The sequence below is a fragment of the Prunus persica genome, chromosome G2, assembly GCF_000346465.2.
Source record: "Prunus persica cultivar Lovell chromosome G2, Prunus_persica_NCBIv2, whole genome shotgun sequence".
Taxonomy (NCBI): domain Eukaryota; kingdom Viridiplantae; phylum Streptophyta; class Magnoliopsida; order Rosales; family Rosaceae; genus Prunus; species Prunus persica.
In genome coordinates, this window is record NC_034010.1 from 20,030,417 (window position 1) to 20,151,819 (window position 121,403).

Genomic DNA, 121,403 nt, shown 5'->3' on the forward strand with positions numbered 1-121,403 from the left:
TCAATGTGTTTTCTTCACTTTATTTAAATAATTGAAATTGAAACGTGGGCTTCCTTTGGATTGAAATGGTGGCTTGTTCCTGGCTATGCAAGCCATGCAAAGTGATATTCTAGATGAATATTTGGCAGCCTTCAAACTGAGACTCCTCAAAGTATCTGAAAGGTGGGTTGCTTCAACAAATACATGTCTTTGGCATATTGGTGCCTCGAGATCTCATGGTGACTTCGGCACGTATTGTGTTAAACAATAAGCTTAAAAGGTGATGATTGAAAGGGTGCCGAAGGGCACTGAAGGAAGGGAGAACGACAAAGGCTTCTTGTGTCGATTCCCACAGACGGCGCCAAACTGTTGATGCTCAAAATGGTTAGGCCAAGATTGAGTCCAACTTAGTGATGAGGTGTGATAGATGATGGATGAAGGTGAGGACCTTCACCAAGTGTGTGAGGATTTAGGCAAACGATAAACATATAAAAGACAAGATGTACGTGGTTCACCCGAATGATGGGCTACGTCCACGGAGAAGGGTGTTCTCATTATGATAATGTTTGTTTACATTTGTACAAGGGGATTAGACCCAAATATAAAGATAACAAGTGAGAAGCCCAGGCCAGAGATGGATCCAGAAGAGAGAGTCCCCAAGAGCCAGTCCCCTTCTAAGGAAAGAGTAGTCTTCTTTTATAGGTGAGGGGGAGTATTCACTTCTTGTAGTTTTTCGATGTGGGACTCCTCCTGCTTTGCTTAGAGTTGTGATTTGTGGTGATGCTTCTTTGGCTAAGGTGATGACCTCTCAAAGCATGGCACTCGAATGATCTAGCCTAGCTAGTTGCTCGGTTAGTTATGGTACAAACAATGGGAAAAGGCAATATTTCAATATGGACTAAGGATAACACTACACAAACCATCTCTAGTGGTTTCTATGTCCCAAATTTAAAAAGTAATTTATTAAGTGTGGGGCAGCTTCAGGAAAAAGGCTATGAGGTCACAATTAAAGAAGGAATGTGTCAGATTCAAGATTCAAAGAAGGGACTCATTGCACAGGTCAAAATGACACCAAATCGTATGTTTCCTCTGCATATTCAAAGTGTGGGCCAGACTTGTTTTTCTGCCAAAGTGAAGGAGACAGCTTGGTTGTGGCATTATCGTTATGGCCACTTAAATTTCAAGGGATTGAAGACTCTACAACAGCTGAACATGGTGAGAGGTCTTCCAAACATTGATTGTCCAACTCAAATTTGTGAAGAATATGTTCTTGGGAAGCAGCATTGTGAAACTTTTCCGAAAGGAAAAGCATGGAGAGCCAAAAATCCTTTGGAGCTTATTTTCTCAGATATTTGTGGCCCCATCAATCCAACTTCCAATGGTGGCAAGAGGTATTTCATTACGTTCATTGATGACTACAGTAGAAAATCTTGGGTGTATTTCTTGCAGGCAAAATCTAAAGCTTTCTCAGCCTTTAAAAGCTTTGAAGCCCTTGTTGAAAACGAAGTCAGAAGAAATATTAAAGTTCTTCGAACTGATCGTGGTGGAGAATTCATCTCACAAGAATTTGAGGATTTCTGTGAGACACAAGGAATTCGAAGGCAACTAACGGCACCGTATACACCACAACATAATGGTATTTGTGAAAGGAAGAACAGAACAGTCTTGAACATGGTTCGCAGCATGCTGAAAATTCGTGGTGTTCCAAAAACTTTTGGCCAGAAGCAGTAAATTGGTGTATACACATCTTAAATAGAAGTCCGACTCTTGCTGTCAAAAACGTGACGCCGGAAGAAGCTTGGAATGGTCACAAACCAGCTGTAAATTACTTCAAAATTTTTGGTTGTATTGCATATGTTCACGTTCCCGATGAGAAGAGGAAGAAGCTTGATGATAAAGGAGAAAAATATATTTTTCTTGGGGTTAGTGAGCACTCAAAGGCCTATAAATTGTACAATCCCGCCACTAGGAAGATCATCATCAGTCATGATGTATTATTTGATGAAGAAACAATATGGGACTGGACAGATAAAGGCTCAACGCAGCAGCAGATTTCTGTTGTTTTTTATGAAGAAGCAGCAAGTAAAGAAACTGAAGAGGAATTGCAGCCCTTTAATGACAGCCAGCCATCCAGTTTTCGACCCCAACGCACAAAGAAAAGGCCAGCATGGATGATGGATTATGAGGTTAGTGATGATGATCAATTCGAAGATGATGGACTGACTTATTTTGCACTGTTTACAGACTCTGATCCTGTAACTTTTCAAGAAGCTCACAGAGAAACCAAATGGCAAAGAGCCATAGATTGGGAAATTAGTTCCATTGAGAGAAATAATACATGGGATTTGACAAATCTTCCTAAAGGGCAGAAGTCGATTGGTGTAAAATGGGTCTATAAAACGAAGCTAAACAAGGAGGGTGGAGTTGACAAATACAAGGCACGGCTGGTGGCTAAAGGATATAAGCAGAAGTATGGCATTGACTATAAAGAAGTGTTCGCTCCGGTCGCTAGGATGGATACAATCAGACTAGTACTTTCACTGGCAGCACAAAACTCATGGCCCATCTTTCAATTGGATGTGAAATCAGCGTTCCTACATGGGAGCTTACAAGAACAAGTCTATGTCGATCAACCTCCTGGATATGTGCAGCCTGGAAAGGAAAGGAAGGTATACAAGTTGAGAAAAGCATTATATGGGCTGAAACAAGCACCTAGAGCTTAGTACAGCCGTATAGACGCTTATTTTGCTAAAGAAGGTTTTCAGAAGTGTCCGTATGAACACATGTTGTTTACTAAAATTGGTGCTTATGGAAAAATTCTTATTGTCTGTTTGTATGTAGATGATTTAATCTATACAGGCAGTGACATGACTATGTTTGATGTCTTTAAGAAATCCATGATGGCAGAATTTGAAATGTCTGATCTTGATTTGATGCACTACTTCCTTGGCATCGAAGTAGAGCAATCTCCTGCTGGGAATTTCATATCCCAAAAGAAGTATGTTCATACTATTTTGGACAGGTTTCAGATGTTAAATTGCAAACCTGTTGGCACTCCTATTTAATGCGGTTTGAAGCTAACAAAGGATCCTGAAGGAGAGAAAGTAAATAGCACCCTCTTCAAACAAATTGTAGGAAGTTTGATGTATGTCACAGCCACCAGGCCAGATATAATGCATGCAGTCAGCCTTATCAGTCGTTATATGGAATGTCCTACAAGTCTGTTATTATTTGAAAGGATTTTAAATTTTAAAACATTTTATTTTCTGTTTTAATTTTTGGATGGTTTCTTTTATTTATTATAGGAGTTACAAATTGTTTAATTTTCAGTTTTTATTTTCTATTCATTGCCACCAACTTTTATGGTTAAATGTGTTTGGAGGTTACGAGTTTTGGATGCCTATAAAAGGCCACTCCTCCTTCACATTTCAAAATACTACAATCAGATTTCTCTATTCTCATACTTTCACATATTCCATACTTTCTATATTATTTTTGGGCAATGGTTCTGTGGCTTGGAGTTTTCTATCCGACTGTGAACGTGCTCATAACGGATCTTAAGCCTGCGTATTGGGGTCGTATCTTGGAGTCTTGTAGACCGTCATTACCTGCACGTAGGGAGGCTACAAAGGCTTTAGGACAGCGTCTTTGACGTGCTTTCACTATACCAGGCTTGCTTTCTTAATCTTAACTTGTTTTATTTATTTGTTTACTTGGCTCTTTCTTTTACTTTACTGTTTGATATTTATTTTATATATTATTTATATCTAAAAGTTTTATATAAGAATTTTATAAAAAGGGAAAAACCACAATTTTTAATAACAATCTAAAGCCTTTGTATGTTAAAATTATTCTTACCGTATTTGTTTAAGGAAAACCTTTTTACCAATATTAAACCTCTAACCTAATTGGTGTGCACCTTTGTTTTTAAAAAAAAAACTTATTAAAGTTATTATTCAAAACCTTAAGTACCACTGTTGGAAAATTTTAGTTACTCGTTTCAGTTTTGCTTGTGTTTGATTGCTCACACGCTTTGGTTACCAACCCCAAACAAATTTCAAAATCTTAATAAAATCAGTTTTAAAAATTAATTAAGTGCATCAGATTTTGTAACCGTTGTTTTAAGACAAAATTAAAGTTAGATATTTTGTCATAAACTTGGCACGTTTGTTTCTTTAAGTTATTGTTTGTCCACCAACTGTTTGATTAATATTCAATATTAATTTCTATTATATTTAAATTTCAGATTTAGTTGCTTCATTATTGTTTATTGGAATTGAGATGGATAGTGTAAAAACCAATAGTGTTAAACCAGGAAAATTTAATGGGACAAATTTTAAGAGGTGGCAAAGACAACTTAAATATTGGTTAACTGTTTTAGGGTTAGTTTCTGCCCTAGAAGATCAAACCACACCTGATAAAACTACTGAAACCACTTCTAAAACTAAGGAGAAGATGACCAAAGAAGAATTAGAATATCATTGCCATAATAGAATCCTTAGTTCTCTCTCTGATGATCTGTATGATGTTTATCAAGATACCAAAAATGCAAAAACTTTGTGGGATGAATTAGAAGCTGAATATGGGATAGAAGATGCGGGAATAGATCGTTTTACAATCTCAAACTTTAATAACTATATGATGGTTGAGAATAAAACTGTAAGTGAACAAATTCATGAGTACCAAGATTTTTTAAGGAAAATAGAACTTAAGGGTACTAAGTTTAGTGAAGAGTTTAAAGTCTCTTGTCTCATAGATAAATTACCCCCAAGTTGGTCAAACTTTGCAAAAACCCTTAGGCACAAACAAGGAGTTTTAACCTTAACCCAAGTTTTAAACTCCCTTAGGATTGAAGAGAAACATAAATCAAGTAACAAGCCTAAGGAAGAAAAGACAAATGTGAACCTAGTGGAAAGTTCAAACAATAGGAATCGTTTCCAATCTAGAAGGAAATCTTTCAAGAGGACAAACAAAAATAGCCAACCCAACCATAATCAATTCAACAGAAACCAAAATCGCCAGCACAATAGACCCCATAACAATTCCAATGGCAATAGGGATCAACCATGCTTCGTTGGTGGAAGAACAAATCATTGGGCCAAAGACTGTCATTACAAGAAGACCAAGCCCTACAAGCCCAAGCCTAAGTGGAACAAAGGACAAAGTGGTCCTAAAGCCCAAGTGAATGTGTTGGTGGATCAAGATGATCAAGATGAACCCAATCTAAGGTATAGTTTTAAGCCTCTAGTTAATGTTGCATATTTAAGTAATAGTGATTGGTGGTTAGATTCTGGGGCAAACGTACATGTGTGTTTTGACAAACGGTTTTTCAAAAATTACCAGAACTCAAGTGAAGGAAGTGTAACCCTAGGAAATGACACCGTCGCACAAGTGCGTGGAATAGGAGAAGTGGAATTGAAGATGATATCTGGGAAGACTCTAACTCTCAAGGATGTGCGACATGTTCCTGAAGTGAGGAGAAACCTTATCAGTGGATCGTCCTTAGTAAAACAAGGATACAAAATTGTAATGGAGTCGAATAGGATTGTTATTACTAGAAACGATGTCTTTATTGGAAAAGGATATGTTTGTGATGGATTGTTCAAAATAAATGTAGTTTTTGAAGATAATAAAATTTCTCCTCAAGTTTTTAACGTTGAGTCTTGTAATGTATGGCATGGAAGGTTAGGACATGTAAGTTTGAGCAAAATCAAAACGTTAATGGATCTTGAGCTAATCCCTAAGTCAAACATAGACCTTAAGCATAAATGTGAAGTGTGTGTTCAAGCCAAACAAACTAGGAATTCTTTCAAACCTGTAGAGAGAAACACCCAAATCTTAGAGCTCATACATAGTGATGTGTGTGATTCAAATAGGTCTCCTACTAGAGGTGAAAACAAGTACTTTGTGACTTTTATTGATGACTTCTCTAGGTATTGCCATATTTATCTTATTAAGACAAAAGATGAGGTGTTTAATAAACTCAAGATTTATAAAAGTGAGGTAGAAAACCAATTGGAGAAAAAGATTAAAAGACTTAGATCTGACAGAGGTGGAGAGTATACCTCAAATGAGCTTGGAGTGTTTTGTGAAGAACATGGAATTATACATGAAATTACTCCACCATATTCACCCCAATCTAATGGAGTGGCTGAAAGGAAAAATAGAACCCTGATGGATATGGTAAATTCTATGCTTCTTAGTAGTGGACTACCTGAAAATTTGTGGGGGGAAGCAATGTTAACTGCTTGTTTCATACTTAATAGGATAACATTGAAGGATAATGAGAAAACTCCTTATGAGTTATGGAAAGAAAGATCACCTAACCTTAGAATCCTAAAAGTGTGGGGGTGTTTAGCTAAGGTACTCATACCCGATCCAAAGAGAAAGAAAATAGGTCCTAAGACTATAGACGCAGTTTTCCTCGGTTATGCGAAAAATAGTAGTGCCAATAGATTCCTGGTGATTAACTCTGAAGTAAAGGAAGTTGCAAACAACACAATTATGGAAGCAAGAGATGCTACATTCTTTGAAGATATTTTCCCGTACAAGACAAGAATTTCTAAGGAAGTACAAATAAGTGAAAAGCCTTCTAGCTCAACTACGATCGCAAATTTAGAATCTCAAGAACTTAGAAGAAGCAAAAGAGCGAGAGTTGAGAAGAACTTTGGAGATGATTTCTATACCTTTCTAGTAGAAGGAGATCCCACAACTTATAAGGAAGCCGTTATGTCTGTGGATGCACCATTCTGGAAAGAGGCTATAAATGATGAGTTTCAATCTATAATTCAAAATAACACATGGATGTTAACGAATTTGCCTGCTGGAAATAAAGCGATAGGGTGCAAGTGGGTGTTTAGGAAAAAGTTGAAACCTGATGGAAGTATTGATAAGTACAAAGCGAGATTGGTAGCTAAGGGTTTTACACAAAAGAAAGGGATATATTATTTTGATACTTACTCACCTGTTTCTAGGATTACCACCATAAGGACCTTGATAGCTGTAGCATCTGTGCATAATTTAGTGATTCATCAAATGGATGTGAAGACGGCATTTCTAAATGGAGACTTAGATGAAGAGATCTATATGTAGCAACTAGAAGGATTCATAGTTAAGGGCCAAGAACACAAGGTGTGCAAGTTGGTTAAATCTTTATATGGCTTAAAGCAAGCTCCTAAGCAATGGCATGAGAAATTTGACAAGGTAATTCTAGAGTATGATTTTAAGTTTAATGGTCATGATAAATGCGTTTACTATAAAGAGAATAATGGAGAACACGTAATCTTGTGCCTATATGTTGATGACATTTTGATCTTTGGGACGAATTTAGAGATTGTGAATGATGTGAAGTCATACTTATCTAGGAATTTTGACATGAAAGATATGGGAGAAGCACATGTAATCTTAGGAATGAAAATTGAGAAGACGACACAAGGAATCTCTCTAAGTCAATCTAGTACTATTGAGAAGATGTTGAAGAAGTTCAATTACTTTGAGTGTAAGCCCACACCAACACCTTATGATCCCAATGTTCATTTAAAGAAAAATCAAGGTGAACCGTTTTCTCAGCTGAAATACTCCCAGAGGATAGGTTCTTTGTTGTATATTGCAAATAAGACTAGATCAGACATTGCTTATGCTGTTGGAAGGTTAAGTAGGCATACACATAACCCAAGCAAGGAACATTGGAATGCTTTGGAAAGAATTTTCAAGTACCTAAGAGGAACAATAGATTATTCACTGTGCTATAAAGGATTTCCAAATGTAGTAGAGGGATATAGTGATGCAAATTGGATAACTGACAATGAAGAAGTAAAGTCTACTAGTGGTTGCATTTTCTTATTAGGTGGAGCTGCAATTTCATGGGGTTCGAAGAAGCAAACAATTATTTCTAGAAGTACTATGGAGTCTGAACTCATAGCTTTGGATACTACTTGCACTGATGCTGAATGGATTAAGAGTTTATTGATGGATATGCCTCTGGTGGAGAAACCATTGCCTGCTTTATCTATTCATTGTGACTGCAAGGCTACAATAGACTTGGTGAAACAATCTCACACAAATAGGAAAATGAACAGACACATACATGTGAGATATAAATCTATGAAGAGTCTATTAAGTAAGAACATTGTGTCTTTGGAGTATGTGAAGTCGGAGAACAACATTGCTGACCAATTGACTAAAGGTCTTTCTAGGAGCAGAGTCCTAGAAATGTCGAGGGGGATGGGCTTAAGCTCATAAGGGAGTCACCTAGTGTAACACCCCGACCCTAAATTTAACCCTTATTTAATTATTTAATTATTTAAGGGCATTTTGGTCATATTTTTAACCGGAGAGAGTTTGAGGCAGTGACTAGTATTTTTGGATAGGTCGTACTGAGACGAGTTCATAGACACGTAGTGGGCTCGAATCGGAGTTGTAACGAGAGAGATATGGTCAAAAGAAATCCAGTGGCACAATCGTAAATATTTTGAAATGGGATTTTTATAAAAATCTGGTTTTCTCTCTCTCTCTCTCTCTCTCTCTCTCTCTCTCTCTCTCTCTCTCTCTCTCTCTCTCTCTCTCTCTCTCCCGCGACCTCTCTCTCTCCCGTCGGTCTCTCCTCTCTCTCTCTCTTCGTAACTCCAGCCACCGGCCGCGGCTGCGGACGGGGCCGGTGCCAAAAGAACCGGCTCGACCTCGACGTCACGACCCAGCCCACCCCCGACATCGGCCGCCGCTCCAGCCGCCGAAAAATGGCTATTTTCGCCCGGATGTCGCCCGATCTTCACGGCCGCCGATCTCCCTCCTCCGGCCGCCATTTCTGGCGATCAAGGTATGGAAATTCATCCCTTCTGCATGCTCTAGCTGATGGTTGGGTAGGATTAGATCGATTCTTAGCGTAACCAATTCGATTTTCGAATTGAAAATCTGCCGAACTTCGGCCGCCGTGATCGGCCATTTTCGGCCACTTTTTGGGGTAGGTCCAAGAACAAAAGTGGCTCCAAATAGGGTGTTATACATAGGGTAGGAGTTTGGAGCCGTAGTTTTGAGATTTTCCGGCGAAGCGTTATCGCTTTGGGCACTGTGGAAAAAGTAAAAATGTGTTCCGATGAGATCCTTAGGTTGTCACGAGTACGTAGGATTTCGCGGATCTCAATTCGGACGTCGTTTGACTATCGAACGGATATTCGCATATTATGCATTATCCGGGTTCGATAGGTTGGGACCGTTGGATGGTCCCAAATTTAATATATGTTAATCTAGGTAATTCTAGGATCGTGTAGGAAGTTACGGATTGTGAATCGGAGCCCCGGATGTTCCGAATAATAATTTTAAAGTTTGTATTTTATATTAACCGTCAGATCGTGCGATCGTGAGCGATCCCACCGTCCGATCTGAACCAAACTTGCAGGACAAGTGTCCTATACCTGGTAGAACCCATAGGGACTTTCGGATCGAAAATTGGAGGTCGTGGGTTCCTCAGGTCCGTTTGACCAGGGTTAGAGTAGTTTGACCCTTGGTTGACCGTGAGTCTCCCGGAGTTATCTCACCTTTCCAATGGAGATTATCGGATGCTAGACTATTGTGGAGGGTTACACAATATTAGAATTAACATATATAATTATAATTATATATGGTTGTACAAGGGTACAACAAAGTCTAGAATGTCAGTTTAGAGTGCTATATGCACTACTTTAGGTACTTCCCGGATTTTGGATTCACTACAAGTACCACCAAGTGAAAGTTAGGTCCCGCGTGGCGTAGGTTATCCGGCGTCGGGACAGGCCCCATACGTGGCGTTGGTTGTACCGGCGTATGGGGAGCTATGTAATATGATGTTCAGGTCTCACGTGGCGTAGGTTATCCAGCGTTGAGACAGGCCCCATACGTGGCGTTGGTTGTACCGGCGTATGGGGAGATTATGTGATATTGTGTTGAGGTCGCACGTGGCGTAGGTTATCCGGCGTGTCGACAGACCCCATACGTGGCGTTGGTTGTACCGGCGTATGGGGAGATTTGTGATATGATATTGAGGTCCCGCGTGGCGTAGGTTATCCGGCGTTGGGACAGGCCCCATACATGGCGTTGGTTGTACCGGCGTATGGGGAGATATTATGATAGTATGGCATGGTCGCACGTGGCGTAGGTTATCCGGCGTGTTGACAGGCCCCATACGTGGCGTTGGTTGTACCGGCGTATGGGGAGATTATATGTAATACAAAGAAATGAAATAAGGTATCGCCCAAGTGTGGAATTGGATTTTTAGGGAAGAACTACGTGTGGCTTGATCCCTCAAGGAGGGTACGTAGGCAGCCTAAGGTTATTAGGTGCAGCCGCAGACTAAATATTAGTCATAATTTGTATTTGAATTGTTTGGTAGTTGTTTGAGAATTATTAGAAGGCCGAAGGCCATTTATGAGAATTTGCATGAAATGATATTGTGCATGCTGCCAGTTGTGGATATTAAATGTGTTTTTATGCAGGTTGAAATTTTGGAAAATGTCCAATTTATAGGGGAGACTCTGCCGAAATTTCGGCAGGAAGTCTCGGCCTTTAGTAAGTGGGCCTGGCATCGGGGTGATGTCAGGAATCTCAAAGGGTTCGCCTCGGGTTTCGGAAAAATTCGAGGCGGGTCCTTTCACCTAGGGAGGTAACCCAACTTCTGTGATTGGTGATCCCATGAAGGAAGTTCAATGGGTAGAAACAATCCATAATGCGTGACTCATTGAGCACTGTTTATATCATGTGGAGGCATCCCAGAGATGTCCTCATGCTCATCCCTATGACATCAGTGCTATATAATGTGACGTTAGGAAGGGAGTTATCCCTGAATGAGTTTCGAGGCGGGCAATCTCCCGCAGGGTGCAGGTCACATGTACTCTTGGAGAACTCACCTAAGTGAGAGACGTCGTGAGGCCGCGACTGTGAGAATTGGGCTATTCTCTAGCAACTCTCATGAGAATCAAGATTAGCGCATGGCCATAAATAGCGCTACCCCGCTTCCAAGCCTCAACCAATACTATGTGTGGGATATGTTGAAGTTTGGTCAAAGGTACCGAGTTCAATACTGTGTACACTCAGGTTCCTCAAATGGAAACTATCATCACTAAGTGAAGGTTCAAGCCCGGAAGGCACCTACACCTATTGCATAGTATTATGTTGCCCATATGTATATTTTCTTTATATTTTACAATTTTAAAATTTTAAAACCCTTTGTGGGGGATTGTTATTATTTGAAAGGATTTTAAATTTTAAAACGTTTTATTTTCTGTTTTAATTTTTGGATGGTTTCTTTTATTTATTATAGGAGTTACAAATTGTTTAATTTTCAGTTTTTATTTTCTATTCATTGCCACCAACTTTTATGGTTAAATGTGTTTGGAGGTTACGAGTTTTGGATGCCTATAAAAGGCCACTCCTCCTTCACATTTCAAAATACTACAATCAGATTTCTCTATTCTCATACTTTCACATATTCCATACTTTCTATATTATTTTTGGGCAACGGTTCTGTGGCTTGGAGTTTTCTATCCGACTGTGAACATGCTCATAGCGGATTTTAAGCCTGCGTATTGGGGTCGTATCTTGGAGTCTTGTAGACCGTCATTACCTGCACGTAGGAAGGCTACAAAGGCTTTAGGACAGCGTCTTTGACGTGCTTTCACTATACCAGGCTTGCTTTCTTAATCTTAACTTGTTTTATTTATTTGTTTACTTGGCTCTTTATTTTACTTTACTGTTTAATATTTATTTTATATATTATTTATATCTAAAAGTTTTGAATAAGAATTTTATAAAAAGGGAAAAACCACAATTTTTAATAACAAAGTCTGCACCTACTTGCTGCAAAGAGGATCTTTCGCTATTTAAAAGGAACTTCTGATTTTGGCATACTTTATAAAAAGGGTACAAAGGGTGGTTTGATTGGCTTTAACGATAGCGATTATGCTGTAGACTTGGATGATAGAAGGAGCACATTAGGACATGTTTTTACAATAGGATCAGCAGCTGTGTCTTGGTCTTCAAAGAAACAGTCAATTGTGACTTTATCGACTACTGAAGTAGAGTTTGTTGCTGCAGCATCTTGTGCATGCCAAGCTGTTCGGTTAAGGAGGCTACTTGGAAAGCTCAACTTTAATCAGCAATATCCCACACCAATATTCTGTGATAATATTTCTGCAATCAAGTTGTCCAAAAATCCAGTTTTGCATGGAAGGAGTAAGCATATAGATGTGGGTTCTATTTCCTACGTGATCTGTGTAACGATGGTACCATTGATTTGATCTTTTGTAGAAGTGAAGAACAAGCTGCAGATATCCTAACCAAACCTATCAAGTTGCCAGTGTTCTTGAAGCTCAGGAAGATGTTGGGAATTTGCTCTGCCAAGGATATTGTTTAACAGCAGCTGTGATGCGTTTTTATTTAAACTGATGTCTTATGACATTCAATTTATGGGAGGATGTTGAGATTTATCTTAATTTCTGCAGAATAATTATTAGTTCCTATTTTATAAGAGTCAGTTGTTTTTCTTTCCTGGTCTTTAGAAATCCTTCTAGTTGATAGAGTTTGTTAGACGCGTTTTAGTTGTTCCTCTTTATTTGCTAATTAGTTGTTTGTACGCTCCTTTATAAGAAGAGCATGTTTCAGTCATGAATAACCAGTTCAGTTCAGCAATTCTTTTGTCTTCTTATTTTCAAAGCTATCTTTTAGTTCTCACAGTGCTACCACAATCTCCGGACTAAGCGGTTCAAGCCCAACACCACCACCAACAACAAGAAGATGCACAAGATTATATTATTGGAGTAGTTTGGAATAAACAGAAGACACAAGAGTGAAACAACTGAGAGAAAACCAAGCACCATCATAGCCATGCGGCACCAATTATACATACGACTAGCACTACCACTAAGCCTTATAAGTAAGCTGAAGGCAAAACAGTATGCAAGTAAGCTAGACAGCATAACCATCATGGTCAATGGGTGTGTTTGGAACAGATCTTGATGATCAGCTAGATATCTGATCTGGACAAAGGTAAGCAGTATTGGAATGATGAAAGCAAGAATGTCATGATCATGATGGTTAGAATTTCTGGCCGAAGATTTGTTCATCACCTGCAGATTGAGATTGTTGATCAAGCACATGACATTGTATTTAGGGTTAATCATGCCAACATAAAAGTAAAAAATTGCCATCCTAATTTGGTGATAAGGCAGAATATTAGAAGAACAGAAGTTGTTTTTTGTTTTGTAAGTGGTACTATATGGAACTCTGCTTCTATAGTCCTCGCTTCCTGAGGTTGGTTACAATGAATTGAAAATTCACAACCAAAATAATGTATAAATAGGAGGCCCGTGTTCCCTAATCTTCCACAAATGACGTAAACCCCATTATTAAAATGAGTTATTTACACTAACACCCTTATGTGGTTTCTTGTGTTTTCACAAAACCCCTTCAGGTCTCAAAAATTACACGAACACCCATCTGATGTTTCAATTTGTTTTCGCAAAACCCCTTTTAGTTGATTGTTGGTCCAAAATTGATTATTTCATCGGAAAAAAAAAGTATGCAAATGACAAAATTAACTTTAATGAAATATATGCAATCTGATCTCAAGGGCCAACTTTGTCATTTGTAGAATTATTTTGTATAAAATCATCAATCTTTGGACGAAAAATCAATGAAAAAGAGTTTTGGATAAACAATTTAAAACCTCATGAGATGTTCTTATAATTTCCAGGAGATGTTGGTGTAAATAACTCTATTAAAAATACGATTGGATTTCAGCATGCATGTTGGCATGTTGGTCACTCCTAGCTCTCAAATGTGTAGTGTATAGATCATGACCGTTCCTTAATTCATGGGTCCCATTGAATCCTAGCAAGGAACTGATAACCAAGCAAGTAAGAACAGAGGTAGCAAGTTAGAACAGAGGAAACGAAGAAGAAATTGAAAGATTCTGGATTTCTTTATTGCTTTTCTATCTTCATCTCATACAATAATAGCTAGCTCAGCATGTACTTATAGAAGTTTAGCTACAGCGGAATACATGAGCTGTCAATGACTTAAGCTCTAAGTTAATAACAAACTCACTTAACTAACTGACAACTGGCACACCAATTTAAGATTACTTAGCTAAACTTAATATAACTCTAACATTCCCCCTCAAGCGAAGTTGGCGAGAATAGCTTACTTGGCTAAATTTAATATAACTCAAAACAGGAACAGCCCAGATCATAACCATTGTGACTTCGATTATTCGGTGGCTTAGTTATTTTTCTTCTTTTTTAAAATTTGTTTGCTTGGCTCCTTCCTGGAATTTGCATTTAGATTTTTTCTTCTATCTCTCTAGTCTCCCTCTGTTTAAGAGCTCCAATTTGGATAGCAATACTTGTTTTTAGAATTTTTGAAGTTATAGTTTCTTTTAGGATACGTGAAACAACTGACACTCTTTAGTTTGTGTTTTGTTTTTCTTTTATTGGATATTATAAAATGGATTAAATTACCATGAAAGTGAAAAGATAGATATGGTTATGGTTTCACATAACCCCTGAAGTCTTATCCAATGGTTACTATCTCTATCTGAGAATAATATCCAACTAATTCATGAGATTGATTATAATCTATATATATAAAGTAAAAGGTAGAGAATGGTAAAACATTTAAAATACCAGAAAATGTCATTGTGGTTAGTGCAAACATTAAGAATTGAAATTATTAATTAAATGAGGATAATATGTTAAATTTACACTTTTTCATATTTAAAAAAATTAAAATTAAAATTAAAAAAAAAAATGGATCCTATTTTTATGGAACACAACTACCCATTCTTTTTTCAATTCTAAAATTAATTTTAAAATTTTAGTAATATGAAAGTGTGATTTTTTTTAAATAGTAAAATTCATTTTTAATCACCTACAACCCTTTTTTATTTTATTTTTCTATTTAATCACCTAATCTAACTTAAATTTTGATTTATTATATTTTTCGAATTCCAAAACTACCCCTATTTACAAGTATGTGGTGAGTGTATTAAGTCTTGGTTCCTGAATTTAATTAAACAAAATCTTATTATTTAGCTAATGGATAGTCAATCTAATTGCAACCGAGATTGAACCAAACAGCATCATAGTGGCGTGGCACCATTTATATATGCATGCATGACTCTCATGTTCATCACTAATAACGCTAAGCTTCATACGCAGTAGCAGTAGCCCTAATACACCGAAGGTCAAGCAATATGCGATGACGCTGGACAGGACAGAACAACCATCATGATGATCCAGTGCGTTTTGAACAGATCTTCTTATGCATACCTCATCTGCACCAACGTCAGGATTGTCGGAATGGTGAAGGCAAGAATATTGTGGTTTATGCCATGGTGACGTTTAGATGTCGTTGAAGCTTCAAGCAATGTTGGTGGTCTTGCTGCAAAGTTGACGAAGAAGAAGTGCTGATTGTGGATGAAGTGCTGCATGATGACAACATTAGAACTGTGAGGATTGATGATATTATTCATATCCCAATGTAATAAGTTACCATATACTAGCTATTTTGGTGTTGATCAGACAGGATACATATATATATATATATATATATATATATATACACACGTAATGTGGAGAAAGAAGCTGGGTTTTGAGACTTGAAAGTAGTTTTGAAAATAAAATTTTTGAGGCAGAGAGGCAGCTCCTTCAAGAAGAGCTTGGTTAGTTTAGCATTAGGGTTCTTCAGCCAAGGAGATGAGCAAGAATAGTTTATATAGGAGTTTTAGAGAATGGGAGACACGGAAACAGCGCCCAAGTTTCCCTCATATCTTACTCTCTCTCTCTCTCTCTCATATATTACTTTCTTTATCTATTGACAAAATGTTGTGTCCCACCCCAAGGAATAATATCTTTTAATTCTACATTCCTGGTAACTTTTGGTTCCACAAGCTTTGTAACTTTTGTTTTGGGTCAAAAGCTAGCTATTTGTGATGTATTAAGCTCAAAATCCATATTTATATGCTTTTTTTTTTAAATGTTAGAAAATTAAGCATTTAGAATGGGTACATTTAGTCATTGAATTAATCTAATGGATCTTAACAATGAACGTCAGTAAAATTATGTAAGGCTATAAACTCACCCTTTACACTTTATCGTTATCATCACTCGTCCATTTCCATCTCTTTTTCACTTTATCGTTATCTCTCTTCCAACATGAACTCTAATCAACTTTGGAGAATGAAAGTGCTAGTTTTTAGTTTTCACTACCCCTTAAAATTTTGGTAGCAACAGTCCATTGGAACGAATTTTTATTTTTATACAAGTATTATAGCATACGTACAATGGTCACAAACCAATTACATGATATAGAAACACAATCAGGGGCGGAGCCACTCTTAGGTCAAGAGTGGACTTTGTTAAATTTCAGATAGACGGATCAGCGGCCCACTAATAACAACACTGATGGTGTCCCTAATTTAACCACCTAAAAGCCCAGTAGGTGTGAGGTATTATCACAAAAGACTTCAGTATTATTAATAGTAGAACCATTCATTATATTTTGTATTTTATTTAATCAAGTTACCGATGTGGGACTTATATTCTTCAACACGCCCCCTCACGTGTGACTACCACATAGTGGGCCACATGTGGAGTCAAGTTCACATTAGAGTCAAACATTCAAGCCCAACACGTGAACACCACATATTGGATAAGGGTAAACATTCAAGCCCAATATGTGAATACCACATGTTGGGTAATGGGTAAAGGTAAAGGCTCATTAATTCAGGCCCAGTCAATTAACCCGCTCTGATACCATGTTAAATTTCAAAAAGACTGGCCAATGGCCCACTACTAACAACACCGATATTGTCCCCAACTTAATCACCTACAAAGCTCAATAAGTATGGGGTTTTATCACAAAAGGTCTCGGTATTATTAGTACTAAAACCATTCATTATATTTTGTATTTTATTTGGTCAAGTTACTGATGTGGGACTTATATTCTTCAACAGACTTGGCCCCCCAAATTTTTTGACCTCCCTCCTCTACTATATTATATATAATATATTATTATATACACTTAATAATAATATATTAGACATAATTATATACACTTAATAATCGACAACTTGTAATTTAAGTTAATGACCTCTTTAAAATAAATTGGACATGATTAAGTTCGAAATATTTAACTCTAACATGTAAATTTTAAATGATATATAATTGATATACTTTACTTTCTATTTCGATCCTCCTAGTTTTACAATTCTAGTTTCGCTACTGAACATAATTGTACATAACCGGTGATATTTAAATAATATAATGGGACCTATAATTGATTATCTTTGGGACAAATCCACTGTGCTTAGAGGCAAAAGTGGACGTGTCCTCCTGACACTGTTTTGTCCTCGGCATACCGGAGAAAAGAATTTGCAGACGGCCGGCACCAGTTTCAAGGCTAACCCCACCACCACCAGCGAAAACAAGAAGATCAAAACTAGGTAGAGCACAGGCCGCCAGGAAGAGGAGTATGGAAAAAGCAGAAGCCACAAGAGTGAAGCAACTGAGAGTGAGCCAAACAGCAGCATGATGATGTGACACCATTTATACATGTATGCATGACAATCATGTTCATCGCTAGCCGTACCAGCTCTAACAGTAGACCTCATAACTAGCAGTAGTCGCCCGAGTAAGCTGGCCAAGCAGTATGCGAGGATGCTAGCCAGAACAACCACCATAACGAAACGGTGTGTTTCGAACAGATCTTCTTTTGCATATCGCATCTGGACCAACGTCAGGATCATCGAAATGGTGAACGCAAGGATGCTTTTTTTGCCATGACGGCGGTTAGATGTTTGTTGTTGTTGTACTGCAAAGTTGATGAACTGCTGCTGGTGGTTGATGTAACATATGACAACACTAGAACTACTAGGAGGACTAATATTCATCCCCAAATAAAAATGATTAACTCCAGGCATCCTAATTCTATCTGTGGGCTATATTTTGGTTTTCAATTATCCATTTTGTATGGCTAGAAAGAATGGGGAAGTACATATATAAAGGCAGATCAACTGGAAAAACATGTCCAGAAAAGAAAATGAGGACGTATGATAAATAAAGGAGACTGGGAAATATGAGGCAAAAAGAGTGATATCGTAAAGATATATGCAGGATGATATACTCGGTCCGTGTGGGCCTTAAAAGGATGGTAGGGATAAGGTCAAGTCCGTATGGCCGACGTCAGTTCCGTATGGCTGACGTCAAGAAATGTGGTTCAAATGTGCCATTAACGGATATTTTTAGACCGACATCTAATTTCCAACAAAATAAACAAAATAAAAACCGGCATGTAATAAGTTTGACCAGACCATCGGGCGATTGACAGTTGACCACGTTGTTTTGTAAATTTCCTTGTTTTTTTATTATTAAAAAAGAAAAATCATGGTTGGCTTAATTCCGCATGGGGGACTTCCTGGAAGCTGCTATTTGGAAATTGATATGTTTAATTTCACATGATTTTGTATCTTTTTTTTACTTAATTTTGTAAGTTAATTTGGACAAAAGATGCTAATTTTAGTTATTTTCTGGTTTTTCAACTTATGAGTCACGAAATGTATAAATTCGTCAAATATTTCTCGTAATAGAGTTTGACATGATTCTAATTAGAGATGGAAGATAGCATCTTGAAGTTTGTCCATGAATATTTTCATAATTTTTGAAGATTGCTAAGGTGCCCATTTTTAATTAGACAACTATGTTGACGTGCTAATTAATCAAGTAAATTTATTTCCTTGATTAATTAAAGAATTTACTTTCCTATTCTATATAGTTGACAAATTATTGTATAATTAGGAGATACTATTCTAATTGATTACTGTATCTATTTCCTTGTAAAACACTCATGTAAACTCCTATATATTCCTCCTTATGGAGAAGAATAAAACCCAACCTAAAGTATTCAAACCATATTCATATTTTAGCATAGTATCAAAGCAATCGATCCTAGGTTGTCTCTAAACCCTTATCTCAAATTTCTCATATTCAAATCCAAAACCCTAAATCAAATTCCTCATATTCTTCCCCAAATCCAAATCCCTCAAATCTAAAGTCCTCAAATCCTCTTATCAAAATCCCTAAACACATACCCTTAAATCTTATACACGTACATCTCAAATCCAATTCCTACATCAAATTCCTCCAATCACAATTCCTCACATTCTCATATCGCATCTTACATTTGCTGCGATGTCAGGAACCCCTACAATTCTCCCCCTTATTGCAGACTCACAGAAGCATGTGGTCAATCCTGCTGACCCGACTACCCGAACTCATGCTTCTATTACCACCACCAAAGGTTCTACTTTTCATACGTCCTCTCAAAAATTCACATGGATTATCGACTCGAGTGCTACGGATCACATGACATTTGATCCTGGCTAACTTATTGGTCGCAAATCATCCACTCCGTCAGTGGTGTCTAATGCTAATGGTACCCCCTCCCCTGTGGTTGGGGAGGGCTCTCTATCTCTCTCTACTTCCCTACATCGGAATTCTGTATTACTTGTTCCATCTTTGGACCATAACTTGCTAGCTGTTACACAACTTACTACTACTTTGGGGTATTCTGTAACATTTTGGCTGAATCATTGTGTTTTTCAAGACATTCTCACAGGAAAGACGATTGGTTGTGGTACTTAGCGGGGCAAACTCTACTACTTGGACTGGGCACCGAATAGTGAGGTCAAGGTTGGTCAAGCTTTCACAACCAGTGGAACTCGTTCTGAGGGGGAGAGAGACAAAATTTGGTTATGGCATAAACGTCTTGGGCATGCCCCGTTCGGTTATCTTAAGAAGTTGTTTCCATCATTATTTTCCAATCTTGATGTTTCTAGCTTCCAGTGTGATATGTGTGAATGACTAAGAGTCATCGTGTCCCGTTCCCATTAAGTTCAAATAAGAGTTTGGTTCCGTTTTCTCTTGTTCATTCTGATGCTTGGGAACCTGCTCAAATTGCCACTCCAGCTGGGGTGCAATGGTTTGTCACGTTTATAGATGATTGCACACACATGACTTGGGTTTTCCTTCTCAAAACTAAAGGGGAAGTCAGTTCCAAATTTCAACAATTTTATCAAATGGTGGAGACTCAGTTTCATGCCAGAATTCAGGTTCTTCGTTCTGACAATGGCTGAGAATTTCTCAACCATGATCTTAACTAATTCTTACAAGATCATGGCATCATACATCAACGCTTATGCCCTTACACTCCCCAACAGAATGAAGCGGCTGAAGGAAAGAACAGACACTTATTGGAATTCGTTCGTGCGTCTATCTTTGGTGCCAATATGCCACGATCCTTTTAGGGCGAAGCCGTCGTCTCTATAGCATACATTATCAATCGAATCCCCTGTAGTATCCTAAATTTCCAAACACCAAACACTTCACCACCATATCCAAACACCTCCCACCCCAAACCTGGAACCCCGAATTTTCTGTTGTATTGTATTTGTCCACTTACATGATCACCAACAAAGCAAATTAGATCCCCGAGCCAAAAAGTGTGTTATCATCCTCCTAGTCAGAAGGTCTTTACCTCCATAGATGTTGTGTTTCGGGAACATGACTTATATTTTTCAACAGCTCAGGAGGAGAATCGAGAATCCACCATTGCTCCAATTCTCGATTTTTTTACCCAGGACATCACTATGCATCAAAATGACCGGTCGCCAGTGGAAAGCAACCGGTCGCCCCCCTTAGTTCTTTAACTACAGAGACTTGCTTCAAAACGACCGGCCTTTAGCAGACAGTGATTGGTCGCCAAAGGAAAACAATCAGTTGCCTCCACGCTGTCAAAATCAAGAGGAGGAAATTGAACCAGTTTATGAGATTTTGCCCGCTTCAGCTCCAGTACCGCACCAATCACCTGCTGAGGAAGTCATTCAAGTAACATATTTTCTTGAAACTTGTAACACTAATAAAATATCCCATGATGATTTGATTTCAGAAGGCACATAGCCTACATATCAGCTTCCAGAAAGGAAGAACCTGGGCAAACCTCGAGTACAATGTGAAACAGATCTTAAAGTCAAAGGGAAATACCTCATCAATAATTATATACCTCTCAGCAGATTATCAGAGTCACGTGTGCACTATGTGAAGCAATTGGCTGACATATCTATACCCAACAGTGTAACTGAAGCACTAGAAGACCCAAAATGAAAACAAGCTATGAATGAAGAAATATGAGCTCTCCAAAAGAATATCACATGGGAACTCGTGCCATTACCTTATGAAAAGAAGATAGTAGGATGCAGGTGGATTTATACTGTGAAACTCAAAGCAAATGGATCCGTTGAAAGATATAAAGCTATATTGGTGGCGAAGGAGTACACACAGAGATATGGGATACACTACGAGGAGACCTTTGCCCCAGTAGCCAAGATTAATACTATTAGAGTCCTATTGTCTCTAGCAACAAATCTCGATTGGCCACTACATCAGTTTGGTGTCAAAAATGCATTCTTACATGGAGACTTGGAAGAAGAAGTATATATGGACTTACCCCCAAGATGTAATACAGCTCCTGACAAAAAAAAAAATAAAGTTTGCAAGCTCAGAAAGTCATTATATAGGTTAAAGCAATATCTTAGGGCATGGTTTGGCAAATTTACTAAATCTATGAAGAATTTTGGATATACACAGAGTAATTCATATCGCACCCTGTTCTTGAAGCTGGAAACTTACTGCATTGATTGTTTATGTAGATGACATAATCGTAACTGGAAACGACGCAGAAGAGCAACTGAAGTTGCAAAAATATTTGTCTTAGGAATTTGCAAAAATCTATATGAACTCAAAAATAGTGGCTGAATTTATGTTCTATTAATTCCAAAAAACCACCTTTGATATCAAATTAGCTTAACAGCAGTGGGGGGATTATTGTTGTCTGGTCTCTTATATTGTTTTTTGATTCTCTGTTGGATATTAGTCTCTCTTTTTGCTTCTCTTATATTGTTTTTGTGTTTTACCTTAGCCTCTCTATTTGCTTTTCTTATATTGTTTCTTGCTCCTCATGCATTAGTCATTGAAGTTTTGCATGTTTTATTATCAATTTGGGTACCAACTTCACTATATTCTCCAACTTTCATATTGTTCCTTTACAACTTGTTGGTCCTTTTTTCCGCCAACACTCTTTTTGTGGTTTGCTCTTGGGTCGAGCTGCTTTGTAGAGTGAGGAGGTCGTTGGAGCAACACCAATACCCTGATTGGATTTCTGGCTAACAAAAAAGATTTTTTCAACTTCTGAACAAAATTGAAAGTTGGAATAGGTTGACAAGAACGAGCGAGCTCGGGTTGGGCCTTATTGGCCCGTTTCTTCTATCCTGGTCATGCGTAGCTTAGGTGTGGCACTATTGGATATGAGACCAGCCCAATAGACCTAGTATAGGTGGTGTAGGATGTTGGTTTGTTGTATTTACGCTTATTCTAGAATTCTACTCAAGTCATCGTGCTCCAAAGGGGGTACTGGCCTGGATAAGTTCTTTTCTATGCCTCAATTAAGAGGACTTTAATATTCTTTCATTTGTGCGTGTCAATTTGGTAGATACGAGTAATACGTAATCAAACAAGGGAGAAAACAAAGTTGTGGTCAATGTTACCCTATTTGGGTTTAGAAACCTTACTTAAATCCAATGAGCCCTTAGATTGGGCCAAGATTTTGGTCGATTCAGGCCCAAGGATATAGTTCAAGCCTGAATTAACCTTTACTTTCGGACTGATGAAGCCTTCTTGCGGGTAATAGACCTCTATTTTAGGTCCAAACTGGCTGATTTAAGCAATATGAAAGCGAGCTATATATATATATAAGTAGTTAAATACCAGATATTTAAAGAAATAGTCAAGATAAATTCCAAGATTTCTTTATCCGATTTTAACTTGATAATAAAGAAACGCAAGAGTTATAAATTTATCCATTTAACTAATTCAGAATATCGATTACAATGTAAGAAAGATTGGAGATTTCTCTATCCAGTTTGAGCGATACATGAATTTAAACTGATCATTTAAAAGAAATCATACTAAAAGGATGGCAGAGCAACAAAAGATGAACGCGGGAGTTGTCAACTGGTTATTTGAATATCAAGCAGGTTTGTTTGAAAAGGTCTTGAGTTTTTCAAGTGCTTTTGAGACGTAGCGTCTAGTTTTGGAGAGAGAGTCCCCTTTTTCTATTGCGGAGGCTCTATATTTATAGGCGAAAAGGCTTAATGATGAAGTCTCTTATTGGTTTTGGCTTCTCTGTTAAATTTGCTCAATTGTTACCTTAGTCTCTCTTGGTTTCTTTTTTTCTCTGTTTGCATATAACTTATTGGGGTTATTCCCTTTTCGTCATTACTCCAAAACTAAAAGATTTCAGCTGCATAATGGAAAAATCCTCATGCGTGTTAGTCATTAAAGTTTTGCATATATTGTTATCAATTGGTCTATTCACAATTTCATGTGCCACAAAACCATTCGTCAATCATTGGAAAAGTACAAAGGAACAACAAGTTTCAAGAGTGTGTGCAGGAGAAGCGAGGTGAAAGGATAAAGTGTAACCATTTTGTCTTTTTTAATTTGTTTTCTTTTGTGAAAATTGAAATTGATAAATATTTTGATGTGATGAGATGAGTTACCCAAATATGCATTCTAAATTTATAATGGGTTGGTCTAAAATTGACTCAATCCAATCCATGCCCACCCCTACATTGTAATTGGAATTGTGACTTGGGAGTCTTTTGAAATTACACATGTACATAGAAGCATCATTAAGTACAACGTTATTTCTAAATTGGAGTTTACTAGCCACGAAACTGGACAATAGTCATCCTAAATTTTCATTCTTTTTCACATGTTATTTCAAGAAATAAAAGATATAGAAACATAATTGTATGTAATTGGTGATATTGAAATAATATGATGGGACCTATGATTGATTAACTTTGGGACAAATCCACTGTGCTTAGGGGCAAAAGTGGACTTGTCCTCCTGCCACGGTTTTGTCCCCGGCATATCGGAGAAAAGAATTTGCCAACGGCCGGCACCAGTTTCGAGGCTAACACCAGCAGCACCAGCGAAAACAAGAAGATGAAAACTAGGTAGTGCACAGGCCCCCAGGAAGAGGAGTGTGGAAAAAGCAGAAGCCACAAGAGTGAAGCAACTGAGAGTGAGCCAAACAGCAGCATGATGATGTGGCACCATTTATATATGTATGCATGACAATCATGTTCATCGCTAGCCGTACCTGCACTAGGCCTCATAACTAGCAGTAGTCGCCCGAGTAAGCTGAAGGCCAAGCAGTATGCAAGGACGCTAGATAGAGCCACCACCATAAGGAAACGGTGCGATTCGAATAGATCTTCTTGTGGATATCGCATCTGGACCAACGTCAGGATCGTCGAAATGGTGAACGGAAGGATGCTTTTTTTGCCATGACGGCAGTTAAATGTTTGTTGTTGTTGTGCTGCAAAGTTGATGAACAGCTGCTGGTGGTTGATATAACATATGACAACACTAGAACTACTACGAGGACTAATATTCATCATTCCCACATTAAAATGATTATTTCCAGGCAGATCAACTGGAAAAACATGTGCAAAAAAGAAAATGACGACGTGCGATAAATAAAGGAGACTGGGAATATGAGTCGAAGAGAGTGATAACGTAAGCTATATATAGGAAGTTGGGATCCGGCAGCATGAAACATATTATAGTAAAAACAACGTGAACGACGTAGCAAAAACAATAAGGTATATCTAATATCGACAAGCAATTGAAACATCAATGCCTTTTGCTTCAAGCAAAGTTGGTGCTTCATTAATTTTGTGTAGCAAATGAATGGTTTTGTGAAAATTCTTATCCAAAATGACTCATTTATCCAAAAACCAGAAAACCAATTTCCTTTACTGAGAATCATTATTAGGTGGGTTGAACTGTACTTTTTCATACAAAAAAGGGTCGGTTTCTTATTCTAAAGTAGTCATTTTATTGGCTTCGATTTGAACATTTCATTCAGGTAAAAAAAACCTCTGCACTATTTTCCAATCCATTGGAATAGAATAAAACTGTTTGCACTGAGCATCTGTTATCATCTTGAAGTAGGACAAAAATTAATGAATAGACTAATATGGTACATATATTATATAATTAAAAAAAGTCAAAGCTTCACCATCTTACAAAGTTTAGGGTTACTTTTTAATTGTTATAATATATTAAATATTATTAATTAAAAACAAATATATCACTTATTAGGCCAGATTCAAGAATGGAAATAACAATATCATTCCCAACCTGTCTTTAATCGGATATTTTGAAAAATTGAAGATCTCGGTACTTACCCCCGTTAGGTGCCAGGACCCAATGGGAAATTTAGCCATTCCTAGTGCAAATTGACCTGTTATTCTTGTAGATAAGTTTTTATCGATCTCACGGAGTTAAAGTGAGTTAGCCAATTTGGATTGTAACACTCTCGAAAGTGAGTTAGCCAAAAACCTCATAGTCATCAACTTGTTAAAAAAATTTAACCCACTTTTTTCTTGAAAATCTGGACTCATCATGCGAACCTCAGTATTTTATTTTTGTTACAATACTGAATAAATTTGGAGCACAACTGAATAAGTAGTGGGGCTGATTGTTGATGAAGTACGTGACATTGTGATGATCAGGATTGATCATCATACCAAACTTAAAATGATGAATGAATTGCATTGCTACTGAAACTTTAGATATTGCTAGTGAGAAATTAAGTTCGGTACTCGGCTTTTTATTAGCCAAATATGTTAAAGAATATGAGTCATACATTGAAAACTAACTAAATATAATACAAATTATAATGAATGGTTCTACTACTAATAACACCGAGGTCTTTATGATAAAATTTTACATTTATTGGACTTTATAAGTAATTAAATTGAGAACAACATCGATGTTACTAATAGTGAGCCACTAATCCGTGTTTCTGAAATTTAACCAAATGTGAATTCACAAGTACCGCCTAGGAATACCTTTAGACGGACATCTAATTTCCAACCCAAAAAAAAAAGAAGAAAAAAAACCGACATATGATAAGTTTGACCAAAGAGAAAACGGCCACAAACAAAGCAGTAATCATATTAAAGTAGAGGCAGCTGAAGCAGACAGGGGTGGGGAGGGACCATCAAGCCATGTAGGGACCAGAGTGTTAGAGAGAAGATCAAGAGCGTTCGGCTGTAATTACTTATGCATGGGTCCTACTGGCTCCTAAAAACAAATGGTGCAGATCAGGGTATATGAGTTATTGGAGAGGGTGAAAAGCAGTGAATCAATCCCTGAAGCTCTCTCCCATATGTTTCAAATAAATAAATAAAAGTCGAAAAGGTTGCGATTGGATCATGCGATAACATTGACATAAGCACACCGGTCATGTCATTGACCTGTAGTATACGTACAGCTATAAGTGATTATTCTATAACTACGTTGCTTTTTAAATTTCCTTGTTTTTTTATTATTAAAAAAGAAAAATCATGGTCGGCTTAATGCCGCAGGGGGGGAATTCCTGGAAGCTGCTATTTGGAAATGAACCACGAAGAACAGTGAGAAATAACAGACATTCCTTCATGGTCATGGATTTGCAATTTAAGGTGAACCATATGAGAATTGTGAGAAAGAAACACTTTTTTTTATTTTCGTAATGCGTGCCTTCGATTGGAGATACTACATTAGAATAGGTTAATTACAAACACTTTTATTTAAGGCGATAACGAAGCTTAAGAGACCTGTGTCGATTTGGTCTTGTTGTGAGTAATTCTTGCATGGCCCGAAGAAAGTACAGAAAGTATTCACAGCACAAAGGAAACATTCAACGTAATTGCCTCATGCATGGCCCGTTCACTCCTGGATTAATTCGGTGCATGCATAATCTTTGCTTCGATCATAAGAATGGCAAATTCAATGGGCACGTCGAGCTTAGATCTGGGGAAGAGATCACAAATGGGCCCAGTCAACTGGAGGTACCAAAGCGTGTGCCTTGAATTTGTCCCCTTCGAAACCTCTAAAAAGTCCCAAGTGATGTGGAATTTGCCATGTCATGCCACATTGGTTCAAGAGTAACCAATTTTGCTTCTGAAATCTGCTTCTATTCTCGAAATCCACTTCACTCATTGAGAATTTTTAAGAGTTAAACTTTTACTTTACATTTTCTATTTGGTGAGGTTTGGATTTTCATTATGAAATTTTGAAAATTGGTTTTTGAAATCTGCATCTAGGGTTTAATTTAAACACTTCATCATTCTAACTAGATCAGATTCTTTGGGTTTCTTCAAGGGGATGGTTTCTTGAAGAATTGCAAAGGTAGGTAGTGCTCATTTCCTAAATAGACCTAAGATTGTTTGAGCTTGAGATTACTTTTTCTGTAAGAATCTTTTTGACTTAGTGAATTGCCTGGTCGGAGTGATGACCCCCATTTTTTTTTTTCCAGTGATGAGTTTCTGGGTGAACATTTCTTGTCTATTGTTCTTGATTTTATGATTAGTCATACTATATCTATTATCTCTAAAGTACTGATGAATGTTCACACACCTTTCATTCTTGTTATTGCTAGCGCATAGGATGCCTAGATTGATGAGTCCTTCTGAGTGTCTAAGTTGTCACATAGTTTTTTTTTTTTTTAACTTGCATGTTTTAACATTTGATTTGTGGTAAGTCTGTGTTGGACTTGTTTGTTCATAGGTTTATGACTACTAATTGACTAGTTATATTATTACTCGGAACAGTTATCATTGTTGTCTTAAATATATCCATTGAAGTTTTAATTTACCCATTCACTTAAGTACTAATTTCAAATCATCATCCCCAACATAAGAAAAAAAATTTGATGAATTACCCCATTGTATACGCCATAAGTAAGCTTGTGACACATAACTATATACATATGAATCAATTTAACTTTTGTCAACTATTATTCTAAAGATTCGATTGCTTCTTCCTTCTTTTAAAAAAAGAAATTTTTTGTTCCTTTCGTCCTTCTTGGAATCTGCATATAGATGTAAACCACAAATATTAAATTTTACATGTAATTAAGTTAGGAATAGACTAAATAATGAGTGAAATATAGCTCAATTCATTAAGTTTTTTTTTTTCTATTCATATGGACATAGGTTTGAAATGAGTAAATGACGCACTTGATTCTTGGAGAAATATGGACAAATGCACCACTGTTATTTAAGCGTTGAAGGAAAAATGTTATAGTCAAACAAAGTAAGGCAAATTTTCAATTATGCTCATATTATTATTCTTCTTCAATATAGAGATATTTATTTATACAAGTATAAAGATGTGTTAACTCTAAATAAAATATGAAATATATCTAAATTACAATAAAAAATAAATCTCATTTATAAGTAACTAAAATCCTAAATAAATAAGGAATCAAAAACCAAACTAAATAATTACTCGCTAACAATTTAAGCGTTGAAGGAGCAAGCCAACAATTTAAGCTTTCTTGGGGCAAACGTCTCGAAAGCACATTGGTGCATGGGTCCCCCTCGATCCCAGAAGAAAAATAGTTGTTGTACTGAATAAGTCTGAAGAGAATAATTTCATGGTCCCTGCATGCAATGTGTACTTCAGAAATACGAGCTCGTCTACACAATTCTCATATAGAGGACGAGACAGCGTCACAATCTGGCTGGTCCTAATTCAGAAAGTTCACGGTGGCCCCAATACCAGGCATAGTTACAACTTAAGAGGTCGGCAGGTTAATGCAGTGATGGGACTAAAAGATATAAATAAATAAATCATAGGCATCAAAGGTATACGATTTATACTCCTGCCATGCTGCCAAAAAAATAAAATAAAACGTGCAATATAATATAATACTAACTTTGAAGAAGAGAGTCAATAAAATATATATATGAACTCAAAAATAGCGGCTGAATTTATGTTCTATTAATTCCAAAAACCACCTTTGATATCACATTAGCTTAACAGCAGTGGGGGGATTATTGTTGTCTGGTTCTCTTATATTGTTCTTTGCTTCTCTGTTAGATATTAGTCTCTCTTTTTGCTTCTCTTATATTGTTTTTGTGTTTTACCTTAGCCTCTCTGTTTGCTTTTCTTGTATTGTTTCTTGCTCCTCATGCATTAGTCATTGAAGTTTTGCATGTTTTATTATCAATTTGGCTACCAACTTCACTATATTCTCCAACTTTAAGATTGTTCCTTTACAACTTCTTGGTCCCTTTTTCCGTGGACCCTCTTTTTGTGGTTTGTTTTTGGGTCGAGCTGCTTTGTAGAGTGAGGAGGTCGTTGGAGGAACATCAATGCTCTGATTGGATTTCTGGCTCGCGAAAAAGATTTTTTCAACTTCTGAACAAAATTGAAAGTTGGAACAGGTGACAAGAACGAGCGAGCTCGGGCTGGGTCTTATTGGCCCGTTTCTTCTATCCTGGTCATACGTTGCTTAGGTGTGCCACTATTGGATATGAGACCAGCCCAATAGACCTGGTATAGGTGGTGTAGGATGTTTGTTTGTTGTATTTGCCCTTATTCTAGAATTCTACTCAAGTCATCGTGCTCCAAAGGGGGTACTGGCTTGGATAAGTTATTTTCTATGCCTCAATTAAGACGACTTTAATATTCTTTCATTTGTGCGTGTCAATTTGGTAGATACGAGTAATACGTAATCAAATAAGGGAGAAAACAAAGTTGTGGTCAATGTTACCCTATATGGGTTTAGAAACCTAACTTAAATCCAATGAGCCCTTAGATTGGGCCAAGATTTTGGTCGATTCGGGCCCAATGATATAGTTCAAGCCTGAATTAACCTTTACTTCCGGACTGACAAAGCCTTTTTGCGGGTTATAGACCTCTGTTTTAGGTCCGAATTGGATGATTTAAGCAATATGAAAGTGGGATATATATATATATGCAGTTAAATAGTAGATATTTAAAGAAATAGTCAAGATAAATTCCAAGATTTCTTTATCCGATTTTAACTTGATAATAAAGAAACGCAAGAGTTATAAATTTATCCATTTAACTAATTCAGAATATCAATTACAATGTAAGAAAGATTGGAGATTTCTCTATCCAGTTTGAGCGATACATGAATTTAAACTGATCATTCAAAAGAAATCATACTAAAAGGATGGCAGAGCACAAAAGATGAACGCGGGAGATGTCAACTGGTTATCTGAATATCAAGCAAGTTTGTTTGAAAAGGTCTTGAGTTTTTCAAGTGCTTTTGAGACGTAGCTTCTAGTTTTGGAGAGAGAGTCCCCTTCTTCTATTGCGGAGGCTCTATATTTATCGGCGAGAAAGCTTAATGATGAAAGTTGAAAGAGGGTATTTGGCTACTATCCAAAGTCAGCTGTTGATTTGGACCAGTTCATAGGTGAAAGGATGGAATGTCTTTGACAAAACCGTTGATTATGGTGTTTCTCTAACTTGAGTTCTCTGCATCTGGAAATCCAGTTGGCAATTGGCTCCTTCCAGTCCTGGTGGCTTTTATCCAGCTTGCTTTTCTTGTTGGACGAAAAGGTGGTCAAGTCGTCATTAATGGTGACAATCCTTCTTCAGACCCTCGCGTGGGTCTATGTGTAACGGTTACCAATTTTTTTAACTTTAGTGTGGCTCAAAGTTTTGGGCTTCTATTAATTTTTATCCATTTGTCAGCCCATTATTAAAAGAGTTCCTTTTGTCTTTTCCAAAGAAAAGAAAATGAAAGATATTGGGCCTGAGCTTCAATTCTTTTTTTGAGAGATAGACTATTTTTGGCCCATTTTTCAAATATGGTACAAACACTACTTTTACTAAACATGTTCTCAGCAAGTACTATAAGGCACAGTTTATACTTTATCTTTTCTCCAATGATATAGACTTATATCGCTTGGCACATACAATATACAATGCCAAGTTGAGTGCAGTTAAACCAGCTGACAGGAAGAAAAACCTGTCCAAATGACCATCATTCAGATTCGGAGGAACCCAACCGGGCTGTCCATTCTTCGTCGTGATCTCCATCACCACCGTTAAAATCATGCTTGCAACATAACTACCCATTGCTGATGAAGTCATCCACAAAGCTATCCCCAAGCTCTTCAGTCCATCTGGTGTTTGTGAAGAATAAAACTCCATTTGTGAAACATATACAAATGCCTCAGACACTCCCACAAGCACATACTGTGGAGTCTGCCAGAAGATACTCAAAGAACTCGTCTCTTCTCCGCTGTTGCTAGCATATTTTAGTCTCTTTCTCTCAACAAAGCCAGCAATTACCAATCCTACAATTCCAATTGTAAGGCCAATTCCAATTCTTTGTAGCGCGCTTGGAGGCTTCGGTTCTCTTTTTGTTACCTTGGTGTACAAAGGAACAATGAGTTTGTCATATAATATGATGAAGAGGGAGGTGCTAACAATGTCAAATGCAGTCATGCTGGCTGGAGGTATTTGAAAGTTTGAGACCCTCCTATCCATGGCGGCTCCCTGCTCGACAAAAAGAGAAAGCACTTGAATGAACACCATAGAGGAGAGGACGGTGCAAAGCCATACTGGCAATAGTCTCAGTATGCATTTCACCTCTTCAACCTGTGTCACAGTGCAAAGATGCCATGGATTTGGAGTTTGTCCTTGGTTTGACATCAGCGAGATATCATCACAGGTAATAAAGGCCGCTCGATCAAGAAACCTGTAAATCGAAAGATGATCAAAGAATTACAGAATGATACTCATTAGAAACCTCTGAGTGTGACTAATGCAGGGGCCAATTCTGTCATGAAATTTTCTTTACAGGACACTGGTCTTATAATTTTCAATAAAAAGTAATTGAATTATAATTAGTTTCATAGAAAAGCCATTTAATTGAAAATGCTTACTTGAAGCCTTTCGTGTGAAGGATTCTTCTCGAACCATTTGTTTCACTCCCCCTTCCAATGGTCTCATAAAGTCCTTCTCCATTTGAGGGCAGCTCATGATTTATCTTCCTCGTGGAAGCTACTATCACTTGGGAGAACCTAGAAATGGGATTTCCAGAAGCCTTGAAGTGTCTGTACCGACAACTACCACCTAAAAACAATACAGACCCAACAACAGAAGAACCAGTACATATCCAAAAGGCCGGCACCCAATGCCCCATGCTCTCCATATAAACCAATACTGTCTCGGCAACCAAGCATCCAAGATTTAATGCCACATAAAAATAGCTGTAGAATGAAGTCTTGGCTTGCTTTTCTTCTGAATCTTCCTCATCAAATTGGTCTGCACCAAAGGCAGCCAATGCGGGTTCAGGGGCTCCATTTCCAAGAGCAATAAGATAAATTGATATGTAGAACATAGCAACTTCCATTGGTCTATGAGGCTCACATAACTGGCCTATTTCACCACAACCAGGAGGTCTGAGCAGAAATAAGTTGGTTGACAAGGATAATGCTATCAACCCCTGCAAAAATCAAAGGAGGTTAAGATAATACAAAATTTTGGAGAAGAGTGAGCATTCATATGGCTGACATGCCATAAGGGGGAGATGGTCGTGAACGTTGGAAGGCAAACTTACAATGGTGTGGACAATTTGAAATGTGACGCAAGTAAGGTATCTTCCCAAGTAGGAGTCACTAAGAAGAGCACCAATTAGAGAGCAGAAATAGAACGTTCCCATCCATCTGCTGAATGTGTTTGCTGCCTCTGCATTGGTCTGCCTCAGTACTGATTTGGCAAAAAGAACCATATTTACTTCAACTCCAGCAAATGCCAGTGAAACTAGTCCTTGATTGACTGTCACAGTAAAAGAAAAAAAAAGTACCAGTATATTAAGAAATAGATATTAACATTTTTGTGTTTCGGATACTAAAGGATACCTATTAGAACAATACCAAAACCAGAAATGATAGGAATTACCATTAATAACCTCAATGATGATGTGTGAACTATAGGAACACATACCTAATAACAACATTCCACATCTCCACCCACCAGTGCTCCCTTTTAGGGCTGGTTTTCCATACCAATCAACTGAGCCATCTCTTGTGCATGCATTCAAAAGTCTCTTCTCGCCACCTTTCCATTGATCGACCTCAAACACCTTCCAAATGAAAATTATCGACATATTAAACATATCCAGCCAGGCCTTATATAGAATATAAAATTCTAAGTGTTAATCATCCGTATATACGAAACACTGTGCCAAAGATGAACATTTGATGTTGTTATTTCAACCAAGAAAATCTTGGAAAAACATAACATAGATTATGAGTGTGCTTGTGCTATGGAATGGAAATAGGACATTTGTTCCCAGAGGCCTCCCTAGGTGCTTCAGACTTCTTTCAGTTATCATATCAAATTCAAAATCAGATTTAAGTAATCACAATTTGCTTTCAAAATATGGGAATTCAGTGCTGTCTACAGCTGTGGCAAATAGGATATATTGTAGCATCAAGATCATAAATGAAATTTCCAATATTTGCTTAGTTCTGAAGATTTGCACTTCTAATACTTTTATTAATTAGCTTTATGCAACCCCAAAAAGAAAATTAAATAAGGCAAGGGATAACAGATTGTGTCTGCACAACGCAATGTACAGAGAAGAAGTTTTAAATGTTAATAGCTAGGGGCAAGGGATGATGGATATGAAACAACATTGAAACTAAACTACAGAAAAAGAAGAAAAATTGTGAAGGATTGGAACCATGTTCTCGAATTATATAACTGGGCAAAGAGATAACATACATACATATATATATATATATGGAAATCTATACAGAAAAGAGAAGAAAAGTAAACTGGCTAAGCATTATAATTTTATAAACCATATCATTGCTCTGAGTTAGAAGATACCTTGAAGTTATTATCACTAAGTGCTGAAGTTGCAGAAGGTTCTGATTCTGGATCCATAGCTAGCTCTAAGCCTCTCCAACACACTTTCTGTGATAACAGAGGTTGGTTGGTGAATGGTGGGTTAATTTAAGATGACGAAGGACACATTTACTTATAGAAAATCTACAAACTTGAGCACAGAAGATTGCTCTGATAATCTAAGAGAACGACATGTGTCCTGAGAACATAGTCCACATGTAGACATGCAGTAGGGACTTCAGATTTAGTCATGCAGTGGGGACTTCAGATTAAGTCAAAACAGAAGCATGGCATTTTAACACCCCATTGTGACTACAGACGTCATAGTTTTTCTGCAAGGATTCATGTCCTTTTGTCATATTTATAGCACATTGGGAAGCTTTACTTTTGCGCTAAAAAACCTCTCATTACTCAGTTATTCACCATACTTATTTATCAAATAATATCTCCCTATACTTATTACTATCTTATATATATTATTATCTAATAGAAAACACGCCTTGACAAGCAATTGTCACAAAGTTATACTTATATTCTTATTTGCATTGACACTAGAGAAAAAAAAAAGTTTATATAATAAGGATAAGCTCTCCTTTACAGGACCTCGGAGGTATGGGTAGTTGCTCTTAACCATTTGAGTTACAAACCCCCTTATTACGTACCAATCAACATTTGTAAAAATTTTTAAAAAAAGTTAGGCAATCACGATTCTAGACTTTTTGTTTATGTTTTTTTTCAATTTATGAACTTTCGAAGGAGGCGATCATAAAAGTTAAGGGCAAACCAAAAATTAAGGAAAAAAAATGTAAGGGATGGGCGAAAAATACTAGAATCAGATAATCTACAACAAGACTTCACTTAACCACTTCCTTTCATTCATAATCTTTCTGTTTCCCATTCAAAATTATTGTATATTTTGTTTATTATTCAATAAATGTTCATGAAATTTGAATGACCTCTTTTGGTGGAGATTGGGTGCCACCAAAGCAAATAGTCAAAAATGATTTCCAATGAAAAATAGAAGGCATTTCTATTAACAAATTGCAACAAAAACTACTGTCAAGTAGCAAGTCTCACACAGAAAGATTTGAGGGCTGATTGTTGGATCACATTGGCTTAACACAAACTTGATATGAGCCCAATTTGAACGATGAAAACCAAAGGAATTTGGCCCAACTGATGTTTTGGGCTGAACCCATATGAAAAAAGCGAAAAACGTTTTGTTCTTGTCCAAAAGAAGCGGTTCGAGCAATGACAAATACGTTGTCTCTTTGAAGTTACTGTGTGCGCCATGTTCTTCATCATCTCTCTGTCTCTCTGAATGGCACTCTCTTTCAGATTTTGGCGCCTAAATCTCCTCCCAAAACCTTCACTTTCACACCTACAAACCACTCTCAAAGCTCTGAAACCTCTCAAACAAAAACTAAGTCCCATATGTTCACTTCCCATGTCTTCTTCTTCTTTGAATCCCTTGAACTCCCACCTCTCCGTATCAAAAAATCCCACTTTTTCAGAACCTCAAAATCCAACTGCATGTCCCCAAGATGATCTCGTTGTTCTGGGCATTGAAACCAGCTGTGACGACACCGCTGCCGCTGTCGTATGATACTGATTTTGCTTCCTTTGATGCTTCTTTTGTACTTGGAATTTGTCAATTTTGTGTTTTTCTGGACTGAGTTTTGTTTTTTTTGTTTGGGTTTTTTGAGTATAGGTAAGAGGCAATGGTGAAATCCTCAGCCAAGTTGTGTCTTCTCAGGTATGTATATTTTGTTTCTTGGATTTAGTTTTGGCAGTAAACCTGGAGAGTGTTAATGAATTAATAAAGGAAAGTTGAAGAATTTTGCTATGTTTTCTTGATTGGGCATAAGAAGCTCAAAGAGGATTTTTCTTACTGAGGCCTAGTAGTTGGGGGCTAAGGCTTACTTATGGAAGACTGCAAAACTCATTCATACCATAATAGAAACAAAATGTACTAGTATAATCCACATTTCACATAAGTAATGTTTGATCTTCAAAAATTTACAACTGCTGGTCATGAATAAAGCTCGAGAAGGGTGATTGAATTATCTCATATTTCCAGAAAATACTATGGAGATAATAATTGCATGACCTTATGGCATCTATCACAACTTCACTAGTGAAATTGATGATCAATTAGTCCATCCTTGTAAGACTTGAAAAATCTCAAGAGTTGTGTCTGTCAACTGCTGAAATGTCATCCACGCGTACGACTTTCACGCAGCTGAAACCTGAAAGTCGCCCACAATCTTAGCATTTCTTATCTGAGACTGAGATATGTGAAACATTTTATGGAGATATATCATTGCTCCTTGAAAAGCCAACTGAAATAAGTGGTGTAGATAGAAGAGACCACAGTAGACCCCTTTCCCTCTTGGCACACTCAAAACATTTCAAGTACACAACAACAATGATTCTTGTATAAAGCTTTCATTTTTAAGTTGCCAAAAGAAACAAAACTAAGAAGAATCTTGCTGGGTCTGCGTCCCTGTCATGTTTACCTTTTCTACAAGCCCTTGGTTGACCGATACCTTGAAAAAAATCCAACCTTTTTCCTTTTGTTTCTTCCATTAAAAAAAAAAAAAGTTAACCATTGAGAAAGCTAGCCCTCTGTTTCTTCCATTAGCCATGAATTCTACTACTATATGGTTTTCCATGAATACTATATTGCTCATCTTCCTTGGTAGTAATTCTCCCACCTTCCACTTCCATTGCCATTGGTGAATTGGGCTGAAAAAGGTGGTGGCTTTTTGTGTGTTTCTCTTCAAATATCTACTTGTTAGAATCAAGTGTATGGTGGAAACAATATGGTCCTGTAACTGTGCTATGTAGTGTGTTCTTTTAATTAGCAAGAATGAGCTATTAATTTATATAATTTCTTTATTCTACTTATACTGGTTACTAATTTTGAGCCTTGACCGCATCAAGGCAGATTTGCTTGCTCAATATGGAGGTGTTGCTCCAAAAATGGCAGAGGAAGCGCACTTGCAAGTGATTGATCAGGTAAAGTTTCTTCAGTACGATCCCTTCAAGTTCCGTTTGATGTTTCATTTCTTGTTTATACATGTGGTACTTGAGCCAGATTTTGATACTTGTGTTGGCACCTACATCACACTTATATCCTAGTTGTTTTGAAAACTTGCCATGTCACTGTCAGTCACTTTTGGATGGCTTTCAAGGCTATCTTCTTTTGTTTCTTGGTGATTTTAAAATAATTTAATGATAACTTGGGGCTGAATTTGTGATTTTTTATTGCAGGTTGTGCAAGAAGCGCTTGACAAAGCTAAATTAACTGAGAGGAATTTGTCTGCAATAGCGGTTACTATTGGTCCTGGTTTAGGCCTCTGTCTTCGTGGTAAAGTTACTATCACTTTTTGTTCTGTTTCCTCTTCTTCTTAATTTTCCAGTGTTGTATGTTTATTTGAAAATTTTCTTACCACTGATGCCTTATGGTTGAGTTTGTGCCGGGAAACCTGGCCTTAATATAGCAGCTGGGGATCATCGTGAGGAAAGTAGTAAACTTAATTTTATCTTTCGAGCATCGATTTTCTGTTCAAACTACAAGGAATTGGGTCACATTTTCTTTCTTGTGCCCTGAACTGACCAGATTTGAATTCTTTGTTACTGCTAAGGAGTTTATTAGCACTAATGTTTCATTCAATTGTTGTGCAGTTGGTGTGCGGAAAGCTCGTAAGATTGCTGGTAGCTTTAACTTACCAATCATTGGTGTACATCACATGGAGGCTCATGCTCTTGTAGCCAGGTACAGAATGCCAACTATCTATCCAATGGAGAATGGGGTGCACAAAATCTCTCTCTCTCTCTCTCTCTCTCTCTCTCTCTCTCTCTCGCTTAGGGGAATATTGTATCTTTAAATTTGTCTAATCTGTCATTAGCTTTGTATTTGAAATACTGATGTGAGTTACTTATACATATGATAAATCTCCTTCTCTCGTTCTAGGTTAAACGAAAGAGAGTTGCAATTCCCTTTCATGGCTCTGCTTATTTCAGGTAGAAACTCTACACCTTTCCTACATCAGGTCTATTTTACTAATTTCACTCAAATTCGATCTACATTTTTAGACTACATGACAGTACCATAATCAGAAAAATGAGAAACTACATGACCACATTCAAGTCCATGGGTTACTCCTCTGATGTATACGGTACGGTCATATGTTGCAAACTAAATTTGCACAAGTCACACCTAATTTTTTTCCCTTATTTGTTATTTTCAAAATCTAAAACCACTAAAATGTCTGTTTTTAGCAAGAAAAGTGGGTGATTTTGCTGTGTGTTATTGATTTAGTTGAGGAAATTTATATGTATATATATCTACAGAAACTCTCCAATGCAGACGGTGATAACATCCAGACGTCTGCATAGGAGAATTTCTGTATAGATATATATTTTTCGGAGGAGAGGTTGTTCAGTTTCAGTGGTGTGGCTCGGTTTATTAGTCAACATTCAAAACAGATAGATGTTTTAATGTAAATTAGAGCAGATTCAGCAGGTTTAGTAAAGCTTCCTTTCTATTCTTGTTGTCTGTCATCAGGAGGACATAATCTACTCATTCTTGCTCGTGATCTTGGCCAATACATACAACTTGGTACCACAATAGACGATGCGATTGGCGAGGCATATGACAAGACTGCAAAATGGCTTGGTCTTGACTTGAGGAGAAGTGGTGGGCCAGCTATAGAAGAGCTTGCTCGAGAGGGTGATGCAAAATCAATCAAATTCTCAGTAAGTTATCTTCCAAGACATTCTCTTTATCTAGTGTGGTTTCCTTTGGCTGAATATGTATTGTTTGGTTCTACATACGAAGTCTGTTATATATGACCTAGATTCCTGCAACGTGAAGTCGTATCCTAAGTTTGATACTCATTTGTTTTCTAGACTCCAATGAAACAACATAAAGATTGCAACTTCTCGTATGCTGGTCTGAAGACTCAAGTGAGGCTGGCAATTGAATCTAAGAATATGTATGTATATTCTGTAGATACTATACAATATTTTGAATGTTGAAACTTCTATTTTATGTTTGTCCTGAACTTTACTTATATCACGCATGTCCAATGAAACAATTGTGACTTCTCATACACTGGCCTGAAGACTCAAGTGAGGCTTGCAATTGAATCCGGAGATATGCATGTAGGTTATATAGAATATATGATAATTTTGCAAGCTGAGACTTCGGTTTTATATGTTTTTTAAAACTTTTACTGAAGATAAGGAAATCTGGCTATTTACAGATGTTGACCAGGCAGCTTATGGAACTGATAAGACTGTTAAATCACAAAAAATTGTTGTTGGTTGTTTCCAGTACTGCTATATTGTAAATTGTTGTTGGTTGTTTCCAGTACTACTATATTGTTCTGTGCAATTATTCATGTCAGCAAGCTTAGCTATTTTCTTTTTGTCGCCATATTTCCTGTGTTGTGCAGTAATGCTGCAATTCCTATTTCTTCAGCGAGCAGCGAAGATAGAAGGACTCGAGCTGATATTGCTGCCTCTTTTCAGGTTACTGAATGTGTATTTGTTTCAGTCTTTATCCTAGTTTGATCCGATTTTGAATTTTTAGGTCTTGACTCTTTTTTCTTCTATTTCTTTTTCACAATAAGATTGTTTCTTATGCAGCGAGTCGCAGTATTACATCTGGAGGAAAGGTGTGAGCGAGCAATTGAATGGGCTCTGAACATTGAACCTTCTGTAAAATATTTGGTGTGTAAACTGCACTTTTGTCAGTTTTGTATTCTTTAACCCACCTCGTTATGATGGGCATCTCTTCTTTATGATAGTATTCCTGAATATAGAACTTGAATCCCTCTATATATTCATCCTATGCAGGTTGTCTCCGGAGGTGTTGCATCAAATCAGTATGTTCGGGCTCGGCTTGATCAGGTTGTCCAGAGAAACAGCTTACGACTTGTGTGCCCACCTCCCAGCCTTTGTACTGACAATGGTAATTCCTTTTATCTAGTTTTGGCTCAACTTGTGGATGAGATGTGCTTTCCCTTGATAAAGAAGAATCTTAGCATGTTTACCATCATTAGCTGATGTGACTTAATTCTGAGAATTAAAAGCTAATGTACCCATACTTGGCCATTAACATATGTGGAAAAGACTTCTGGACGAAGACTAATGCCTAGTTTGAAACCTAGTTTTCCTTATCTTTACACAAAATTTCCTTTTGGCACGTTCCATATATTTATTGCTTGTCAGACAAGGTGGTCATTACTGACCTGAAGACTAATGTCTGGACTTTAACATGAACAGGTGTCATGGTGGCTTGGACTGGCATTGAGAACTTTCGTATGGGAAGATTTGATCCACCACCACCTGCGGATGAACCTGAAGATATTGTGGTTTGTTTGAAAACTATTTTTACATATGATTGCTTTTTCACATGGCCCTTCTCAAGGAGAATCCCGCTCCACTGTAGCTGGAGCAGGATCCATATCAACATCCATCTCAACACGTTAACAACTATCAATATGTCGTGCATATTGGTGATACTATCGATACTTCAATTATACAGCTGTCAATATGGATCCTGCTCCACTGTAGCTGGAGTGTGATCCCCCTTAAGGGGCCTGTTGCTTTGTTCATTCAATTTCTTATTTTCATGTTTAGTCATTTCTTTAATCTGGATCTCTTTTCCATTGATTTTTGCCTCACTTCTTAAGATGTAGTGCTGGCTAAGTATTCTTAACACCTTGCCTTTTGCCATAAAATAAAAGGAAGTAATAAATATGAATAAGATATAGGAAACCTTTCCTAGTGTTGGCCCTTGTTATTACCAATAAGCCATGCTCATACTGAATTTTTTTTTTTGAGTTGATGTTTCATGCGTCAGAACAAGGTACTGTTTTGTCCCCTTTATAATAAAACAGGTTTTCTGCTCTGAACTTTTTCTCTAACAATTAAATTGATTGTGAATCTTTGGATGAACTGTGTTTCAGAGAGTACTCCAACTATCAAATTGTTTTCCTTCATAAGCATGCGTCTATATTATGTACATATAACCATGCCAGTAACCGCATGTGTTCAGCATTCCTGTTTGTGTTTGTGTTGAGTTACCATTTCGGCCAAGGCTGTTGGCTGCTTAATCAGATATTCCTTGTCCGTCTATTATATTATTCACTGGAGCCTTATTTATCAGTTTTTTTCCCTTATGAATCAGTATGATCTGCGGCCAAGGTGGCCATTGGGAGAGGAATACGCAGATGGAAGAAGTGAAGCTCGCTCAATGAAAACAGCCCGCATTCATCCCTCTCTGACATCTATGATCCAAGCATCTTCACAACAGCAACCATAGTCTGCATCTCCTAAATCCGGCAACCACTTCATGCTGTTCAACGGTCGGAGCCATTCAATGAGTCAAATTGATTTTTATATGTTGGGATGGTTGACTCGGTTTGAGCCACCTTTCTAATGATGAACGGAAGATTGATCACAAGTGTGGCACAGGGTAAAAGACCGACCATTGGCATGAAGCAAATGTTATGTTAATGCATGTGATGCACCTTAACATATGCTACACCTTGAAGCAATAGTATACTAAACTCATACACGTTATATGGATGCTAGGACTCAAACCGAGGACCTTTTCTGGGGGAGCAATTGCTCCAAATTACTACACTAGTAGGTCTTTTGCCTGTAAAAACTTGTTAAAATGAAAGGTAATATCCAAATTCATTTGTGCACAAATTAAAAATTAAAAAGAAAAAGTCATATGAACAAGTAGTTTTTCAAAATTACAAATTCAATCACCAAATAGCTTCATTGCCATTGCCAACATTATTTACTATTTCCGAACATTTTTAATAGAGTGGTGATTTCCCCACTCCAATTTTATCCACTTACACTTCATTTTATAACTAAAAAAGGAGTGTAAGTGGATAAAATTGGAGTGGGGAAATCATTACCCTTTTAATATTGCAAAAAGAAATGTAATGAAACTTTATTTGTGTTTTTTTATTTAAGAACTCTCTTTGTCAACCAAAGATCCAAATATAATGAAATGTCAATCTTATCTTTTTCCTGAATTGAACAAGTTCAATAACAAATTTAGAAATTAAAACTAGTATGGTTATCAATCTTACCACAAATTTTTGCCTTCCATAATTACCCTGCCTTTTTTTCTCACCTCTCATAACTTGCAGTAACTTTAAACACACGTGCAACACGTGCACCAAAATTTCCCTCCACTTTCCCACCATGTTATACGTTGAAAAACCTACTTCTTTCTTTCTCTAGAATCTACACAATGGAAGTGGGAAGGTTACCAATCTCAGCATCACAGAGAGGCAAACTGATATCAGCAGGCTATACCACTCTCGCTTCGCTCTCATCTCTCTCTTCCTCCGACCTTGCTCGAGGTAATCTTCTCTCTGCCGTTGAATTTTTCTTATTTGACAGTTGGGTTTGTGTCAAATTGACAGCTTATGGGCGTGCTCGCCAAATGTTTGATGTAATTTCTCTTTGAGCTCTTAACGCAATACTGCTTCATACTTTCAAGTTCCCATATAAATTTTGAAGAGAAAAAAAATTTATGCAATATGGAATTAATTGGGTTGTGGTAGTTCAAAGTGCATGATGGTCCTGAATCCTACTAATAGTAATTTAACCTTTTGAACTGGTAAAATTAAAATTTGAAGTATTTTCGATGCTGTCTGAATTCGGGAGAGATAACCCATGTGACCTGAATTTCCAGTGTACCTTTTAATAAGATAGTTTTGGATGGTACTGCAGCAATAAAAGTAGTAATGTATTTGTGCAGTTCTTTTTCTCTTTAATGGTGTTATAAATCTTCTTTTGACAATGGCTTCTATGGTACTTTTCCAATAAGTTCTGTATGTCATGTTTTTGGTCCATTTATTTAAGGAAATCCATATTGATTTTGATAAAATTTTGAGATGCGATGGTTGAAGTTTTCTAGCATTCTTTATTGTTTAACAGATCTAAAAATTCCAGAGAGTGAAGCTTTTGAAATCCTGAAGGTTGCATCACACGACTGTAGGTTGGACCAACCAGATAAAAGTAATGGCATTTTCACTGGTAATTATCTCTTTGACCCATATATGCGAGTGCTTAAGTAGAAAAAAATGTTCTCTTGTCAGATTGTTAAACGGGGACATACATTTAGAAAGGTTTATCCAATCCATGATCCATATTGACCATTTGAAAATATAGCGTGTCATACGTACCCTATACTAACTTTTTCTTTGACTGAGTAGTTTTTTCTATAATAAAAAAATATATGAAATGTCTTTCTCCTTTTAGTGTCCTTCTTTACTGGTGTTGTGCCTTCACTGGCAAGCTCACAAGAGCCAAATATAATTGCATCATTAAGTACCCAGCTAAGAGTGTAGTTGGCCACACTTTATATTCCCTTGTAAACATGCCTTAAGCCCCATAGCACCATCATTTTCCATCAATGTTGGACAATAATGTGGTTTTGCCTGTATAATTTCCTTGCTGGTAGTGCCAGTGGATACAGCACGTCATATATGCACTTATTAAATCTATGTCAGGTGAAGTCCCTTTGTTGCCTAATGTTGATACCTGTTCTTAACCCAACAACAAGTATAACTTATCTTTGAACTTCTTGCATACAGATTAACCCTCAGTTAAGATAAGTCTGATACGTACTGGCTTCCTTCTTGCATTCGATCATTAATTCATATAATACTTTGATTATATTTCATTTCTTCTCCATTTTGTAATAACTTTTGAACCAAAGTTACCTCTTTGTTGGTTGTCATGCATTGTCATTGATCACAAACAGATTAATCATCACTTTGAGTGTAGTCTTTCTGTAACTGTTTTGTGCTATTAGAGTTGGTTTGTGTTTGTTTCCGTAACCTCAATCATTTTATTTATATGAAAGCCTTTCGTTCTTGTGTCTTAATTGTTGAAAGATTTTCTCAAGCTGTAGTTTATGCCACCATTTTTGGTATATTTTGAAAACTGAAGTTCAAAGAGTAAAAATTTTTCCTGTCTCCTTTAGGTGCACAAACTGCTTGGGAAATGCTCCATGAGGAGCAATTATTTCCACGCATCACGACATCTTGTGCTGATCTAGATAACATCCTTGGTGGGGGAATTAATTGCAAAGAAGTTACCGAAATTGGTTAGTTATTCCATTTGTATGCTTTTGTCTGCGTTGTTTATGTATGAGCACAAAATTGTAGCAAGCTTTCAGTTGTCTTCTCTTCTTTTTTATTATCAAAATAGGTGGAGTACCGGGCATCGGTAAAACACAGCTGGGGTATGTATTTTCCGCATTCTATTATTTTCTATCTTTTCTTTCATTTGTTTTCAAGGGCATCAAATGCATAGTTTGCTTTGCAGCATTCAACTTGCAGTGAACGTGCAAATTCCAGTTGATTTTGGTGGCCTAGGTGGAAAGGCAGTATATATTGGTCAGTGTGTCAACTTTTTTTTCTGTCTTATTCTGTTTTTGACAAAGGTTTCCAGTTGCATCTGATGTTTAGAACATGGTTGTTGCATGATACTTAGATACGGAAGGCAGCTTTATGGTGGAGCGGGCTCTACAAATTGCCGAAGCTTCTGTAGTGGACATGTCACATTACAATGAGCTTCTGTGGAAGGAACTTCGAACTTGCCAAGTTGAAATTCAGCCTACTGATATCTTGAAAAACATTTTTTATTTCCGCATCTGCAGTTATACGGAGCAGATTGCCCTGATAAATCACTTAGACAAATTCATCTTGGAGCATAAAGATGTAGGTATAGCATTAACATATTGATTTGAATTGGAACTTAATGCTTCTCATAGAATCATATATGCAAGGAAGTCGTCATTTTTCTATGAGCATGTCTTCATTTGTTCTGTTTGTTGATCAATTAATCTGGCTTATTTTTATATATACTTTTAAGCCTTGCTTAGTTTTATTAATATTTCTTTTAGCTGATGAACAGCTCATTTGTAAACTGAAATTGGATCTCCTTTCGATTATCATTGCATGCACTATATATAATTTTCATCACTGGAAGTACTAAACTTTCTTCCAAACAATTTTCAGGTTAAGATTGTGATTATTGATAGTGTTACTTTTCACTTCCGCCAAGATTTTGAGGACTTGGCTCTCAGGACACGGTTACTTGGTGGAATGGCTTTAAAGTTGATGAACCTTGCAAATAAATATAATCTGGCGGTAAGCAATAGTTTTCATTTCTTGAAAAGAACTCTAGACTAGTGGGCTCATCATATGTGTTGTGATGCCAGATAAGTTGATGTAATTTGAATGCAAGGAAACAGTCCTAAATTTCAATACTTGATTTCCCTTGCCAAGGTTGAATGGCTTCATTGGAATATCCCACTATCATTTGACAGGTTTCTTAGCAAGATCTAGGACAGATTTACTGTGCCCAACCAAAGCATGGTTGATATTTTCAAATTAGTATAGGCTATTGCTTGTATTATGTTTGATGTTTTTCAGAGTTAGTTACTTCTACTATTAGATTGCCATAGTAAGTGTTTGTGTGTGTGTGATATGGACATGTGTTGCCCTTAATGTTTTTCGCGTGAACTTTATTGTGCAATTAGCAGCCTGTGATGATATGTGAAATCAGCTCCTACAATTGAAATCTCCTTCTTAATGAACCTCTGTTAGTCTTGTTTTATTTCATCTTGTTGGGTTATAGTGATTGCCTCTTATTCTCTGTGGCAGGTTGTCATATTCAATCAAGTGACCACTAAGCATAAAGAAGGTTCATTCCAATTAAGTCTTGCATTGGGTAAGTTCTGTTCTCAGTTAGAACCCACCTCCACCTCCACCTCCAACTGGTTGAATGGTTAATATGGTACTTTCCGTAATCACTTGGCATCCCTGAGAGTCCTTGACAGTTTCCTGTTTCATTATACTGTCTAGGTGATAGCTGGTCACATTGTTGCACAAACCGAGTCATACTGTATTGGAACGGTGATGAACGAAATGCACACATAGACAAGTCGCCTTCTCTGAAATCAGCATCAGCTCCATTTTCTGTGACCAGGAAAGGGATTAGGAATTCTGCTTCAAACCATAAGCGAATCAAATTGATGTAAGATTTTGAATTAGATGAAGTCTATGCAATGTTTCATATTATTTATATTGTATGCAGCATGCCTATTCCATGTGTACCTTCTGTGTTGTAAGGGAACTATAAGAAACATTGCTTAGACTAAATTTATGCTCCCATTTTATTATGCTTCTTGGGAATTATCATCTTTTTTTTTTTTTTTTTTTTGTAAGGGAATATAAAATAGAATATCGTTTGTATTCTTTTCTTTTTATACTTATAAAAACTTTGAAAGAAAAAAAAAAACACCCACCTAATGATGACCATTGCCCATCGATTGTGAACGTCATGGCATGAGCACGAGCACCCATGGCTAGCCAAGGTTTTTATTTATTTACTTTTTTGTAATTATTGTTTTGTTAATTTTTTTTCTTTTTTTTTTTCAAAATTTTTTGAATTCTTTGAAAATGAATGGGGTTGTTGATATTTATAATAGAAATGATAGAGACTTAAATTACTATTTTAGGTTTAAATAGACTCACTTTAGCAGAGAGAATATCAGCCAATTGCTTTATTTTTTCTTAGACTATTATATTCTTCTCCTACTAAATGTCGTATGCACCACCATGTGGAGACGTTATATAATAATAATAATAATAATAATAGTAATAGGTCAGCAAAAATAAAAAAGATAAGATAATATAAATAAAAGTTGCATTTGTCAAACATCTGGTGCTGAAATTGCAGCATATTTTGAACTTTGCGTGGCCGACTTGAAGTTAATATATCTTCTTTTTTTATTATTTTTTATTTTTTTTATGTGAGGGGTTAATATATCTTCCCTGACCAACTTTTATACTGTTTATTGAACAAATCTTCAACACAAAGGAAATAAAAAAAAATAACGTACTGACATAGATCTCATAGACCATCTCTCCACCAAACTCTTTCATCTTTTTTCCTTTCCACCAACCCACCAAATTTGATACAACACTGGACAAAGGCAATCATTGGCTACTGAGGATTTTCTTTTTCTTTTTAAGAAAGATTTTTTAAATTAGGAAATAAGGTAGGAGTTTCAAATTTGGAAGTGGTTATATATAATAACCTTGCTTTCATATCATTTTTTTTACCAAACAAAAGAGGGAGAATTGAAACTTGAAAAAACTTCCAAAACAGAAAATATACAAAAATTTATATTTTCACTACGCAAGGGTTCACGAAAAATACGATTCATCATCCCGTGAAATATTTAACCTACTTGCACAATTCTTATACATAAAAAGTGTTACGAAAGAGGTAGCCATCGAACAAACCAAGGTGGTACATGAATGTACTAAGGTGGCAGCAATCATCAACAAATAAATAAATAAATACACAAAGCAAAAGTCAAAAAATACAAATAATTTCACCCCACCAAAAGTTAGAAGGAAAAGAAAAACAAAAAAAACAAAAACAAATATGGTCTCAATTTTTGTTTAGATAGTGGAAAAAAATGGAAGGCAGAGCGTTTCCTAATTCCTACCCTCAGTCAACGGCCGAGATTGGATATGTGCTGAATCTAAGGGTCAGCTCATCTCTCTACCTGTCCTCTTGTGCAGACGAGAAGCTCAAAGCCCAGCTCTCCCATGCGATAAAACCAAAGAGCCTCAAACGGTATCACAGGCTCTCACAAAGTCTCTCTCTCTCTCTCTCTCTCACTCACTCTCTGTCTCTCTCTCTCTCTCAGCCATAGCCAGAACCACAGGGCAAAAGCCATGACCTCGTCTACATCTGTGACTCTGTCTCAAGCCCTTTTGGCTCGCGCCATTTCTCACCATGGCTCGAGCTCAACCTCAGACCGGGTCTCTCTCTCTGCAGCCCTCACTCTACCAACTTTCTCCGGTCTCAAATCCACTTCATCGTCGCCATCATCGTCGTCTTCGACGTCATCCAAGCTCTCTCGGTTCCAGCGCCGCCGTCTAGGCGCGAACAGGCCGGTCCGGGCCGCCGCCGTCGAGACTCTGGACAAGACCACAGAGACCTCTTTGGTCGAGAAGTCGGTCAACACGATCCGATTCTTGGCCATTGATGCTGTAGAGAAGGCCAATTCGGGTCACCCCGGTTTGCCAATGGGCTGTGCTCCAATGGGTCATATTTTGTACGATGAGATCATGAGGTACAACCCCAAGAACCCGTACTGGTTCAACCGTGACCGGTTCGTGTTGTCTGCTGGACACGGGTGTATGTTGCAATACGCTTTGCTTCACCTTGCTGGATATGACAGTGTCAAGGTGGGTTTTTTTCTGGGTTGTATGTCTATTGTTTGTTTGAGTTGAAAATGAATTTGGGTTTTATGTATGCGGATTGTATTTTGGTGTTTTGGTGGAGAATTAGGACATTGGTGGAAAAATGTTTTAGGTTTGAGCTTAATTTTCTGATGTCCTTTTCTTTTTGTTCTCTCTCAACACACACTAGATTTGATTCGGCTGTTTGTTTGGTAAATTCATGTGTTTGAACATATGCATGTTTGTCTGGTGAGGTTTTATGATTACATTGCTTTTCTGTTTTTATGAAAACAGATGTAAAGACACTTGCTCATTGGTTTGTTCTTAACCAAATTTTGAAGTGGCATTTACTTCTGTTTGTACTTTTGGGATATGGGTGCCTTTTGTTTCATTAACCCAGTAATCCACTTATAAATAAATCTATCACTTTTGTTAACTTTGCTAATGATTCACTCGTTCTCACATAATTGACTGAACATTGGGTATGACCTTATGATTTGAATTTGGATCAATGAGTAGGAAGAAGACTTGAAAGGCTTCCGTCAATGGGGAAGCAAGACCCCTGGACATCCTGAGAACTTTGAGACACCTGGTGTTGAAGTCACAACTGGTTAGATTCTCTCTTCGATTTTCTCTTACTTATTGAAGTACTTATGAGTTTGTAGGTTAATTGATTACTCTTTTTAGAAGGGAAAAAAAATTCATTAGCTTTAGATGGTGTTCTTAAAATTTTCATCATTTTATGCAGGTCCTTTGGGGCAAGGCATTGCAAATGCTGTTGGTTTGGCCCTTGCTGAGAAGCACTTGGCTGCACGTTACAACAAGCCAGACAGTGAGATCGTTGACCACTACACGTAAAATAACTACCTTGACGTTTGAACTCGTTTTTATCCCTTCCACTCTTTGATTTTTGCTTAGCGGTATAGGTGTTGTTTCACTGCAGATATGTTATATTGGGTGATGGTTGTCAAATGGAGGGTATTTCAAACGAAGCTGCTTCTCTTGCGGGGCATTGGGGACTTGGGAAGCTGATAGCCTTCTATGATGATAACCACATTTCCATTGATGGAGACACTGAGATTGCATTCACTGAGAGTGTTGATACCCGTTTTGAGGGTCTTGGGTGGCACGTTATCTGGGTGAAGAATGGAAACACCGGGTATGATGAGATTCGAGCTGCCATCAAGGAAGCAAAGGCTGTCACAGATAGACCCACTTTGATAAAGGTCAGATATGTGCTGCATTCTTTTCAGATTGTTGAATGTTGAATATAGTACACTTGGATGTGATTTGAAGAAAAAAACCATTATCTATGAACTATTACATTCGTCACTTATTTATTGGAAAAGGTCTAATAGTTGTGGTAATTGTATAATAGCTCAAACAGCTTTGTCATTAAATCTTAGTAAGAGGGCAAGCTACATGATTTTTTTGTATAAATGCCTATTTTTGGAGTTCAAAGGGAATTTGATATGACATTTCCACATGTCTTTTTGTCATAGTTCATTTTGATTTGATATTAGTCAATGTCATATTGAACTTTTGCATCTTTGCAGGTGACAACAACCATTGGTTTTGGATCTCCAAACAAAGCAAACTCGTACAGTGTTCATGGTGCTGCATTGGGTGCCAAGGAAGTGGATGCTACCCGGAAGAACCTTGGATGGCCATATGAGCCTTTCCATGTACCAGAGGATGTTAAAAGGTAAGGACCACCCCAGTAAATTTCTATTGTTTTAATCAGTCTACTAGCATTAATTACAGATCATCTTGTTTGTTTCTATCTTAGTCATTGGAGTCGCCATACCGCTGAGGGTTCTGCTCTTGAAGCTGAATGGAATGCCAAGTTTGCTGAATATGAGAAGAAGTACAAGGAGGAAGCTGCAGAGCTGAAATCCATCATTTCGGGTGAGCTACCAGCTGGTTGGGAAAAAGCACTTCCGGTGAGTAGAGCTCTACCTTTAATTGCTCTTTTTATCTTTAAGAACCTATTTAGTTATTTAACATGCGGGCTACTTGGCAATGAGCGCAAAAACATTGGCGCAAGCATTCTGAATGGCGTTGGTATCATGTCTTGGCTTCTTTTGGGTCCCTGCACCTGAACTTAGTCTCAGAATTGGCCAGGCCTACTTTGCAGATTCTGTGATAAACCATTTTGTATATTAATGTAGCTAGTTAGGAGTGGATATGAAAGTCATCTTATGAGGTCTACTGTTTGCAATTTTCCAGACTTACACTCCAGAGAACCCAGCTGATGCTACCCGAAATTTATCTCAAGCAAACCTAAATGCCCTTGCGAAGGTTCTCCCTGGTCTTCTTGGTGGAAGTGCAGACCTTGCTTCTTCCAACATGACTTTGCTAAAAAGTTTTGGAGACTTCCAGAAGAACACCCCGGAAGAACGCAATGTTAGGTTTGGTGTTAGGGAGCATGGGATGGGAGCCATCTGCAATGGGATTGCCCTTCACAGCCCAGGCCTCATTCCATACTGTGCCACTTTCTTTGTTTTCACGGACTACATGAGAGCTGCCATAAGGATCTCTGCCTTGTCAGAGGCTGGAGTTATCTATGTTATGACCCATGATTCAATTGGGCTTGGAGAAGATGGACCAACCCATCAACCAATAGAGCACTTGGCAAGTTTCCGGGCAATGCCCAACATTTTGATGCTCCGCCCAGCTGATGGGAATGAGACTGCTGGGGCATACAGGGTTGCAGTCCTTAACAGGAAGAGGCCATCTATCCTAGCCCTCTCTCGCCAAAAGCTGCCCAATCTTCCTGGGACTTCCATTGAGGGAGTCGAGAAGGGTGGTTACATTATATCAGACAACTCTTCAGGTAACAAGCCAGATGTCATTTTGATTGCAACTGGCTCCGAGTTGGAAATTGTTTTCAAAGCTGGTGAGGAACTCAGAAAAGAAGGGAAGGCTGTTAGAGTTGTCTCCTTTGTTTCTTGGGAACTCTTTGATGGCCAATCAGATGCCTACAAGGAAAGTGTTTTGCCGGCTGCAGTAACAGCAAGAGTTAGCATTGAAGCTGGATCAACATTTGGGTGGCAAAAGCTTGTTGGAAGCAAAGGAAAGGCTATTGGAATTGATCATTTTGGGGCAAGTGCACCAGCTGGAAAAATATACAAGGAGTTTGGCCTTACCGTCGAGGCAGTTATTGCAGCAGCAAAAGAAGTTAGCTAGGCAACTTGTTATTTAGCAATTTGGTTTTGGATGGAGATCAAGGTAAGAGGCCATATTCTTGTGATTTGTTTCACAGTATGGCCTCTTTTGTTTTAATAAAATATTATTTTCCGTTTGTTGCTTATAATTCTTCAGTGAAGCAACATGGATCAAAAGAGAGGGTAGGGTATGAGAATGCTCTTCTTGTATTTTGTAACAACTCTTGGACCTGTCTTGAGTTTTGTAATGCTAATGCTCACTGGTTAATCAATGAGTGTCACTTTCTCCATCATTTTCTTCACTTTGTAACTCAGAAACTATTTGGGATTGTCTATTTTGTAATAAGAAGGGCAGCTTTACACTTGGAATAAATATTATAACTGTTATTTTCAGGTAAATAAAGTAGGGCAATCCATTTGTGTGTTCCCTCCATGAAAGCGGTTTTGTATGTATTCTAATTTCTAAAATGAATTGGATTTGGATAATGGACATTGATTTCAAGCCATTCAAAAGAGAGTAGGGCAATCCATTTGTGTGATGACCTTCCAAGTTATGGCAACAACCTTATGTGTAAGAAATTTGGCATGCCGTAGCCATGGGGTCCACATGTGGGTAATGAAGGGCAAATGCTGACCCTTAAGTCTGTGGTTGTTGAAGCTGCTGTCCTCACCCTCACCTATCCATATTGTTGTCTTTTACCACCAAAAATTCATTGTTATGATATAATGATATGCAAGTATGGCTGGGTGTTAGCAGAAGGTGCATATTTAACACAGGTTGGTATTTCCTTCCCTCAAATATCTTTCTTTGGAATTGACAGTGAAGTTTGGTGCTGGCAGTGGGACCCAATTTACAAAAATATTATAATTATAATTTAACCTAAAATATTGTTTAGAGAATTACAGCATATTCGGCATACTGAGCATATTCTTTTATTATATCTCTCTACTTGGATTTTTTTTTTTTTTAGCATATTATATCCCAATTTACAAAAAAGGAAAATAATGACCTCAAATTTCCATATCATTATTAAAGTGAGAATTAATTTGGTGAGTTTTGGAATATACTATGCACAATGTATATATTTATGCTATATTATATTCCTTTTCAACCAGGCATCTCCCCACAACACTGACAAATGAAAAGTACCATTAGAGTAAGATGCACATGTGCATGCATGAGATTTGTCACCTAAATCTCTTATCTACCAATTGACCAACACACATCGTTTTGATTCAATGTGATTGTTTTTGAAGGGAGGGTGGAAAATAAAATAGTCACAGAAAGGATCAACACAGGCCAACCCAAAATGACTCTGGGGAAAGCCCATTTTTTCAGATTTGGGAAGAACATGGAAACAGAAAAGTTCTTGACCACACCAGAGAAATTAGTACGAGGAGGAAAAGGTTTAATGAACTTTGTTGGTTTTCAATGAGTTAATCCTTGTTTAATATTTTCCAATTAGAGAGCAATTGAAAGGTTGTTTTCTACATGCTCAAGCGATAAAACATGTGTACATGTGTTGGTTTTTCAATTACTCGTGTGTAAACATGCTCTTTTTCGTTTGTTTGTTTTTTTTGTTGTTTTTCATGTGCAACGACATGTTGCAGACGAATTTAATGTGCAGTGTGCAGGCTGACATGTGAGACGACCCATCTTCCAAATAATGGCCCATATCTACTTCCTCGATTCTCAAGGCCCACTTTTTCATGTAACGGAAGTTTTTTTTTTTATTTTCTCCTTTAGAATTAGTAATTTAAATTTAGAGTTTGAGAATCTCTTCTAATATTGGGAAGAGAAGTACGCAAGTTCTCATATTTAGGGTTAGAAAATGTGTACGTGTGTCAAATTATGATTGATAGAAAGTTAAGAATTTCTACTTTTCAGAGGAATGAGGCAAATATTTTTCCTTTTATAGAACCTCATGAATAGGGCATTGTTCGAGTTTACTTCTTAGGTCAAAATAGTCCATATCAAGATAAGGCGAGGCCAAACAAATATAGTCCAATCTCTTTGGTTCGCATCTATTAAGTATTAACCATACTTAGCATGATATGTGCTCTAGTTTGTGCCTCTAAGTTAATTGAATATATGACTTTCGTCTATATGGATAAATACTGTTAAGTACTTAATTTACAAAATTACAAATTCTTTGCCCATAAATTTTAACTTTTTAAAGGCAACAAAAAGGAAAAAAAATGATATATGGAATGGAGAGTGATTAATGAATTTCTGTTGGATCATCAAGTGGTTGGTATGGTCACATGATGGCTAATTAGAGCTCCAACTCTTTTAGAAATTATTTTTTTTCCTGACTATAGAAAATGAATAATGACATGGATCTCCTGATAAGGGGGTTGGTGAGAGATAGTGACACTCACTCTATATTTTCCCATTCGCAGCAAAACGTGAGCAAGCCCTACCAACCCAATTAGTGAACAAATACTCCAAAAACCCCTCTAAATCTTTTTCTTCCTAGAAAAGGCAGAGTACACCACTTCAAAGCACAAGGTACAACCCTTCAAAGCACAAAGGCAAGTAGCTAACATTTTGAATATACAAATTTCCCCACATGGGAAAATAGAACTTCCTCATTTATATTTCAAATTTCTGGTGTCAGAATTGGTTGGTAAATGGTAGAGAGAGAGTCCATCAATCCCCACCTACGACCACTCCCACCAAAAACCCAACTTTCCATTCCGCCAAGCACCCATTAGAGAAAGAGAGAAAGTGAGACAACTCTTAAAAGAGAGTTTGAGAGAGAGAGAGAGAGAGAGAGAGAGAGAGAGAGAGAAATAGCGAGATGGCCCAAGTGAGCAAAATCTGTAGCAATGGAGCTCAAAGCATCAATCTTTTGCCCAACGTTTCCAAACCCCAAATACCCAAATCTTCAAATTTACTCTCATTGAAGTCACAGTTTTCGGGATCCTCAAATTCTTTGAGTTTGAAGCTGAAAAATGGGTTTGTGGGTACTTGTACGGTCGACAAAGTCAGGGTTGGTCCGCTTAGAGTTTCAGCTTCAGTTGCCACAACAGAGAAGCCGTCGACAGTTCCAGAGATTGTGTTGCAGCCCATCAAAGAAATCTCGGGCACCATAAAGTTGCCGGGTTCCAAGTCGTTGTCGAATCGGATTCTGCTTATTGCTGCTCTATCTGAGGTATAAAAAAGATTGTCTTTATTAGCTGATTTGAATTTGATATAAGCCTGATAAAGTGTGCTTGGGATTGGTAAGCTTTGTTTAGAAAAGGATTCTGTCTTGTTGATAAGTAGATTGAATATTTTGTGGTTTGGAATCTGAAATGTACTTGGGGTGGGATATAACTAATAAAACTGGAACGAGATCAGATATGTTTCTGTCGACTAATTAATTGTATTAGAATGTGGTTCTGTTTGGTGGATCGGAAACTCTTGAAAGCAAATTGATTTGTTGGAACAGTATTATCCAAGTTATCCTATTAGAGAGAACAAATTCTGTTGTTCCATAGAGTGATTGATGATACTTCCTTTTGCTTCATACATTTTATTTTCAAGATTTCTTTACATAACTCTTGTTTTCATGCTATTATTCAGGGAACAACTGTTGTAGACAACTTGTTAGATAGTGATGATATTCATTATATGCTTGGTGCATTGAAAACCCTTGGGCTCAATGTGGAAGAGGACAAGGCAAACAAGCGAGCAGTTGTGGAGGGTTGTGGTGGTCAGTTTCCTTTGGGTAATGAATCAGGAGATGAGGTGCAACTTTTCCTTGGAAATGCTGGTACAGCAATGAGGCCATTGACAGCTGCAGTTGTTGCTGCTGGTGGACATTCTAGGTTCGTCTGATTTCCATATTAAACTAAAATTGTGATCCTGACCCCTTGGATGGATATTTTTTCCCCCAACATTTTACATGACAGAACAATTTTCTGTTAAATACTTACATATTTATTGTAATTCAGCATCCTTGAAATCTGTTTTTAAAGTACTTCGCTACAAACTAGTATCATATTTTAAATGACTTTCGTGTACTGTTAAAAATGGTCAGGTATGTGCTTGATGGGGTGCCCCGAATGAGGGAGAGACCAATTGGAGATTTGGTTGCTGGTCTTAAGCAGCTTGGTGCAGATGTTGATTGTTTTCTCGGAACAAACTGCCCTCCTGTCCGTGTAATTGGAAAGGGAGGCCTTCCCGGGGGAAAGGTATGTTTTGCATCATCTTTTACAGTAATGGTTGTTTAATGTTTTGTTCTTGATCAAATTCATTGTAAACAATAAGATACTATGAAAGTCTGATCAATAATAGTCTCTGAATTTTATTGTGTTATTTGAGAATAAAATATCCGTGTTATTTGAGAATAATAGTCTCTGAGTTTAATGTCCGTGTTATTGGAGAATAAAATATCACTCTTGTATGTGTCAAAATATGATTTCTTCTTCCTGAGTCTCTTATGTTTTCTTTTTTGAATTTGCTGAAGCTCTTAAGTTCTTGGGAAGCTGAAGCTCTTTAGTTAAAAAAAACAGAGAACTTATGCAATATATAATGTTTTAGTTGCCCAATTATTCATTGGCTTTTTCTAGGGAAGATAACCCATTTTGATTTCTTGCACTTGGCGGTTTCAAAAAAGAAAAAGGAAAAAGGGGACATAATTTAGTCATTTGTTATATTTGATATATAAACTCTTTGCAGATGTTATCTCATGCTAATTAATAAATCAATAAATATTTTGCAATAGTTTCCTTCTTTTGAACTAAGCCTTTGTAGTGGTAATTCCTGCAGTGTTGATGAAGGTCATCATTTTAATCTATATTTATGTGTTGTTTTCAGGTGAAGCTCTCTGGATCAATTAGTAGTCAATACTTGACTGCTTTGCTTATGGCAGCGCCTTTGGCTCTTGGAGATGTTGAAGTTGAGATCATTGATAAACTGATTTCCATTCCTTATGTGGAGATGACTTTGAAGTTGATGGAACGATTTGGAGTCACAGTGGAACACAGTGATAGCTGGGATCGGTTTTTTATCCGAGGAGGTCAAAAGTACAAGTACGTCTTATTTATTATATAGCTGGACCAGTTTGTGCAATATGGTTGTGTTGTGTGTAACAAAATGAAAAAATCTATCAGGTCACCTGGAAATGCTTTTGTAGAAGGCGATGCTTCAAGTGCAAGTTACTTTCTAGCAGGTGCTGCTGTCACGGGTGGGACAGTCACAGTTGAAGGCTGCGGGACAAGCAGTTTACAGGTATTTCACAGAGACCAAGATATTTTGTTTACTTCTGGTTACTTCCCCACTGTATGCATGATTTCAGATTGGTACAATCTTTAGTATTCTTGGGGCACTCTATTTTTCAATTCATAGTTACAACCATGTCTCGGTGATTTTTGAAAAGTAATTATGAATTACATCTAGAAAATTCTAACAATCTTACATTTTTTTGGTCTTTCATTAATCAAGGGAGATGTAAAATTTGCTGAGGTTCTTGAAAAGATGGGTGCTAAAGTTACCTGGAGAGAGAATAGTGTCACTGTTACAGGACCACAGCGAAATTCTTCCAGAAAACACTTGAAAGCTGTTGATGTCAACATGAACAAAATGCCAGATGTTGCGATGACTCTTGCTGTAGTTGCTCTTTTTGCTGATGGTCCAACTGCCATAAGGGATGGTATGGTGTATTTTAGTTTGTTTAATCGCTTGTGCTTAACATTTTAGTTTTATGTAGACAGTAAAGGTAAGGCATGGGTGGAGTCCATATAGGTCTCAGATTTTCATGTTTCGAAGTAAATAAGCAAAATAGAAAAAAATAACTTAGTGAAACGAAAATAAAGAAACGAAAATCTTTTTCATATAGTTGTTCAAGAAGCGAGAATGATTTTTTTTTTTCAGGTCGAAGCCCTTGTTGATAAGTATATAATTCGAGATTAATCATTTTTCTTATCAAAACAGAATGCTCATGGTTTTAAAACTACTGCATGTTATTCAAAAATTACTTGTGAAAACACCTGCCTTGACTTCTTGAGTTTGTATTCTTCAGTGGCAAGCTGGAGAGTGAAGGAGACAGAAAGGATGATTGCCATTTGCACTGAACTCAGAAAGGTCAGTTGTTAGTGGCTTTCCTTTTACTTGATATTATCATATTCCTACACCTTGTTAAGTATGCCTTCTGTAACATGCTTGTAATTTGTAACATTATATTTCAGCTGGGAGCAACTGTCGAAGAAGGACCAGATTACTGTGTAATCACACCGCCAGAAAGATTAAATGTGACAGCAATTGACACCTATGATGACCACAGAATGGCCATGGCTTTCTCTCTTGCTGCATGTGGAGATGTTCCAGTCACTATCAATGATCCGGGTTGTACCAGAAAAACTTTCCCTGATTACTTTGAAGTCCTTGGGAAGTTTACCAAGCATTGAACAGCTACTATAAGTACTCATATGTAGATAGGGAGAGAGAGAGAGAGAGAGAGAGAGAGAGAGAGAGGAATCATCCGTGTGCCTCTACAACCAAGCAAGTGCAGATGGAAGCCACCCATTTTTATTCTCTTTATTGTCTTGTAATTTTGGATGATTATATTTGCAAGTTGAGCTCACTATTGTTCCAAATATTGTGATCTTATTTTACTCAATAATAGTGTATTAGTGATTTGGTTCTTGGATCTTCTTTGTACCTTTCTTTTGGACAAACTCTCACATTTGTTTATGTAACTCTTTAACTATTTGTCTACTCAAGAGTAGTGAATTAGTGATTTGGTTCTGGGATCTTCTTCTAATTAACAACTAAAACTGAAACTAGTAGTGATCAGTGATCACCTTAATGTGGGCTCAGATCAGTGATCACCTTAATGTGGGCTCACATCTTTCTTCCTATAAAATGAACAAAGCAATCTACCGATCTTGGCGAGAGAATTTTATTTTTCAAATAGTTGTTAGAAGTTAGGTTGAATGTTTTCCAGCTTGAAGCCCTTGATATAATTCAACTATTAATCTTTTGCTTGTCTGAACAAAGTGCTCGTGATTTTATTAATCCTGCATGTTTCAAAAACCACAAGTGAAATTTTTCTTGAGTTTGTATTCTTTAGTGTCAAGCTGGAGAGTGAAGGAGAAAGAAAGGACGATTGCCACTTGCTTTTGCACAGAACATAGTCTCTAGTGGCTTTCCTTGCACTTGATATTCCTACACCTTAATACATATGCCTTCTCTAACATGTGCGGGCATAATATTTCAGATGGGAGCAACAGCTGCAGAAGGACCAGGTTACTGTGTAATCACACCGCCAGAGGAACTAAACGTGACAACGATAGACACGTACAATGACCACAGAATGGCCATGGCTTTCTCTCGTGCTGCCTGTGGAGACGTTCCAGTTAAGGATCCTGGTTGTCCCAGTAAAACATTCCCTGACTACCTTGAAGTTCTTGGGAGGTTTACCAAGTATTGAACAGCTATTATATAGACATTTATAACCAAAGCAATGCAGATGGAAGCAACACTTTTTTATTCTCTGTATTGGCTTGTAATTTTGGATCACTACTTTTGCAAGCTGAGCTCATTATTGTTTCTAAGATTGTGATCTTATTCTACTCAACAATAGTGAAAATTGGTGATTTGGTTCTTGGATCTGCAGACCCTTTTTTCTTTGTACCTTTCTATGGGACAAATTCCATCACATATGTTATGAAACTCTAAACTATTAGTTCATCCCAAAAGCACTTTTTGTTTGTCATTGCATTGGTTTCTAGCAGCACCGTCCTGGATCTACTATACTATTGAGAAGAGCCATGAGTGCTATAAACTTTATTAGTAAACTACAACGTGTGTAGATTTAATCACGTGTCCATGTCCAGCTTAGATTAACTTGCAGGGCATGGAACATGATGCCAGGATATTAAATAAAAGGCTACCAAGACATGTTCCCCTGTCTTTTTTGTATCAGATTCACATGGAGATGGTGATAGCAGAGTAAAATTTATGTTTTCAATAACATACATAACAGCCAATGCATCTTCAGGATCAACTGAACTTAAAAATGCAGTATTCTTGGTATCTGCTACGTTATAATCAACTTGTTCTATTAAATGGAAAATAGTCCGCTTATACCTCGTAAGGAATAAATTATCGTGTAAAATTGAAACACGATTCATATGTCAAACTATAATTTATAAGTGAGAAAAAATGACTTCTTATTGAAAATGAACTAAACAGTGAAAAGTTGAGTAAATTGGGAAGGGGGGAAGGCTTTATTCTAATGAGGAGTAAAAGACGAATTAAAAAAATGGGATAATCTTATTCCTAGTGGCAGTAGCCAAGAAAAAAGGCAGATAAAAAGGGGTTGGAAAGACCAAAATTAGTTTTAATCTTTATGGTCAGAATTCCAAAATGTAAGAGCATTATAGATGGGTGCACCAGTTGAGGTATATCATAAATGTATTGGAGTATGTTGTAGGGAACGTGGGCCACAGGTGTAGGTGTGATTTCTTCAGCATTACTCTTCATTTTGAGTTGAGGGGGCAATTGCCAATTAGCTTTTTAATGAAGTAATGCAGTTTGGGCTTCTTATCCTGCAATTATATTACATTTGCAACTACCCACATGATCCTAGTCTGCCAATAAATTGCAGTATAAGATACCAAATAAGACTTCTTGGAAAGATGCTTTTGCCTTCATTTCAAGTAAGTTTTGCATTATAAGTACTGTCTCCCATAGCCTTTAAATCATGTTTGTATGGTTAAAAAGGTGAAATTATTGTGTCATACATACTAGAACACAAAAACATTGTGTTTACTAATTGACGGATTATGTAAAATATTGGTGGTCGATGAATTTTAACTTTAAGATATGATATCAATAAATATACAAGTGTTGTAATATGAGTAGATTGGTTACATCACGAAGCTGATGGTACAGTCACAGCTAAACACGATGACAGAAGGATGAAAATGATCAACCTTTATATAGAAAGGCTTCTTGCCAGATCAAGATGTAATTGCATGTAATAAGGTTGAACAATCACACATGACTATCACGGTCTGCTTATGATGGAATTGTAAGCTCACCTACCACCTAATAAAAATAATAATAAAACAAATGTAAAGCCTACTTTGAAATACAAATTCCAATCATTATGATCATTATGCGTTGCATTTGTCAACATAATCATGATCAGCTTATTCATCTAAGGGGGGAAAAAAGACATTAATTATAGTCTTGGAAAATTTTGTAGACGAAATGGTATGCAGACCTTAATAATAGCTTTCACTAATAGAAAATATAAAATACTCAAAAGTTTTCGACACTTGTAATCGCATAATAGTTCAGTATATTTATGATATAATTCAATCAACTCATTTTTTTATATATAAAAAAAAATGGGGAATCGATCATTTCATCTTAGTCATTGAATGTAATGTGAAATATGAAATATGTGAGGCATATAGATAGTTTGATTTGATCAATGAAATGTAAAAGCTCAAAAAATTGACACATAACATGTTATTTTTTGATGTTCAAATCAAGATGTTCAATGTAAAAGTTCAAACAATCGAGATGTTCAAATTTTCCGAACTTTTTTTAACACTAAATAATGTAACACATAATATGTTCTTCTTTGATTTATCATATATATATAAACTATAACATGTTATTATTTAAAGAACTATAATTATAGCGATTAATGTATCCTAAATCTCTATTATGAGATAATTGCAATTCTCAATCCCTACATTTCTTACATGGGGAATGTTAGCAACTTTCTTCTTCTCACATATTTCGACGGTGATAAATTTAAAAAAAGTCAAAATCTCAAGTAAGAAAAAAAAAAAAAAAAGAGTCAAAAATGTCATCCACACCATCTCCAACAAACCACATCCCCACGCCTCCTCAAATCCCAAACTTAATTATAACTCCAACCCAAATATAGAGAACTCTCTCACACAAAATATCCCAAAATAAATATCCCAAAATAAATGGGGCAAAAATTTAGAGGTGTTCACAACCAATCAAATGAAAATCTTATAGCTTGAAATTGGGTAAACCATTACTTCCTCCTTGCATTCCTGCATCGCCATTAAAACAGTGTTTGAATTTAACAGCCACAACAAAAAACAATATTTGAATTTACTGCTTTTTTATCAAACAAAAAAGCTTTGATTGTTTTCCTGTTCAAAGCAGAAATGAAACCAAAAGTATCAACAAAAAAATGACACCAAAACTAGCTTTCTTTGATGCTTAAAACTACCATAAATTTAACAGATTTAATTAAGTTGTACAGTTATTTGTCTTCTTGATCTCCATTACTGCCCCCATTTCAATAAATATTACAGTTCTTTGTCTTCTCCATCTCCATCTCCATCACTATCTCTCTCTCTCTCTCTCTCTCTCTCTCTCTCTCAACAGTGATTAACCAAAATAAAAGCTTTGAACTTTCTTTTTTACTCTTTCTGCATAGACCTATAAACCCAAAAGGAGAGAAGCCACTGCCACCAACAACAACCCATCTCTCCAAGAAACCAGAAGATTCCCATTATCAATCAGAACATGAAAAAGAGCTAAAAAGATAAAAAGAAGAACACCAACCAAAGCCCCTCACTTTTCTTATCTTCAACACCACCACCACCACCAGCATCCCCACCACAGGAAATTTCAAGGTACCCAGTTCCTCAAACCCTAAACCTGAACCAAATCCCGAACTTCCCAGTCAGAATTCACCGAACCAAGAACTGGGTTTTGTCCACATTTTCCATAGAAAATGTCCCAGCTCAAGCACCTTGACAACAGTCCTCCAACTCCAGGAAAGTTCAAGATGGACAAGTCTCCTTACATTCACAGGCTTCGTTGGCACGGCTCTCTTGCCAAGCTCACATTTTGGTCTTTTATCTTCTTGGGCTTGATCTTGATCTTCTTCTTCCGGTCACCGTCGTCCAATTCTCTACCGTCCGATCCCTCTCGCCGTTCTCTCAGAACCTACAATTGGGGTGGACCCGCCTGGGAAAAACGGGTCAGGTCCTCGGCCCGAGTTCGGTCCCGCCACGGAATGTCGGTTCTGGTCACCGGGGCGGCCGGGTTTGTCGGGACCCACGTCTCTGCGGCGCTCAAACGCCGAGGAGACGGCGTGCTTGGTCTGGACTGTTTCAATGACTACTATGACCCTTCATTGAAGAGAGCTCGCCAAGCGCTTTTGGAGCGGTCTGGGGTGTTCATTGTGGAAGGCGACATCAATGACTCTGCTTTGTTGAGCAAGCTTTTCGAGGTTGTGGCGTTTACCCATGTGATGCATTTGGCTGCTCAAGCTGGTGTGAGGTATGCCATGGAAAACCCTGGCTCATATGTGCATAGTAATATAGCTGGTCTTGTTAATCTTCTTGAAGTTTGTAAAAATGCCAATCCACAACCTGCTATTGTTTGGGCTAGTTCTAGTTCTGTTTATGGACTTAATACTAAGGTACCCTTTTCTGAGAGAGACCGGACTGACCAGCCTGCTAGTCTGTATGCTGCTACCAAGAAGGCTGGTGAAGAAATTGCACACACTTATAATCACATCTATGGCCTTTCCCTTACTGGGTTGAGATTCTTTACGGTTTATGGTCCCTGGGGAAGGCCTGACATGGCCTATTTCTTTTTCACGAGGGATATATTGAAGGGGAAGACCATTCCAATCTTTGAGGCAGCTAATCATGGCACAGTTGCAAGGGATTTTACCTACATTGATGATATTGTGAAAGGCTGCTTGGCGTCATTGGATACTGCTGAGAAGAGTACTGGGAGTGGGGGAAAGAAGAAGGGGCCTGCTCAATTGCGGGTTTTCAATTTGGGGAATACATCACCTGTGCCAGTTTCGGATCTTGTGACCATTTTGGAGAGGCTTTTGAAGGTGAAGGCCAAGAGAAATATAATGAAGTTGCCTCGTAATGGGGATGTTCCGTTCACGCACGCAAACATCAGTTCGGCTCAGAGGGAACTTGGGTATAAGCCCACAACAGATCTGCAGACAGGGTTGAAGAAATTCGTTAGGTGGTACGTCAGCTACTATTCTGGTGGGAAGAAGGCTTCTGGGTGATAAATTCTTTTGATTGTGTGGTAGATCCTTTGAATTCTTGTTCATTATAATTCTTGTGATTGTTTTTAACATTTCCGTCATTGCCCCGGGTATCAGTTTTCCATATCTTAATGATGTAATGCCATATGAGGAGGAACCTTGTGACCTACAGTGAAGAAATTTTGTGGTTGGGAGACATTGTTTTCTGAGCACTCCCATGCTGTATTAAGAGAATACGAGGACCATCTCTTTTTTTTTTTTTTTTTCTTGGAATGTAATTGTTGGAGCTACGGCGTTGTAGAATTAATGACTGATAGAGCATATGCTAATTGGTGGACATGTATCATTGCCATGCAATTCAATAAAATAGCACACGATAGTTTGGTTCCTTCCTTACTACCATATGAAGTGAATCACAGTTACTTTGTGTAATACCTTTTTTGTTTATCATAAAATTTGTTTTGTATAATCGATGTACATTAATTCCTTTGCTGCATTTTTATGGATAATCTTGCAGCTGACTTTGTTGCCCTGCACTCTGACCTTTTAGAGCCAGCTTAAGTGTGTCATGTCGCTCATCTGCAAGACTAAGCCTGCATGCCCCTTTGTTGGCTTAGACTTAAGGACAGATCATTCTTGTATGTCAGGTTTGCACTTCAGTTTTCTTTTGCTTCCAGGTTTATATTGTCACTAATACAGATGGCATGTGGGATATGCTCAAATTATATGTTCTTCTAGGATGTTTATTCCTTGTTTGAATCTTCTAGGAATATCTGAAAATTCATTACTAGAGTTTGGTAAGTTATAGATGGAATAAAACTCAGTTTTGTGTTTCTTTCTAGTTTCTACATAGAGGAGTGTTTTACTGTATTCCCCTGAATGAAATAAGAAGCCAAAGAACTTCTAATCATTACTCTGATTAGTATATGGATCTCTCTATCATTTTGTTCTCTCCCAATTTAAGGGTTCTTATTAACTTTTTTTCTTATCTTTTGATGAAAGGCAAATAGTATGGAAGTACTTCAAAAGTGGAAAGTGAAAAACTTCCCAATCAGAGTACCTACAATTCACCACCAATGTAGCAATTTCCGATTTCGGATATACTCAATTTGATACGTACACATCCATTCTGAAATGATAATTTTGGGAATATAAAAATTTGTTTATATATCTTCCTTTTTATCTTCAATTTCCTTTGTTAAAACTTTGCAGACTTGACCTTTTTCTTTGCTTCTTCCTCTGATTTTGAAAGACCTTTTCGGCATTATATGTATCCTAAAACTACCACAAGTAACTTTGTCATTCTTTTCTGAGTCATGTTTCCTTATTAGTGCATGGGATAGTGTTGTCTATTGTCTTTGTTTAGTAGTGAGTTATGATAAGGATGATAATTACATAGTTCAAACACCCGGTTGGACTTTTCCAGTATGCAAGTAGGGCAATTAAAGATTGAAAGGTTTTGCATAAGCAGCAGTATGTATAATAGCAGTGCCCTGGAAGAAAAGAGTTGCTTTGAATTTCATTACAATTAATTTATTTCCTATAATCATTCTCATGCTCTGCAAATTTTAGATCCAGAAGGCAAGGATTCTCTTGGCTTTGTTAAACTTTTTGCAAATGCTTTCTATATTAGTTTGTATTTAAAGGCTGATAAGTTGCAGGAACATTGAGTCATTGAGATTATTTTGCTTTAGGCAGTAAATGATGCTTCAAGAAGTTCGAGAAAGGGTAATATTCTTTTGTCAGATATCTGGCGTATTATGTTATCAAAGCTGTTAATCTGGAGCTAAATTCAACAAGAAACCATCTAGTTGTGTAACATATAACATGTGTTGGGTAAAAGAAAGAAAATATTAAGTTTTGGCAGAACATGCAGAAAAATGATGCTTATTTCTTCAGGACTATGAGGCCAGAGTATACACATTGCCTCCTCTATGTGTCAAGCCTGCTGATTTCTAAAGGTTGTCTTCCTTCTTGTCCCCGACATTTGACATGTAGAATGGAACAAATTGGGAAAGCTTCAAGTGTAAGGAGTTTTCTGCTTATCTGTTTAACATCAAGTTTATTTGTGTGGTTGTGGTTGTTTCGTTTTGTCTGCCTTTATGTGCTTTGGTTGGAGGCCGCCCCCCATTAACAATTGAATTATTTTGATGGCCTGAATCTTGGCTTCCCATTTGGACACTTCTGAGAACTGAATTATTTTGATGCCTGCTTTAACTTGTCAGCAAGCCTGGTAACATGTCAAGAATCCAATGATTTGGCTCCACATGGATTGCTTGAACTGACATCATTTGGATTTTGCTAAATTGAGTCAGTCGCATACGTAGCCGATTGTTATGAGATTCTTTGTGAGAGCCTCAACTAACTGAGTGCGTGAACAACTGATGCTAACATACATTTTGACATGACATTAACATAATTTAAAACTTACAGCATTGTTTGCTTCATCAGGAATCAAACACAATGGTAATCTCATCTTCAATCTCATTATCGCTAAGCTCAAACTCTGGTGCTAATAACCTCCCAAGTGGGCGGTTGTGCAGCTCAAAACTATTGGTTCCTGGCCCCCCAACAATGAGTTGGAAAACAATAGCAAATAAGTGGAGGCAGGCAGTTTTAGTTATATGCATGGCCCCAAATAAAAGGCCAAGAAGCTATGCAGCTATTACTGCATTTGTACCTTCTCAAATGGTCGCCTACCAAACTTCATTACTGCATTTGCCATGATTCCTTGCTTGTCTCTCAGAATGAGATGCAACTTATTACATGAATCTCAAAAGATTATGTACTTTTTGTTGGAGGGAAGAATAGGCGGCAAGTTGACCTACCATACTCTCAAGTCTCAGCGTGTAACATATTTTTTTAATGGGCTTATTACATGAATCTCATGTGTTATACACCATGTCCTCACAAATCTATGACATTGTACAACCGTTGTGGAAAATGCATATGGAACTTTATATACATGCGACATCATTATATTTAATCGTTAAACACAAATGACTCGGAAAAAGCACCATATGACGTTCTAGTCAACCAAAAATGATAACTTAAAAAAACAATAAACATCAAGCAAACCCATATAGCAACTAAACATTTTATATAGTCCAAAAATAAAAAATAAAATTGTTATTGGCAACTTAAACTACTCTTTAAAAATTAGATGCTCACTTATGATTGGGTGGACTAGTGAGAAATTAGAGCATCTCTAATCGATGTGTCAAATGTGCCACATAAACATTTAACAGCTAGAAATAACATCTCACATCACTCCAACCGATGTGTCAAAGCTGATGTGGAATGAAAGCTAGAGGTTGAGATGTTATTTTTGACATCCCAAAGCAAGATGTCAAAATGAATATTTTATTATTTTTTCTTTTCTTTTCTTTTTAATTAAAAATGAATCAACACTAAAATGTAATAAAATAATAATTTAATTTGACATATCGGGTGGAGTGTAAAGCTGTGTAAGATGTCAAATTACCACATCAGCCGTCAAATTTAAATTTAATGTTTGGTATTTGACATCTCCCTTGGAGATGCTCTTAACGATGTGCATGCATTGTTGGGCGTCCCACATCGAAAAGGAACAAAAGGAAACCTGGCGACAGTGGCATACAAGACGAAACGCCATCAGCTTTGTAAAAGCACGCAGCCGCGCGCTGAGCACAAAGCGAACTATTCTTTCGCCTTTTACTAAAGAATACCGTGTGCTCGCCGCAATTAGCGGCATACGCCAATTTTTTGAAAAAGTTTCTCTTCACAGAGAAGCTCTTACAATGTAGTTTCGAAGTTTTTATATCAACGGTTTTTTTTCTTTCTCATCTCTCATCCACCTTAAATCCGAATATTTTTCAAAATTATTGTAGAAGTCATTTCAATAAAGGCTATATGCAGAGAAGGCTGGGACTTTCATGATCAAGAATACTTCCGTTAGTTTCGATTCAATCAGATTATAAAGAACTTTCATTATACACATAAGTACTTTTCTGGCAACTTTTAGATATAAAGCTATGACTAAAGCATTAAGCAGGAACGAGGTAGGCATAAGAAGTCTGTTTCTTGCACTACCATGACGAAGAAATGACATAGCACAAGAACCAGACCTTCCAATCAAGGGAAGGCCTCTCCAAGTAGTAGACACAGGAAGTAGATTCTATTTCCTTTCGATTTTCAGACCGGCAACTCGTAGTACCTCAAAGAGATTCTGTGCATACTTCCTTTTCCAGTGCACCAACCAAGCAGTGCAGGTTTGGCATCCGCAAGAAACCCTTCAACATATTAAAGAGAGAGAGGGTCTTATAGATTAGGCAATTCAGCATTGCTAGTCAAATTGATTAACTAGTAATTTCTGTATGTCACAAAAGTTTGAGAGAAAAATCGCTAGATCATTATCGTTAACAATGCAATGTTTTGATTGAAACTTGTGCTTGATGGCCTTAGTATGTGCGACTACCTCAAATCTCAAATGAAAATCATCGTCCATTAGCGAAAGTTATCCCACATCGGAAGATAAGTAAAGAGTCCTTGCCAGTATGCGGCTAAAAGGAGACATCATCAACATTGCAAACCACGCAGCCACGCGGTGGACACAGAGCGAACTATTCTTTCGCCTTTTACTAAAGAATACCGTGTGCCGGCCGCAATTAGTGGCATACGCAAGTTTTTTGAGGAGTTTCTCTGAACAGAGGAGCTCTTACAATTTAGTTTCCAAGCGTTGTTTTCTAAACCAGAAAGTTTCTACTCTTTTTCGCTCAGACTTGGCAAGATCTCAATGTAGATATAACAAGAAAGATGGACTTGCAAGACCTTTCTTCCAATAAAATTGATTTGGTCATCTCAGAAATAAAGATATCACAACAACATCAATTCAAGCTGAACACTGAAATCCCCAATCTCATTTCCATTGATAAGGGAATTGCTAACTACTATGATCAGCTTCGCATTTGTTACAAAAAGGATCACTGTTACATCTCATTAAGCTGGGGCAGCCAGCCAACGGGTCAAAAACGAAAAGGAGAAATGGAATGATTGTGTCGCAACCGATCCTGGTTCAGAAAGGTAATCGGCTTTCTATCGGGCCATGATTCTATTTTCTCGAAGTACTTGACTGGCACAACACCATCAAAACCTTCAGTCAAGATTACCTTGTTCTCTGAAATGTAAAACTTCATTCCCTCTGCAACAAAACTTCAGGCATAAGAAGTCCTCTATGTTTCCTCAACTACCTCAATAAAGAATAAAAGGTGGTGTGCTCATGACAAACTTAAAAGAAACTTTACACTTCGATAATGAAAGGTTTGCAAAACCATATCATCTAAAGCTTTTCTGACATCGAGATAGATCAAAACATTGACATCCCGTCTCCTACCTAAAAGAAAACAAATCAAACCAATTACCAGCATAAGCTGAATAATGTCATTGTCTTGGATACATTCTTCACGGTCATTACCAGTATAGCTCATTACTTCATGATAGTCATCATCATTTAAAAGTACAGAGACGGAATAATTCAATACAGGCGTGAGGGTGGGCCTTTTTTAGTATAGCCGGGCGGCTATACTACGGTTTTTTTATTATAAAATGGTATAGCCGCACGGCTATACTATTTTTTACACGTGGCGAACTGGGCGCTAGGCGCCCAGCAGGTGGTCTTTTTTATTATAAATAGTATAGCCGGTCCGCTATACTCGGGGGTTATTTTTTTTAATAAAAAGGGTATACCCACACGGCTCTACTACGGTTTTTATGGCCGAACGGCTATACTATTTTGACACATGGCGAAATGGCACTAGTGACAGGCCGGAGCTCTTTTATTAAAAAAATAGTATAGCCGAACGGCTATACTGTTTTTTAAACCTGGGAAAGCCGGCGTTAGTGCCAGACGTTTCCTCTTTTTTATTTTTATTTTTCAACAAATATTATAGCCGCGCGGCTATACTCGAATTTTTGTAATAAAAACAGTATAGCCGCGCGGCTATACTGCTTTTACACCTGGCAAAACCCTCACAGGCGGCTCTTTTTTCTTTTTTCTTTTTTTTTCAAATGGTATAGCTGGGCGGCTATACCCAATTTTTTTATTGTAAAAAAGATCTAAAAATAGTAAAGCCGTGCGGAGATACTCGGGATATTATTTTGAAAATGCATATAGCAGCTCGGCGTTACACAGGTTTATAAAAAAATATGTTTTTAAAAATAATATAGCCGCTCTTTACATAAGACAGGGTCATTAATATAAAAAATCTACACTTACAAATAACCCTAATCTGACACATTACCGCTAATCACTTGCCCATCAGTTGGCAAGCCGCTTGAGAAGTGAACATGCTATCGTTTCATGCTCTTTAAATTTTTTATTTATAATGGATTGATCGAGAAATCTTCAATTATAAATCATACTTTTCAGTTGCATTTAAGTTTGTTAAGCTTTCATTTATCATTTTACTCTTGTTTCTATTCATATTGCACTAGAAAAACCAGAAAACAGTACATACTTTTTAGTCTGATCTGCCATTTGCTAGTCCGATCTGGGCATTTTAAGCTCGATCAAGGTCTAATCATTCAGGATATCATAGACACCAGTGCATAAAAGTAGAATTTTGAATTCCTTAAATTTATACAAGGCATAGAAAAGAATTAATCCGAGCCAGTTTCCAATTCAAAGCACAATGGCTTCATTTAAAAGTCAGATTAACAAGCGCAAACCACTAAATCACGTCATAAATTAATCAATCTCTTTCTATTGGGCTTAGCCAATTCCATTAATGGCACGCCTACCGCAAAACAAAAGATGGATCATTTTAAGCCCTGTTGCTTGACCTTAAGTTAATTCTCTCTCTAAACTTGATCCAGCAAGAGGAGAGGCAAGAACACTGTTGAAGTGTGCTTGGTCCCACTATCACCTCCTGAATTGAAAATTCACTTTGCATGTCAGAATCTGCATCTAAATCAGTCTGGTACTGCGCATCTGCATCAATCCAGTTCTGCGCCAAGTCAGAGGCTATGTTGCACGGACTCGGACACAGCGTGGACACGCCTCCAACACGCCTTGGACACGGGTCAACGCCTTAGACATGTTAGCTTGTTTGTGTAGTATATATATTGAATATATTTACAAGCTGCAACTTCGTGAAGAGATCCCCAACTGAATCTGTGAGTACGTAAGTTGTACTTAGTTTCATTGATTTTGGTTTCTTTCAAATATGCTCAAACCCAGAATCATCTTCACAGACTGAGTGGGGCCAGAATTGTCCCGGATTCCGTTGACAGCAATGTCAAAGCTACGATCACGGCTATTACACAACAACACAGGTACCTCTCTGTCAAAATAAAAAATAATCGAATCTGTTTCTTGTGTTATTATGGTCTAGAGTTACTCGTATCATAATCAATGAACATGAAAAGTTGATATTTTTTTTCCTTCTTTCTTTTATGATTTTCAAAATAACAAATTGTTTAGTCATTTGATCAAACTCCGATCATCTTAATAAGAAGCTCATAAACGGGCAGTTAAGATTAAGATATACCCACCTAGGTCCTCATTAGCTACAAGCAAATGGTGGAAAATTTTCATTCAATCAATCAAGTTAAAGATGCACAAGGATTGTGGGGAAAACATTGATAAGATAAGATAAGAAAATCTTGGCAGGACACGAGAGCAGTACTACTGCAGATGAGTTCTCTCAGTATGAACAATTATTCGATCGAGTGAGGACAGGCAATAGGGATGCTGTGAAGGAGTTTCTTCACCAACATCCCAATGCAGTAAGAGTAAGAAATCCAAGTTCGGGAAAAACTCCTCTCCACATCGCAGTAACTGCAAGCCATGTGGATATTGTGGAAGACTTGGTGCAGTTGATGTCGGAGAAAGACTTGGAAATAAAAGGTGACGATGGTAAGACAGGTCTTTCTGTTGCTGCAGATATTGGGCTAACCCAGATAGCTCAAGTTATGGTCCGAAAGAACAAGAAAATACTTAGCTTTCCCAATGCTTACGACTTAATTCCAGTTGTCTCAGCTTATTTAAATCGTCACTGGGAGATGGCCTCTTATCTTTATTCTGTCACTCCACTCGACCATCTAAGGCCAGAGAATGGCCCACATGGCACTACAATTGTTTCCCAATGTTTTTATTTGAAAATTTTTGGATCGATAGATATTGCATTGGACTTAATTAAACATTGTCCGGAGTTGGTCATTACTAGAGGCTACAAAGGGGCATCCGCTTTATATGCATTCACTCTTTTGCCGGCTTCATCTCTAAGCGGAACAGGACTCAGATTCTGACAGCAATGGATCTATAATCGTAAGTATCACATTTTCTTCTCTCTTTGCTATTGTTTTTCTTGTCAATATTGATAGTTTTGTTCAGTTAAAAATATCATTGTTTAGGGGGTTGAATCAAGAAAAGCCATATTTTCCTTTTGAGAGTGTGCAGGCATGCCACTACTTGAACAATTATTTTTTTCTCCTTTACTATTTTACCCATTTAAAATCTTACGATGTTATAATACCTTCATTTTCACTAATGGGGTCATACCATAGTGAAAAAGTATGTTTGGCCTAAGACCAGTGGTCTCAGGTTTAAAATCCCTAGGCGCTATGTGTGTGACTAAATTCCCCTCCTAACTTCATTTTTAGAAATCATATTTGAGGGTCAATGAGGTCTAGCTCAGTGGAAAAAGGCATCGACTTGCATACCAGAAGCCTTAGTTTTGAACTCCCGTGGCATCTTAGTTGTGTGCGTGTGTGTGTGAGGAACCCCCTTTCATATAGTTTAGACTATCGCTTGTACTCAAAAAAAGAAATCATATTCGAGGGATTTAGAAGGTTTTGCGAAACCAAGGGATCAAAGTATATTGATTGGGGTTATGTTTTTCTTGGACGAATTTTTATAGGTATACAGATTCATGCTAGATCCACCCATGATACTCGTATAGAAATTCAAAACGCAGAAAATGACCAAGGCAATCGCAGGTACATACGTCCAGGTGAGTTGTATTTCGGAAGCATCACTTTTGGTTTGCATATCCCAAGTTCCCAACACCTCTTTTATCCATAATGCGTCTATATATATTTTATTTTTGTTAAGAGTAGTGGTAAAGAACTTATCTGTATAAATGATTCACTGATCATACCTAGTTTCGGGAACAAATAGAATCAATTTACACTAATCTCGTCATAGACTATACAATCATGAAGGGTCCTGTGACAATTAAAAGTGTAGAGGGACTTGTAACTCAAGTAATAGGGGCAGAGCCACATGCAGACTTGCCATGGCAGTGCCTCCCAAACTCCATGAAAAACCCATTATTTTTTAAGCATCAGCTGCAATATTAGTTAAAATATAACTCTATATAACCTTGAATCTATTGTCTCCCCTCCCCCTCCCTCCCCCCCAAACCCAAGATTAGCTTCTACCTCCACCACTGCAAGTAGTTAAGAACAAGTACCCATGCATACGTAGTTATTTGTTCAAATTCCCCTTCCTCAATATCGTTTGTATAAATAAAATAATTTTTTTTTAAAGGTGGTGTTAACTGGTGAATATATTGCGCCGAATGCATACCCAATTGTAATTTTAACGATATATTTAAACCCTAAATAAATCCTAAATAAACCTAACCTAATTAAAACCCAATTAACGTGTTATAACAAGGTGAGTTCACCACATCAACATATCACATGTCATCTAACTAACTAACATAAATTTTGAAGAACTTTTGCTAACATTTTACAATTTACATTGCAGTGCTGCAAAGACTTGTCTCAAATCTCCTTGTGATGTTGGGTATGGTACATCTATATGGTGTTGATCTTTATGCCATTTGTTTTAATTAAAAATGCTTTTAAAAGCATATAGCTAACATTGTTTTGAATGTCATCTAGGAATTAACCGCAACCACATATACAAAATGAAATTGGCACATGCCCAATCCCTAGAAATTCTAGATTGCATGTGCAGAGAGATAAGAAAATTGGACAGGGAGCAACAGGAAGATGGCTTTGTAAGTTCAGCACTCTTCGCAGCTGTCAGTGAAGTGAATGTTGAGTTTGTTACTCGTATATGTAAAGCAAATCCAGAACTCTTCGAGAGCAAAAACGAAATGGGAAGAAACATATTTCATTTTGCTATTGAATGTCGTCAAGAAAAAATTTATAGTCTTATACATGGGCTCAATGTGAAACATGCAATTGTAAATCTTGTAGATCCGCATGACAATAACATGTTACATATGGCTGCGATTGTTGTCCCCATCCACGCAGCTGAATCATATCGCAGGTGCAGCTTTGCAAATGCAGAGAGAACTACAATGGTTTAAGGCCAGAATTTCTTCCTCGATCTTGATTGCTTGGTTCTCGGAATGAAAGTTTTAAGGTCACTAGATTATGTTATAATTAACTTTAATAGTCAAGCACCTCATGCTAATTAACAAAAATTATGGCTGATGTTTTATTTATCAAACAGGAGATGGAGACTATTGTACCTCCCCAAGCTGCTAGAATTATGAACAAGACTGATCTTATGAAACCACGTGACCTCTTTACTCAGTGCCACAGAGAATTGATGAAGGAGGGTGAAAAACTGGATGAAACAGACAGCAAGTTCTTTCACAGTTATAGGTGCTCTCATTATTACCATGATGTTTGCTGCAGCGTTCACAGTACCTGGAGGAAACAATGGAGATACGGGTTTTCCCATATTCTTAAATGAAAAGTTATTTATGTTGTTCATCATTTCTGATGCTTTATCACTATTTTCTTCCACAACTTCAACATTGATGTTTCTGGGAATCCTCACACCACGTTACGCTGAAGATGATTTTCTTAAATCCTTGCCCACAAAGATGATAATAGGCCTTTCCACTCTTTTTTTCTCTATTGCAACCATGATGATAGCCTTTTGTGCTAGCCTTCTCATCATGCTTCAAGGAAAATCGTGGACTGTCATTCCAATCATTTTTCTTGCTAGTGTTCCTGTTAGCATATTTGCTTTGATGCAGTTTCCCTTCCTTGTATTGATATTTTCAAATCTACTTATGGAGCAGGAATATTTGATAAGAAAGTCAAAATTTGGTTGTAAATAATTTCCTAATGCTAGGAGATGTATATTTGGTTTTGCTTTTCTAATAATATCCATTTATTCAAAGAAAGATGCCTGTGATTAAACAACAAAGGATTAAACATGAACTTAACACAACTATATTAGTCACTAATGTCGATTAGCATCACAATGGAGTTTTAATTCACGTTAAAGTCTAGAGTTTGCCTAATTATTTATCATTTTTCAATCACTAGCTAGAACAAATGAGAAATGACATCCAAGCTTGCTTAGCATCTTCCTTTTCTTTTTCTTTTTTCAATTACTAGCCCTCTAAACCCAAGTTTTATGTAAGAATAGGACAGAGCCTACATAACATTTTGAAGCATTTAATTTTTGTTGGAGTAATTTCCAGCTTCATGAATTAACTTGTTGAAGGGCAATCTATGAAAATGGAAAAAGCCTTTTTTTCTGTTTCACAAAAATCCCACATAGAAAAAGAAGCAAAAGCATCAGAATGAGAGCAGCTACAAAAACAGAAGAATGGGACATTTGAAACCACGCAGCCACGCTGTGGGCACAGAGCGAACTATTCTTTCGCCTTTTACTAAAGAATACCGTGTGCTCGCCGCAATTGGTGGCATACGCCAATTTTTAGAGGAGTTTTTTTCAACAGAGAAGCTCCTACAAGTTAGTTTTCAAAGTTTTTCTTCTGTAATTTTTTCTCATCTAGGAGTGTTTTTCAACAGAGGATTTAAGACAATTTTGAAACCAAGTTCAACACAGAAGTAGAATTACAAAATGCTTTTAGACACAGTATTGGCAAAAACCCAAAAATCATGACATTTTGCAATTTACTATGGATTAGTCACTTAAACAAGGCAATAACAAACATCGACTTGCAAGACCTTTCTTCCATTAAAATTGAATTGGTTATTTCACATTGTACTTTCATTATACACAAGAAAAGTACTCCTCTAGGAATGTAGATATAAATATACAACATCAATTCAAGCTGAACATCAAAAGCGCCAGTCTCACTTCCATTGATAAGGGAATTGCTAACTACGACCAGCTTAACGTGTGCTACAAAAAGGCGAACTGTTTCATCTCATTACGTTGAGACGACCAGCCAACAGATCAAAAATGTAAAGGAGAAATGGAATGATTGCACCTAAACTGATCCAGGTTCAGAAAAGTATCGGCTTTCTATCGGGCCACGATTCTATTTTCTCAAAGTACTTGACTGGCACAACACCATCAAAACCTTCAGTCAAAATTACCTTGTTCTCTGAAATGTAAAACTTCATTCCCTCTGCAACAACAAATCAAAAGAAACAAGGCGTACGAAGTCCTCCATGATAAAGAATAAAAGATGCTGGGCTCATGGCAAACTTAAAAGAAAATTTTGAACTCTGATAAATAAAAGGTTTGCAAAACCATACCTTCTAGAGCTTTTCTGACATCGAGATAGATCAAAACATTAACATCCCGTCTCATCCCTAAAAAAAATACAAATCAAATCAATTACCCACATAAGCTGAATAATGTTATTGTCTTGAATTCATCATTACCAGTATAGCTCATTACGGCATGATAGTCATTACTGTTTAAAAGTATAGAGAAAGAATAAGTCATTACAAATGGTATCCCAGTGAACAATATAATAAGCCCAAAAGCTTCCAAGAAACCAAGAATTCTGAAATAACTGGTGACCTTAAATGCACTGAACTTAGACCTCAAAAGGGTCATAGATAAACAATGTGGAGTATTGTCATCACAAACACCTAGGAACAACATTATTTCATCAGATTCCTTACTAACTTGTCTGCAACTCTCTCAAGAGTTGATGAACCATGAGAAAAGTTCGATCAAGTCCACCTTTCAATTGGCACATTTGCAAGGGCCAAAGAAAAGCAAATTCAGGTCTCTTCCACTAGAAAATTGCGGACCATCTACCTTTTTTCAATCTGACCAGTATGCACAGAAAGTGCATAGATAATTGGAAACTTTTGGCAAGTGGAGTCCACAAATGGCTCTCCCCAAATAAGTGTTTGTATTCATATGTGTGATTAGAAGTCAATAGAGTTCATCATCACCATATACAAAACTCTAATGTTGTGTGAATTGTCCCCCGTACCCATTCCATTCTTTTCCTCGTTCATCATTTATTGACCCTTTTTATAGGAAGCAGGTGCAATGTAGAAAATATGCTATAGACTACAGAAACAATGCTGATTGATCAGAGACACGTTCATGCATATAAAAAATCCACACAGATAAATACCCCTAATTAAAAACGTTACCACTAATCACTTGCCCATCAGTTGGCAAGCCGCGTGAGAAGTGAACATGCAATCGTTTCATGCTCTTTAGACCAGACTCTAATATTGATTCCAAATTCTTCCGATAGGTCCCATGCACGCACACTGCACATCAAGGGGGAAAAACAGTGAATCAAACGAAAAGGTACCGTTTCAACAGAAAACACTAATGACTCTTTTTATTCTCAACACGAACAAGTTATGTACTGAGAACACAAGAAAATTGCACACTAAAAGATAAACCTGGAACTTCTTCAGATGTAAGGATGGGCTTCAACAATCTTTCAGATTCAACTATCTGCCAATATGCGCATACAGTAGATATAAATATTCAATGTCCAAAGCCAGCAAGTATAGATGGATGTTCAACCCAAAAACACACGTCACAAATAAATTGGTGAAGAAAATTGTCTAGAATTTTACAAAGTTAAAAATAATGTTGGTGCAAACAAATATAGTGGATCCTCATCCTTAGGCTAACATTTTACAGAGTTCAGGATGAACAACACTACTTGTATTCATGTTGAAGAACAAAAAGTTGGAAAGTACAAATATCAGTTTTACGCTATAGAAAATGAAAACAAGAACTTCATAATTTACTACATAATGGTCTGAAACTAAGAGCACAAGAGAAAATAATGAAAGACATCTAGTCTTAGAGTGTAATGACCAAGTCTCTAGCTTCAACAATTTTACAAGTCTTAACCGGAGATTCTACTTCTAGCGAGACTCGGACCTGACAGTGCTTTGAAAAGATTATGCAGAGAGAAACTAGTTAATCCCTGGCTCTGCTTTCACAAGACTACACAGTAACAGTAAAATTCAAGAAAACAGTTCCAAATTCAAGCAATTAAAAATGGTTAGGCGTCTCCACAAAATGAGCCTAATAACTCAAACTCAAATATTAAAGATAAATGAGGATATGTTACCATTGTTGTGTGGCCTTGGTTTGCACGTATCAAAAGCTCCCCATTTTCTTCCAAGAGGCCGAAGCGCTGCTTATTATCCTTTCTGACAGCCTGGTAAGAAACAGCAAATAATTAAAAATCCTCCTTAGGAAGTTATCTAAAAATAATTAACTACTAAAAGACTGCTCACTAACCTCCTCAATTTCATCAACAGTATGTGATCTCAATGGAATATTAGCAAATGTCTGTATGTTCAGCTTTAACAGATCCTGAACTTTCACATATCCATCACTTCGCATATTCAAATTCAACTCAGCCGCCATATGGCGCAATATACGTGTCCTGAAAAGATAACAGAGGGGCTGAATTTAAACAAACTACACCATTCAGCTGCTCTACATTACCAATAATTATATATAATTATATGTATGCATTAATGTAACAAAAAGGTTTAAACTATCTCGCCCACATTGAATACTCTAATTAAAATTAGAAGCTACAAAACAAACAAAATGACTAAGTGGGTATTGTAGTACTTACAACAATCTACCAAGGGCGTCAATTTTATCTTTGCCAGAGCCACCCCCTCGACCACCACCACGGCCCCTTGATCTTTCTCTATCATCCCAATCTCCTCCTCTACCACCACTGAACACAAAATACATATTCACATATTCACAGTATAATTATATAACACACTCCAATTTTTCTCTGCCAAAAATTTCAAACTTCTAATTGGTTGCCGAGAAATGTCCGAAAAAATTGGTATACTGCAACGATAATAAAGTACAATAAAACTGATAATGCAATAAGGGCAATCTCGTTTTTGCTAAACCCAAACGTTCTCTCAGAAAAACAATGGAAATTCATAATTCATTTTTTTTTCTTCTGTCTGAACTCGTTCGCAGAAGCGAAAAGGAGAAGAAAGAGAATTAACAAAAAGATACCTTCTGGAGTTACGAGCAAAAGATGCAAAAGAAGACCCGCTGCTGCTGCTATTGTTGTCCATGAGAACCCGAGCAGGATAGGTGGGAAGGAGAAGAGGATGAGATTTAGGGGTACGTGGAAGGGAAACACGATAGTAGCGTAGAACTGGAATTTTGTTAATGGTAACAGACCCCCGCATGAATATTACAAGAATTTGTAAAGCCGAGAGGATGACGAGGAAGGATACGGAGAGAGAGAGGAGACTGCTCAGAAACTCTCTGTGCCACAGGCGGGTGGTCCTTTCTTTTTTATGACTAGTATAGCCGGGCGGCTATACTCGGCCTTTTAAAAATAAAAAGTGTATAGCCGTCTGGCTATACTAAGGTTTTTATTATTAAAAACATAGTATAGCCAAACGGCTATACTATTTTTGAAACGCCCAGGCGAGTCCTCTTATTTTTTATATATAAATAGTATAGCCGGGCGGCTATACTCAGATTTTTATACAATCAAAATCGTACAGCCGCTCGGCTATACCGTGGCGCCAGGTGGGTCCTCTTTTTCTTTTTAAATAAATAGTATAGCCGGGCGGCTATACTCGGTGTTTGTTTAATAGAAAGATTATAGCCGCCTGGCTATACTACGGTTTTTTATATTAAAAAATCGTATAGCCGACCGGCTATTCTATTTATTAAAAAAACCTCTCACGAGATATTGCGTTGGCACAGGTGTATCCCAATGCAAATTTGCCATATAATATCTTAGACGTATAGCCGAGTAGCTATACTCCAAAATAGAAATTTTTTTAAAGTATAGCTCATCGGCTGTACTCGATGAATATAATATTTTAAAAGTCCAGCCACACGACTATAAACGATGAATATAATATCTTTAACGTATACTATACCCTTTAAGTTGCATAATATTGGATTTCTCTTTTTAATTACTTTAATTAGTAGTTACGTTTTAGTTATTATTTACTTAGTTAATAAATAGTATTTAAATATTTTATTTAAGAAAAAAATAGAAAATTGAATTACTGTTTATTAAGTAATATAATTCATGAAGTTTATTAAAATATTTAATATTAACTAACCACGCTACATGCGCTTCCACCTCTGCAAGAGGCTTTTTTTTTTTTAATTCAAAATTTATTTTAGAATTAAAAAATATAATAGATAGTTTTTGTTCCATAAAAATATGATCCATTATCTTATTTTTCTTTTAATTTTAATTTTAGTTTTAATTTTTTTAATATGAAAAAGTGTGAATTTACCATATTATCCTCATTTAATTAATAATTTCAATTCTTAATGTTTGCATTAACCAAGGGCATTTTCTAGTATTTTGAATGTTTCACAAAATTCACATATTATACATGTATTTTTCACATATTATAAATTGAATATATACGGAGTCCTTTTTTTGAATTTTTTAAATAAATGGAATAGCCGTGTAATTATACTCTTTAAATATATACTGGTCCCCTTTTGGTTTAAAAGTTTTTTTTTTTCTTTCTAATTTTTGTCAATAAGAGTAGTTTAGATCATTTTCCATTACTATTTGGCCATTACCAGAGTCTCTATTATCCCCTTTTGATTTTTTACTTTTCCATAGTTATTACACAAGAATTTAGCATTTTTCAGTTTAATACTCATATTATACATGTACATACATATTTTTTAATACTACTTCTGTTTTCCCTACACGTCTTAAAGACTAGGTAAAATACACGTTTTTTTAAAGGGTTATGCTAGGGAGACCAACTTTAGATACCAACTTGTGTACCAAAAAAAAAACTTATAAAAAAAAACAATGGGTCCCACACTCTATTAGAGAGTTGGTACACAAGTTGGTATCTAAAGTTGGTCTCCCTAGCATTTTCCTTTTTTAAAAAACAAACATACAATACACATACGTACATAGTTTTTCATGTTTAATACACGTATTTTTTTCAAAATTTTCAATAATACATGCAAGATTCACGTACTATACACATAATTTGCACATATTATTGGATATATACTAGGGTTTATTTTTATTTTTAATAAATAGTATAGCTGCGAGTATACTCTTTAAATATATATTGGTATCTTCTTTTTTTTTATAAGTTTTTTTTTCTTCCTAATTTTAGTTCATCGATAAGAGTAGTTTAGAGCATTATTCATTACTATTTGGCCATACATGAGTCTCTATGGTCCCCTTTTGATTTTTTACTTTTTTCAAAGTTATTACTTGTATAAAGAATTTAGTATTTTCTCGTTCAATACTTGCATTATACACGTACCTACGTATTTTTCAATAATTCTTCCATTTTCCATACATTTCTTAAAGACTCGTTAAAATACACGTTTTTTGAAAAAGCAAACATACAATACACGTACGTACATATCACGTATTATACACATAATTTTTACATATTATTAAATAAAAATAATTTATATTTAAATATTTTCAGTTCTAGAGGATTAAGTGAGAAAATTTCTGTTTCAAGGTGTAAAGTGAGAAATTAAGACCCTACAGTTCCCAAGCAACCATGTCCCACCCAAACCGATTGCACAAGCTTTCCCTCCACCTGCTCCTCCTCCTGTGGCAAGTCATCACTCCTCCTTCTAAGCTAAGTTGTGAATGTCTTTAAATATTTTTATCATGAACTCATTAATTTTTTATGCGATGATCAAAGATGATTCACTCTTCCTTTGTCCGCATGAACCATGATATTGATATGCACTAGAAAGTTACCAATGAGTTTAGTTTATAAAATCTTGTAGGAACGCTTTCGCGCTAACAGGAAACATGAAAGGAGATCATGCAATTTCTTTTTTCTTCCTTTATTTTGTTCAGTGAGTTTCAGAGTGATTGTGGCTTTTAGGTTGGGATAGCAGTCTCTGTTCATTCATGCTTATACAGTATGAAAAAGGAGAATCATGAGAGGCGCAAACGCAAAGACATAAAGGGACAAGTGTGTATATAATTGTCAATGAAAAGTGAAGTGAAAGATGTGTCTTACTCTTATTTAACATTATACGCTTTAACAAAGTTACTTGGTTTGGTGCATATATCAGATTCCAAAGTGAACTCTGGGTATATTTTGCTTATCCAGTTTGTCCGATTGTTGTGGAAGAGAATCAAACCCTTCCTATATGCTAATCATTTTCCTGCGACTTTGTTAGAGAAAGAGAGAGAGAGAGGTCTAGATCCTCATCTTTCCCGTTTTAGACAAAAGACATTTTGTAAAAGGCCAAAGGAGAGAAATATTTTTAAAATAAGTCAAATTTGACAAAAATGTCCTTATTTATTTTTAGATTTCCTAAGGAATCCTTTACATTTTGCCTGCCTTTGGTTTGAAAGTTGAGAGGTTTTTCTGTCTTTTTCTCAAAAGTGAAAGTTTTTTTGTGGCTAAAACCTAAATTTACTTTTAGACAATAGAGATATAATAGGAACAAAAGATTTAAATATAAATAAGTTAAATACAAAAATTTGAATCAACATGTCAAAATTGGAATGTAATTTATATGGCAAACTAGTCAAATGACTATATATCAACAAACAATAATTCAAGAACCAGACCTCTATCAACTTTTCAATAAAAAATAAGGTAGATATTTAGCATGTCAATATGTACCATTAATGTGAATTACTGTTGTAGGTGTTATATTAAAATTTTGGCCAAAGGAGGTCACACAATAAAAAAAGAAGTTTTGTGCAAAGTTGTATATCGTAAATTTTTGTGTGTGAGACTTGAAATAACTTTATTTTAAGGACATTTTTATACGACCCACTCCGCATTGTATTTCAACAATTCAAACCATCTATTTTTATAGGATACAATAATAACATCAATACGATAATCATAAGTAGTCATTCTTGTTTCTTTCGTAGGATTGGGAACTTTTAGGTGAGGCTACGAAGCAGGTTGGACTAGCGAGGAAGCTTGTCACGAGCTAGCTCAAATGACATATATATAGCTAGATATGTCACATTATAATATATATGGAAGATATTAGTGATGTATTTATAAATTTTGTGGAATTTGTGGTGGAAAAGCTAGCTGGCTGGTTCTGGTTATTGCAGACTTGCAATTAGTTGTACCCTAACCCTACCAAAACTCATATATATATATATATATATATGTGTGTGTGTGTGTGTGTGTGTGAGTGTGTGATGTCTGTCTTACCATATTGTAAAGTCCAACAGAGTGGTGAGAGAGTGAGCCGTGAGTAAAAACTGTCGTGTTCTGTTTTCCATGAGCATAAAAACATCACAAGCTCGGGAAAAAGCAATGCCTACGGAGATAAAAGACAAGGTTTCATAATGTACAAGTTCACATGACATGAATAATATTGGGCTCTACAGAGTGAAAAAAAGGAGTTCACATGAAGCTCGACAATTAATGGGTCCACTCCACTCCATATTTACAAATTATAATTAATGCTCTCTCTCTCTCTCTCTCTCTCTCTCTCTCTCTCTCTCTCTCTCTCTCTCTTGAGGGGTCAAGATCAAGCTGTCGAAGCAGCTTCTGTGTTTTTATACGTATATACAAGTTCTTTTTTGAAGCAGCATATGCAAGAATGGAATACAAGGTTCTACGTACTTGAGTTTGACAGGAGGAGGAACATTGTCACGAGCCCTAAATTAAACACAATAATTTTTACTTTAATGTGAATCCATTTTTTTGTTCCTTAGTAGGGCAGGCAGCATCTCACAGCTCAAGAATTCAAACTACAAAATAAGGAAGTTGTTATTCATACTCCAAAAATATTCATCATAGATCCACTCCATGGTTTACTGACTCATTGAGTATATATAAGTGCAAATTATAATTTTGCGTTTCTCGGTTATTTTGTGAGTTTAATATACATTGTTAATCCTTTTCTTTCTTTTTTTGGTTTGACTCTACATGTGCATGCTGAGTTTGCACAAATCAATAGTGTAAGTTCGATATAGTTCATGTTTTTTTGACATCTCATGTTTTTTTTTTTTGGGTTAATCGTTTTATTAGTCCTTAAATTTTGATCCAATTTGCATTTGAGTACCTCAATTTTTAAAATAGTTCCCGTAGTCTTTTTACTTTAGTTTCGTTTGGACAAATAGTCCTACCATCAATTTTGTTAACTTTTTCTGTTAAATGCAGGGGCAAAATAATATTTTTATATTAAAAAAATGAATAAAAAATCATATTTTTAAAATAACAATAAAAGAAAATCAAATAAAAAACCAACAAAAAAAAAAGTTTGAGGGGAGTAGAAATTGGAATAGAGGGGGAGGTGGGGGGAGAGAGAGTTTAATTTTAATTTTTTAGTTTTTAAAATTTTTTTATTCATATTTAATCAATTTTGATACAAAAATACAATTTTGACATTGCATTTAACAGAAAAGTTAACAAAATTGATGACAAGACCATTTGTTCTAATGAAACTAAAGTTAAAGGATCACGTGAACCATTTTGAAAATTACGATACTCAAATACAAATTAAGTCTAAATTCAAGAACTAATAAAACAATTAATCATTTTTTTTTCTTTTCTAATAGTAATGAAAGTTTGATGGTCATCATTTCCCTTTACAATCCTAGGCCTATGGTAGCTTTTCTAGAGTGAAAACAATTAGTCACGATCTAATGATATGTTATTAAACTCTCAATATGAATCGTGAATTATACTTTCCCGGTGTAGTCAAAATTAACAGTTTGACAAGACAATTCAAAAAGTATGGGAAAAGACAAAATTACCCAAAAAATAATTAAAAGTGAAGACTAATAACGGAGACAGTAGAGCATGGTGAGTCAGCAGAGAAAAGAGAAGCATGGGATTTGCTTGCTCACACATCCTTCTTAATTGATAGAGACACTCGACAACAATGAATCCAAAGTACTGCCATCCATGTTTGTGCCATTGTTTTTACCTATGCTTTTAGGCTTTTTGCCTTCCCATCCCCTGCCTTAAAGTGGTCTCACTAAAGCACCCATGGTCCATTTCAAAAACAATGGCATGGCTTTTCTGATTCCCAATTATTATTTCCAGTTTCCACTAACTACAGTTGTTTTCATCATGAAAATAAAAAATTACAGTTTGAGTTCATAATGTTCAATTGTGGATCAAGTTAAACTGCTGTTAATGTAAAATTTATATGTTCCTCAAGTATATATTTTGCTGCTTTTGCAAGAGTAATCAAATAGTTCATTGATGCTTTAGCTTTTCATAATTTTCGTAGTAGACAAAATCATAGCAATTCTTATGACCATAAACAATTTAGTAATCAGATGCAGATTGAAGTTCCTATTTGCCACTGCTAGTTTGCCAATGTCAAACATGGGCAGCCAAACTGTGCTAACTTCTAATAAGTATTCGGTTTGGTTTCCCGATTTTTCGGTTCCAATGCCCACTCCTAACTAATCCCTACAATGAATGTTAGATAAATTTTATTTTTCGGTGCTCACGAAAATATTGTTTTTCAATGGGATCCAAATGCTTATGGATGGATAGAACATTACATGTGTGGCCTATATTTCAAATGCAGGCAAACGAAATGAGACCATATAAAGTTCTTCAATAATTCTGAATCATGGATGATGAATTCACTGAGAACTTCATGCATTTTCTTTTGATGAATAAGATTTCCTTGTGTTCTTTAATGAACTGGTTGAACAAAAGGTGTTCATAGGGGCCATATATATACAGTTGTAGGACCCATTGATTCAAATTTAGGTGGAGGGCCCCATAATTTTGATACGCTTTAGCTTCCAAAAGAACTACATTACATAAAACACTCTCAAACTATCACATTTACATGAAGCAGGCATATCATGATTCATGTATGACGGTGCAACTCTGTTTTCACCTGCAAAGTCCACCGAGATTAGAAACCTCTCACTTTCAAAACCTAACTTCACTCTCTGTCTGAATCCAAAGTAGAAAATAAGCAGAAGATCAAAACTCACTCGGACACTCTCACCTCGAACTTATAAAATCCCACATTTTTCCACACAGTCAAAACAAAAGCAAAGCAATTTCCACATTTTCTACCATTTTCCCTCAAACCAAACACCCCTGTTTATCTTCTCAGACGTTATGCAGAGTCTTTAGACCACCCGTTTCACTTCAAAACCTCAAAAAGCCAGCACAACCCAGAAAGCAAAAGTTGAAAAAGATCCAAAATTTCCCACCAACCCACAAAAATTCCTCACATTATCCCTCAAACCAAACATGCATTTCACCTTCTCCATTCTCCTCCTCCTTCTCTTCCCCTCCCTCTGTTTCTCCTCACTTACTGAGCTCCCTGCTCTTATGGCCATGAAGGCCTCTCTGGACCCACAAAACCAGTTCTTGACTTCATGGACGCCTCACTCTGAGCCATGTAGTGGAGCTTTTGAAGGCGTGGCTTGCAATGAGCAGGGCCTTGTGACCAATATCTCTCTTCAAGGGAAGGGTCTCTGGGGCCAAATACCCCCAGCTGTTGGTGGCCTGAAGAGCTTGACTGGTCTGTATCTTCACTTCAATGCTTTGAGTGGGAAAATACCAAAGGAGATTGCTCGTTTGAACCAGCTCAGTGACTTGTACCTCAATGTCAATAATCTTTCTGGAGGAATTCCTCGTGAGATTGGTAACATGCCTAATTTGCAAGGTGCGTTTAAAAAAAAAAATCATTTTTGTTAAGAGTTGCAATTTTGTGCTTATGTTAGATTGAATGTTCAGATTTTTTTTTCTTTTAAATGTCTTGGAATTTCTTGTTTTCTTTGTGAAAATAAAAAGTTTTTACTTTTTGGTTCTTTGTGAAAATAAAAAGTTTTTACTTTTTGGTTAATGAATATAGAGGCAGTGAAAAGTTTTCTGCTTTACATCTCACATGGAGAAAAGTGGGTGCATTGAAAACTTTTGCTCACAGAAAGATTGCAAATGGATTTCGGGGTTTTTTTTATTTTTTTATTTTTTATTTTTTAAAATTCTGAAATTTAGAGGTTGAAATGGGTGCACTGAAACTTGAAAAGCCTTGTTGTATTATATCTTCCCTATTTCTTTTTCTTAATTCATTTTCTTGTTTTCTCTACTGGATTAGGTTTGAAGTGGTGTTGTCATTTGCATTTACCAGCTTTCTTGAGATTAAAACTAGAGTAATTATATTTTTTGCAAAATTATTTCATGTGGAATGAGCTTCAAAGGTCCTTAGCTCTATATTTAATTTTTATGGTCTGTTCAAGAAATGAATTTAAAACAGTTTTGGTAATCTAGCTAAGAATGGAGGGAAGGAAGAAAGGAGTGGTAATCTAACAGTTTTGAATCATTAGGTATTCAAAATTGGTTCTTATAGTTTGAATAGCATAAACTTTTCAGAGTTATTTGTAGAACCAGTGATTAAACATATTAGTTTAACCGAGTTTTCTTTGTTTGGAGTGTGCAGTTTTGCAGCTGTGCTACAACAAGTTGACTGGGGGCCTACCGACACAATTGGGAGATCTTAAAAGGCTCAGTGTTCTTGCAGTGCAATCCAATCAGTTAACCGGGGCAATTCCAGCAAGCCTGGGTGAGTTGGGGACGCTAACAAGGCTGGATTTGAGCTTTAATAGCTTTTTTGGTCCTATTCCTGCAAGATTGGCTCATGCTCCTATGCTTCAAGTCCTTGATGTTCGAAGCAATAGTCTCTCAGGAAATATCCCTCTAGGTAATGTGGTGTGATGCTCTCAACCAGTTAAAAACTTATGTTTAATTTTCTTTGTAAGAATTTTAAGTTGACCATTTGCATTTGTGGATGTAAATACAGCTCTAAAGAGACTGAATGGAGGATTTCAATATGAAAACAACCCAAGCCTATGTGGGGTTGGGTTTTCTGGCTTAAAAATTTGCACAGCTACTACTACTCGGAACCCAAACAAGCCACAACCATTTGAACCTGGTAACTTTTCTGCAAAAAATCTTCCAGACTCACCTACTGCAAAAGAAATCCCTGAGTCTGCAAATTTAGAGTCCAATTGCAGCCAAACCCACTGTTCAAGAGCATCAAAATCCCAACAAATTGGTATAGTTTTTGGTGTGATTGGAGTTATTGCTGCTTTAGCTGTATCTGGTCTCTTTGCCTTCTCATGGTATCGTCGCCGAAAACAGAAAATTGGGAGTACTTTGGACACTTCGGATAGCAGGCATAGTACTGACCAGGCAAAGGAAGTTTACAAGAAGAATGCATCTCCTCTCATCAATCTGGAGTATTCTAACGGGTGGGACCCGTTGGCTAAAGGTAGCGCTGGGTACTCTCAAGAAGTTCTTGAGAGTTTTATGTTCAATTTAGAAGAAGTGGAGCGTGCAACTCAGAGCTTCTCAGAAGGCAATCTGTTGAGGAAGAGTAATTTTTCTGCCATCTACAAGGGAATCCTAAGGGATGGATCAGTTGTTGCTATAAACTGCATCAGCAAGACAAGCTGTAAGCCTGATGAAGCTGAATTTTTGAAGGGATTGAAGATATTGCCCTCATTAAAACATGAAAATCTTGTTAGGTTGAGAGGCTTTTGTTGTTCAAAAGGCAGGGGGGAGTGGTTTCTTATCTATGATTTTGTCCCCAATGAAAGTCTGTTACAGTATCTCGACATTAAGGTTGGCAGTGGGGAGGTTCTTGAGTGGTCAACCAGGGTATCTATAATCACTGGCATTGCTAAAGGTCAGTGTATCTCTTGCTCAATAAAGTTACCATCATCGTTTTTGGTTTTTGCCTTTTTGTTCTTCTTACCATCAGTGTATCTCTTGCTCGATAAAGCAACAAGAACTCCATAGGAAAATTTGACATATTATTCCCTTCTATTACTTGGTACTAAAATTTGACATAATATAACTCCTCCTAATACTTGGTGTATACTGAATGTTTGACATATTTTGGCGGCAGGTATTGGATATTTGCATGGAAGTATGGGCAATAAACCTGCCATAGTTCACCAGACCATATCAGCTGAGAAGGTGCTTATTGACTCCCACTATAACCCCTTACTCTCAGATTCGGGCTTGCACAAACTCCTTGCAGATGATATTGTCTTCTCGATGCTCAAAGCCAGTGCTGCCATGGGATACCTGGCTCCTGAGTACACAATTACTGGTCGCTTCACTGCAAAGAGCGACATTTATGCATTTGGTATGATTGTTTTTCAAATCCTGTCTGGAAAACGTAAAATCACCCAGGTGAATCGCCAAGGGGCTGAGGCAGGCAGATTTGAAGATTTCATTGATGCAAACCTTGAGGGAAACTTTTCAGAATCAGAGGCAACCAAACTTGGAAGACTTGCTCTTCTTTGCACGCAGGAGTCTCCCAGTTACAGGCCGTCCATAGAAAATGTGGTGAAAGAGCTAAGTGGGTTTATCTGCACTTGATTTTCATATGGAGTTATTGCCACAATTTTCAAATCACTAGAGAGGTTTAGATGAAGCAATTAACTGCTGACTGATGGCTGAAGCTGTGTTTTCTTCTAATTATCGTGTCCGGTTCTTGATCACTGAAGTGTTCGTGAATGGTATGTACTGGTTTGCTGTAAGTTATGGCAGAAGTGATTTTGGTGGGAGGAAGCACCCTTTGATTATTTGTCTTTGTTGAGAGAGGCAAGTTGGTTCAATTAGCAAGACATTATTTGTAGTTTTTATGTTCAACATGTAGAAGCTGTTGTGTTCCAACAATGTCATTAGGTTGCTAGTGCATGTAAAGTATGAACTAAACTGTGAACTTCCTTTAAACTCAGATGTAAAATTGTAGATGGAAGCAAACTCAGCTTCCTAGTATTGTACGTTACCTTTGATATTTATAAACTGCCATTGTTGGAATTCTAAACAAGTTGCAACCATCACTTGTGAAATGGAAAATGTTTTGGATCAGAAATGGCTGGCTAGGAAATGGACAAAATGGTTCCAGTCTACAAAGCATGCCCAACTGTCAACTAATTTTTTTAATTGATTTCTTTCATTTGAACTTGGACACACATAGGTCCAATTTCATTGCTTTAGCTAAGGTTGTTTTTTTTGGGGTCTGAATGCTTTAGCTAAGGTTGCGTGTGAAGCCTTCTTGTCGTTTTTAACCTGCCTGGCTTTGTTCCTTTCCTTATCATTTTTCTTCCAAGAAGAAAAAGAGAGAGAATTAAGGGGGCCTCTGAATGCTGTAGTACACAGTACAGTTCAATCCACCCAGGTCCTTCTACTGAGGAAAAGGCTTGATGCATAGGTTCAGCAACAAATTCTAACTGACATGACATACCATGAAGTTCCTTGAAAAGGACTTGATTACGAGAGTCAAAATCAACTAGCTCTTACTCCAAGGATATTTCTTGTTACAAATATAAAAAGGAGCTTCTACTATTGACAACTCCAAAAGACTCATCATACATCCCTCGTGCAATTTATCCTTTGTGTTATTTGTTGGCGAGTCCTTACATAGTTAGGATTTTGATTCCTTATTTTATTAGAATTTTAGTTACTTACCAATTATTATTTAGTCCTAGTATAATAGAGATTTACTTCCTATTGTAATTTAGATATATTTACTATTTTATTTAAGATTAACATATTTTTGTACTTGTATAAATATCTCCATATTTGAGAAGAATAATATATTAGCATATCTTAGCAAAACTGAATATTTGCCCTACTTTGTTTGACATGGTATCAGAGCCAGGTTCCTAACCTGTGATATTCTCTGACAAATTGAGAGTCGTTGGCGTTCCTCATTCCTAACCCGTCATGGGTCTTCACCTTGCTGTAAATCCCCGTTTCTCATTTCCTTAATAATCAACATATATTTATTCTGCCTTAGCCATAACCTCATATTTAAGCAATTTTACCCTTGTCTCTGTCCTTGCCGTGTTTATGTTGAGTCATTACCTTTCTTTTTCTCTACCTATGCATGTTGCTGCCTTTTTTCTCTTACTTTTCATCTCTCTATGAGCTTGCTTTCTGTTAAAATCAGATTGAGCCCATGTTAGTTTTAGTCTCTTGCGTTCACCGCCGAGCCTCTCTTTTAAATGTATATCATATGGGCAACATGCCCCTTGGCCATTGATGGCCTGATTTCTTTCCTCTGTGAGCTTTGTCACCTCTCACCGAGCCATCTCAAACCTCTGCAAGCCTCGTCACCGCTCGCCGAGCCTTCTTCTAGATGGCCTTTGTCTCTTGCTTATTTGGGTGTTATTTCTCCAAATCTCGACTCTCATACATCGTTGGATTTGAGGGGGATTGACATTGCTGCTCATCTATTCCATTGCAATTCACCTACCTATCTATCATGGTTGATTGTCCGTGCCTGTTTCTCAAGTACCACTGATCATATGGCTTTATCGACCTATTCTTTTCAGGGGGAGAAGGGGAGTGAAGAGAAGTTGTCTATGCAATAATGTAAGTATTTGTCATTGTTATTGCTGCTAACTACTATGTCCTTTGCTGGTGCCAGTACTGTTGCTCATCCATGTTATGTCTCTTGCTGGGGACAATGTTATTGCTCTTGCCTATTATGACTCTTGTTGGGGACAGTGTTGATTACTGTTGATGATGCTTGTTATGTCTCTTGCTGGGGACAATGTTATTGCTTCTGCCTATTATGACTCTTGTTGGGGACAGTGTTGATTACTGTTGATGATGCTTGTTATGTCTTGTTATGTCTCTTGCTGAGGACAATGTTATTGCTCCTGCCTATTATGACTCTTGTTGGGGACAGTGTTGATTACTGTTGATGATGCCTGTTATGTCCATGCCTTGTTGCTATTGTTGTGCAAGTGCGTTGTATTGCTGTTGTTAGTACTAGTATTGTTGCTCCTGCCTGTTATGGTGCTAGTATTGTTGCTCATGCCTTTGCTGGTGTGTTTCTGTTATGGTCGATGTTGCCACCGTTGATGTTGGCTTTGCTTGCTTCGCGCTTCCGTTGATATGGTCATTGTTGTTGTTGTTGATGTGGCCTTGCCCTTTGCTTCTGCTTCTGCCTTACCTACTGCCGTGCTCACAGGGTTTCTGTGTTCTGCCATATCTACTGCCATACTCACAGGGTTTCGGTTTCTATGTTCTGCCTAATCTACTGCCGTGCTCACAAGATTTCTGTGTTCTGTCTTATCTACTACCGTGCTCTCAGGGTTTCTGTGTTCTGCTATGTGCCTTATTTTTTTACGGTTTGCTCTTGTGTTTTCGCTGCAAACTTTGCTTTAGTTTGTCACTTGTTTCACTCGTGGTTGACGAAAAGACATTCTCTACAATTGGTGCTTCTCAAGTATAGTGTTCTGTGACTCGCTTGTCAAGTTGGGCGTGCGAAATATCTTTGCCCAACTTGAGGGGGAGTGTTGGCGAGTCCTTACTTAGTTAAGATTTTGGTTCCTTATTTTATTAGAATTTTGGTTACTTACCAATTATTATTTAGTCCTATTGTAATAAAGATTTACTTCCTATTGTAATTTAGATATATTTCCTATTTTATTTAGGGTTAACACATCTTTGTACTTGTATAAATATCTCCATATTTGAGAAGAATAATATATGAGCATATCTTAGCATAACTGAATATTTACCCTATTTGGTTTGACATTATTAGGATGGGGATTGCATGATGACTCTTTGAAGTGCCAATGACAATTCCCAAACTGAATTTCAGGAAATATTATTGAAAGAAAAAAAAATAAAAAAAAAGGGAAAGGGTTGGGCTTAGATGTGGTACGTAAGTTGTACAAGTTGAAGCTGGCTTGGTAAAACATAACGGGCCTAAAGAATAAAAAAGACGTGCCTTGCTTTGCCCATGATCCATCCAGAGCCCAATCTGACTAACCACCCAAAAGCAGCTAGAATGAAAAACACTTTTTGATCGTTGACATTGACATGGTCAATTAATCTCAATCACAAAGTTTCTTAAAAAGGGATTAGATGCCATTTAAGATTAGGGTCGTCAGGTGGTTTAGATATTTATGCAAAACAAATAGAAAAACAGGGATTTGATCCTTTTGGGGTTGTTGTCATCCTGTTGCTTTCAAACATGACGTAGGTGAAGGCTCTTTTTCCAATTTACTTACTATTTCTAGTTTGTCTCTGTGATGACGAACAAACCAATATTTTTCCAAGACCTAATAATGTTTACAACAAATTACAGAAGAGCTTTGTGGTTTTATTATGTACGGAGAAAACTTACATAAAATGGATTCGTGTTATCCGTATATATATGTCTCTCATTGTGCGGTGATGAGAAAGATAAGCACATGGGTTATGAATTCGTGATAGTCAAATTTTCTCGTGAAGAGGATTAGAACTCATCGACTTTTATGGTAGAACATATATGTTGGCGTGACTTGTAGATATTGACTTACTTTCCTTACACACCAAGAATTCCTATTATAATTGTAATTGATTTACTTTAATTCCTGATTTCCTACTGTAAATAGATTTAGGAATTTACTATTTACTTGCCCATTCAAGTTTCGTTGTATTATAAATATGACCTCCTACAAGGAGAAGAATACACAGAAAATTCCCACAAACAAATATTCTCTCATAATTTTCATATTTTAGCAATATATTAAATGGGTAGACCAGTGATTTGCCCCATGAACTTGTACTTAACTTTCGATTGATTCCCTATACTTTTTTTATTTATATAAATTAAAGATATGAACTTCTTTTTTTCGCCAATTTCCTCATACCGTCTAAATGCTCAATATTTCATCCTATTTTCGGTTAAATCATTTAAAAAAATTATTTGTTTTGGAAAAAATTGAAGAAAAAGAGTAAACCTAATGCCAACCCCTTCCATCTCCTCCCACTCCCCCATGACCACCATCCTTTACTCCCAGACCAATCCCCCACCCCCACAGACCCTTCCTCCCACCTTCCCCTTATGTATTTTCATCCCCCAAACCACCACCATCCCCCTCCCCTTTTCCTCTTGGTTTTTCTTCTCCTCCCATTCCCCCATGACCACCACCCTCCACTCCCAAAGCAATCCCCTACCCACAGACCCTGCCCTCACCTTCTCCCTTATGTTTTTTTACCCCCTCCCCCTTGGGGTTTCGTCGTCTACACCTGCAGGCAGAGAGAGAGAGAGAGAGTATTATTTGAATCTTCTAGTTTTTACTCTATTTTTCATTTTTTATTTATTTTTAATGTACAAAATGATCATTTTGTCCTCATATTTAACGGCAAATTGGATGAAATGTTGCATATTTAGACGACAAGGGGGAAATTGGTTAAAAAAAGAATTTAATATCTTCAATTTTCTATATATAAAAAAGGATAGGAGGTCAATCGAAAATTATGTACAAATTTAAGAGGCAAATTACTAATATACCCTATATTATATTTATATTTTGGCATTTAACACAAGTTAGATTGATCAATTGTGCATTAGAAGGATTGTTGATTACATAGGAAAATATCTCATATCTTCTCAAAAGTTATTCTATGTGTTGAGCTAACAAACAAATTACGTTTACGTGGGGACAAATAGACAACAAAACATTTGTAAAAGTCACTTTTATATGCTTAATTCTAGTTGTTTATATGGTTTTTTTTAATAGTCATTTAAATTTAGGGTTTTCTTAGGCGTGCAGGTATTTAATTAATTTCTAATAATAACAAGGTTGACTTCAGTTTAGTCTATATATATACCCAGACCTGGAATCATGATGGCCGTACACTTAGAATGGTGCATATATAATATACATATATAGATATACGTCTACTTGGCTTAAATCAAATAGTAATAACGATGCGATCTTATCATTTTTGCATCACCAATTAATGTTTATTGTACAACCTTGTTGTTGATTAGATATATAATATTTCTATGGCAAGTTGAGAGTATATTGACCCAGTACAATATATTGTCATTATCTGTCCCACCTCCTCGACATTAGTTATGCAAGTTGCCTTTGTTTTATATATATATATATATATATATATATATATATATTATTCATATACCACTTTGATCCAAATTAATCTAAAATAACTAAGACTTAGTCATGTGTACTCTAGTGTGTTGAAGAATATGAGTGTAACATCAGAAATTTAATTAAATAAAATATTAAATATAATGAATGGTTTTATGATTAATAATATTGAGATTTTTTATGATAAAACTTCATACCTATTGAGATTTGTATGTGGTTAAGTTAGGGAGAATATCAGTATTGTTAGTAATGGGCCGCAGACCCCGTCTATCTAAAATTTAACATGGTATTAGAGTGAGTTGATTGATTGGACCTGAATTACTGGGTCTTTACCCTTACCTTTTATCAAACATGTGGTATTCACATGTTGATCTTGAAACCCCACGCCTACTGAGATTGGTAGATGGTTAAGTTGGGGACAATATCAATATTGTTAGTAATGGTCCGCATGCCAGTCTCTCTAAAATTTAACGTAATAATAATATTTGCCAGTTATATAATTAAGGGATAGTAATATCACACCCTCATATAGAAGTAAGCTATTTCTCTATTTAATTGTGCAATTAGGCAAGTAGCATCCGTTAAAAAATATCCCATTCCCAAGCATCCCAAGCAATGAAGTAAGCACTATTCATTAAGAAATATAATCAGAAAATACGGTAATTTTATTATTTGATGAGTGATGTTATTTATACCGTATATATTTGATATAATCCACATACGTGGGTAGGCCACTTGTTTAAGATGTGATCATCAAAATAATACAAATAACTTTATTATTACTTCATTATAATACATGAATTTTTTATTTTTATTTTTTATGTCTCCCGGACTATATAGTTAATTAACTAAATATGCATGATGTGCTTGGAAGATTTTGTTAAGGTATTGTTGTCCTTGAAGGTACATTACTAAAGGTGATATTTTTCGAGAGTGCTACAACGAATCATTGGGATTTATGATCATGTTGACTACAAATATAACAACCATCATTATCTCATCAGACATGAAAACATATGCCCACAAAAATACCTGAATTCAGCTCACCCTAATGCCCTGCCCTACCTACCTACCTACCTACCCAATCAGAAAGATGCCTTCACCAATCATGCTCAAAAATAGGGTGAAAACATTTTATATAGATGGATTCTGTAGAAATGGCGACACTACAGTCTCAGCTTGTTTATTCGTTCTACCATACCTACTAGCTAGAATTATATGTAAATAAATTCATTTCCAGGACTAATTCCATCGATGACCTAAACAAATGTGTGCGTATGTATGTTTTCACCTTTATTGATTAAAATAATTTAACACATGTTCAAATTACATTGGTTGTAAGGATGAGTTCCTCCACAATCTTACGGAACTAAGCTTTTACCTTGAAAACATCGATAGATATATTATTACTTTAAGAAAAATGTTAGGTTTATCACATTGTGTATATCTCTCTGATGGAGATGAGTCTCATTGTATTGGTGGGTTCCACCTCTATTAAAAAGGTGGTACGCAATATGATATTTGAAGCACATGATTCGGCTCCTTAAAATTGAAAAGGAGCACCTCTTTAAAACCAATGGGATTTTAATATTTGTCAAATTCTAGCAACATTAACAAAGTTTCAACAACAATAATTTAACACGTATCAAAACCACATTCGTCGTATCTCGTATGGAAGAACTGCTCATCAATCTTAAGGAGCCAAGCTTTTTTCATATAAAAATATGGTAAGTGTAACATTACCCTTACCTTAATTAATATTCAACGGTGCTTATGGACAAAATCTAACAAAAATTTTCTTAATTCTCAGTTGTTGCAACTTGGATCCTCACCAAAAAGTAAATTAATGCATGTTTATGCCGCCCAAAGCAATCTAGCCGTTGTTAACTTAACCTTATCCCGGATTTAGAACTAGTACGCCTTCTGGTTTAGGCATCTTAAATTATAATTAATTTAAGAGTCAAAATTATAATACCATACGTACAATTGTCAACTCATGGTGGTACATAGCACATAGAGGATAGGCAGGGAGAGGAGAAAAAGATAAGAGCCCTCAACTTGCAAACTGATGATCAATGAATTTCCAGATGACGCTATATATATATATATATATATATATGTTATTTAATGCCAAAATTGCACACGTCCTAAAGCCTCCTAACTGCATGTGTTCCCAAATGTCAACTCTAGCTTTGTTGTTTGTACCAAAAGATATAGCTAGGCGACAATTCTTTCTCTTTATCCCAAACCATATTTAAAACCAAATAAATATATCAAACACCTTGCTCGTATACTCCATTTGAATTTAGTTCCTCTTCTTCATCATCATCATCCTCTCTCCCTTTCTCTCTCTCGCTCTCTCTCAAACCATCCACACACACAGAGAAAAGAGACGTTATGAAGCTCATTTGGTCGCCAGAAACTGCCTCAAAAGCTTACATAGACACTGTCAAATCAGTGAGTAATTGATCAGATCTCTTGGTTATGATGTTATTATAAGCTTATTTTACAATTAATTAATTTATTGTTTACTAATTTTTCAGTGTGAGAAACTTAGAGAATCCGGGGTTCCCGAGCTTCTCTCTGCCATGGCGGCCGGCTGGGACGCGAAGCTGATTGTGGAATCTTGGTCCCACGGCACTCCAATAGCCACAAGTCTCGGCCTTGCCATGGCAGCACGCCACACGGGCGGACGACATGTTTGCATAGTCCCGGATGAAAGGTCGAGATTGGAGTACATAAAGGCAACGAGAAATGCCGGGGTTATGCCCGAAGTGGTAGTTGGGGAGGAGGCCACGGTGGCGGTGTTGGCGGGTGTGGATTTTCTGGTGGTGGATTGCAAGCGGAAGGACTTCACTAGGGTTTTGAGGAGGGCGAAGGTGAGCCCCAGAGGGGCGGTTTTTGCATGCAAGAACGCATGCCAAAGAAACTTTTCTGGATTCAGATGGCACGGTGTGGTTGAGAGGGGAACACGTGTCGTGAGGTCAGTGTTTTTGCCTGTTGGAAAAGGGTTGGATATTGCTCATCTAGGGTATGGTGGTGGAAGCGCTAGTGTAGGATCATCAATCAAGAAGGGTCCCAGCCGTTGGATCAAGCATATTGATCAAAAATCAGGGGAGGAGCACTTGTTTCGGGAGTGAGTTCTGAAGAACTTAAGGCGGCCAATATAGAAATGAATTGTTAAGTGCTTGACAAATAAATAATCTTCAAGCAGCTTAACAATTTACTTTTCTATTATTTTCAAGAGTCACTGTTATTGGGATTTAGGATATTCCAATGAAGATTTTGAAAGAGAGATCGCTATATGTATGTATAATATGTTGTACATACTTTTATAAGGCTACTTTTAATATCAAAGTCATATGTATATATGTACGGTATATGCCAGATATATTAACATATACAAGCCTCCCAATTCCCAAACTCGAACTCGCTATTGAAATAATAAAAATGCCAACGGATTTTAGTTTAGCGGAAAATAGTATTGACTTGTAAATTAGTGGTTTCAAGTTCGAATCTCCATAACATATTAGCAACGTGTGAAAAATCCCTCTCCTTCTTTCTAACTTGAGCAATAAATAAATAAATCCAAGCATGATCTTCTAATTTTGTCTCATCCATCTCGCATGTTGCTCAAGTCATACAATTTGTACCAATTTACAAGTTGGTAGAGATTTTGACTCAGGTGCAACCTATATGTGCACTATATACCACACCTTTCAGCATGTTAATTGATATAACTCAGTTTTTTTTTTTCTCTCTGAACCAAAATTTTGTAACATATGTTACTTTGAATTATTATGTGGTCAAAACTATTGAGATATTGGGGTAAACTAAGGGATTGTTTGATGACAATTTCAATTTGTTTGATAATAATTCCAATTTCAATTTGTCAAATAACAATTTCAATCTCAATTTTCAGTTTTTATTTTCAGTTTTTTAAAAAACTGAAAATTAAAAACTTATTGGCTAACTAATTTAAAATTTTATTTAAAAAAAAAGAGAAATTTCATTTGAAAATCAAGAATTGATTTCATTTTTTATTTTTTATTTTTTATTTTTATTTTTTTCACGTGTCTCTCTTGTTTTAACTATCACTCTTTGCTCACTCACTATTCACTCTCTACTCTATTTGTCACTCTCTTCTCTATGCTCTCTCATCTTCGTCTCTCTGCCCTCTTGCTCCGTCTCTTCCCTTCTCTCTCGATCTCACAGCCTCAGTTCTCTGTCTCACTCATCTCCTCCCCTCTCTTAGATCTCGCTGTCTCTAGCTATCCATCAAAGGTATGCACATTTCTAAATTTCGCTTTATTTGTTATTTTGTTTCTTTCATCAGCTTTAATTTGCTGGAAATTGATATTTAGACTACTTTTGGATTTGGCATTGTCGTGTTAAAGCATCTGTGTAATTTGAAAGAAAAAGTGACAAACCTCACTTATCTTTTTTCATTTGGTTTTGTTTTTTTTTCAGCTTGAGTCGTATGTGATTTTGTACATAACAAATCAAACCAATTCATTCATTGGAAATAATTATGCAATTCAAATCAAATTGAGCAAGTCGGTGGCTAATAAAACTTGAGACTATATGTAGTATATTATGAGAGCAAAATATCTTAGAAGTTTTTCTTAGAATGGGGTGAGTAATAATATCTCTCCATATTGAATTTTCTTATAAGTTTTGCTTGAGTAGAATGCTTGCAATAGTAATCTATAGGCCTGAACAATCTCTTAGTGTTTAAGAAGAACTCGTTTCTGTTCTATTCTTCTCCATCTTGGAGGAATGTACAGACTAATTAGGAAGCAATCACAAGACCAACCAGTCAATATAATAAATCAATCAATATCTTCCAACAATTAGTAGAACATGACACGGAAAAAATTAATACAAAAACTAGATTGGATATAATGAGTGGGAGCTCTAGATTAGATGCAGACCAAGATGACAGTCTGATATAAGGCTTGACTGACTGTGTTTCTCCACATTGCTAAGGAGACAGTCAATTTGTCTAACCAGTGACTTTTCCATTAGTTCCTTTGTTGGCGGCTCCATCAGTAGAGCAAGCTTACCTAGAAGAGGCACAACCATATTTCCCCAGAATAATTGAATTTTTGTAATTGCACTCTGTCCACAAGACATTGTGGTAGTGGATGTTGTTGTCTTGTCTGAGCTAGAGGGATATGAATAAGGTTGTTTTTTTTACTGCTTTAAGTATGTTATGCTATGCTTGTTGGGCGTTTCATTTTTATGTTATGCTTTGTTCTAGATGTGAAAAAGGTCGAGGAACATTTCTGATGATGATGATGATGTTGTGGAAGTTGAGGATAAGGGGAAAGATGGACCATGGCCTGAAAACAGTGAGGATCTATTTATTGATTGAATGATGAGGAGATCTCAAGGTGCAACTGAAACTTTTTCTCAAACTAGTTGACAAACCATGATGAAAAGTTGATTAAATTATTTGGGGATATAACAATAATCAGAAGACATGCCCATCCTCAACCAAATCTTCCTCAGATTCAACATATAGAAGCAGATATAAAACTAGAGGTGACGGTGATACTAATGAAAAGGATGAAACTGAAACGCATCCACATTACAAGAAAACTAGTAAAAGGAGAAATCATATTAGTGATGTATTGTCTTCTATGATTCAAGTGTTTTTTGAGACATCAAAGAACTTGAATTAAATAGTTGAGAAAAGATTTGTTGGTTCTTCAAAATCGCATAGTAATAATGTGGTTCAATCAGCTGCAAACAGATATTGCAACAGAAGAATTGATTTCGGCAATGCCCAACCCCGTTTTAGGTAGAACTAAAGCCCAACCCAAGCTTTTGTAAAACTTCCCCAACCTTCTTTGAAAAATAAAAATAAAAATATTAGTCCAGCTTATATCCTATACACTCAATCTTCTTCTTGCACTACTTTTTCTTGTGATTTAATTATAAAACTATTTCAAAATTTTGATTTAGAGATTTAGAAATTATGAGGTTTTTTATTTTTGCTACTGATGTGTAATTTTGAAATTTATGGGTGTTATTGTGTAAGTTTTTATTTTTATTTTTAAGGAAGGTGTGTTATTAAGTTATTAGAAACTATGTGCATGTTTTTATTCTTATTAATGAAATTCACTCATACTGTTGAGTTTTGTTTTATGTATAATTGGGGAAGTTCTTGAAAATGTAGTTGAAGATGTATGAGTAAATAATAAAAGTATTTAATATATTATATACAAATTGAGAAATGTCATAAAAACAAAATGAATTCTGCGAAATTTCATTAGAAGTTTACTTAACATTTTGGTCAAATGCAAAGTTTGCAAACCATAAACGAAGAAAGGCATAATAGAAAAACATCCTCGTCATAGCCATATGGGTTGCGGACTGACCATAGCCATAGCACCATGTTCAATAAATAGAGTTTACGAATAGGCCCATTTTTCAAATGAATTTTCAACAATTGGGCCCACTGTTATTAGGTAAATTTCGACTAATAAGTTCAAATATAAACGTGAAAATTTGTATTGGAAATTGGCATTTTCTGAAAAAAAAAAAAAAAAAACAAGAAATTTGGTATGCATGACGAGTTATTACAAACCCTAGTAAATTATAAATTACAAATTTATATGACAGATAATAATATGTAAGTTTCTTACACAACATACCTGGCCACTCAATATACAGTCCCCTTCTATTGAGGGATCTCTCAAATAATTTTATTTGAGGGACGCCTTTTAGGGTACCCTACAATTTTTTTCCCAATGATCCAAACCATCTATTTTTTAGGTCTTCATTCATAGATCATCCTTACAAAAAATTAGACAAATCGGAAACCATTTCGACATCCAATTGTGTCTTACAAAATCAATGAACACGGTGCTTCAAGAAAATGCTAAAATTTCAATAACTTAATTGAGTGGTCAAATGATATCGAATTCAAGTGAGTTTTTGTAGAGATGATCTTTGAATGAGTATCTACAAAATAGAAGGTTTGGATTAGTGAAATACAATCCGGAGTGGGGCCTACAAAGGGTGTCCAATAAGCTTATTTGAGGGATCCCTCAATGAAAGCTCTATATATATATATATATAAATTAGCATAAATGAATTTAAGGGCAAGCACAACCATAACCCAAAACGCATGCAAACTGTGAGGACATACTTTATATATGCAGAATATATAAAATATGATTTTAAATTTGGGCAATAGATTTTTATTGGTCGCCTATAAACCAACACATATTGTAGGTATGATCTTCTAATTTGGTCTCACATCTTGCATTTAATAGCATTTGTTGAGTAACTATTTAGGGTTCTCAAGCATTATTTTGTAATTTGGACATATTAGTTGGTATTAACATTTTTGAGATATTGGAGTAAATTAAATTGCATGAACCTTCCTATCTCTTTGCCTAATTTGTTGACATGTGGCTCTTGACTTGCATCAAACGTTTTTAAATTTCTTTGAACACTCTATCTTCTTCACCTTCTCTCCTTTTTCACAATCTCACCATTCACCAGAGACAAACAAGCCTCAACCATCAAATCTTGTTTCTCATAAATTCGTATTTGACAAAAAAAAACAAGTTCTTACATCTAAACGCATTTCCCTTTGGTTTCTCTGAATTTATGAATACATTGTTGTTGGGATTGCTAATTGGTCTTGGAATTATTTGCTTTTCCTCCATATCTTATTACCGATTTCAAAAACCTAAAAACTAAAACAAATTTCTTAAGAAGTGTTGATAGATGAATGAACAACGAGATGGATGAATAATCCACTCAGAATATATACAAAATATACGAAATAGAGAGAAAAAATCAAATCTACTCAAGCAGTGAAATTGAAAGCAATAGAGAAAAAAAGAGCAAATGAAACCAAAAAAAAAGTATTGAGTATTTGAGAGCATGTTCAATTGAAGATTGGTGAGATTTGAGAGTATGACTCGATGAATCGAAGAAGAAAAGTCGGTCTTTTTTGTTATCTAACAGGAGTTAACAACCTTTGGGTATGTTAAGTAAAGGGTACGTGTCAAAAAATTAGGCAAAGGGACAGTGAGGGCACTAGCAATTTGGGTACAGGAGATATGAAGTTAAGGTCATGACCATGAAGTTGTATGAATGAATTGTACGAATGAGCGAGTGAACATGTATTATGGTTGAAGTATTAATATTTTATGTCACTTATTAAATTGTGCCACCACCACTAACGCACACAACTATCTTTTTATGGTCGCCACGAGCATCATCTTTATCATCGTTACCACAACCAGCCCAATCATCATCACTGCCATCGTAACCACTATTGCCACCATTACCACTAGTTTGCCATTGCAATCACACATCCACCACCACTTCAACCATCATTGTCACAACCACTTTTGCCGTCATCAATTGCCTAATACCATCCTCAGAACTTCTCCCATTACCACTATCATCGCATCACCTCTCATTTATAAGTTCATGCCCTTTGAAAAGTTAAACTTAATAATATGTTTAAATCCCAAAACTCGTTTCCAACAGCAAGGGCTGGCCCGGGCAGGAGGTGAGGTCCACGAAACCAGGCCAGCCCTCAGGCAAGATGAGCCTGAGTTCAAGCTTGGATTTGCTAACGTCAGCAACAAATTTTTTTTAATAAAAATACAAAAAATTCTATATTGTTGTAAATGCATGAGTTTGTGGATGACCACCATACCTCTTAGTATTCCACCGTTGGATTTTATGTAACCTATGCACTAAGTATTTGTAATTAGTGCTTGTAACCTATAGGTATATTGTAAATGATGATATTCAATCTCCTATCTTGGAAGCCTATAAATAGGCGGTTCTACCAAAGATTAAGAGAAGAATAAACATGGTGAAACTTTATCTTTAGCATATCACTTCTCTCTACATTTTCTCCCTCTAGGTTTATAACACGTTATCAGCACGACATTGCTCTTGGTATGTTTTCTTTCTTTGAATTTTCTTTCTTCTTATATGAGCCAGAGTCATCACATGGTATAGAGTTTCTTTGTACTCACCATCAGACTTCATCATGCTCGTTTAAGGAAAAAAATTCTTATTCTTATTACACATGAATATAATGCCATATTTTTTATTTATTTATTTGTTTGTTTATTTAATTTTAAGTATGATCTTAATTATTATGATGAGTTTGTATCATACAAAAGATCAGGGCCCGAAGTTCCTTGATCCTCATCATATAACTAGATTAGGGCCTATAGTTCTTTTGATTGAATCAGAACTGAAGTTCTTTGATTCCAAATAATTGAGGGCGTGAAGTTCCGCGAATTTAAAGAGCACATAAGGACATGAAACTCCTCGATTTTGTATTAATCAAAATCAGAATTCCATAAAGCCTACATATGTCAAAAACCCGAACCAGAAGATTTGAGTATGAAGTTCAAAGCACAACTATTAATTCAATTTATTTAGATCTACGTATTCGAATTTGAAGTTTCGAATATATATTGATATGAACATGAAGTTCATTACTTATTTGTGCCTATATGAACCTGAATTGGTTGGAAACCCAATTCTTAAACTTGTAGTTTTATCTACATATTGAATACACATTAATATTGGATTATCTTGGAATTTCATAGTTTTTAATTTATTTCATTTATTCCTCATTTATACCACTTTACTCATTTTATTTTATTTTATTTTATTTTATTTATGTTAGTTTATTAGTTAATTTCGTTTTACGATGGTAATGTTTTGTATTACATCCCCAATATTGACAGTCAAAGGCGTCTATTGGAGAAACTTCCTACTTTCTTTTGTAGGTAGGAAGTTTATGATTTCATGAACCAAAAGTTCATGAGGCCCCAATATTACACAACTATTAAAGTAGTTGAAGTTTATGATGTCATGAACCAAAAGTTCATGAGGCCCCAATATTACACAACTATTAAAGTAGTTGAAGATTATGATATCATGAACCAGAAGTTTATTAACCGGATAACTATTAGGTTGTGGCATGATTATCTTGGCAATCCATGTTCCACAATGACACATAAGAGTTTTATAAATTTGTAAGGACATTGTTTAAAGACTCAAAATATTGTCTTGTCCAACATATATCATTACAAAGAATGCTCATCGTTTAAAGACTCAAAATATTGTCTTGTCCGACAAATATCATTACAAAGAATCCTCACAAATAAAAGTTGTCATGAGATCATCAAAGTCAAAAATTGACTTTGAGCCCCCTTTCCTGAAATAATTCAAGGGGATATTTGTGAGCCTATATAACATTTAATTATGGATCACTTCACCAGTTTTATTGAATGTGCCTACTAAAATGGTCACACATTTGTCTCTTGTCAAGACGTTTACGAGCACAACTCCCACATTATCCAATCCAGTCAATTTGACTTGATAATGATTATGAGTTTATTTTCCTAAATTTTGAGGCAATTTTCCTACCATTAGGGGGAGTAATGGCAGTTCCTGAAGAACGTCGTGAAATAGTGTTGAATTGGTCCGCTTTTGTCTCATCAAAGGATAATGCATATATAAGCCATACATATGCTAACATGGATTGATATTCCCGTATCACAATCCACTAGCATGGTGACTATATATAATGCATGCTTGGAGCATGACAGAAATATAGGTTCTAAAGACTTAACTCTCAGAAGTGGAGTTTATTTGAAAAATTCATGTCCTATAAAAAATAACGCTCTAAAAGAGGTTCTGATCCATATGTTATAAATAATTCATCGTAAAAGAGATGTTTGTCCCATAATTGACAACATAAGCCTATGAAGAGGCATTGGTACCCCAAAGCAATGAGATACTTATAAATTATGCATGCGCATGCACATGAGAATTGTGGGATCACGAATTGGTTATACATTTGGTTTATTAGTAGCTACTACAATCATCAAGGGCTATGATTATATTAAATCTCGTCTTATGAATGTTGACAAGTTAAGTGATTGGCCAAAATGGAAATAGGCAATTCCATTTATCACTAAATATAAAGTCTGGGATATTGAACCTATAACTCAAACACCAAATTACAAATGTTAAGTATGAAGGTTACGAATTGGTGCTTGTGAAGTGGAATAAGATCACTAATATGACATAAGGTTTCCTGGTAGAGACATGGTTTTAGTCTCTCATCTCATCATAGATGCATCCACATTTCAATAAATACAGTTGTTATTTTTAACGCGAAACTTATAGCATGTGTTAAATGTATATTTATTAAGACTGTATGGTACATGAAGATCCTCCAAGCTCATGACTAAGAGTTTGAGTATTTTGAATTCAAATTTGATAATGTTGTAAGATATTCTAACTATAAGATTAGTTGTTGATGCTACTAAAGAGTTCAATCATTTGAAAAGTGAAAAAGGTCGAATAATGTGATAAACGATCATGTGTGAAGACACTGTTGCTTGTATTGCTTAAATCAGAGAAGGGTTCATCAAGGGTGACATAGTTTTAGAAAAAAGTCAAGAGATTGGAGTTAAACAAATTCGTTCACAAGATAATCTGGCGAACCTTTTTACCAAAGCTTTTTTCTGAAGCTTAAATTCTAGAAGTTAATGAATCAAGGGGAGATATTAATCAGGGGGAGATATCAATCAGGGGGAGCATCTCAATTCTACTACATACAGAACATCTATGCGTTGTACTCTTTTTCCCTTCGACTAGGTTTTTGTCCCACTGGGTTTTTCCTAGCAGGGTTTTAACAAGGCAACATAAGCTTATCAAACACCATATCAATGATCCAGAAGAAAGTTTCACTCTTTTTTCCTTCGCTTTGGTTTTGTCCCATTGAGTTTTCCAAGCAAGGTTTTTAATGAGGGAACTATGTCATTGTATGGTGGACATCCAAGGGGAAGTGTTGTAAATGCATGAGTTGGTGGATGACCACCATACCTCTTAGTATTATACCGTTGGATTTTATATAACTTATGTACTAAGTATTTGTAACTAGTGCTTGTAACCTATAAGTATATTGTAAATGATGATATTTAATCTCCTATCTTGTAAGCCTATAAATAGGCGGTTCTACCAAAGATTAAGAGAAGAATAAATATGGTGAAACTTTATCTTTAGCATATCAATTCTCTCTACATTTTCTCCCTCTAGTTTTATAACACATTTAAAAATAAATAAATAAATACTTAGTCATAGTTTTCACTTCCCACACCAAACTCTATACAAATTTCTCTGCTCATATCTCATATGAATAGTTGTTGTCATGACAATAGGTGAAAACACCACAACCTTTTACAAAGACAACCACTATTTACATAAATAGTAACTGCCATAATTCCTTTGCCATATTAGTGGAAGTGATCTAAAGTTCTGATTGTTTGTCTAATTCCATTATACTGTTTAGTTTAATTACATAAACTTACAAATTCTAAAAGATTAATTTATATTATTTTCTGAATGTCTTGGTACTTTTTGTCGGCAAAATTATTTTCGGTCTCAAAACCCTTATACACGTTACCAAAATCGTAATTTTATTTTTATGTGTTTTATATACTTTTGCATTTTTTCTGAATTTGACAAATTGAGTTACTGAATTACCTTAGCCACCTCTCTCTTTATTTTAGGGTTTCTCGGCGGGTAACACAGAGAGGCAAAACTAGAGTGACCAGAAACGGCACAGAGACGACAAACCAGTCGCCATGGGGCGTATGCACAGCAGAGGGTTGGTTTTTTCTTGTTATCTGAACAAGCTCTGTAAATAAGCTCCGTGAATCCTTCTCGCATTCAGTTGAATTGTTTGACATTTGACCCATTTTTTGGTGGTTGTATTTTGTGCCCTTTTTGCAGTAAGGGTATATCGGCTTCAGCTCTTCCATACAAGAGGACCCCCCCGAGCTGGCTGAAGATCTCTACTCAGGATGTGAGAAACCCGAACTCTAACTCTTGAATAAGTAATTGGGTTATGTTGTGATTTGTTTGGTAAATGAGAAATTTAAGTAAGTTTTGAATATTTTGCTCAATTTCATTCCGCACTTTCGCGAAAATGAACAAAAAAGAAGAAGCTGTTCTTGCCCATTTGGTATCAGACAGTAAAGGATCGTTTTTTATCTGGTAATTACGTTTTGTGGGTCTTCTTTAGTCAATTAGCAACCGAACAGAGCCTTATTAGTTCACCTCTCTCGGTCTGTCTTTTATCTTCTGTGAATTGATTGATTTATGAGATGTATAGTGAGAGAAGCAAAAGACGATCTTTTGATATTTGATTGAGTTTTTCTCTCCTTTTGATTTGGAATGATTGGGTTTCTATTCTATGAAGTAACAGATTATTTTAATTTCATTTGGGCACATCTTTCCTTGCTGTCTACACCAAATGAAAGCTCGAGTCTGATTGTTGTCTCATACATACTCATGATGTTCTAAGTAGCATCGAGTTTTCGTACTTACAAGTCTGTTAATGCCTTGCGATTGTAGTTGGGATCTTTACAATTCTATCATTGAAAAACATAATGACTGTTTCTTTTGTTTTGTTCTAGTCGAGTGGTTTTGGCATTTTAGAATAATCAAAACTTCAAGTTTGTTTTGCGTTCCATGTTCATTTAATCAATTTTATTATGTCTTTATATCTACAATGAATGACCACATACCTTTGTCGCAATGGCAAATGCTGCAAACCCAGTCCTCTTTATTGAATGAATGAGAGCATATTTGATTGTCTGTTAACTACTGAAATTTCCAAGAGAATTTACTTACAATGTAAAGGAACTAACACAAATTTCAATTTTGTGTATTATACTTATCAAGTTGTTTTTATCTTTAAGGTTGAGGAGAACATCTGCAAGTTTGCCAAGAAAGGTCTAACACCCTCTCAAATTGGTGTTCTTCTACGTGATTCTCATGGGATTGCTCAGGTGAAGAGTGTTACTGGAAGCAAGATATTGCGTATACTGAAGGCGCATGGTGCGTCTTTTTATTATTTCTATTTCCATATTTTGTTTTATATTTGAAGACAAATTTGTAAATGATTTTGTTATCCTTTTTTTCTTTGTTGGGTTAGGTCTTGCCCCTGAAATACCTGAGGATTTATACCACCTCATCAAGAAAGCCGTCTCAATTAGAAAACATTTGGAAAGGAACAGGAAGGACAAGGATTCTAAATTTAGACTGATTTTGGTTGAGAGCAGAATCCATCGCCTTGCTCGTTACTATAAGAAGACAAAGAAGCTTCCACCAGTATGGAAATAGTAAGTATCTTTTTTCCGTTTACTTTTGTCTTATTCATGTGACTGTAATATGGGTTTTCTTAACCTCACTTGAAGACACCTAATGGGATTGTTCAATCTAACACTAGCTAGAGTGTGTTATCCTGTGTGGAAATTAGATCTGTAATTTAGGATTCTATTGCTTACTGTGAATGATTTTGCCTTTCCCCAGACATTCACAATCTGAAGAACCCATTATATGTGGGAAGCTAATTTTCTTATATGCTGTCCTCAAGAAACTTGTACATTGGTAGAATGCTTTCCCTTCAGAAATGAAATCGATGTGAGATATGTCTAATGTTAGTGTTTGGTTTCCCCCCATTTCCATAAACATTCTAGTTACAGGGTGGCATCTGTGACAGTGAGGCTGGAGTGGGTTCTCTATATGAAATTATCTTCTTTTCAAGACTGCTTATAAAAATTTGCGCATTGAAGAGCATTGCTTCTGCTGCTTGCTCAATTCAAATTATATCTTGTTTTGTGTCAACTAGTTGTTCCTTAATTGCTTATATCCATTGATCTCTTTTTGCAGTGAGTCTACCACCGCCAGCACCCTTGTGGCATAGGTCGGATATGATCGGCACCAATTCTAGGTGCTCACATTGAAAAATCAGGACTAGTTTTTAGTTTGTTACTTGTTTGCTTCAAGTTTGGAACTTTATGAAAATCTTCATTGTGGAACTCCTTGGTAGTTGATTTTGTTTGGATTTTCAAGTGCTCACAATTTTTTTTGGGCAGATTTATCTTTAATTTTTCAATTGGATAATTTGAATATCATTGCATCATTTGGATCCTTTGTCTGGAACATGTTTCGGAAGAAGCTTGGGAGTCATTGTAGGCTGGTTTTGGCTTAACCTATAGCAATGCGATCTTGACAGAAGTATACTTCACACAACTGAATGTTCACAGAATTTGAGTTTGACATTGTTGTTCCAGTCAAGTATCGTTTCAGTTTATTGAATTTTATGTAATATAAATCTGTAATTCATTGCATAACCCTCCAATCAATTTATCAGTATTACATCTTATGTACAGTACGGATAACAAATGCGTCTGCGACTGCGTCTGGTCAGACGCTCATAAACTATATCAATTTCTATTAGCATCCAAGTTTTTCAAAATCTATTTCGAATATTCCACATGCCCTTCGGCGTTAAAGTTTTAGCTCTTACATTGCCTTCAACTACTAATTTTGTCAACCCAAAAAAAAAAAAAAAAAAAAGGTAAAAGAGTTATTGTCCAAGAACTGCAACAACTATAGGAACCAAAATTAAATTTCCCCTTTCAATTATGGGTCATCTTAGAGCATCCATAATAGACTCCCTAAACCACCTACTTAGATAAAATTTAGGGAGGAAGTAAGAAAACTCACCTCCAACCATGCTCCCTATCGAGCTCTTAAAATAGGGAGACCTCTAAGAGCTCCTAAATTTAAGAAAAGAGAATGAACTCGTAGTAACTCCTTATAATTTAATGCTACCATATTTAATGAATATTTTAAAACCTTTAATTAATATTGTCTATTTTTATATTATTTTTCATAAAGATGGACCATTTATGTTAAATTAAAATATAATCCTAGCATTTATGACTCCCTAACTAGTGAGTATGATTGAAGTTGAAATTTTTTTTTTTTTTTTTTGAGGACCTTTCCTATTGAAATTTTATAGAGAGCTTCTAAAATAACTTTTGTGTGTTTTAGCTAAATTTTAACTAAAAAAATAGAGAGCATGACTGTAGATGCTCTTATTTAAGATATTTTGGGGTTCGGGCTTGAATTTTTTTTTGGGGTTCGGGCTTGAATTTTTTTTTGGGGGTCAGGTTTCTGGCCTTGAATTAAGTTATGTGAATCAACCCAATTATGACACATTGTATACCAAATTATGTAATGTTTAATTCAATACAAGCATATGTGAGTTAGACCAGTTGATTCGGGTAGTGAACTTGCGCCCCTTACTCCCAAGTTCGTTCAATCTCCTCGCAAATTAGATAATTTAAATGTTATATTTACCCAATAAAAAAGAAATTCGCTTGTGTTTTGAAAAAAAAAAAAAAAATGTTCGTGTGTAGAGAAAAATTATGATTGCAGCTTCGGCCTTGTACAGTGCCTCGTGTCATTTTGTTAGTGGTTGAAACTTTGCATTACCATACACCTGTTCACACGGGATACAAGACTCAGCACGGTAGTAAACCCTAACTCATTTCTTCTCTTTATATTAGCATACTGCCGCCGCGAAGCTTTTTTCTTCTTGGCCGTCTTCTTCATTGTGTAACAGAACTCATCACCTCTCTCTCTCTTTCTCGCTCCACTCTCGGTACGTTCTATATTTTCCCCTCGTTCTCTTTTTGTTTGGTTCCGATGCGAACTACCGATGTGAGCTTTTTTGGTGATAACATTGTATTTTTTATTTTTAGTTTCTTTTTGGGTTTACTTCAGAATTTCAGTTGCTGTTGTTTTGGGATTCAAAATTTCTAGATTAGTGAACTCATAGGTGATTGTGGTATTGAAATTTAATTGATGGTTGTTTTAGATTGAGTTCAAAGAGGAAAATATGGAATATGCATATCTCTATCTGCTTCTGTCTTCAGCTCATGGAATTTTGTGTTCAGTGATGTAATTATTAAGTTTTACAATCAAATAGCTGATTGTTCCACTTTATTTTCTAGAGATGCAGTTGGAACCCCTGTAGGAAAAGGGTTTCATATATTTGTGTATAAATCTGTTAGCTGTTACTTATTTTGTGTTGTTATGATTTGTGTGGTATATAATACACACATTTTGTCCTTCATCAAATTTGTATGTAGATGACATGTTTCTCTAGTTGATCTTAGGCATTGATTTGATTTGTGTGGGTTGCAGAAGATAATCGACAATGAGTCGAGGAGCTGCAGCAGGTCCCAAGGGGAAAAAGAAGGGAGTGACTTTCACCATTGATTGTGGAAAGCCAGTGGAGGACAAGATCATGGACATTGCATCCCTGGAGAAGTTTCTTCAGGAGAGGATCAAGGTTGGAGGCAAGGCCGGTGCACTTGGTGACGCGGTCAGTGTGACCCGGGAGAAGAGCAAGATCACTGTCACTTCTGACAGTAACTTCTCTAAGAGGTAATTTGATTGATCTTTTGTGATTGCTACTTGTATGACTAATTGGATGTCTGGTTAGTTTATAGAGTTCATGAGTTCATTTATATAGTTGGTGAGATTGATATCAGACATTGGATTTTATTTAGTTCTTATTTCTGTTTAGAATGCTTTATTTATGTAATGTTGCACCTGTGTATAGAGGATCAGTTGTATTTCGGACTGATAACTGGTCATCCTGGTGATGATAGTAATGGTGCTTTTAACTGTCAGGCTCTTATAGATATCAGAGGACATTAAACGGCATACTCATCCGAATGTTAAAGCTTCATTAAGTTCATTTGCTCGAAAGCATCATAACTTTTAACTGAAATCCACATTGTTTACAAATATTAAATGTTTGATACTTTGTTTCTCTTTTATTAATTTTATCTACTGTTTGTAGAGGCAAGAAAGATTGTTAAATATGTTAGATGTAATGTTTTTACAGAGCTCAAGTATTTACATTGAGCTATTTTGTGGTTGAAATACTGAAAGGATAAGCCCTGACAAAACACACCATGATTTTTGCTCTGTGCTTCTATTTCGGGGATTGTGACACGTATGGTGTTCCTACACTTTTGAAATTTTAGTATGCGGAGGGGTGTTATAGCTGTTTTGCCATACACCTCAGTTAAGGGGTTTTTTTTTTTTTAAACATTAAAAAAAAAAAATCAGAGTAGGTCCTTTTTTGTTGTTGCATTGTTTTACAAGTATATTTGTTGTTTTCCTGGGGTTCAGGTATCTGAAGTACTTGACAAAGAAGTATCTTAAGAAGCACAATGTGCGAGATTGGCTTAGAGTGATTGCTTCCAACAAGGATCGGAATGTTTATGAACTAAGGTACTTCAACATTGCCGAGAATGAAGGGGAGGAGGAAGATTGAGATGCTGGATGATTTTAGTCATCGAAGGACCGTGTTTACTTGTTTACTGTTTTTTGTGTGGTACTTTGCTGAAATTAATGCTGTTTTGAAGTTTTGTTCTTTTAATTTCATGATTGTCGAATTTTGCTATTAGTACATCAGAATATAGAAGATCTGGATTTTTAGGAAGTCTTAATTAATCATGTTCAACGAATGGATCAGGCACTATTCTCAAATTTTTGGCACTGCTATTACTTGTCCACGATTCTTTTGTTTTAACCCCGCATAATTTGATAAGTTTTTAATTCAACTTTAGATGTACACGTCCTTCACACCTTCCCTTAATTTCTGTCACACAAAATTCTTGAGTTACTTTCGGTATGGATGGCATGCAATTATAACTCTCAGTATGGATGCTATGCAATTATCAGACCTTGATTGTATGGTTTCGTGATTTGCTTATTTGTCATTATGATAAGACGCACAAATAGTGATGGATATGCGTAGGAAAGTAAGGAGGAACAAAAGAGAGAAACAGAGGGAGAGATAGAGACCAGGTTTTCCGAAAAAATGACGATCTCTTGAAAAGGTTTCCATTTCATACTGCTCAACACCGAGTCGTTTTCCTTGTTGTCTTGACAGAGGCCAACATAAAAAGTGCTACTTTTGCCAACGGCAAATCTCCTGTGGAAGTTTATACTTGAGAATCAGAGATGCATTAACTGTATGTGTAAGGTTATAAAGATTATAGTCTTCGAATGCAGGGAAAACAAGTGCAAATATTGTCAGTTAAGAAAATAGGTACCCAACATGGAAAATAGGTACCATTAGCACTAGGAACATCTACAACTCGGCTCTGACCCTTGTCTATCAAAGCACTATGAATACTGGTTGGCATTGCTGTCACAAAAACCCATGTACTTATAATCATTTTGTGGTTAAAAAAATCCGAGAGATAGAGAGGCTGTGAAGAGAAGTGAGAAAAACTTGAAAATGATCAAAGCAGAGAGAAAATCAACAGGAAAAAATCGCTCAAATTGAACCACTCGTGTGTTTTGTGTGTTTCAGTTTGCTTTATAATAAAAACTTATCAAGAGAAGTTGGAGTCGAGAAACTTGAATTACAATTGTACATAAACTGATCACAATTACAGAATGAATTGAATAAAAAATGTGCTAGCTCTCCTCTCCTAAAAAACCATGTACTTATAATCGTTTTGTGGTTCAAAAACCTTGTACTTACATCTGATATCAATTAAAGAATAAACTAGACCATAAGAAACGTGTTCTCCAAGAAATCAGAAGGCTCGGCATTTCCTGGAGCTAATCAGCAACTTGTTCTTTGTCAAAACCCGACCGCGTCCCGGCTTAGACGGCAAAGGCAAGTTCTTGATGTCGATAACTTGAATTTTCTTTCGCTTGTTTTGGAACTCTTGATAGCCTTGGTGAAGCTTTCGAACACTAGTCTCCAACTTCTCTTCATCATCCCAATCTTGCCGATGATGAAGTTCATGATCAGTGGATTTTGAGAGCCCCTTAGGGTTTTGTTGGCTCTCTGAAAAATCAGAAAAGGCTCCACACTTGCTCGAACTGGTCTTGCTCAAAACCCAGCCTCGCTGAGGCTTAGACGGCAAAGGCAAGTTCTTGACGTCAAGAAGTTGAATTTTCTTTCTCTTGTTTTGGAACTCTTGGTGAAGCTTTCGCTTGCTATTCTCCAATTTCTCTTCATCATCCCAGTGTTGCCGTTGATGGTGAGCATCAGATTTTGTTGGCCCCGTAGGGTTTTGTTGAAAAGAAGATGGAGGTGGTGCGGATAGCACCAAGCGGAGGGTCTCCAACTTCTTCCCTTTGCCGTGGGATGGTGGTTTCTTGGGCTTCTCTTGAATTGCCATGTTGTGGTCATCAAGTTTGACGTTGTCGAACAAGAAGGGATCGAAAGTCGTGGTTTCACTTTCAAGGATGACGACAGCTTCAAGGTCGTCGAGAGGGCAAGCGAGTCCAGCAAAGTCGTCATCGTCAACGTCAACGTCAACGTCAACAGGAGGCTCTCGCTCGCATCGTTGTTCCTTCAAATCCTTCATCTTGTCTGAAAGAAAAAGTAGCTAGTGAAGTGAAGGGTCTCGATCGTTTGAAAGAGAAAAGATTGTAGGGAATTTTGGAAACCCTAAATCACAGTAGCTAGTGTATACAAAAGGCTCAGGCTACATATGTATTTATAGTTTTCTGTTTCCTAATGTCATTGGGAAAACCAATATTTTATTCTGATTAATTATAATGTACTTTCAAATTTTTATTAGACATGATGAATTAAACCAACCGAACAAATCCTTTCAGTTGCGAGGTCGCCACCTTCAAAAATCACCCAAACACAAATGCTGTTTGTGTTGTGTGCTTCAATTTGCTTTATAACTACAATTATTTTTCTTTTTGTTGGAGAAGTCTCTTGTATTACCCCAAACAAAATACAATTATTTTCCTCTTATAAAGTGTTTTTTTTTTTTTGGTGGCAGGTTTCTTTTTTGTCGAGCCAACCCAAATGAAAAATCAATGCTAGTCTATTTCACTTGAGTGTTACTATTAAACCAAGTATTACTATTTCTAATAATTACATGTCCTATGAAAATTCATTTTCATATATACAGGAAAATATTATCTTACTAAAGAGTTCACAATAGAAAAAAAATGTATAAATATATATATGCATTTTATTTTTTGGGCTTTTCACAAATATGCACATTCTAACATGATATCTATCTTATACAAAAACTCTTATAGAGCATATTTGGAGAGCAAAACACAAAATTAGACACTTGTCATTTTCTAATTGTTTCTTAGTGTGTTAAAATGTTATAATAAAAAGTGGCTAATTTTGGAGTTTTCTCCTCAACTAGGCTTTATATGAGTTTTTGTACAATATATCATGTTTTAATGGGTTTATTTGTATTTTTTTTTGTTGGTGAGAACTACTATAATGTTTTAACTTCATTTCTTTTCAAACCAGTTTGCTTATTGTTATGGCACAACCATAGTCGAATAGCTTCAAGCTGAGACTGAACAATTAACTTAAAGTTTGTTTTGTTTTTCTTCTGTTTTGAGAAATTCTTCAATTGCATTCATAATTCAGCTAAAAAAACCATTAGTCACAAATGGTCATTACAATAGTGAAGCGATCTAACATCAAAATTAAGATAATATGGTGCACCTCCACAACGATCACGCAGGATCGAAAAAACTCTAGCATAAGTCTGTTGGGGTCTTTTTCCGTCGGAAGGCTTGTCCAGGCTTATTCATTCTTGGACTGCCATAGAGTGATGAATCAGGCCTTCGTTGCCTCTTTTTATGAGTTAGTGAGAACTAGGCCAAAAGCATCCCGAAGGAGAAGTAAGTCCTAGGGGAGTATTCTGTTGTTCTTCCAATGGTTACGTGTTGTGTGTTGACGTTTCCGGCAGCCCTGAAAATGGGTGAAGATGATTTACTGATGTTGAACTGAGATTATATGAGCTTGGCATGAGAGCTTGGAGTGTGGGACCTAAAGAACCACAAGTTTAGCAAATGAGAATGCTTATGCTTGGCTTGTGTTTGATATACTTGAGTTTTGGTGTTGAGAATTTATTGTTTGAAGCTATAGCTATGGTGGTTTGATTGTTTGGCTGTGATGGTTGTTGGGATGCTTATAACAGTCAAATGAATAGGGTTCAAAGAGCATGGCTGAGGAAAGAAAAGCTTAAGACTTTGAAGGCTATGGTGTTTGTGACTATGATTCTAGAGAGATTTATGAGTTCTAGAGGTGGGAGGATGAAGGAGTAGCTTGGGCTTATGCCTGAGGTGAGGCTTTAAAGAGAAGATTAAGGATTTCAAGGACGAGAAAGTAGGAGACATGGTTGTGATGGCTGCTAAGAGCTTGCAGCAGCCAAGAGAATGGGTTAATGGTCACTTGATGCTTGCAGCAACTAAGAGAAAGGTAAGTTCTCATGCTTGCTGAGAAGCTTGCAACAACCAAGAGAAGTGGTTTTTCTTGGGCAATGCCTCCCAATTTCTAGAAGGAGAAGACTCTTTTTTGTTTCCAATAGATAAAAGGAAGTGTTGAAGCTAGTCTATTTTCAATGGATAAAAGGGAGCATTGAGACATTCTTTGTGGCACCCCAACCTGATTTTAAACATTTATTTAATCTATTTAATTTATTTAAATGTGAAATTACAATTCTGCCCTCGGGGGTACGATCATTTTGGTCACTTTTAATCCGGTAAGATTTTGGAGAAATGAATTGCATCGTTGTGTAGAGCGCGTCGATATGAGTTCATAGACACGTAGTGGCTCAAATCGGAGTTGTAACGAAGAAGTTATGATCGACAGAAGTGCAATGGCACAATTGTAAATATTTCGAAGTTGGATTTTAAAAAAACCACCAAATTCCTCTCTCTCTCTCTCTATCTCTCTATCTCTCTCTCTCTCTCTCTCTCTCTCTCTCTCTCTCTCTCTCTCTCTCTCTCTCTTTCTCTCTCTTTTTCTCTCTCACGACCCTCTCTCTATAACATCCCACATCTACCAACGGAGAGAGGGTGATGTGCCTTATATGTACAAACCCGCCTCCATTTAACAACGAGGCCTTTTGGAAGTTCACTGGCTTCAGAATCATGGGAACTCCTAAGTTAAGTGAGTTAGGGCTAGAACAATCCTAGGATGGGTGACCCATTGGGAAGTTGCTCGTGAGTTCCTAGAAACAAAGCCATGAGGGCAGAGAGGGGGGGCCCAAAGTGGACAATATCGTGCTACGGCAGACCCGAGATGTGACAATTTGGTATCAAAGCCACTCTGCTGTGTGGTGCGAGTGTGTCGATGAGGAGGTCGGGCCCCTAAGGGGATGGATTGTAACATCCCACATCTACCAACGAAGAGGGGGTGATGTGCCTTATATGTACATGCCCGCCTTCATCTAGCAACGAAGCCTTTTGGGAGTTCACTGGCTTCAAAGTCATGAGAACTTCGGAGTTAAGCGAGTTAGGAGTTAAGCGAGTTAGGGCTAAAGCAATCCCAAGATGGGTGACCCACTGGGAAGTTGCTCGTGAGTTTCCAGAAACAAAACCGTGAGGCAAGAGAGAGGGGCCCAAAGCAAACAATATTGTGCTACGACGGAGCCGATCCCTGGATGTGACAATATTCGGCCAGTGGATATTGCCTGTACCCGCTTACACTGGCGGATCTACATAGGCGCAAGGAGGTGCACTTGCACCTCCCTTCGTCGGAAAAACAATTGTAGGTGCTTCAAACTGCCCCTTTGCTCAACTGGTGTATAGATTACCTTATTTCCATTTTCAACATTTAAGTAAATGTCTTTGTCATTTTACTTTAATTTATTTTTATATTACTCCATTTACTTAAGTTTACAATGTAAATAAGGAAGTACCCCCCATTTGGATTCAAATAAAAATACTAGAAAATCAAATTCATATCAAATCAAAATATGAAAAATCGGTTTTAGTGCAAAATACGATTTAGGCTAAAAATGATGGCTCATTAAGTCAATATATACTTCATACTAAAATCCCATAAAATCAAGTTTTCTTATTTAATGTGTAAGGAATAAAAGCCGCCAAAAATTATCTTGAGAAAATGATTATTCCGAAAAACTATTTCTCATACTTAATCAATTTTGCACCTCCGCTAAAAATTTTCTGGGTCCGCCACTGCCCGCTTATGTGGGTGTCCGGCCAGTGTATTGCATGTACTTGCCTATGTGGGTGTCCGACCAGGATTTTCCCCCTCCACCTGCCCAATTGTCTACACAGGTGGTTGATCAATTTTTCACATTCCTCGGTTGCCCTCATTGTATTGCCTGTACCTACATTGAGATTACTTTATAGGTGTCCGGCCAGTGATTTGCCTGTACCTACATTGAGATCACTTTGTAGGTGTCCGGACAGGATTTTCCCAAGCCACCTGCCCGATTTGTCTACACAGGTGGTTGGCTAGTTTCTCCATTCCCCGGTTGCCTTCGGAAAAGATTATATTGTTGTCTTCGAAAAATATACTGGTTGATTTTGGAAAAGATTATGTTGTTGCCTTCGGAAAATATAAAGGTTGCCTTTGGATGAAACTATGTGTTCCATATACCTTTGGTGGGTGATAGCAGGATATGTACTATGCGAGTGGTTACATGTATGGTTTTATGTAGAAGGTTTGATTCGAGAGTTATGAATTTTAGATGTAGCTTGTGCTGTAATATTAAATTAAAGAATTTAAGAGTCGGGTTACAAACGTAAGATTGTTTTAACATTCTATTATATTTAAGGAACTGTGATTTTTGTTGTTGCTAGAACTACGTGTGGCTTGATCCCTTGTTAAGGGTACGTAGGTAGCCTGGGTCCCACCCAGGTGCAACCGCAAACTAAGATATTTCTGGAACTTTAATTTAGTCGGTTGGATCTAGTCTCACTGCTATTGGTTTTTGGTTAAGTTTGGTGCTGACCCTGTCAGTTGTTTTAAAGCTCGATTGTAAACGAGACTTGTTTGAATGAATATTCATTTTCCCTTTGGACTAAGTGAGTGTTGTTAAAATGTGTTTCTGTTTGAAATTATTGACAGCCAGGGGCCTTTAATGTAAACTATTGAATTGTTTTTGAATGCATGCTGCTAGTTGGGATATAAACTGTGATTTTAACATGTTGAAATTTTGGGAAAAGTCAAATTTACAAGGGGGCTTTGTCGAAATTTTGGCAGAAAGTCTCGATTCTTAGTAAGCAGGCCGGCATCTGTAAGATGTCGAAAATTCCACAGGATTCGTTCTGGGTTCCGAGGATTTCGAGGCGGGTCCTGTCACACACTCTCTCTCCAACGTACAACCACATTTTCCGACGCTGATTCCAGCTTCATCCGGCCATCGTTTCCAACGAAACAAGTTGCAAAATCTTCGTCTCTTCCTCCTATACAGGTCCATACCCATTTCCACCTTCGAAACTCCAAGATTGGTCACGATTTGACTGAAACCAAGCCAAAAACCTCGTTCGTCGCTGGAACTGTTCGTGCAATTTTCGGCATTCCGGTGGCTGAAATTGTTGAACCAATGAAACTTCATCTACTCTTCGTGCTCTACCTGTTTATGTGATTGGTTTGGGTTAATTTTGAGGTTTTACAAATCAATTCTTAAACCCATTTTTGGCCGTGATCCAAGAACAAAAGTTGCTTCCCTAGTTGTCTCGATCACGTAGGTATAGGTATTGTCAGGTGTTTCGAGAATGTTTCGGTCGCTGGAATTTTTTCAAGACACTCACGCACTGCTAGCGCATGTGGCGGCGCGTGGGCCATGGTTGGGTGCCCCATTTGATCCGAAAATGTTTCCTATGTTGTCCCGAGCACCACGGTATGCTCGGATTTGAATTTGGTTATCGTTTGATGGTTGATCAGATTTAGGCATATATATTAGGCGTTATCCAGTTCGATATTTTCGGACTATTGGATCAACTCCATTTCTAAATATGTGGATCTAAGTACCACTAGTACCATGCAGGAATTCGCGAATCAAGAATTGGAGTCTCGGATACTTCGATTCAGGGACTCAAAATTTATGTAAAACGGTGATTGTCCGATCGTGCGATTGTGAGCGATCCGACCGCTCGATCTGGACCAAACTTATAGAATATGTTTAGTAAAGTTTGTTGAACCCATAGTAACTTTCGAATCGGAAATCGGATGTCGTGGGCCCATGGGACCGGTGGACCAAGTTTGGGCTGTTTGATCGTTGGGTTGACCGTGAGTCTTCCGAGGTAGTTTCACCCTTCGAGAAGTACTAGAACGACCGAGTCTTGATTGTTATATGAGTTATGTTGATTATGTTGGGATTATGAAATTGTTTTATAGTATCTTATGGAATTATTGGATATTATTTTGATAATTGAAGTTATGGAATGGATGAGCATGGGATACTTGATTGATGGGTTGTGAAAGTGAGTCTTGGGTCTTGGCTATGATTATTAGAAAATGAGTTGACGTTTTTTTTTTGAAGTGTACTTTGTTCTTCTAATATGGAATTTCTTGCATAATGAGTTTTGATTGAAAATTGATTTAACTTGGGTTAGTGAGGATATGGGATCTCTAAGGGTTAATATTTATCATTATTTAATATTATTATGATTATTATTAAAGTATATGGATTGGGTGATATCGGGTTATTTACGAAAGTCTATTATTATAATTGTGCAATATAGTATTTTATGGAAATTATTTGTAAACAAGTTTTGATTATTATTTGAATTATTTTTAGGTCTTTATGGAATATATGCTTGAGAGTTTATTTTCTATATTATGAATAAATGTTTGGGAAAATTGAATTAAGGAAGGGAATATTATTTTTATAATATTTATATAAGGGTTATAAACCTCACCCTCGTATGTACTTGCCCTAGCCACTATACCCACACATGGCGTTGAATTATTCTGGCGTGTGGTAAAGGATTCAGATATATTGATTAGTGTTACTTTACAATACGTGGCATTGGACTCTCCGACGTGTAGTAAAGTAACGGGGAGAGGAAAAGGGATTATTATATTATATCAGGAAAAAAGAGTAATGTTTAAAGAGTTAGGCTTGTCATATTGTGATTTTATTAAGAAGGAAAAGTTGATCCTAAAATTAACTTGTTGATATTACTGAAAATAATTGTATGTTATCTTTATTCGTGACTATTGATCAAAGAACTACGTGTGGCTTGATCCCTCAGTAAAGGTGCGTTGGTAGCTTGGGGTCTCACCTAGGTGCAGTCGCAAGATAAACCATATTTTTGGACTTTAATTTGGTTTGTGGTTGTGACGGAGCGGAAACCAGTTTTAGAT

The 121,403-nt window shown here is 36.6% G+C and overlaps 11 protein-coding genes and 2 long non-coding RNA genes across 16 annotated transcripts; 11 read left to right on the forward strand and 2 right to left on the reverse strand.

Moving 5' to 3' along the window:
* On the reverse strand, positions 30,809-33,892 carry LOC18787296 (protein NRT1/ PTR FAMILY 7.3). 2 transcript variants are annotated; one of them, XM_020558101.1, is made up of 6 exons: positions 33,786-33,887; positions 32,895-33,033; positions 32,509-32,726; positions 31,832-32,394; positions 31,536-31,644; positions 30,809-31,442 (listed from the first exon to the last, which is right to left on the reverse strand). In XM_020558101.1, the coding sequence occupies exons 1-6, from the start codon at positions 33,840-33,842 to the stop codon at positions 30,813-30,815; spliced, it is 1,716 nt and encodes a 571-aa protein (XP_020413690.1). In that variant the 5' UTR covers positions 33,843-33,887; the 3' UTR covers positions 30,809-30,812. The 2 variants fall into 2 exon arrangements, with proteins under 2 accessions (XP_020413690.1, XP_007219218.2); XM_007219156.2 differs by having other exon boundaries at positions 30,809-31,644; positions 33,786-33,892.
* LOC18785767 (probable tRNA N6-adenosine threonylcarbamoyltransferase, mitochondrial) lies at positions 35,049-41,465 on the forward strand. Its single transcript, XM_007217902.2, has 13 exons — positions 35,049-35,403; positions 35,515-35,559; positions 36,750-36,824; positions 37,080-37,176; positions 37,494-37,584; positions 37,783-37,832; positions 38,377-38,567; positions 38,721-38,806; positions 39,269-39,344; positions 39,462-39,545; positions 39,672-39,786; positions 40,101-40,189; positions 41,008-41,465. Exons 1-13 carry the CDS (start codon positions 35,125-35,127, stop codon positions 41,140-41,142), a joined length of 1,413 nt encoding a protein of 470 aa, XP_007217964.1. The 5' UTR covers positions 35,049-35,124; the 3' UTR covers positions 41,143-41,465.
* Positions 37,653-51,661, forward strand: LOC18785217 (transketolase, chloroplastic). 2 transcript variants are annotated; one of them, XM_020556803.1, is made up of 8 exons: positions 37,653-37,671; positions 47,532-48,127; positions 48,641-48,731; positions 48,870-48,975; positions 49,065-49,347; positions 49,678-49,826; positions 49,911-50,064; positions 50,351-51,661. In XM_020556803.1, exons 2-8 carry the CDS (start codon positions 47,612-47,614, stop codon positions 51,308-51,310), a joined length of 2,259 nt encoding a protein of 752 aa, XP_020412392.1. In that variant the 5' UTR covers positions 37,653-37,671; positions 47,532-47,611; the 3' UTR covers positions 51,311-51,661. The 2 variants fall into 2 exon arrangements, with proteins under 2 accessions (XP_020412392.1, XP_007220240.1); XM_007220178.2 differs by lacking the exon at positions 37,653-37,671 and having other exon boundaries at positions 47,452-48,127.
* LOC18784589 (DNA repair protein RAD51 homolog 3) lies at positions 41,421-46,041 on the forward strand. Of its 2 annotated transcripts, none has more exons than XM_020556805.1 (10): positions 41,421-41,506; positions 42,084-42,205; positions 42,786-42,884; positions 43,837-43,959; positions 44,064-44,097; positions 44,181-44,251; positions 44,349-44,575; positions 44,876-45,007; positions 45,524-45,590; positions 45,725-46,041. In XM_020556805.1, the coding sequence occupies exons 2-10, from the start codon at positions 42,094-42,096 to the stop codon at positions 45,898-45,900; spliced, it is 1,041 nt and encodes a 346-aa protein (XP_020412394.1). In that variant the 5' UTR covers positions 41,421-41,506; positions 42,084-42,093; the 3' UTR covers positions 45,901-46,041. The 2 variants fall into 2 exon arrangements, with proteins under 2 accessions (XP_020412394.1, XP_020412395.1); XM_020556806.1 differs by having other exon boundaries at positions 42,801-42,884.
* LOC18786788 (3-phosphoshikimate 1-carboxyvinyltransferase 2) lies at positions 53,902-57,991 on the forward strand. Its single transcript, XM_007218940.2, has 8 exons — positions 53,902-54,446; positions 54,860-55,104; positions 55,317-55,470; positions 56,096-56,310; positions 56,392-56,509; positions 56,723-56,930; positions 57,300-57,361; positions 57,466-57,991. The coding sequence occupies exons 1-8, from the start codon at positions 54,093-54,095 to the stop codon at positions 57,682-57,684; spliced, it is 1,575 nt and encodes a 524-aa protein (XP_007219002.1). The 5' UTR covers positions 53,902-54,092; the 3' UTR covers positions 57,685-57,991.
* On the forward strand, positions 61,595-63,768 carry LOC18785553 (UDP-glucuronate 4-epimerase 3). Its single transcript, XM_007217962.2, has one exon. The coding sequence runs from the start codon at positions 62,016-62,018 to the stop codon at positions 63,321-63,323; it is 1,308 nt and encodes a 435-aa protein (XP_007218024.1). The 5' UTR covers positions 61,595-62,015; the 3' UTR covers positions 63,324-63,768.
* LOC18784647 lies at positions 72,206-74,346 on the forward strand. Its single transcript, XR_002270538.1, has 4 exons — positions 72,206-72,292; positions 73,054-73,092; positions 73,191-73,680; positions 73,771-74,346. It is a non-coding gene; the product is annotated as an uncharacterized LOC18784647 (long non-coding RNA).
* On the reverse strand, positions 75,238-78,775 carry LOC18787573 (tRNA 2'-phosphotransferase 1). Its single transcript, XM_007218401.2, has 8 exons — positions 78,523-78,775; positions 78,116-78,223; positions 77,770-77,917; positions 77,597-77,686; positions 76,911-76,965; positions 76,650-76,772; positions 75,789-75,845; positions 75,238-75,658 (listed from the first exon to the last, which is right to left on the reverse strand). Exons 1-8 carry the CDS (start codon positions 78,699-78,701, stop codon positions 75,534-75,536), a joined length of 885 nt encoding a protein of 294 aa, XP_007218463.2. The 5' UTR covers positions 78,702-78,775; the 3' UTR covers positions 75,238-75,533.
* LOC18785047 (protein NSP-INTERACTING KINASE 2) lies at positions 85,285-89,276 on the forward strand. The gene is made up of 4 exons (XM_007219955.2): positions 85,285-86,124; positions 86,899-87,159; positions 87,259-88,146; positions 88,369-89,276. Exons 1-4 carry the CDS (start codon positions 85,707-85,709, stop codon positions 88,845-88,847), a joined length of 2,046 nt encoding a protein of 681 aa, XP_007220017.1. The 5' UTR covers positions 85,285-85,706; the 3' UTR covers positions 88,848-89,276.
* Positions 96,647-97,843, forward strand: LOC18786566. Its single transcript, XM_007219704.2, has 2 exons — positions 96,647-96,832; positions 96,919-97,843. Exons 1-2 carry the CDS (start codon positions 96,773-96,775, stop codon positions 97,513-97,515), a joined length of 657 nt encoding a protein of 218 aa, XP_007219766.1. The 5' UTR covers positions 96,647-96,772; the 3' UTR covers positions 97,516-97,843.
* On the forward strand, positions 98,584-100,950 carry LOC109947597. The gene is made up of 2 exons (XR_002270374.1): positions 98,584-98,659; positions 99,639-100,950. It is a non-coding gene; the product is annotated as an uncharacterized LOC109947597 (long non-coding RNA).
* LOC18786315 (40S ribosomal protein S13) lies at positions 106,922-109,586 on the forward strand. The gene is made up of 5 exons (XM_007218491.2): positions 106,922-107,057; positions 107,183-107,255; positions 108,154-108,292; positions 108,390-108,576; positions 109,127-109,586. Exons 1-5 carry the CDS (start codon positions 107,035-107,037, stop codon positions 109,158-109,160), a joined length of 456 nt encoding a protein of 151 aa, XP_007218553.1. The 5' UTR covers positions 106,922-107,034; the 3' UTR covers positions 109,161-109,586.
* On the forward strand, positions 110,798-112,837 carry LOC18785129 (60S ribosomal protein L22-3). Its single transcript, XM_007218542.2, has 3 exons — positions 110,798-110,909; positions 111,455-111,697; positions 112,454-112,837. Exons 2-3 carry the CDS (start codon positions 111,468-111,470, stop codon positions 112,596-112,598), a joined length of 375 nt encoding a protein of 124 aa, XP_007218604.1. The 5' UTR covers positions 110,798-110,909; positions 111,455-111,467; the 3' UTR covers positions 112,599-112,837.

What these genes read in the sequence shown, in the direction of transcription:
- LOC18785217 (XM_020556803.1), top strand. Translation starts at nt 47,612, where the DNA reads ATGACCTCGTCTACATCTGTGACTCTGTCTCAAGCCCTTTTGGCTCGC. An exon ending in ATAGACCCACTTTGATAAAG is followed by an intron (nt 49,348 to 49,677) that starts GTCAGATATGTG and finishes GCATCTTTGCAG; the next exon opens with GTGACAACAACCATTGGTTT. An exon ending in GTTGGGAAAAAGCACTTCCG is followed by an intron (nt 50,065 to 50,350) that starts GTGAGTAGAGCT and finishes GCAATTTTCCAG; the next exon opens with ACTTACACTCCAGAGAACCC.
- LOC18785553 (XM_007217962.2), top strand. Translation starts at nt 62,016, where the DNA reads ATGTCCCAGCTCAAGCACCTTGACAACAGTCCTCCAACTCCAGGAAAG.
- LOC18785047 (XM_007219955.2), top strand. Translation starts at nt 85,707, where the DNA reads ATGCATTTCACCTTCTCCATTCTCCTCCTCCTTCTCTTCCCCTCCCTC. An exon ending in TAACATGCCTAATTTGCAAG is followed by an intron (nt 86,125 to 86,898) that starts GTGCGTTTAAAA and finishes TGGAGTGTGCAG; the next exon opens with TTTTGCAGCTGTGCTACAAC. An exon ending in AATCACTGGCATTGCTAAAG is followed by an intron (nt 88,147 to 88,368) that starts GTCAGTGTATCT and finishes TTTTGGCGGCAG; the next exon opens with GTATTGGATATTTGCATGGA.
- LOC18786566 (XM_007219704.2), top strand. Translation starts at nt 96,773, where the DNA reads ATGAAGCTCATTTGGTCGCCAGAAACTGCCTCAAAAGCTTACATAGAC. An exon ending in ACATAGACACTGTCAAATCA is followed by an intron (nt 96,833 to 96,918) that starts GTGAGTAATTGA and finishes CTAATTTTTCAG; the next exon opens with TGTGAGAAACTTAGAGAATC.
- LOC18787573 (XM_007218401.2), bottom strand. Translation starts at nt 78,701, where the DNA reads ATGCGGGGGTCTGTTACCATTAACAAAATTCCAGTTCTACGCTACTAT. An exon ending in ACCAAGGCCACACAACAATG is followed by an intron (nt 76,966 to 77,596) that starts GTAACATATCCT and finishes GCATATTGGCAG; the next exon opens with ATAGTTGAATCTGAAAGATT. An exon ending in TGTCAGAAAAGCTCTAGAAG is followed by an intron (nt 75,659 to 75,788) that starts GTATGGTTTTGC and finishes TTGTTGTTGCAG; the next exon opens with AGGGAATGAAGTTTTACATT.
- LOC18786315 (XM_007218491.2), top strand. Translation starts at nt 107,035, where the DNA reads ATGGGGCGTATGCACAGCAGAGG. An exon ending in TGAAGATCTCTACTCAGGAT is followed by an intron (nt 107,256 to 108,153) that starts GTGAGAAACCCG and finishes TTTATCTTTAAG; the next exon opens with GTTGAGGAGAACATCTGCAA. An exon ending in CTTCCACCAGTATGGAAATA is followed by an intron (nt 108,577 to 109,126) that starts GTAAGTATCTTT and finishes CTCTTTTTGCAG; the next exon opens with TGAGTCTACCACCGCCAGCA.
- LOC18784589 (XM_020556805.1), top strand. Translation starts at nt 42,094, where the DNA reads ATGGAAGTGGGAAGGTTACCAATCTCAGCATCACAGAGAGGCAAACTG. An exon ending in TGGAAAGGCAGTATATATTG is followed by an intron (nt 44,252 to 44,348) that starts GTCAGTGTGTCA and finishes CATGATACTTAG; the next exon opens with ATACGGAAGGCAGCTTTATG. An exon ending in CAAATAAATATAATCTGGCG is followed by an intron (nt 45,008 to 45,523) that starts GTAAGCAATAGT and finishes TCTCTGTGGCAG; the next exon opens with GTTGTCATATTCAATCAAGT.
- LOC18787296 (XM_007219156.2), bottom strand. Translation starts at nt 33,842, where the DNA reads ATGGATCCAGAATCAGAACCTTCTGCAACTTCAGCACTTAGTGATAAT. An exon ending in TTCAAATTGTCCACACCATT is followed by an intron (nt 32,395 to 32,508) that starts GTAAGTTTGCCT and finishes TGATTTTTGCAG; the next exon opens with GGGTTGATAGCATTATCCTT. An exon ending in CTTCACACGAAAGGCTTCAA is followed by an intron (nt 31,645 to 31,831) that starts GTAAGCATTTTC and finishes TTCGATTTACAG; the next exon opens with GTTTCTTGATCGAGCGGCCT.
- LOC18786788 (XM_007218940.2), top strand. Translation starts at nt 54,093, where the DNA reads ATGGCCCAAGTGAGCAAAATCTGTAGCAATGGAGCTCAAAGCATCAAT. An exon ending in GCTGCTGGTGGACATTCTAG is followed by an intron (nt 55,105 to 55,316) that starts GTTCGTCTGATT and finishes AAAAATGGTCAG; the next exon opens with GTATGTGCTTGATGGGGTGC. An exon ending in CGAGGAGGTCAAAAGTACAA is followed by an intron (nt 56,311 to 56,391) that starts GTACGTCTTATT and finishes AAAATCTATCAG; the next exon opens with GTCACCTGGAAATGCTTTTG.
- LOC18785129 (XM_007218542.2), top strand. Translation starts at nt 111,468, where the DNA reads ATGAGTCGAGGAGCTGCAGCAGGTCCCAAGGGGAAAAAGAAGGGAGTG. An exon ending in GACAGTAACTTCTCTAAGAG is followed by an intron (nt 111,698 to 112,453) that starts GTAATTTGATTG and finishes CCTGGGGTTCAG; the next exon opens with GTATCTGAAGTACTTGACAA.
- LOC18785767 (XM_007217902.2), top strand. Translation starts at nt 35,125, where the DNA reads ATGGCACTCTCTTTCAGATTTTGGCGCCTAAATCTCCTCCCAAAACCT. An exon ending in CAAAATCAATCAAATTCTCA is followed by an intron (nt 38,568 to 38,720) that starts GTAAGTTATCTT and finishes TTTGTTTTCTAG; the next exon opens with ACTCCAATGAAACAACATAA. An exon ending in CAGCCTTTGTACTGACAATG is followed by an intron (nt 39,787 to 40,100) that starts GTAATTCCTTTT and finishes TAACATGAACAG; the next exon opens with GTGTCATGGTGGCTTGGACT.